The 144,179-nt window shown below is 36.2% G+C and overlaps 1 long non-coding RNA gene and 1 pseudogene across 1 annotated transcript; one reads left to right on the forward strand and one right to left on the reverse strand.

Annotated features, from left to right (window-relative positions):
• Nucleotides 1-2,955: 2,955 nt before the first annotated feature.
• On the reverse strand, nt 2,956-118,537 carry LOC140845233 (uncharacterized). The gene is made up of 7 exons (XR_012124021.1): nt 118,433-118,537; nt 117,932-118,094; nt 117,422-117,511; nt 112,357-112,470; nt 109,905-110,009; nt 106,828-106,881; nt 2,956-3,107 (listed from the first exon to the last, which is right to left on the reverse strand). It is a non-coding gene; the product is annotated as an uncharacterized lncRNA (long non-coding RNA).
• On the forward strand, nt 114,302-114,668 carry LOC108405200 (small ribosomal subunit protein eS25-like; annotated as a pseudogene).
• Nucleotides 118,538-144,179: the final 25,642 nt, after the last annotated feature.

Raw genomic sequence — 144,179 nt, forward strand, 5'->3', positions numbered from 1 at the left:
GGGGACTTGATAATATGGGTAAATGTAGTAACCACATTGTTTTTTCATGTGAAACCTTCATAAGAGGGTATATCAATCCTATCTTAATTAAAAAAAAAGATGTAGTTCAGTAGATATGGTCTACTCAATGGTTACTATTTGCATGCACATTGATGTCCTAGGAGATCAAGAGGAGAACATATTTCTCTGCCCAGGACAAAAACACAAGAAAAAAATCACAATAAAGACAAAATGATAGATTCAGATTTTATATGTAAATAATATATCCAGAGATGAAAAAATGGCTGATAAAGGAGGAAAATGATTAAGTCAATAATAAAATACAACTTTCCTGAGAAAACACAACTTTTCCTGAAGAAGATATACAATTTTGGGTTCAAGGAGTTCAAGTCCTAAAATAGATTAATTAGAACACCAGGGCATACCAAGGATAATTCCTAAATATTCTCAAACTCCTAAATTTCAAAGATAAGAATAAAATTCTGCAATTAAGCTTAGAAAGAACTGTTAAAGAAAAAATTAAACTGATATCAGTGTTCTCACCTGCAATGTTGAAATTATATCAACAGAATATTGAGAATAGAGGAATGAACTTAATAAAATGATATATAGAAGAAAGATCTTCCCTGCTCGAGTTAAAGAGAGATGCATGGATTCAGAGTGTGTATACTATCCTCATAACACATCGGAGACAACCTTTTACTGAATTCTTTCATGTAACTAGAATTTTGCTAGCATTTTGTATACATCATTTTATGTCATCTTTACAATTTTCTGAGATCAGTGGGTTTATTCTGTTTTTATATGAAGATCCATTGGGTCAGAGAGGTTAACAAATTTGGACAAAGCACAGAACTGACATACTATCTTTGGATGTAAATTAACTTGTCTGATCATATTTACTTTTTTAAAACATCACAGTTTTTTTTCCCAGATAGCTATTGTTGTAATGGGAACTGCAAATACTAGTTTTATATTTATCATACTATTTTTTGGCTGAAATGAAAATGTTGACAATTTATTTCTTTTTATTTTTTTTGAAATAAAAGAGAATCTCCCAATAATGCAATAGCCTCTAACAGATTGCAGTTTTCAAAAAGTATTTCTAACTTTTAACTTTAACATAAGGTTTGTACATCTTTGCGTGTGTCTTTAATATACATATTTAAGGTCGATAGCCAAAGTAAATGCCTAAGAAAATTCACAGCTTGGCAAGTTTTCTATGGTTATGTTCAAATCTTTACCCTTGTCAAATTGTTGGGACTCCTAGGATGAAAAAGGAAAAGATAGCAGCTGTTTTACAGATTTCAAAATGCTAAGGCAGACTTCTCAGCAAACCAGAAGCAATTACTGAGATACAAATTGTGTCTGTGATGATCTCATAAACCTAGTTCATTTCATCTTAGTGATGGTGTGTCAGCTTTTTAAGGAGACATATTAACCATGCAATACACCATGGTATTACTTTATACTACTGTAATGTAATACAAAACATTATAAAATGTTAAATAGCTCCCATGAAGCTTGAAAGTGCTAATAGACTTCTGACACCTATTGACTTATACGTCAGACACTGGGAGGACTAGACAGAGTGTTATTTCCCATGAGAACACTCATAATGAAAGAACAGAGCTTTGACCTTTTATTTTCTATAATGAAAGTTCTAGTTCACACTTTGTACAATTCCTGCTTCCTTATGACTATCCACTGTAGTCTGTCCTGTGTACAGTTCAGTTCTGCATTATGAAGGCTTGGTTTATATGACAGATCATAGGATAGCTTCTAACCAGAAATTTGTGTTATTTTTCTTCCAAGTATAGATAAAGAAAATGACTCATCTCAAGAATTCTAAGAAAGTGTCATTGTTTTGATGAGAGTTCCATAGAAAACTACAATATCCCTATATTATTTTGAAAGTGATAAAAGCAGTATATTCTAAAAAAGTATGGTATCAGTATCAGTAGACACTAAGGAGAAAGAAATCTACAAAGATAAAAATGAGAATCACATATCACAGCTTTAAAGCCAATTGAATGTATTCAGAATTAATGTTTAAATTTATGAGGGAGTGAAAGTTATTTCTAATGAGTACACTGAAAGACATATGATAGGTGTAGATATTTTTGCATGTTAATAGTCAAATTAATATGCTAAAAATATTCACAGTATTGCTAGCTTCTTTTTGGCTGCCTTAAGTAATTTTATTAGCTTTGATTATGGGCTGTTGTAAATATGATACTAAAAGACCATTCCAGTCATTTACATGTGGGGGAGTTTTAATATACTCTGCTTAAAGATGCTGGTAATATACCTTTGTTTGAGAGAGATAACTTTTATTTGACTTTAATGCTTGGACCCTATGATCTGGTTAATAAACCAAAGCAGTAGATAAACAGTTTTATTAACACTAAATATTGTTATGATGACTATGACCTTTCACCTGTTTACCAGAGACTAAATGCTCAGTAAATCTTCATCAGAGACACTCTACCATGTTCTTACGCTGGATTATACGACTACCTCTGTAGGAGGTTATGCAATGAAACTACTGAATAATAAGGCATGCAACTGTTGAATAACTGTGCTCTATGCTTGAAACCAATGTAATACTTTACATCAACTCTACTTCAAAAAAAATCAAAAATCAAATCAAATCAAATGATTATAAGATAGTTATCAATCACTGCAATAAATACATTTTATTGCCTGTGTTTCTTGGAAAGCAGCTGAATGTCCCAATGGTGAGTGGCAGACTCAGCACTCAATGACTTCATTTCTGCCATTGTGCAATTAAGATCAAGAGCAACTTGAGGGAGAAAATAAGGAAATGCCTTTATATCAAATGGAATAGCAATAGAATAGATCATTCAGGCATAATATTCATTTTTGTGCCAATCTCCCACCCCCACCCTCCCCCCTCACACACACACAGAGGCAGCCCCTGTACACCTGTGCCAGGTGGGCCTCCCTTAGATGGGGAAGTTCCTGTGCTCCCGGACAAGGCCAGCTGCAAACTTTGGTCTGAAATCTTCAGTGATTAAGGAGTTCTCACATGAGGGAATGTAAAGAGTTCTCACTAGCACGGAGAAAACTGTATAAGGTGCACACTGAAAAAAAAAATGTATGTTTTCATGAAATGATCTATTGTAAGAAAATTTAGTTTTCAAATTATTTTATATATTAAAAAGAATCAGTCATTTTTGTTTCAATCATGAAAAAAATCATTATTTTCTACTTTGAATAACATCACTGCATTTTATTCAACTTGATAATTCTCAAATTCAAGTAGCTTGAATCTTTTATAAGAAGTCTTTGAAGGCAAATATAAACTTTACACACTATCTGGTTAAAGAAATTAAAAAGCATAAAGCAGTTAAATTCAATAATGGCTTTGGGATAAGTGCTGTGGCTTTTTAAATACATTAATGCAGTAATATTTACACTTTTTGATAATACAGTCTGTGTTGAATTTAATTACTAAACTCTTCCAAATATGTTTAATAAAAATGTATTTAGTGTACATATACACTATACAGTCATTGTAAGACACAGGTATTCCAGTCTCCTACACAAAAGAAGGTTGTGTATTTCAGAAGAAAACATAAATGAAATAAAATGTTAATTATTTCATGTCAAAAGTTAGGTAATTTAATAATTACTTATTGAATCAGTATGTGTGAATCCTGCAACATGGGAGAAATAGTGTTAAGGAAATGGATAGCAGTGAGGCACTGATAAGCTTGTGAACTAAGGGAGACTTTATAGGAATAGCAATATTTCAGCTCAGTCTTTCATGGTTAATAGAATTTTGGAAGGTACATAGGGAAAGCAACGAGTATGTTCATTGTAAATTTAAAGAGTCTGTTGTAAATGTATCTGCAAGATAGGATTCTGTGAGCTTCAAACAGAAGGAGAAGAAGTCGGAGAAGGAAAATTAGAACCAAATTTGGGAACTCTTTTATTCCTGGCTACATAACTTGAAATTGCTTTGACATGGAAGAGAGAATCATCAAGAAATATTTGAGAACTGGAATTATATGAATAGATCCATTAATTTATACTGGTAAATATTACAAGAATAGGAAGTGGTGATTGTCAACCCTACCTTCATTTTGAATTATGAGAGGTATTTTAATATGCAGTGGTCATGCAAGTGTTGGACTTTTGTCTATATCACAGAAGAAGCTGAGCAAAATGAAAATCAATGATTTTTTTCCAGACTCGTCTGAGAACTGAGTTGCCAGGCAAAAAGCTACCACAAAATTGAGAGACAGTAAATCCAGCAGTCACAGACAATAGCTGCTTACCTGGAGCAGAAGCTGCTGTAACTGGAGCTGGAACACTGAAATGGCAATTTTGACTAACTGACAGAAACTGAGCGTCGACTAGTGTAATAGTGAGAAACTCCAAGGGACTACAATTCTTAGGTGGTCTCTACACTTTTCAAAGTGGAGAAATACGACAAATGCTACCTTTGCTAGGTGATCAAGGTCAACATCAGTAGTTATAAATCATGTTAGTAGTATTTGCTTTTGATGTACAATGAAAATGGCACTTTACCCCTCTAGTTTTCCTCCCTAAAATTCATAAACCCAGGCTTATTGCCAGAAAACAAGTACATATAAATGAAAGAATATTCTAGAAATCCCTGATTAGTAGTTCTCAAAACTATCAAGGTAATCAAAAACAAGGAAAGTTTGAAAAAAGTGTCAAAAGCCAAAAGGAGCCTGTTTACACATGAATACTAAATGTAATGTGGTATCCTGGATGAAGAAAAGGGCATTAGGTAAAAACTAAGGAAATCTGCATAGAATATGGGTTTTAATATAGCATCAATACTGATCAATACTGGTTCATAAACTGGACATGTAATATATATATCATTATAATGTCTCAATAATAAGGAAAACCAGCTTTATCAGGAGGATTAGAAAGAAGGAAAAAATGCTAAATACATGCCTGAACACCATATACTGTGATTCTTGAGGAAGGGTTTGGATGATATAACGGATTGAAATTGACATGGCCATTAATGGTTTCAAAGCTTGGTTGTAAAGCTGCTGTGGAAAGGAAACATAGATGCAACTCCGGTTTTGTGGGGATTAAAATGAGACTTGTTTAGGGCAGAAATTTGTGGCCCCTCACATTTGAAGGATATTGTATATAAAATATTTAATTGGGATTTTGTCAATACTCATATAGTATTACATTATTGTCCCAAGTAAACTCTATTAAGCTACCTTTAATTACTTGATGTATTTCCTAAAACTATTTGCATTTTTATTATACTAAAATTAGTTTCATCCTGATCAGTCTTTTACTACTGAATACTTTAAATTCTTTCTCAAGGTCAGATTTCATTTTCCATATAAAAATTCACAAGGCATGGCTTCAGTCAATGTTAATGCTTTGTTTGGCCACTATGCATACCAAATCCAATTTTCCTTGAACAAATTTTGGAAACCTTAATTTTGTCAAGATCTAAATTTAATTTCCTTTCAATTTTGATCCAGTGAACTTTACCATGTACAGTTTTAGACATTGTCAGTTTTTAATTGAGGCTGTTCATCTTTACCAGTGTTCCTCATGTTTGAAAGTAATCATGAAAGAAAGATTAAGACAGAGGTATAGATGGAAAGAGAAGGGCAATTATTCTGGGGAATTGATTTGAACTCACAGGTAGTTCCAGTGGAACATACTGTAGGATCAAAATGGAAGTGCAAATGTACACAATCTACATAAATACACACACACGTAAACACACACACCATATTTATTAAAAGCATTAACTAGATCCACACTGAATTTATGTAAATGATTGCCTCTAAGAAGAAAGGAAAAAGGAAAAGAAGAGGATTTCCTGCTTCATTTTACTGTTCTCAGCACTTTTTACAGTATGCATAAGTAGAATCATAGATTACATTAGTACACATTAGGTAGTGTATTTTAAAAATATATTATTCTTTTTGTTACATCCACATGTATTTTGCTTGTCTTAACCGTTGCACATTATTTTATCAAATTACTATTCTGAAATTTAGTCTAACAAAGATGGAATATAGTTTTGTCCAATTGTTTGTATTCTAAAACAACATGGTGTACTACTTATCTTGCACTGTCAACACAAGTAATTTTTAACAAGTATTTAATTATCTGAGACTTAGAAATGTGGGAAATGTTACTCTGCATGCCCCACCAATTGTGAGGTTCAGCTTTGCTCATGTTGACCAAACATTCGGTCTCCTTTTCAATGCAATTCCCCTTCAGGGATATTCCATTTTTTAATTGTGTTGTTGTCTTTAAATTGATTTTAGAAATAGAGTTTTACCTTGGAAAATCAATAGTCTCTCCCTGATATATTGACTGTTCTGTGAATCTCCACTTAACTGAGACATCCTTTAATTAAATACCAAGATATTTATATATATCTGTGTATTTACAGTGTCAATATTGAATCTATTTCTGGATTAAATCTTTGCTTCTCTTGACCTATTTTTCTATCCATATTAAATTCCACAGTATTTTAATAATTAAGTCTTAATTTGTTCCTATTATTAAAATGATCTCAATGTCTTCATACACAGGAAATGGCCTTTTAATTTTCTTCTAATTCTTAATTTTTGAATTTTTGAAAAATTTTTTCACTTGGCTCTTTCGAAGCATATGTTCTTACATGTTAACTTAAAAATTCAGTTAGGTATTTTTGTGAAAAGCTCATTTATGTTTCTTTTTCTGATTTACATTTAACTTGTGAATTAATGTTAGGATCATGGCATCCTTGTCATTCAATTGTTGTGTCAGTAAATGTGGTACCAAAAGATCTTCTTTGGTGTCTTTCAAAAATAGTGTTATTTCTGATTCTTTTTTCTACCCATGTAACTCTGTTACACCTTTTTTAGATGTCTATTCCTAAATTACTTAAATTTTGGTATGTCATTATAATCAATACCATAATTTCAAATATAATTAGAACCAAAAATTACTTATATTTTGGCATGTTATTAGTACCATAATTTCATTTTCTAATTAGTTATTTCTCTTTGACCCTCTCACTCTATTTAAAGATTTGTCAATTATTTAGCATAAAAACTATAATGACAATCAATAGGACCATTTGCACAGTGTTGCTAGAAAAATGATAGCTTGTATCTCTAACCCACTGCTTTATATTCCTAAGATTATATACACTTTAGAGTATCCCTTTCCCTATCATTTTCTGTATTTATAAAGATTATTTATACCCTTAGATTGTGTTAGTGCCCTCTTTAGGGACAAAAAGGTTAAGCAGGGCAGTTGATGTGGACAATAAGCAAATTAAAATAAGCTCATAATATATATATTAAATTTTAACTGAGTTGAGATATATTTATTTATCTATACATATACATTTGAGTATAGAATAATAAACAAAAATACTTAACAATAAGTCCAAGATATCTTTCTAAGTCCTTAGAAATTCATCTTGAAAGCTGTTTAATAATGCATAGCTTTTGAAAGCACTATAACATTGTTGGAATTCCATTTTATTGTATTATATTTCATGTAACAATCATGCTGAAATCCTCTATTTATTCTCAAGGCATTAGCATATCAATGGCCCTAGGAAATCCTTTATTGAACACATATGTTTGATTTTACCTCAGATTTCCCAAGTTTATTTGCCAAGAAACTCTGTTTTTACAGGTTACCTATTATCATTTCTCAAAATAATCATCTCCAGAAATTTTTCAAACAGATTACTGGGTGTCATAAATCATGAAATAAAGATCTAATCACACAATGTTCATTTCATTAAATATATATTTTGTGGTAAAGTGTCTCCACCCATTACTAGATTATAGGAATACATGACTAAATAAGCCACTATTCTGAACTTTATGACATTTATAAACTCATGTAGTAACAATAGAGATAGACCAAAACCAGTTACGTTATCCCCAGTTCTAACGTAGAATATATACAGAGTGCTCTGTGTGCTGACATGCACCCACACCGTTCAGCCTGGTAGGAGGTGGCATCAATATCTTCTGCAGTAGGTCCCCCCATGGGGCCTCAAACACTGAGCAGGGACAGATGGGGAAGACACAGAGCTCAGAGGGAACTGGATGGCCTAGACAGAAGCACTCCAGGCTGTTTGTGTATAACTGGAAACTGCCGCAGGTGGGAAAGGGAGACACAGATGAACTTGGAGAATGTGCTGTGGAAGTACCATGAGTCTGTGCCAGGGAGGTGGGTGGCGGGGTGGGAGGTAAGGGTCCACTTTTTAAAGGTTAAGCAGGGCAGTTGATGTGGACAAATTTCTAATTTGTTTGTTAGGGTAAGTTTTGTAGGATTGGTTTAAAGGGAAATTTTTGAGGCAAAAGGCAGTAAGAAGATTATTGGAGCTCTCAAGGGAAGATGGGATATAGGCATGAAAATTATTTAGGGTTTGTAACAGGAGGACAAGGCAGGTCAAGGTAAATAGAATAAGTAAATTCAGCAGACATGGCACTTAGTTGGAAGTGGGAGATGAAAGATATGATGAGGTCAGGTTTGCGCTCCTGCAGTGAGATTTGAGAACACGGCAAGAGAGAGAAAGGAAGATGCGTCCCTCTGTTGCCCTGCAGGGTTGGAGTCATCCCAGCACACTCAGGCTGATATATCCTGCAGGTAGTTCGATGGTAAAAATTCTTGCACGGGCAGCTGATGATTTAGGTCCCTGGAGTGGGTTAACCCCAGTGGAGGAACTTACACCCACTGGAGAATGTGTAGTGTGAGAAAAAGGGGAACAGAGGATTGGAGGAGAGGGAGACCTCATTGTTAGGAGTGTAGAGATTAGGAGAGACTAGAGCACATTATACACAAAGTGTCAATCAAAGCATGGTTTTACTCTGAGGAAGAGCACAGGAACATCAGGGTTGGGAAAAAGTTCCGGAGTCTGACACACGTACATCCACGTCTCAGCTTAGCCATGAATTATGTGACCCCATATAAGTTACTGAGTTTTGTGAGCATTTTTTAATATAGACTTTATTTTTAAAACAGTGTTAGGTTTACAGCAACTATGAAGGGAAGATATAAAGATTTTTCCTAGGTCCTTGATCCTCACATGCACAGCCTCTCCATAGTCAACTGCCAGATGGTGCATTTGTAACTGCTGAACCTACACGGACACACCAAAAACCAGAGGTTACAGTGCCCTGCACTCTTGGTATTGTGCAATCTATAATAGTATGTATCCACCACCCTTCTGGTGTCGTGCAGAATACAAACTGCCCTAAGAATCCTCTGTGAGCATCATCTTTTCATAAGTAAAATATGTTTAAAAACATATACCTTATAGTGTCCTTGTGAAAATCAAATCACATGACTATAAAGTATTTTAGCATAATGCAGAGTTCAAAATAGATATAGTAATCTGTGATAATAAAAATAACAATGGGACATATTTCTATTGAATTTCATATTCAAAATATCATTGATTTGGCAAAATAAGTTTCAGGAGAGTGGTGGGGCCAGACAGAAAAGGTGAATGGACAGTGCTGTGAAGGAGAGGTGGAGACAAAGAGACAGTGGAAACATCTGTGCTTCTGAAGAAATCCACCTGCACAGGAATGCCTGGGCTATACTCAGAGATAATTCAAGATCAAGGATTGAGCCCATTTCTTTTGCTTGTTTTAGGTGGGGGGACTTGATTATAGGCTTCTGGGAGCATATGGAGGTGGAAGGACAGGATGAGGACACCAGATAGAGGTCACGTTAGGCCAGTTATCCTAAAAACCGTCCCTGGCCCATAGTAGCCTCTTGCTGGGTGTTTTTGCATTAATTGATTATTGGGTTTAATGAATTAGGGCACAAGGAGAGTGTTGGCATCGAGCTGCTAGAAGCAGAACCTAATTTTTCTAAATGTTGTCTTTTAGAGCTACTTTTCATTTGCTTCTTTTTAAATTTAATTTTTATTTTTTTATTGACGTAGTTGATACACAATATTATGCTGGTTTTAGGTGTACAATATAGTGATTCAACAAGTATATACATTATTAAATTGTCACTGCTATAAGTGTAGTTATCATGTCACCATGCAAAGAGATCACAATATTATTGGCTATATTCCCTATGCTGTACTTTCAGCCCTGTGACTTATTTATTTTAAAACTGGAGGGTTAAATTTCCTTTATCCCCTTCACCTATTTTGCCCATCCTCACATTTGCTTCTTTAAAGTACAAACAGAATTGATATTGTGATCAAAGAATGTCCAAAGAGAGTAACCATCTTTATACATCACCAAAATTTTCCCAAGGATTTCTGAAGATCTAAAAGATTTCCAAAATTTAAAATACTAATAGAAGTTGGACTATACAAGGAAATCATTTCTTATGGTCCTCTTTAAAAAAGCCATTTCTGGGGAAAAAGCAGTAGTAAGACTCAGTCAACAAGAAAACCTCCTGTGAAAATATCCACTAACTGGTGTGTTTATGTTTAGAAATCCTGCATTTCCATACAATTCAAGAATAATGTTCTTGATAGCCAGGAAATGTTTATAATAAATCATGGTTACATATAAAAGAAAAACTGCTTGCAAATGATTATAAAATTGATCAGCATGTGACATTTTAACTTAAACCACTTGCATGTTAAATATTAGGTCTAAACATTTATCAATTTGCATTAAAATATTTCTGCTGATTAGTATTACAGTTGCCACATTAGTACCCAGAGTACTGTATTATGATTTACATACTTGCAAAAATATCATACACATTTGGTTCCTCTCTGAGTTCTTTAAATTTGCTATTCTCTTATTCCCTAGGAAAATGGTGGTATCTTTTCCAGTTTGGTTTCTAAGAACTATACCTTGTCTCTTTCTTAAAAGTGGTGAGTAAGATAAATGGAGCCATTTTCTACCGTAATCAAAACTGAAAGAGGCTATAACAAAAGTAAACTTCGCCTTGTTCCCTGCTGCCCTGCACATTACCCAGCTGGTACCATGAAAAATAACCGTTTCTCTAATTGTCAACTGCGGCAGCTTTCACCTGCGATACATCACATTAGGAATTTACTGTATTGCATCCTGCAAAGCTGAGGAATTTCTTTTGTCCCCTCTGCATCTTGTATGGTACTGGTGGCCTTTTTATTTTTTACATTCCTGCAAGATTTCAAATGAGGGGCTGTTTTATTATTTCCCAGGGGTCTGTTAGCTGAGTCGACTTTTCAACATTTTTAGGGCACAGCAGTGTCTTTCCATTAATGGATTTTCTGTGTGGCACTGCAGGTGGCCTCAAAGAGTTAGTTGGCCTGTTGACCCCGACCCCTGCAATACCCGTCTGAAGCACACACACACACACACAAACACACACGCATGTACGTGCACACAGAGTGGAAGGGACGCAAGTGGGATCAGAAAAAATAAACCTCTCTTTCTTTTGTTTCCCATTTATTCTCTCCCCTACATTTATTCCAACACATTGGTTTTGGTTTATCTTTCAGGCATGCTATTTTACTTCAATGAATGGTTTTGGATTTTTTACCAAGAATTGTATATTTTATGTTTCTCTGGTTTTGATTGTTTTCGTCAGAAGTGATTGAGATGTTTGAGGTAAGGGATTCCAGGCTTAGTACAGGAGAAATCTTCTTGTTTTGAATTATTTTTGGAGATAATTAATTAAATAAAGGTGTAAAGCAGCATTTATTTGAATCATCTAAGAGCAAGTGGGAACATCTACCATAGTTAGAACCCCAAGAAGGGGAAAATTAGTCATAGAGGAGGAAAAAGCAAAGCTCTTGCCCATTTAGAGCATCCCTGTGAACCACAAAATGCATAGTCTACTAATTTCATTAAGAATATTTTTTAATATGAAAATGCATTTTTAAGTACTAAAGAAAACTGTTCTTTGTATTCTGCTTTGTTTTTTTTTCTTTTTACCGTATTACCAGAATTTTCTTTTTAAACAGTTCGAGGCATGATGTATATTGCTTTTTCCATAAAATAGAATCAAACATGGTTTTATTATGTTTCACAAGTTCCTAATAAGTAATGACTACTTGAATGAAAAATGTATTTAATGTTTCCCAGGGTTTATACACATAAGAAGATTTATAATTTTTAGTTATTTTATAATTATTTTTATGAATTTTAAAAAAATTAGTTTTTCTCCCTAGCATAAATTCATCATACTGGAGTTATTAGTTTTTAAGTATTATTAGTTTATAAGTATATACTTATTTTTAATACATTTTAAATTTTCAATTTTAGAATAAAGAAAAAGTGAATTTTAAATTTAACAATTCCACATATTTCATATTATCATATAATCCCCAAATACCTGAATATTCATCCTAATAACCACTACACAATTTATAAAATGGGAAAACTTAACATTGAAAAAGTACTATTATCTAACTTATTATCCACTTCACATTTAATGACTTATCACCCTATATATTAGACATAACCCCATATCAGTTCATAGAAGACTGTTGCATTTTTTTTATCACTTTTTACATTGTGGCTGTGACATAGTTTACATAAGCAATTTTATATGGATAGGCATTTTGAAAAATGTTGAAATAACATAATCTCAAATGGAAGTCAACACTTTAAATACATGTAACTTTATTAGAAACTTAGCCTTCTAAAATTTAATTCAATTTAATTTAATTTTTCATTATGCTGTGGACAATAAATATCTTTATAAAGACCTGTGCTAACCTGTGGGGCAGCATTTGTAAATCCATATTGTAGGATCTGAAGAATCAAAAGTTAACATAAGTACAGCCATCTTAAGGCCTAAATACCACCCCCTAACCCAGAAGAAGGAAAATCATTAGAATCTTGAAAAACAAGTTAGTTAGCCTGTGTCAATTGTAGTGACCTTTAGTTAGCCAACCGTATATCAGTTAATCATACATGCCTAGCTTATCTTGCTAGAACCACCCTAGACATTCCGAAGGTGATCTCATCTAACCAGACCCCAGGATGTGGCGCCAGCAAAAGATTTATGAGCCTATAGAAAAAACCCTGTATTGTAATTATGGAAAATTTTACCCCTTTTGAAAATGCTATAAAACCTTCTGGCTTTGTGTGCTCTGGGTCCTCGTTGAGACCCGCTGCGACGGGCTGACGTGGACCCCAGCTAGTTGGCTTCTGAATAAATTCCTCTTGCTTGTTGCATCAAGAAACGTCTTTGGTGAGTGATTTGGGGCGGCGCCTTCCTCAGGGGAATCCAACAATATATATTTGTATACGGTCTGACATCTTTGCTTGAAATGTTTTTGTGGTCAAAAGCAAATGTGCCTATCGCACACACACAAACACACAAAATGAAATTACAGACATGATACATTATTTAAACTAATATATTTAATGAAAACCATTATTCTCTTGTAGGTTTTTTAAAAACTGAATAATAAACAGAGGGTGGAGCCAAGATGGCGGCGTGAGTAGGACAGTGGGAATCTCCTACCAAAAGCATATATATTTTTGAAAATACAACAAATATAACTAATCCTAAAAGAGAGACCAGAAGATACAGGACAACAGCCAGACTACATCCACACCTGCGAGAACCCAGCGCCTGGTGAAAGGGGTAAAATACAAGCACCAGCCCGGCAGGACTCGAGCATCCCTCACCCCAGCTCCCAGCAGGAGGAGAGGAGTCAGAGTGCGGAAGGAGAGGGAGCCCAGGACTGCTAAACACCCAGCCCCAGCCATCCGCATCAGAGCGCAGACACAGTGCATGCATGGGGTGCTGGAAACTAGGGAAACAGGGCAGCAAGATCTTTGAGTGGGTCCCGAAGCTGGCGCCCCTGTGACAAAGAAAAGCGAGTGCTTTTTGAAAGTCTCAAAGGGACAGGGATGCCACAGCTGGAAGGAAGCATCCTGGGTCACAGTCCAGCAGCTGGAAATTCCAGGGAACTCCAGGTGCACTAACCCCCTGGGCAACAACTCTGAGACCCCTCACGGAGGTAAACAGCCAAACAGCCCCCCCATCCATTACCCCTCCGGGGCCCCGCCATAGCAGAGCAGAAGCCTGAGGCTGGCCATGCCCACAGCAAGGGAGCTTCCTCCATACCGGCCAGGCAAGATACAGAGACACAGTCTACACGCATTACCCAACACGAGCCACTAGGGGTCGCCGTTGTCCCAGTAAAGAAAGGCCAGGAGCAAGTGGAAAGCCTTGGCTCTCCCAGCTGACAGAAAGTCAATAGCTCACCATTGCACCTATCAACATGAAAAGGCAAAAAAATTTGATCCAGACAAGACTAACCCAGACAGCTTCGATATCTTCTACATCTTCCCCTGAGAAGGAACCTGGGGAGATAGATTTAACCAGTCTTCATGAAAAAGAATTCAAAACAAAAGTCATAACCATGCTGATGGACTTGCAGAGAAATATGCAAGAACTAAGGAGCGAGAATACAGAAATAAAACAATCTCTGGAAGGACTTCAAAGCAGAATGGACAAGATGAATTCTCCTGTCACTCCAACTTCTGCCTCTCACAAAAAAATGTTTGTCTGGCTTCATGCAAACTTGACCATACAACTTCTTGCCTAAGGTTACATTCTCCACAGTTGATGTGAATGGCATTTACTTTGCAGTTTTTGAAAATGGTCCTCAAGGGCCCCATGAAAGAGAGACATCGGTCATTTGTCCCCTGGTTGAAAAGCTATATTCTTGGCTCTGACCTTGTGCTACCTGTGATCATGTCACTGTGAATTTAGTGACTTCATTTTATGTCTATGAAGAGAGAACAGATGTTCTCCAAGCACAAACAGAAAGGTAGAATTTTAGAGTTAGAAAACAAATTGAAAAGAAAACTCCCAGTGGCTATTGTTTGTCTTCAGATGGCAAAATTCATGGAGAAGCAACTGATACAAAACAGTTTTTGCAATGACTTTCTGAAAAGCAGTCAGAGGTAAGACATAGGTGGAATTGGAAGGGGCAGCCAGAATCTTTATCCATGGCCCTCAGCTGTATTTACTAAATGGAATTTCAGAGACGGTCCTAAATTTGAAGAGACAATACTTGACAAAGGTATCAGAGAGCCCTAGTGAGGAAAATAAAAGCACAGGGAGTGAGAAGTAGCCCCTAAGCCCAGTCCCAGAGCAGACAGCACAGTTCATGAGCCTCAATCAGTATGGGTCTGCCCCATTGCCACATGCTCATGGCCTCCTGGAAGTGTTAAAAAACAACATTCAACTGAGTCAATTTGAAGATCAAATTAGCTTTATTCAATGCCTCATGAATCTGATAACATCTTACCTAGCACTAGAAAGGGGCTCTCAGGAGCTGGACCATATGGAAGTCTTTATAGGCAGAAGGAGGAGGCAGGAACAGGAATTTTCTAGCAAAGAGTGGGTTGTTTCAGGCAAGGGGAAGGCAGAGGTCTTTCAAGCAGATTACCTCACTAGCTGATCAGGTGATTCCAGTTGAACTGGTTAAAGGTCACATTCCAGGGAGACCGCTGAAATGGCAATTAGGTAGGTGTTAAGTATTGGTTTGCTGATGAGAGGCTTAGCATAAATAACTCCATTTGGGCCCTGTTTCTTTTTTTTGCCCAACATTTTATTTTAATTTAACTTAATTTAATTTAATTTAATTTAATTTAATTTAATTTAATTTAATTTTATTTTATTTTATTTTACTTTACTTTATTATTTTATTTATTTTATTTTATTTGTTTTGTTTTGTTTTATTATTTTATTTATTATTTTATTTATTTATTTATTTTCTTTTTATTGAAGTGTAGTTGATATGCAATATTATATTTGTTCCAAGTATACAACATAGTGATTCAAAAGTTACACACATTATTAAATCCTCACCCCAACTACTGTAGTTACTAACTGTCAACATAGAGAGATGTTACAGAACCATTGACAGTATTCTCCATACTGGACTTCCATTCCTGTGACTAACTTATATTATGATTGAGGTTTTGTGCCCCTTTTATCCCCCTCACCATGCAACCAACCCACTCCAACCCCTCCCCCATGGTAAACACAAGTCACTTCTCAGTGTCTATGAGTCTACTGCTGTTTTGCTTGTTTTGTTTTGTTTTATTTTTAGATTCCACAAATAAGTGAAATCAGATGGTATTTTTTTCATTTAGCGTAATACCCTCTATATCCATTCATGTTGTCACAAATGGCAAGATCTCTTTCTTTTTTACAGCTGAATAATATTCCACTGTGTATATGTACCACATCCTCTCTATCCATTCATCCATCTATGCAGATTTAGGTTCTTTCCATATCTTTTCTATTGTAAATAATGATGCAATAAATATGGGGGCACAGGCATCTTTTCAAGTTAGTGTTTTTGTTACCTTTGGATATATTCCCAGAAGTAGAATTGCTGGATCATATAGTAGTTCTATTATACTGTTTTGAGGATCCTCCACACTATTTTCCATAGGAGGTACAGATGCACCAGTTTATAATTCCACCAATAGTGCACAAGGGTTTTATTCTTTCTTTTTTCTACTCTGATTGATAATTTCAATTGTCCTATCTTCTAGACCTGTGATTCTTTTTCTGCATGGTTGAGTCTGCTTTTGAAGCCCTCTATTGAATCCTACAGTTCAGTTATTGTATTTTTCAGCTTTAGCATCTTTTTTTTTTAATGGTTTCTATCTTGGTAAAACTTTTTGTTTTATTCATGGATTTTTTAAAAATTTTCATTTACTTTGCTTGTCTGTGTATTCTTATAGTTCACTAAACTTGTTTATGAGCATTATGCTGAATTCTTTGATCCTAAAAAAGTGGAGACTTGACTTTTGAAATCAGATATTAAAGCTTCATCAGTTCCCTATGGTGACCAATATTTACCTGATTTTTTGTGATCCAGGTTCCAACAATTTTGGTATCTGTGCATCTGAGTAAGTGGTCTCCTCTTCCAAACTTTGCAGGTCTGGCTTTGGTGGACATGGTTCTCTACCAGTCAGCTCAGTTTGGCTTTCTGAATGTGTTTGCCCATAACAACCTTGGGAAGGTGGGATCTGCTATTAGGGTCTATTTTTGGAAGAGTCAAGTATTCTAGCACTGAGGGCAGGGATAGGTGTTGTACCACTCGCTGTCTGAGAACAGCTGGATAGGACTGTTGGCTTGGTTTCTCACCCACTTGAGGCTGTAGGATGGGATTTGCAGTTGCCTGAATCCTTGGTCTGGTTTATTAGGTGGTCAGGATGGGTATAACACACAGCAGTATGTGGGGTTTGAATCAGCCTCCCAGCTGTTTGGTGGCCCAAATCAGGCTTGAGTGTGTAATGATTTTCCTCCTCAGGTGAGGCAACCAGTTTCACTCTACAGAAGGAGAAAACCATGAGCTATGTGCTGTGTTCAAGTGCCACTGTAAGCAGGGCTGTCAGGTGGGCTACGGTCCTTCCCATGTGCTCTAGTAAGTTTCCCAGGTCAAGCAGGCTGAAGAGTTAATTCAGCAATAAGTGGAACTAAGAATTAGTTTCCCTGCCCAAATGCCGCAAAAGAAGTAGCTCTAAGGTATTAATATTGATTGACTGAGGTCTTGAGTCAAACCAACTCATGCCCCAAGTCCTCTGGCTGAACAGGTTTTGATCTAGGGTCAATTAGTTCTATCTGCCTGCCTCCCATTTCCAGAGATGCTGTGTTCGGCAGCTTCTAAGTGTTCTCACAGCCCCCCCTGTTAGATGGGGCTGAGGCTATGCTCTGCAGCAGGAGGGGCTGTTTCTCTGACTCCTGCCTGGGCAGGACTGGGAAGGCTCACTTTAGGCAGTCCCAATTTTCCCAAATGGGCTTTCCGGTCAGGAGGAGCTGGGAGCCATGCTCACAGGGGGTGGGGCTATGACTCTGGTCTTCTGTCTGGTGTGGGTAGCCCAGCTCCAGAGCCATCAGAACTCCTTGTTTCATGACCTGAAGTAGGTGGATCCGCACCTGCCAAATTTGCTGGTCAGAGTGCACCCTTGAGGTGGTTCTACAGCTGAGAAAAGTTGAAAATATCAAGGGAAGAATATATCTGATAACACATGAAAATTACATTAAATCCAAATTTCAATAACCACTCATAAACTTCAATTAGAATATAACCATGCTCAGTCATCTACATATTGTCAATGGCCACCTGGGCACTCAAGCAACAGAACTGAGTAATTGCTGTAACAACTTCACAGTCTGCTAAACCTAAAATGTTTACTATCTGCTTATTACAGGTCCAATTTGCCCACCCTTGCTCTGATCTCTTTGATTTGAGAAAAAGGCTTGGCATTATCACTCATCCTTCCATAATCAAATGATAATTGGACTAGGAAGAGCCTTTATGTGTCAGTAACATGATACCTTATTCTAATGCCAGCAAAGAAAGCTCAAGCACCCATTTTTTAAAACAAGAGCTGGCATGCATGACTACCGTAATATTTGCTAGTGATTAAAACTTCTACACCTAGAAAATAAGATGTTTAGTTGATTTTCCAGATCTTTGAAACCATTCATCTAAAATACCTCTAAAGAATGGAAATAAAATCTACACTCAGAGTGCATCACCCTTGATATATTAAAATTTAAGGGTGTATATGAAAAAATGGCATCCTTCAAGAAATTATCATTTTTGTGTGTGTTCAATATATCCCATAGAATCTGTAAGGCTTAGAACACAACATTTTTTTCTCGTCACTGTTTGTTATTTTTAGAGGGTATTTGTTGTTTGATTTTAATGTAGAATTGAAATCATGTTGGGAAAAGGTAGTTTGAGATCCAGGGCCACATCTGATGTGCTGTATGACAGAGAGGCTGAGCTGTTACTACATATAAACCATTATATATTTTTCTGGAAATGGTGGTTTTCATTCATATGAGATTTTTAAAAATTTCTTAGAGATAATTTTGTGGGAAGTCAAGAGGCCACCCAATTCTTTAAGAAGTCAACACTAACAATGAATTTTCTGGAAAAAAAAATAAAGAAATCAATGCCATTTATAATAGCATCAAAAACAACTGAATTCTTAGAAATAAACTTAACTAAGGAGGTGAGGGATCTCTACTCTGAAAACCACAAGACGCTGAGAAAGTAATTGAAGAAGATGCAAATGCGTGGAAAGGCATCCTGTGTTCATGGATTGGAATAATTAACATTGTTAAAACATCTGTACTATGAAAAGCTATACAGAAACTCAGTGCAATCCTTATCAATATTCCAATGACATTTTTTTAAAGAAGTAGAAAAAGACAATCTTAAAATTTTTATGGGACCACAAAATACCCTGAACAGCCAAAAAATCCTAAGAAAGAAGAATAAAGCAGAAGGCATCCACATTCTGATTTCAAGCTATACTGTGAGGTAAAGTCATCAAAGCAGTATGGTGCTGGTATAAAAAAAAAGGCAAATAGATCAATGGAACAGAATTAAGAGCTAAGCAATAAACCCAAACATATATGGTCAACTAAACTTGACAAGAGAGCCAAAAATACTCAATAGAGAAAGGGACAGTCTTTTCAATAAATGGTGGTGAGATAACTGGATATTCACATGTAAAAAAGTGAAGTTGGATTCCTATCTTACACCACTGACAAAAATTCACTCAAAATGGATTAATAATTTAAACATAAGATCTTAAGCCATGAAAACTCCTAGGAAAAAAACATAGGTAGAGCTCTTTGACATGGATGTTGGCAACGATTTTTTGGATATGAAACCTAAATACAAGAAAAATAAATAAACAAATAAAAAAAGGTACTACATCAAACTCAACTACTCTGCTCAATGAAAGAAATCACCAACAAAGTGAAAACAACCCTACAAAAGGGGAAAAAATTATTTGCAAATCATATATCTGCTTAGGAGTTAGTATCCAAAATATATAAAGAACTCCTAAAACTCAATAGCAAAAATCAAATAACCCAATTAAAAAATGTGCAAAGGGGCTGAATAAACATTACTGTACTGAACAAGCTGGATTTATTTTCATTTCAAAAATGGAAAAAAAGGGAAAAGACTCATAGGGCAAAGTCCAGAGGAAACCAGTTTTCACCTTCCAAGAGCTCTCTCCCAAAGGAATCCCACAGGAGGGCTTCTGCTCCTCCAGGAATGAGTGGTAACAGATGTAAAATGTTTTCCACCAGGGATGATTATTTGAGAACCAGTGCCCAGGGAGTTTAGTGGGGGCTGGTCGCACAGGCAACCTTGCTTAGAACATAACCAAATTTCATACTCAGAAGGAAAGTAGGAATGTGTCATAAAGCACATTGTACAAACAATGCAGGCACAGTGAGCCACTATCAGCTTTGGAAATTCTGAGAGCCCTCTTCAAAGCTAAATTCCCAGATGCAGCCAGGGACCAACCTTGCAAGCAGCATTTTTTTAAGGATAGCAGTCAGTATTGCTGTGTTAACTCTTTTCTGCCCTAGTGTTAGGATAATCAAATAAAGAAATATCTCTAAGGAAATAATTCAGTCTCAAATAATTCAAAATTTAGTACGTATCTTCTCCTTTATCTTACTCATGTTCCTTCAGGTATAATTATCCATTTGATGAATATTGTTGCCAAACTCCCATTATAGTCACTTATTTTATGGGTATTTAGGAAAAATGTTAGATTCTCTGTTTCTATTTATTTCTATCTAAATATAAGAAAATAATTAAGTTTTTATTATTTAATACATAGATTGGCACTGGTACTTTGACTTGTTTTTTATGACCAGTGTATCCACAAGTGTAAAGTGATGTATGGTTCATAAAGACAATGCGGAGGTAGCAGGGTCAAGTTAAAATTCACGTAACAAAATTTCCTAAACTTAAATTTCATAAGCTGTGGAGGTGAGTAAAAAACTACCTGCAAAGAAATTGTGAATTGGCTATATGAATAAAGTAAGTATAAATAAACAAAAAATCTGACACATCTGCTAATCACATTAAAAGTTTTCTGTTTTGACTATTTCATGGGAACAAAAATAATGATCTCATTACATCCAATAAAATGAGAGAGAGAAAAGAGAACTTTCAAAGTGACAACCTGAAAATATTACTGACTTTTCTATGCAGCTAATTTTGAACTAGCTAATGAATAAGTGTACACCATGACTTGAGTTATTCTCTATAGGTGATCCAAAGTCATATGTATAGTGACCACATGTTTAAAATGATTTCATTGATGAAATGTACTGTCAGAAAACTTGGACTTATTGGAGTATCATTTGCAGACAGTCCATTGTTTTTTTTAAATCTTTGCCAGTGTTTGTCTGAGATGAACATTCAGTCCATTTCTCCTATGTATAAATAGTAATTGATTTTGCTTAACCTTGGCATTAATGATTCTAAAACCTTCACAGAACTGCATAATTGTAGGCTGGTCCTTTCCATCATTCTCTTGTAGAAATCAATGAAAAGTTTCCCTCAAGCAAAGTCAGCCTTAGGGCAGGCAATTGCACTGTAACCACTGAATGGATCATGGCTCCCTACATTCAGTGAGCTCTTCTATTTTTACAATGCCAGACAAATTAATTAAATTTACAGGATGGTCTGGTGCATTAGTCTGGGATTATTATATGATTTTGTATTATACCCTATTTTCCTGGGTACTAGATATAAAATAGTGAAAAAGACATGGTCCCTGCCTAGCAGCGGAGGAAGACAGTCATAAAAACAAACAATTTTAATAGAGTGGAGTAGATTCTGTGGCAAAGTTAACTAAGAAGTTCTATAAATGTCCACAAAATGCATGAACTTTAATATGTATATTTCCTCATTTTTAAACTTTACAGAGATACGTATTGAAAAATTGAGAGTATTTTTAAACAGAACTACTTATTTAACTGCCAATGTCAGTGGGATGTTTGTGGAGTAACCATCACTCTGAAGACATCAATGTAACATAAGCCAATTTAAAAATGACTTCAAATCACCTCTACTTTGTCAGCCAAAATATTTCCCAAGAGAAATTTGAATCCTAATGCTCTCTTTTCCACCACACTAAACAATGGTATTTTTAGGAGATTTCAGATTGCCTTTTCTGTTTTGCTAAGCTCATTGTTTTCCTTTGTGGTTCTTTACATCAAGCTGCTACGTTACCAACTTCTAGATTTTGGTGACTACTTCTATTCAGATCAGGGCTGCTCTATTCAGAAGCCTCACACCTTAGAACCACACTAAGTGAGCCAGCCTCAGCAAAGGTTCCACAAAAGGAAGAATAGTGTATATAAATACATTTGAATAACAACAGCAAGATAATATAAAACATATTTGCAACTATTGGACAAGGGGCTTTAGCTATTTGCAACTATTACACATGGAAACTGAGGCAAGCAATTAGGGATGAGGCCATCTGTAATCCATACCACCCTTCCTATTTTAAAAATAAAGCAAAGGGATTTTGGAGATATGAGAGCACAAATGATGACATTGTTTAGATGACAGCAGTAGTGATGGAATAATTTTTTTAAATTTCCCTGAAGCTTTAATTCAGGATTTCAGTTACAAAAAAAACTAGGTGACAAAATATCCTCAAAATACAACTGGGTGGAGAAAATCCACATAAATATACTGAATACCTATGTGCTCTCTGTGTCTGTGCAGGAAGGATTGAAAGGAACAAGTGAGGTGGGTGATAAACCTGACAACAAAACAGCCAACAGGCCATCAAAGCAGGGCAGGGAAAGCAGGTGAAATGGGGCAACTTTGGCTCCATCTTAAAGTTTTTGTGAACAGTGGGCCCAGTATGGGAGGATTGAAAAGACCAACTCTCAAACTTCTGTGACCTCTGAAAACTGACCAGCTGGGGCAAACTTTCAGGGCGCCATCTGAGCACAAAGTACCAAGGTGGAAACAAATTGATTAGGACAGGGACATTGAGACAAAGGAAAGCAAAACCTCAGTTCAAATTAATGAGAGAAACAGGTCCAGAGAAGCAAAAACAAATACAAGAAAAGTGCAGAAGAAAGGGCTCTGAGAAGTTAGGAAAGCTGTACTGAATATTAACTTCAGGAAAACTGATTTTACATAAAAAGTGAGTCATAGAAAAGTGTGAACATCTAATTACATGCAGAGCCATTAAGAATGACTGAGGAGCAGCAGTGTCCCCACTGACAATGAAAGAATGCCAGAAATACTTTCTCATAAAGCAGATTAAAATGTCACCTACTGTTTGGAAATGTGATAAAATGATAGAAAATGATAGAAGAAATAAAGTACAGCAAGATAAGAAAAGCTCAGGAGTAAAATGAAATATTTCAGAATGAATTGGAAATTAAAAACAAACATTTCAGCATGAAGAAAAAATCAAACAAACATACAAATAAAAATAATGGATAATGAGTAAAAAGAAACACAAAGAGAAGGACATAAAAAATTTTAAATAGTTTTAAATTTAAAACAAAAGGGATTTCCAGCTCTGAACAACATGGAATAATGCAGTAAAATACTAAAAACTTAACAAAATATAAGAAATACTGTTTTTCAGGCATTAGACAAGACACCACAGCACTAAATTCACAGAAAAGAGGAAGACCTTGTTGGTCAAACCAACAGTAGTTGCCAATTTATGGTAGAAACAACTTCCAGTCTGCAGTGTCACCCTGACACAGTCTGTTGATCCCACTGAGATGAAAAACACAGACCAGATGTCAGAGAGGACAAGCCAGCAAGGTCACAGGATGGAGTTACAGGGTGACAGAGCCCTGGAGGTCTGCAGAGCATCCCCCAACTCCTCAGCTGAGTGCTGATTGGGGTATGCCAATGAAAAAAAATGCTTGAGGCTAGGGAAAGAACCACCATAAATGAGTACACAATTTCTAGTGCCCCAATAGCCTGGGAATACTTTATGTCTGCATAAAGAAGAGTGAATAAAACCTCTAAGGCTGCAGAACCTGGATGTACATCACCAAATCTCAAAAATAAACCTGAACAGATTCAATTGATTCAGAGGAATTTAACTGTTTGCCTGAAAAAAGTCAGACTTCATTGAAAGAAATACAGCAAAACACAGCAACCAACATAAAATTCTAATGTAGGGCACCCAATCAAATATGTCCTGCTATTCAAGAAGACATGAAAATGAGACTCATAAGCAGGAGAAAAAGCAACCAAAAGAAATATGTACAGGGATGATAAAGAGAACAAACAGACAAGGACACCCAAGATGAACTATAAATATGCTATATATGACTAAGAAGGTTAAAGACACCATTACCATCATAAAGTGATTAATGGAAGACATACATTCAAATTAATTTTCTAAAGACAGAAAATATAGTATCTGAAATTTTAAAAAATTGGATGACATTAACAGCAGATTAGTTGATACAAAACCCGAAACAACATACTTAAATTCATAGGAATAAAATTATCCAAAATTTTGTCCCAAAAGAAAAATAATTTAAAAAGCAAGCACAGTATCAGTGACCTGTGGGACAGTATTAAGCAGTTTAATGTTGACATAATTGGAATTCCAGAAAGAGAGACGGCATTTATCCCAGAAACTGAGTGAACAAAATTAGAGTAAACATAAATGAAACTATATGAAATCATAGTGAGATTGCTGAAAACCAATGAAAGAGAGAAACAATCATAAAGGAAACCAGAGGAAAGAACACTCATGAAATTAGAATAAGAATAGCAGCTGATTTCTCTTAAGGAAAACCATAAGTCAAAACAATGGAAATACACGTTTAAAATACTCAGAAAAAAAAATATGTACATAAACTCAAATTCTTTACTCACCAAAGAAGTCTTTAAAATTTAAAGGCAAAATAAATACTTTTGGAGACATACAGAAGCTGAGAGGTTTCATTATTAGGAGAGCTACACCAAAGTAAATACTAAGGAAGTCTTTCAGGTTTCTCTCATTTAGTAATCTCTTTCAAAATGATTAAGTTTTTAAATTAAAAAAGGTCAGCATAGTATGGAACTTATAAAATACATAAAATAAAACATCTGAAAATAATAGCACCAAAAATGAGAGGGGAGATTGAAGTATATTATTGTCAGTAGTGAAGTGGTATAATATTAATTAAAGACAGATTGTATTAACTTTAAACCTGGAGCAGCCACTAAAAGAGAGAAAGGGAGGAACTGATGAAATTTTAAAAATAGTTGAGATAGAATAGAAACATTAAAATATTTAGTTAATACAGGACTTGATTGAGATAGAGGAAAAATGGAACAAAGTGCATATAAGACAAATAGAAAAAAGAAGAGCTCTCCTGTATCAAAAGGAAAAAAAAGACAGATGGCAAAAAATTTAGATGGTGGATTTAAGCTTAGCCATATCAATACTCACACTAAATGTAAATAATCTAAAGAGGCAAATTAAAAGGCAGAGATAGCTGGATTGGATAGAATAAAGACCTAACTATATGCTAAAATAGATCTAATTTAAATAGCAATTCAAGATGAAAGTGAAAGGCTAATGGATGAAACAGACATACCATATAAACATTAAGCCAAAAATATAAATAAATGGTTGAATAGCTATATTATCACAAGCGGAATTAGACTTTAGAGAAATTAATATTACCATGGTCAAAGGGAGTCATTCCAAAATGATGAAAGGATTTATTGGTCAGGAGGATGTGGCCATACCAAAGCAAACACTTAAAACCTAGCTTTAAATACTTAAAACAAAATCTGGGAATTTAAAGAGAGGGAAATCCTCAAATACGTTTGGCAATTTCAACATTGATATAACAAGTACACAGAAAATTAGTAGAAATACTCAAGATAGGAGCAGCATTGTAAACCAATTTGACTTAAATGGCGATTATAAAACATTTAACTAAAATTAGGTTAACACATTCATCTAAGTGTACATGTAACACTCACCAGAACAGACCATACACTGAACCATAAAACAAATCTCAATGCCTTTGTGAAGGTTTAAATACTACTAAATATCTTCTCTACCAACAATGCTATTAAACTAGAAATCAGTTACAGAAAGATACTTGGAAACTCTAAGTGTAGGAAAATGTTAAAATACACTTCTAAATATCTTCTAGGTGACATAAAAAATTTCATAAGGGAAATTAGAAAATATGCTAAACTAAATGAAAATTAAAACACACACACATTTGTGAGACATACAGCTAGAGATAAAAATTATAGAATTATATACTTATATTAAAAGAAAATAGTAAAATCTAAATAAAGATAATAATAATAACACAAATCATTGACAATAAAACACAAAAGCAACAGAGCAAATCAATGCAACTCAAATCTAATTCATTGAAAAGATCAATCAATTTATAAACCTCTAGTGAAAATGTTCAGGAGAAAAGGGACAAACCATAAATTAGTAATATCAGTACTACCACAACAGATTCTACAGAAATAAAGTATAATGTGAAAATAATGTGAACAGTTTTATGTCTATACATTCAATAACTTAGAAGAAGTGGATGAATTCCTTGAAAAGCAAGTTACCACAGCTATTAAAGAAGAAATAAATGATTTGAATAATCCTAAAACTAGTAAATAAATTCATTTATAGATTAAAACCTTTCCAAAAAGTAAACTCCAGGCCCACATAGTTTCAGTGTTGAATTGTACCAACCTTTAGGGAAAGGATATTAAGAATTCAGATTCTGCCAGAAAAACAGGAGAGAGACATCTTCCCAACTAATTCTATGAGCTCTTTATAAATCCAGCATTATCTTTATATGACAACCAGATAAAGACATTGCAAGATGAAACTGAAGATCAATATCAAAAAAAACCTAAACAACGTTTTAGCAAATTAAATAAAACAATATATACAAAGAATAATACACCATGATCAAGTTGCATTCATTACTCAAATGCAAGGTTTGATTAACATTTATAAATCAATTACAATAATCACCATATTAACTCACTAATCACCTGCTTTTGATAAATGTAATGAAATACGTTTGACAAACTCATGTCCATTCACTAGAAGTGCTTTCAGTAAACTAGGATTAATAGAAAACTTTCTTAACCTCATAAAGAGCATCTATGAAATATCTGTAGCTTACTTTATCCTATACTTTATACTTTAAATTATATATTATACTATTTTGTAATACTGATGCTTCACCTCTAAAATGAGGATTAAACGGCAGTGCTCATTTTTGCAACTTTTATTTATCTTTGTATTGATGGAATAGGCTGCACAATAGAGAAAAAGAAATAAAAGTTATCAGATTGGGAAGGAAAAAATACAGTTGTATATATTGGCAGATGACATGATCATCTGTAGAAAATTCCACAGAATCTACAAAAAAGCTACTAAGCTAGTAAATTAATATAGTAGGATGACAGGATATAAAGTCAATATACAACAATCAGCTGTATTTCTATGTATTTGCAATAAACAATAAGATGCTTACGTTTAGATATCTAGTTTAAAATGCACTTAAAATAACATCAAAATATGAAATATTTAAATAAAAGGAGAAAGGTTATAATGGACTTCATTAAAATGAAAGATTTTTTATGTTCAAAAGGCACAGCTAAGAGAATATCATATTTTGTTTGGCTATGCATTTCAGTTTCCTTTTTAATAATTTTAAGAGGATATCTTTCTTTTTATTAAGACATCATTGACATACACTCTTATGAAGGTTTAACATGAGCAACATTGTGGTTACTACATTCACCTATATTATCAAGTCCCCCCCACCCCCATTGCAGTTACTGTCCATCAGCATAGTAAGATACCACAGTCACTACTTGTCTTCTCTGTGCTACACTGTTTTCCCCATGATCCACACACACACTATGTGTGCCAATCATAATGCACCTCAATCCCTTTCTTCCTCTCTCCCCACCCAGCCTCCCCCACCCCTCCCCTTTGGTAACCACTAGTCCCTTCTTGGAGTCTGTGAGTCTGCTGCTGTTTTGTTCCTTCAGTTTCACTTCGTTGTTATACTCCACAAATGAGTAAAATCATTTGGTACTTGTCTTTCTACACCTGGCTTATTTCACTGAGCATAATACCCTCCAGCTCCATCCATGTTGTTGCAAATGGTAGGATTTGTTTTCATCTTATGGCTGAATAATACTCCATTAAGCATATGTACCACATTTCTTTATCCATTCATCTACTGATGGACACTTAGGTTGCTTCCATATCTTGGCTATTGTAAATAGTGCTGCGATAAACATAGGGGTGCATATTTCTTTTAGAATCTGGGATCTTTTCTTTGGGTAAATTCCTAGTAGTGGGAAGAGTGTGTCATATGGTATTTTTATTTTCAGTTTTTTGAGGAAACTCCATATTGCTTTCCACAATGACTGAACTAATTTACATTCCCACCAACAGTTTAGGAGGGTTCCCCTTTCTACAGAGGGTATCTTTTCCTATTTCTTCATTCCCACAACTCATCCCTCCCTATTAATACACCCCTCTCCCCATTTTCACACTTTCGAATTATCTACTGTTCTTCTAGATCAAGGATCAACAAACTTTTTCTTTAAGGATCCAGATAATGAATCTTTTAAGCTTTGTGGGCTATGTAGCCTTTGTCACTACTATTCAGCTCTACCATTGTACCACAAAAATGTCCTTCAATTATAAGTAAATGAATGGGCATGAATGTGTTCCAATGAAGTCTGAGAGTCTGCTGCTGTTTTGTTCCTTCAGTTTCACTTTATTGTTATAGTCCACAAATGAGTAAAATTATGTATTTTACGTACAATGAAATTTTATGTACAAAATTGGCAGTGAGTCAGATTTGACCCAAAGCTGTAGTTTTCCAATCCCTACTTGAGACTGGTACTGTGAGCTATAAATGCCATCCACATATGTAATTTCAAGTTTCCTACTTGACACAAAAAAGTGTTTTAAAAGTGACATCTATTTTAATGTATTTTATTTGACCTAAATATACAAATTTTATCATCTCAGCATATAACCAACATAAAACATTATTAATGAGATATTTTACATCCTTGGTTTCATCACAAGACTTTTACATTCCAGTGCATAATTTGCACTACAGCACTTCTTAATTCAGATGAGCCATATGTGAAGTGCTCAGTAGCCACATGTAACCAATTGCTACCTTACTGGCTAGCTTAGTGCTCAGTGCTTGAGAGATGAGTGTTGCCAATGACTTGGCACCTCTTAGAAAGGTTGATCTTGGAGGAACCTGCAGATGTTCCAAAGGAGAGTCCAGGAGAACATTATTTTATCTTTGGCTCATGCTTTTCTTGCCTGGGATTATTACATTGCAGTATATGTGAAGATGTGTTGGTATGTGTTTGGCTGATTGGTTTTATAAACATTTTAGATTCAAAGTTAATGTTTTTGCTGCAGATCTCTTATGTCATTGGTTTACAGCCTGTTTTTATGCTAACTGCTATTTCTATCTATACTCTTTCTTCTCTCTACACCTTGAAATGGGAGGTATCATATTACAATACAATATTTTGGGAAACCGCACAGAGATTCCAGTACTCACTAAATTAAAAATGAGAAAATAATGGAATGCTGATATTTAAAATAAAAATGCAATAATTATTTGGATAGAATAGAATTATATACAAGTATATGTAGAATAGCAACACAGAATAAAAATAATTTAAAGTAATGCTTTTTCTAATTAGGATTTGTGACACCTATTACTTGCAGTTTGGGATAATTCATTCTCAGATTCATAAGAGGGACAAAAAGATGTAAGTAGCCTCTATGGAAAAGGGTTAATGAAACAGTTTATATGGGATAGAGTAGTCTGAAGGAAAATTAGACTGTATTTCACAACATTGTATTTTGGGGAAATTGCCCTCTATTTTCACTAAGGATATAACTTAAGAAAATTAGCTTCAACTGTAATAGAAGCAATTTAGCCCAGATATTACAAATAAACAGTTTTCAACATGAGGGTTGCAAGAAAGTGTTGCCATGGGAGTCCTTGACATTTCATTTTCTCAAATATGTACATTTAAAGTAAACATAATCATTTGAGAGTGTTACTGGGATATAACTTGCCCCTAAAGTACAGAGAAGTAATAGAGAAACAACAATGGCTCTTTTCATTCCCTTAATCCACTGTTCAAAATTAGAGACACAAGCATTTGTCCCAAATGAAAAGACAAGACAGAATGTGCTAGCAAAGATGAGGACCCTGTACTGAAGCATGTGGACCAAAAGCTTGTGCAGTCATTATCACTCTCAGGCTGTTATTTTTTGTTTTAATATCAAATAGCAAGAATTGCCAAAAAACTACTTTCTCACACTTTGATCTTTAAAGAATACAAAGACATTTTTCAACTCTAAAGAGAATTATATTTCTTTCTGTAGGCATCATTTTCTAGTGTTAATTCAAAACTTGATGAACACCATTCTTGATTCATTTTTCAACACAATACATCATAATGGCCAATTCTACATTTTAAATAAGCATTGCTCTTATGTGGGAAGTTGTTTGGCAAATAGGTGGTGACATCCACACAGATGCTTTCAGTGGTGACTTATTTGAAGAAGGTTGAATTTCTTAGGGAAGAGGAAACAAAAGCCATTTTAGGGAATAGATTTATGTCCACTTTAATCTTAATGCCCACAGTGGTTTGTATGTTTTTCCAAAGAACATTAAGACTTCCACAAAGAAAATTGCAATCAAAATCTACATAACTTTGTGTGGCATGAAATGACCACCTAACTTGTCTTTCCATGGCCACTACTAACTAATGCATGTGTTATCTCAGGAATGTTTCCCTGGTTGACATGTATTAATAGTTTTTAAATTATTTCTCCCTATTTATCCTGCCTATGATTGGCTTCTCTTACCTGACTGCATTGATTAATATCTTAAATACATGGCTAAATGAAAATAGAAAGAGTGGTCATTTTTCCCCCCATAGCTTTAAAAAAATAATATACTTTACTATTTACAGCACGTTTAATTTTGCAAAAAACTTGTGCAAAGTTGAGTTCCTGACTGGTTGCTTCCAACTTCTGTCAGCTATGAACAAAGCTGCTCTAAACATTCATATGCAGGTAGTTGTGAAAATACGTTTCCAGTTCCTCTGTAAATACCAAAGGAGTGCAAATGCTGGATGTTATGGTAAAACGAGGTTTGACTTTATAAAATACTACCAAACTGTTTTCTAAAGTAACTGTACATTTTGAACTTCCATCAGAAGTGAATAAGAGTTCCAGTTGTTTCAGATTCGCTCCAGGATTTTGTGTTGACAGTGGTTTGGACTGCAGTCATTCTTACATACATAAAGTAATACCTCATTGTTTCGATTTGCAATTCTTTAATAATATGATTTTGAGCATCTTCAAATGCTTATTTGCTATCTCTATATCTTCTTTAATGAAATGTTTGTTCAGATCTTTTGCCCATTTTTAAATAAGATTTTCTTTGTTGTTGAATTTTAAGAGTTCCTTATTTAGTTTAATACTAGACTCTTTTCAGATACATGATTTGCAAATATTTTTGCCCATTTTGCAGGTTTTCTTTTTAACTTCTTGATAATGTCTTTTGATACAAGAATGTTTTTAATTTGATGAAGCCTCACTTATCTTTTTTTCTTTCACTGGTCATGTTCTTGATGTCATTATCAAATGCAAGGTCCTGAGAATTTACCTGTACCATCTCTTCTAAGAGAAACTTACATTTAAGTATCTGATCCTTTGTGATTTAATTTTTGTGTATAGTGTGAGGTAAGAGTTCAATTTCATTCTTTTGCTGTATATGTTATTGTGTACTTGTTGATATCTTGTATATTAACATATATATTGTTTTATAACAGAATTTGTTGAAGAAGCTATTTTTTTTCACATTAAATGATGTTGGCATTTTCGTCTAAAATCAATTGGCCATTCAGTATAGCACAGAGAAGACAAGCAGTGACTCTACAGCATTTTACTATGTGGATGGACAGTGACTGCAGTGGTGTGTGTATGTGGAGGCAGGGGACTTGATAATATGGGAGAATATTATAAACCACAGTGTTTCTCGTGAGAAACCTTCGTAAGACTGTATATCAATGATACATTTAAAAAAATCAATTGGCTATAAATATATTAATTCATTTCTGGACTTTTACTTCTACAACTTTGGTTTATATGTCTTTTCTTATGCCAGTACCACACTGCTTTGATTAGTGTTGCTTTGAAATATGATGTGAAATTGGAAAATGTTGATCCTCCAAATTTGTCCTTTCCTTCTTCAATATTGCTTTAGCTATTCAGTGTTCCTTGTATTTCTGTATGAATATTAGGATTGATGTTTCCATTTTAGAAAAAAAGACCATTAATATATTGATAGAGATAACATTGCATCTGTAGACCATCATAGCAATATCGTCTCATAATCCATAAACATATGTCTTTCCATTAATTTAGAACTCTAAAAATTTCTCTCGATGTTATATAGTTTTCAGTATACAAGTATTATACCTTTGCTAAATTTATTTCTAAGTACTTTATTCTTTGGGATGCTATTGAATATGTAATTGTTTTCTTATTTTCAATTTTTGATTGTTGTTAGTGTATAGAAATACAAGTGATATTTGTGCAATGATATTAGATCCTGTAATTTTGCTGAACTTGCTTATTACAGCTAACAGTTTTGTTTGTGGGTGTGTACAGGTGAGCGGATTCTTCGGCATTTTTTAAATGAAAGATCACATATATGTCTGTTAGCTCTAGTTAGTTTACAGTGCTGCTTAGGTCCTCTACTTCTTTACTGATCTTGTGTCATTTTTTTCTATCTATTATTGAAAGTGTGGTAAAGGAATCTCCACTCTTATTGTAGAACAGTCTATTTCTTCCTTCAATGCTGTCAATTTTTCCTTAATATATTTTTGATATATGATATATATATATAGACAGTTGTTATATTTTCATGATAAATTGACCTTTTATCAATATATAATGTTGTCTCATAACAATTTTTTACTTGTAATCTATTTTGTCTGATAATAGTATTTGCCATATCTACTCTCTTTGTGTTACCAATGCATGGAACATATTTTTCTGTCATTTTACTTCCAACTTATTTCTGTTGGAGCTGAAATAAATCTCTTGTAGACAACATATAGTTGGATTACTTTTTGTTTTTCTAAACACTATTTTGCCAGTCTCCAGGCTTTTGATTGGAACTTTAATGCATTTGCATTTAAAATAAATACTAGGTAAATATGATAAACTTAATATTGATAAGGACTTATTTCTGCCATTTTGCTGTTTTCTGTTTCTGATATCATTATTATTCCTTATCTCTTTCATCACTGCTTTTGCTTTGCATTTGATTTTTTTCTTGTGGACCATTTGATTTCATTTTCATTTCCTTTTCTGCATACTTTTATATTTCATTCTTACTGGTTACCTTTGGCTGACAATTTACATCTTCAACTTATAACAATGCAGTTAAATTATTGTCATTCTGGCTTCAGTCGTATGCCAAAACTCATCTATACAGCTCCATTCCTCCTCCTTCTTGTTGTTATCACAAATTATATCTTCACAGATTTTGTATATATTAACATACATTTATAAGTATGTTTTATACATTTGTCTTTTAAATCATCTTGGCAAAAAAGGAAAGTTACAAGTAGAAATTACAATAATGCTAGTCTTTATGTTTACCTATGCAGTTACCTTTGGCAGAGTCCTTTATTTCTCCATATGACTTTGAATTACAGTCTAGGATCTTTTCATTTCATGCTGGACCCCTATAGCTTTTCTCTTAGGGCAGGTCTACAAGCAGTGCATATTCTCAGTGTTGTGTATCTGGGAATATATTAATTTCTCTTTAATTTTTGAAGGATGTATTGCTGGATATAGGATTCTTGACTGACAGTTTTTCTCTTTCAGCATTTTAAATGTTTCATCTCACAGCTCTCTGTCTTTTGTGTTTCTAATGAGAAATTGGCCATTAATCTTCTTAAGGAGTACCAGTTGCTGTTGTCAAGAATCTGACTTCGTTTTTTACTTTCAATAATTTAATTATGTTTTGCATTTGTAGATTCATATTTGGAGATATTTGGGGCTATTTTTTATTCAAATATTCTACCTATTTTTTAAAATATGCCTTTGCCCCTTTATTTCTCTCATTTTCTGGAACTCCCATGATGTGTATGTTAGCATGCCCCATGGGATCACACAAGTCTCTTAGAATCTTTATATTTTTCTTCATTCTTTTTCTATTTGCTACACAGGCTGTGGGATTTTAATTGGTTTGCTATTAAGTTTGCTCATTTTTTCTTCTTCTTTTGAACATTGCTAGTGAAATTTTCATTTCAGTTATTTTATTTTTAAACTCCAGAATTTGATTTTGGTTCTTTTTTATGAATTCTCCTTATTCATATTCTCAATTTGTTAAGACATCATTCTCTTGGTTTCCTTTGGCTCTTTGTCTATGATTTCCTATAGCTTTTTATATAAAGCAGTTGATTCAAAGTCTTTGTATAAGTCCATGTTTGTGCCTGTTAAGGTTTAATTTTTGTTTATTTAGTTTTTCTGTAGGAACAGCTATAATTTTGCATTAAAAATTTTTTTGTTGAACCTTAGACATGTTGAATATTATACTGTGGTAAATCTGGAAATTAAATTATTCAACCTCCTTAAGTTTCTTGTTCTTTGCTATGCATTGTAGTTGCTTGCTGTGTAATACTTCTCATATAATATTTTCTAAAGATTGAATTCCTTGTCATGTGTGGTTTCTGAAGTCTCTGCTGCTCCTTTAGCTTATGATAAGCTACTAGCTTGACAGAGAATTCCTTAAATGTATAAAGCCGTGAAAAGAAAAGAAAAGAAAAGAAAAGAAAAGAAAAGAAAAGAAAAGAAAAGAAAAGAAAAGAAAAAGAAAAAAGAAAGGGAAGGGAAGGGAAGGAAAGGAAAAGAAAGAAAAGAAAAGAATAGTCTCCCAAGTGTTTACTTATTGGTTGATTGTAGTTGATTGCGACAGATTGCCTCTGATCATGGCGGTCAGTCAGTGATTAGCCTGCCCTGCTTACAGTGAACCTGAAGATCAGCTGCAGGTGAAAGCTTGGGGACTTCTCCATTCTTTCTTGAGCATGAATTTTTCCCCTTCTATGCCCCAAATTAACTCTCTTCCTAGTCTTTCCTTCAAAGCTTTTGGGCATGTCTATTGTTTATCCCAACTGTAATCTTTTGCCCCAGACAGCAGCAGTTGTTACTTTTACTTTCAGTGTTGTCAAGCAATACCATCTACTTATGTTTATACCCTGAGAGAATTCAAATAAAGTAAATAAAGGCAAATGCCTTGCATTAGTCAGCTGGAGAACCCCAGACAGTACAAAACAGACAAGCATAATATCTTGAGAACAAAATCCACTCTGTTCCCTGTATAACCAGATTACCAAAGCAGGGCCACCATCCTCAGTCACCACCAAGCCAGAAAAGGGGAGGTGAAATAAGATGTTAATATGTCCCAAAGCCTTCTCACTATGTTTAAGTTACTTTTCCTGAGTAATTATTCCATTTCTATAAACCTTTGTTTTCTAGAGTTCTGATAAATATATTCTTTTGCTTATTTCCCCAATAGTTCTGTAGAAGAACAGTCTCTTGGAGCTTCCTCTCCATAAAATTATCATATTATCTAAAATGATCATTCTTGCCTAGTTCCTGACTCAAGTGAAACATTAAATAAGTCAATGTGGAGGCCTGGGACTGTAGTTTGTGAGCAATAAACAGGTTTTAAACTTGATTTCTCCCTTGGACTGATTTTCATTTTTAGAGGTATTTTGCCCCAGGATTTCCTTTCCCTGGACTTACAATTGGCGTAGTCAGCAGGATTCCTCTTAACACGAATCTGTTATAATGGGTGCAATCTTTGGGAGGGCCACCCCTAGAAATGATGGAAAGAAGCGGCGCTTGCACCAAAAGACATGTGTCTACACTAGTGTGGTCATGGAGGCGCCACCACCACTGCTGGCCATGCCAACCCCGCCCCATGGCCTGAGCCTAAAGCTTCTGCTTCTGCCACTGCTGCTGCTCTTGCTGCCGGCCTGAGCCTGGCCACAACCATGGAAAGGGGCAGAGGTTTGGGTCACCGTGAAGCAACTGGTTGCTGTGTGCCATGCCTTGCTGGCTACAGAACCCATCGCCAGAACAGCTCTGACCAAGGTAATGACCTCCTATCCCATCGCGGGGTGGGTGCAAGACTGGACCCAAAGGCCACAGAGTGGTGTAGCACAGACACCTCAAGAGACAATGTGGGCCCATAGGTGTGGCTTGTCTTTCACCTTTGAAGAAGTCAGCTGAGCCCGGAAGGAGTGCCCTGCACGTTGTGAACATCAGCAAACCACCAAGAGGGACCTAGAATGTCTCTCTGCAGCCTACGGCTGGTCGTCAGTTACTGAGAGCGATTGAGGTACCCACTTTATCGGACATGTGTTGCAAAGATGGGTGCAGCAATTAGGAGTAAAATGGACGTGGCCCTGGGCATTTCAACACATGGATCGGCGATGGCTGGCTCTTCTGGCACCTTGGGGAAAAGGCCTGGAAACTGGCCTTCTGTGTATTCCTGTAATAACAGCAAATTGGCCCCTGACAATCATGGTTATTTGCTTCTACCATCTTTGGGTCCTGGATGTGCCCCCTGGCTGCAGTTGCCGCGTGTTAGCTGGAATGGATGAGCTTTGGACTTAATCTGCATGGAACTTTGAACCTAGCTGAAACCTCTGGCTTGAGAATTATGATTGTGCTGCTATTGTCAAGAAAATAATATTTAAAGAGAGGCTTGACTTTGTCTAATAGTAAAAGTTTTGTGAACAATCTAGCATGACTGTTAGGAATGAGTAAACAAGTGTAGAAACGTATTTTTGTGCTTAGTGAGAGATTGTACTATAAAGTACATTTACTTAATCTGCATAGGTTAAATCCTCTGGCTTGAAGATTATCAAGATTTTATTGCTGTTGCTATTGCATGTTACTCGATTGGTCGAAAGAGAGAGATAGAGTAAATTGTAAGGCAAGATTTCTAGAGGGGTGGATTGTGGGTAAAATTGAAACATTTCCAGAGTATGCCACCAGGCTTTAGTATATCTGCATATCAATAGGCATTCAGAGGTGGAAAGAAGTATGGCTTAGTGCATTTGCATCTTTCCTCAGGGATGGAGAAGTTCATCTCCATATCAATGGGTGATTACCTGGGCAACAGAGGGCCTATCTGTACCTGAGAGGTGAGGGGGTGGTTTGGTGTGTGGCTGCTGGAGCAGAGAAGAAAGATGGCCTGGGACTGCAGTTCGTGAGCAATAAATGGGTTTTAAACTTTATTTCTTCCTTGGACTGATTTTGGTTTTTAGAGGTATTTTGCCCCAGGATTTTCTTTCTCTGAACTTACAGTAAATAAATATGATACTGGCTTTTAGGCAGAGAATATGTGTTTTGTGTATTAAAAAAGATGCATAAATTTATATTTCATATCATTTTTGGTTGTTTAAGGTTTATTTTGTCAAATGTTTTCTGTGCAAGTATGCAGGTTTCCACATTATTTTTCTCTTAATTTATATGAAGATAAATATTTGAATGCATATCTTAATTATGATAAACCTTTCATTACTGGAATCAATTCCATTTGGCTGTTATGTATTACTTCTTCAATTTTCAATTTAATTCTGTTTGTTTCTGTTTTATTTGGTACTTGTGTGTTGATATTTAAAGTGAAATTGGTTTAGAGTTATCTATTTTGTGCAATTTTTATATGGCTTAGGTATATCCCTGTTTCTTAGAAAAAAGTTAGAATTTTCCCTTTCCTTTCTATGCCTGGGGGCAATTTAAGTAGCTCTGACATTATGTAACATATGCCAGTGTTTTCAAATACTATTGAACTTAATATTATGAGGAAAATAGTAAGTTAGTTTGAGATGTTAAATATTTTCTTCCAAGGTTTAATTTTTTGATGCCACTGGAATAAAACGAAGCAGAATAAATCAAACATACTATTCAGTGCCTTGTTTTAAAGAAGGATTAATCTCTAACAAACTAAAATTAAAAATTATTGCTACTTCTACCTATCTTCATCTTATCCTACAATGCTCCTTGACATTTATAAATGGAGAAGTGGATAAGTTAACCTTCTCCTCCCAGGATGCAAATGAATCAAATGTACCAGGTGCACAATTTCATTACTTGAACAAGTCCCTTCAATTTCAAGGTGTGAACATAAATGTTAATCTTCCAGCTATCTTCAATAAAACTGTTAATTAAAGAGTTCACACTTCTTCAGATGTTTTATAAAAAGCTTCCATAGGATAGAATTCCTGGGGCAGTTTCCTAGGTAGTAAGCAAATTACTAGGCAAAATAAGTATGTTTGCATCTCAAATTTGAGGAAAGAGTGGGATTAAAATACATAGTTTGGGAGTGGGAGACCTGACCATAAGGGACAAATTTTTAATATTGTTCAGTGGAAGAAAAGATATGTGTGATTTAAGAATTATTTATAAAAGTAAGACAAAAGCACTTGCAGAAGAAAATGGTATACACACTTTTTAAAGAAAGAGCATCACATAAGCTAAAATTCAGTCTTTTTAACAAGACTACCAGTTTTCAATTATTTAATTTTCCAGCAAAAGCTTTTTTCAGGTAATTATTGACAAATAGTCTTTGAATGACTGGATTCTATGCACTTTCATAGAACTAAGCTTTCCTTCTTAGAAAAAGTCAGAAGCTAATTATGTATTCATATCCCTGCAAAATGACCTGTTTTTACAGAGAATGTTGTCAGATATTCCACAAAGTATCTAGAAAATTACTGATCCAACATCTGAGATTAACAGAGCAAACCAGCACCAAAAAATATGGAGAGACAAGAGAATGCAAAGAGATAAATATTTGTTTAACTAGAATGAAAGTCACAGATGGTATAATCTAAAAGGAACATGTAAATGGTAATTTTGATGAACTTCTCCAGGCTGAATGTGAACTACTGTGAGAGTGAGAAATTCCTAGAGACCACAATCTTGGTGAGGGGTGTACTTTCCTGGGCTTCAGGTTCTTCGTGTGAGGACATCCTTCTGCTTCTGGCAGAGGAGCAAAAAGTAACCATTGTGAAAAGCATCAATATTGCCCAGACAAAGTCCTACACTCTAGGGAAAATCATGCTACAGCCCAACTCTGACGCTTATCCTAAATTGGTGAAAGGAATGCCTCCATACTCCTGCCCTCCCCAGACTTCCTACATAAGCTGAGGAGAGATAACCCTTAGCCAATAGGAGTAATGATTAAGGAAAAGCACTGGAAATGTTGCAGGCAAGGAAGAGAATAGGACTCAGAAAAATACTCGGATTTTACTGGAGAAGGATTCAAGGTGGGAGACCCAAGATATAGGTCAAAAAAGAACAGATTTAGTTGGGAGATTATAGAAAGCCTTAAGAAAGTCATGACCTTACAACTACAACAGGACTCTAGTATAATAAGAGTAGATTATAGCTGAGAAGAGCTATAAGACACAAACTCTCTGAAGAGCAATACACATGTATGATGGTTAATTTTATGTGTCAACTTGACTGGGCCACAATTCCCAGATATTTGGTCAAATATTACTCTGGATGTTTCTGTATACAAGGTAAATGAGTTAAACCATCCAAGATTCCAAAATTCAGTTTACATTCACAGACAGGAATAGGTTGAAAAGTAAAGGCTGGAAAAATGTGTTCCTACAAATAATACACCAAAAAGAGTTGGGGTGACCATACTAATTAATACACGTCAAATTAGCCTCAAGTTAAAAACTGTTACAAGGGAAAAAAGAGGAATCCTTATATTGATAAAGGGTCAATTCATCAAGAAGTTAGAAACATTTTTAAACATGAATACATCAAACCATAAAGTCTAAAATATATGAAGTTAAAATAGACAGAATTAAAGGGAGAAATAGACAGCTGTACATTAATAAAAGGAAATTTAAAATCCTATTAGATAGCATCCAAAAAGACAGAATACAAAAAAATTAAGTACCTAGGAATAAATTTATCCAAGGAAGTAAAACATTTGTTCAATGAAAAAATTTAACATTAATGAAGGAAATTAAGGAAGTCCCAAATAAATGGAAAATCAACTCTTATTCAAGACCGGATGACTTAATATTAAGATGTCCTTACTACCCAAAACAATATACAGGTTAATGCAATCCCTATTAAAATTCCAATGGCATTTATCTATTACCTATGCATCCATCACCTATCTATATATTTATTGCAGAAATGGAAAAACCAAGGTCTAAGTTCAAATGGAATTGTAAGTGGCCAAGACAATCTTGAAAAAGAAGAACAAGTTTAGAGGTTCCCTATGTCTTAATTTTAAAGCTTACTATAAATTCACAGTAATCAAAAGCATGTGGTACGGTCAAAATTACACATTGGAATTGAATGAGAGACCAGCAATAAGCTCACACATCCATGGCCAACAGATTTTTAACAAAAGCGTCAACACTATCATTGGAAAAATATTCTCTTCAGTAGTGCTGTGATTACTGGATATCTACAGCAAAAGAATGAAGTTGTACTACTACCTCACACCATTTATACAAAAAATTAATTAAAAGTGGATCAATGACCTAAATATAAGCTCTATAATACTATAAATTCAAGAAAAAACATAGGAGTAAATCTTTATAACCTTGGATTTTTCAATGGATTCTTACATATGACTCCAAAAACACCAGCACAAAAGGAAAAATAGATATATCTGACTTTATCAAAGTTAAAAACTGTATATCAGAGGACATTATCAAGAAAGTACAAAGAATCTACAGAATGGGAGAAAATATTTGCAATATACCTGTTAAGGAATAGTATCAAGATTATACAAATAAATTCCTCCAACTAAAAAATAAAAGACAACTCTATTAGGAAAATTTACAAGGGACTGACTAGACATTTCTCTATAGAATATGTGGAAATGGCCAATGCACACAGAAAGATGTTAAAAATGTTTATTCCTTAGAAAAATTCAAATCAAAACCACTGTGAGATGCCATTTCATACCCACTAAGATGACTATAGCATTTTTAAAAACAGGAAATAACAAGTTTTTTACAAGTTAAAGAGAAATTGGAATACTCACAAATAGTTGGGGGACAGTGTTAAATGTCTGAGCCTATGTGGAAATAGTTTCACAATTTCTCAAAAAATCAAACATAGAATTTTTCTATGGGCCCATAATTCGACCCTCAGGTATATAACCAAAGAGTTGAAAACAGGTACACAAACCAGTACATGCATATACATGTTCATGGCAGGACTAATCACAAAAGTCCAAATGTGTAAACAACCCAAATGTTCATCAGTTGATTCATGGACAAAAAAAGAAATGTGCCATATGAACAAAATAGAATGTTATTGTTACTTAGCCATAAAAATATGAAGTACTTGAATGTTCTACAACATGGATATATGCTACCACATTTTTAAGAAGTGTAATATAAAACTTCACATATTGCATTGATTTATGTGAATTAACCAGAATAAATAAACTCATAGAGATAATGTTGGTTGGTTGCAGAGGGAAGAGGTTGGGGAAAGTAGTAAGAATTGTAAAACGTGCTTAATGAGTAGGGGTTTTACTTTGGGTTGATGGTAATATTTTGGAACTAGATAGAAGTGGTGATTGCACATCATTATGAAAGCACTGAGAACCACAGAACTGTTCACATTAAATTTTTAAAATTAGAATTATAAAGTATAAAAAATGAGGTCAAAAAAGCATAACAGATTCTAAGTAGTCTTCTTATTACTAGCATTAGGGATATTGGAAAGACAGTTAAATTAGATTCTTAAGCTAGAGATGCCTTTTGTGTCTAACAAGTTCTTGGATGCATAAAGCATGTTGAGTTGATGGGATGTTACTAGGTTACTGATAATTGCTAATACTCCTGAGTGACAGGATGATTTGAGCCAGAGGTTGAAATCAATGTCAGGACATCAGTGTTGGTGCATCTTATGAAATTTTGTTTCCCTTAAGAGTAATATTTTGCTATAAAGTTTAGACTCACAAAAATATGAAACCAGAGAAAGCCAAGGGGGAAAAGGCTTTAATCTTTAAAGAAGAATAACATCAAAATATTATGGCTACTTAACATAATAAAAATAGTATTGAGTTATATCCCTGTGAGACAGAACTAATTTAATATTCATATATTTTAAAAACTATAATTAAAATAACCTAATGAGATGTGATACTTGAATCTTGTTTAGGAGCACTTAAAATCAGATGTATAATCAAGAACTTAAATATAATCTACAATTTGACTTCTTTTTTAAAAATAAGAAACAAGTTTTACTAATAAGAAAGAATATTCTTAATGTTATATCATTAGTCCTGGTGGTGTGTCCTTAATCCTTTATTACCTTTTCTTCACTATAATAAGAAAAGAAATATTAAAATAGAGACACTCGTGTTTCAGGACATAAAACTGTTTTCCTGTTTTACATTTGGAAATGGAAGTCTATTAAAAACTATAGAAAATTTTTGGAATGCAAATGAAAGGTTATGTCTGAACATGGAGAAGTGAGAAATATGTGCATAGGTATGGTAATCAGGGTTACTAAAAAAAGAACACGAAGAGTAGCAATTCAAAGTCAAATGAACACAATACATCCACAAGTAAACTGAAAGAACACCAGCCAGTGCCTAAGTAGTTAGAAAAAGATGGATGGTACTAAAATAATATGATAACTAAGATGCTCATCTTTCTCCACTGATGAAGGAAATTTCTTTTCTCTTCACCTTTATGCACTTTTGCTGTTGTAATCCCTTCATCACCCACAGAATCCTAAAACAACCCCAACCTTCCTTTTCATTACTTGGTTAATATGTCTAACACATAACTGAATAAGTGAATTTAGTTAATCTTTTTGAAATTCCTGTGTCCATTACGTTTTGTTCTAAAAGCAGTTTGTTTAGAGTAACAGCCCCTGGTCTTCAGCCTTATTAAGATTCCATTTTTTATAAAAATTATTTCTTCATTTAGTTTTTATGATACCTGAGAATAAAATAGAAAACATTAAATCCTAAAGGCAGTAGCACATTGATAATGCAAGGAAGAAGCCTTCCTCAGGGAAGAATATATAAATTTTAGTATTGAAGGAGATTGTGAAAAAGGTGGAAGAGTAGGAAGACAAGGTGGAAACCTCCTCCCACATACACACAAAGGAAGCAACTACAGCAAATACAACTAACCCTGAAAAAGACCTCAAAACTGCAGAATAGAATATCTACACCTGGTGAGAAGGGAGGACCACACAAAGAAGGGTAAAGTGGCAGAGCCATGATCAGTTGGGACCCAAGCCCTTCCCCATTCCAGCCCACAAGCCAGAGGTGGAGGAATAAAGTGAGAAGGGGTTAAGTACTTAAGAATTGTGCACACCTGATCCTGGAGATCTGCTCTGGGAACAGGAGTCCACATTACATTGACCTTTAGTGATAAACTGGGGTGGACACCAGGGACAGTTGGACCAATATGTGAGACTGAGACTCCTGCCACTTATGGACACACACTTTCTGTTGGTCCTGCTGAGATCCAACACAGAGGTAACAGTTTGACAGGTTTACCAGCAGTGGGAAGGGTGCCAGAGTAGGGGTTTGGATGGAGCTTTCTCCAGAGGAGAAAGGGAAAGTGGGAGATGCTTCCCCAGACCATTCTCAGCCCAACTGGTCAGGCGTGAATGGGAGCCAGCTCTAAATACTCCTACCTACTCACTGGCAGCCAAGCCCTTTGACCTGCTTTCCCTACATACATGCCTCACCCACACCATCATCCCAGAAGAAACACCATTGCTGCAGGGCAGGCAGAGGGTGACTCCTCCCACAAAGATCCAGCAGAAGCATTATTGTTTGGCTCAGAAAGGACCCACTGAGGCACACTGATGTCTGAAGTGCACTGAGATAAGCTAATGCCAGCAGACAGACAGAAAGTTGGCCCCTCACATAGCTCAAAAACAGCAACTGTGGCTCCATCAAAAAAAGGAGAACCAGGTACAGGCAAGTAAAGTCTTGAGCTACTATGCATCACAGGATTCCTTCTTCATAAAGCCTTTATTCTCTAGACCAGGAGGCATAGTTGATCTATCTAATACAAAAAAATAAACACAGAAACCCAAACAAAATGAGGAAGCAGAGGAAGACATTCCAATCAAAACAACAGGATAAGACACCAGAAAGAGGGATTAATGAAATGGAGTTCACCAATCTTCTTGATAATGATTTCAAAGTACAGTCATAAATATGATCACTGATCAGCAGAAAAGTATTGACAATCCCAGGGATGACTTCAACAAAGATATAAAAGATTTGAAAAAGTGCTACTCAGAGATGAAGAATACAGTAACTGAAATGAAAAATATAAAGGAGGGAATTAATAATTGCTGCAAGTAGAGGAGACAATCAATGAGATGGAAATGAGAGAACAGGAAAACAACAAAGCTAAGGAACAGAGAGAAAAAAGAATCCCTAGAAATTAAAGGATGCTAAGAGAGCTGTATGACAGCTCCAAAGGAAACAATATTTGCATAATAGGAGTACCAGAAGGAGAAAAGAGAGACAAAGGGGTAGAAAGTCTCTTTGAAAAATAATTGATGAAAACTTCCCCAATTTGGGAAAGGAAATAGTCACCCAGATCCTGGAAGTGCAGACAGCCCCTAACAAAATGAACCTAGGAAAATAAAACCAAGACATAATAATTAAATAGACAAATATGAACAATAAGGAGAGGGTACTGAAAGAAGCCAGAGAGAGAAAAATGATTATTTATAAGGGAAATATCATCAGGCTATCAGGAGATTTCTCAGCAGTAACTTTACAATCCAGAGGGAGAGGCAATAAATACTTAATGTATTGAAACAGAAGGACCATTAACCCAGAATCCTATACCCAGCAAGACTGTCTTTCAAATTTGACTAGATTAAAACTTTCTCAGATAAACAAAGGCTGAAGGAATTTATCACCACTAAACCAGCATTACAAGGTAGGTTAAAGGGACTTTTGTAGATAGAAATATGCTTAAGCCTAAATAGTCTTTACCAGTGAAAAAAAATGAACAGTAAACATATTAGGCCAATTAATTACCAGGCAAGTATGAAATTAAAACAAAACCAAAATAGTAAAACCAACTATGCATAGAATCAGTTAAGTGGTACCAAAAAAATGCATATTATGATATCTTTGCTTCCTGCAAGAGACTCATTTCAGACCTAAAAACATACATAAACTGAAAGTAAAGGGATGAAAAAATATATTTCATGCAAATAATAGAGAGAAATAACAATAGAAGCATTACTTAGACAAAATAGTTTTAAAACAAAGAAATTAACAAAAGACAAAGAACATAATACATAAATATAGAGATCAGTCCAACAAGAAGATATAACAATTATAAACATCTTTTTACCCAAAGCACTTAAATATGCAAAATAAATACTAACAGAACTAAAAGGGGAAATAGACCACAAACATTCATAATAGGGGACTTTAACAAGCCACTTACATCACTGGACAGATTAACCAGACAATAAATAAATAAGGAACCAGAAAATAAATAAGGAAACAGAGTCACTGAATAACTCATTAGATTAGATGGTCTTAACAGCTATATATAAAACATCCCTCCCCCAAAAGAAGCATACAAATTTTTCAAAAATGCACATGGAATGTTCTCCAGAATAGATGACACGAGGCCACAAAAGAGCTTCAATAAATTCAAAAAGATTGAAATTTTATCAAGCATTTTTTTGTATCTCAAAGATACAAAACTTGAAATAAATTACATGAAGGAAACAAAAAATCCCATAAACATATGGCAGCTGAACAACATGCTTCTAAATAATCAATGGATTACTGAACAAATTAAAGAAATCAAGTAATACATGGACACAAGTTAAAATAAAACTATAACAGTCCAAAATCTGTGGAGTGATGAAAAAGCAGTTCTAAGAGGGAAGTATGTAGCAACAGTCTACAATCACAATTAAAGAAACTAAGAAAAGAAAACAAATGAAACCCAAAGTTAGTAGAGGAAGAGACATAATAAAGGTCAAAACAGAAATAAATGAAATAGAGAAGAATAAAATAGAAAATAAATCAATGAAACAAAGAGCTTGTTCTTTGAGAAGATAAAAAAATAAACTTCTACCAAGACTTATCAAGAAAAAAGGGAGAAAACACAAACCAAATCAGAAACATAAAAAGAATGGACACAACAAATACCACAGAAATACAAAAAATGATTAGAGAGTTCTATGAAAAATTATATGCTAATAAATTGTATAGCCTAGAAGAAATGGACAAATTCCTAGAAGAGTACAACCTTCCAAGACTGACCCAGTAAGAAACAGAAAATATGAACAAACAAATTAGCAGTAACAAAATTGAATTGACAATGAAAAAATTCCCCCAAAAAAATTCCACAACCAGATGTCTTCACAGCTGAATTCTACCAAACATTTAAAGAAAAGTTAATACCCATCCTTTTTAAAATACCAAAAAAGTAGAAGAGGGTGGGAAATTTCCAAACTCATTCTATGAGGCCAGCATTACTCTAATACCAAAAACAAAGAAAGAAACTACAGAAATGGGAAATTATAGACCAATATCCCTGATGAACATAGATGAAAAAAATCCTCAACAAAATATTACCAAACTGAATTTAAAAATACATCAAAAGGATAATCCATCATAACCAAGAAATATTTACTCCAGGCATGCAAGGTTGGTACAACATTTGTAAATCAACCAATGTGGTATACCACATTAACAAAAAGAGGGTTAAAACCACACAATCATCTCAATAGATGCTGAAAAAGAATTTGACAAAATTCAACATCTATTCATGATAAAAACTCAACAGTATGGGTATCCAGTGTACATACTCAACATAATAAAACTTTTCCTCTAAGATCAGGAATAAGACAAGATGTCCACTCTCACCATTTTTAGTCAGCATAGTTCTGGATGTCTTGTCCATGGCAATCAAACAATATAAAGAGATAAAAGATATCCAAATTGGTAGGGAAGAAGTAAAACTGTCATAATTTGCAGATGACATGATATTATACATAGAAAACCCTAAAGACCCCACCAAAAAACTATTAAAACTAATAACTGGATTCAGCAGTTGCAGGATACACAATCAATATATTGTTGCATTCCTAATATTATCAATGAACTGGCAGGAAGGGAAATCAGGAAAACAATTCCATTAACAACTGCATCAAAAAGAATGAAATACCTAGAATTAAGCCTAACCAAGGAGGTGAAAGAACTGTACTCTGAAAACTCTAAGACACTGATGAGGAAGATTGAAGAACACACAAATAAATGGAAATTTATCCCATGTTCATGGATAGGAAGAGTTAATATTGTTAAAATGGCCATCCTGCCCAAAGCAATTTACATATTCAGGGAAATCCCTATCAAAATACCAAAGATATTTTTCAGTGAGTTAAAGCAAATAATCCTAAAATTCTGATGTAACAACAAAAGACCTGAATAGCCAAAGCAATCCTGAGAGAGAACAAAGATGAGGTATCACACTCCCTGGCTTCAAGCTATACTACAAAGCTATGGTATATAGTATAAAACAGTATGGTACTGGCACAAGAACAGAACTATAGGTCAATGGGACAGAATAAAGAGCCCAAAAATAAACCCACACATATGTGGTCACTTAATACACGATAAAGGAGCCTTGAATATACAATGGAGAAAAGACAGTATCTTCAATAAGTGGTGTGTTAGGAAAATTGAACAGTTACATGCAAAAGAACAAAACTGGATTACTAACTCCATATATGAAAGTAAATGCAAAATGGATTAAATAACTAAATGTAATACATGAAACCATAAAACCCTTAGAAGCAAACATAGGCAAAAATCTCTTGAATATAACCATGTGCAATTTTTTTTTTCCTGGACACACTTCTCAGGCAAGGGAAACAAAATATGAAATTAAAAAATGAGATGAGTTTAGTTCTTTGAAGAATTATCTCTAAAAATGCCTTATGACATCATACCAGTCAATAGTACATTGCCATTTTATCAGTCATACTTGTTGATCTTGTTTTCTGGAAAATGTATTCAGTTAAATTTTTTTAAAAACCCTTAAAAAAAAAATGGGCCTTCATCAAACTAAAAATCGTCAGTACATCAAAGGACACTAGTAACAGAACAAAGTGGCAACCTACAATATGAGAGAATATATTCATAAATGATTTACCTGAAAGGGATTAACATCCATTTAGGTGTATATTTTTATACATATTTTATATATATTATATTTATATTTATATGAAATATATAAAAATATCATAGGACTTAACACCACAAAACAAACAACCTGATTGAATAATGGGCAGAGTACCTGAACAGAAAAAATACAGACAGCCAACAGGCACATGAAAAGATGTTCCACATTGCTAATCATCAGGGAAATGCAAGTTAAAAACCACAATGAAATATCATCTCACACCAATTAGAATGACCATTATCAAAAAGACATTAAGAAATGCTGATGAGGAAGTGAAGAAAAGGGAACTCTCCTACATAGTTCATGGGAATGTAAATTGGTAAAACCACAGGGAAATCAGTATGGTGTTTCCTCAAAAAACTAAAACTAGAAATAATATTATATGGCCCAGTAATTCCACTTCTAGAAATTTACCCATAGAAAACAAAATCCCTGATTCACAAAGATATAGGTATCCCTATATTTACTGCTGCATTATTTACAACAGCCAAGATATGGAAACAACCAAAAGTGTCCATCAGTAGATGAGTAGATAAAGAAGAGGTGGTACATATACACAATGAAATGCTATTCAGGAATAAAAAAGAAAAAAAACCTGCTTTTTGTGACAACATGGATGGACCAGGAAGGTATTAAGCTAAGTGAAATAGGCCAGGAGGGGAAATATAAACACCATGTGATTTCACTTATTTGTGGAATCTAAAAAGAAAACAAAATGATCAAAATAGCAATATACTGATAGACAATGAGAAGAGACTAGTGGTTACCATAGGAAAGGGGTTGGTGTGGGTGGGTAGGGAGGGTGAGGGGAATAAAGGAGCATAAAATTTTCAATCATAATATAAATTGGTCACAGGGATGATAGAACAGCATGGAGAATATAGCCAATGATTCTGTAACATCTTTCTATGTTTACAGATAGCAACTGCACTAGTGAGAACGAGGATTTAATAATATAGGTAACTGTTGAACCATTGTGTTATATTCTTGAAAATAATATAAGATTGTATATCAGCTACACTTCAACTTTTAAAAAGTTAGATAATAAATTAGTGTTGACTGTGAAAAACTTATGATAAACCTCAGTTTTGCTGAGGTTGTTTTCCTAAAACACAAAAATGAGTGAGGAGGTTTCCTACCAAATATCAGACATTGGATTGTAAGTGGCTCCCAAAAAGAGGTGATGCAAAGGCAGTCAGATTCAACACCTGGAGGATTCAAGGTGTTAATTTGACAAATATAAAAACTCAGTTCAGTGTGGGAAGTATTATGAATTCAAAAATACAATCTGGTATGCAGGGACAGGAGGAAGTAATTACCTTGTGTGGTAAGTGCTCTCTTAGTAGAAGGATGGGTCCTGTCAATCATATGCAGGATTAGATAGAACTATTCTACCTGTTCTAAGATAAGGTTGTTCTGTTGGGTGAGCTATCAAGCTGTCTTGTAAATTAAGGCAGATAAATCCAGTAAGATAGGCCATTCTTCCCACTTCAACATGCTCTAGGTCAACAATAGATTGCTTGCAAGGAGATGAGACCACTAGGTAAATATCCTTACAGGGATATTCAGTCTTCCCTTTGGTTTGTAATTCTCTCAGTCACCTAGGTGTAACTGCCCAAGTACCAACTGAAGTTCATTACAGGCCTGATCATTATGGTCTGGTTCACTGTAGACGATCCCCTAATAATGTCAAGGGATTCCACTGGGCCAATGAAAAAGGGTACAATGGAACAATGGAACAAAGGGTCTACAACCATGCCTGGTGGAAGCTGGACACCAAAAGCCATAAAATGGATGCAGGATGGGCATTTTCATTTTTGTAGTCCTATTACCAAGCCCCTACCATACAAGATTTTTTTTCCCTTCAATAGTTCTGTTTGAATTCCTGAAATATTCTCTACCCAGTAGGGAACCCTAGATTTGAAGGTGTTCAGTGGAGGCTTTTTCTGTCTAAAATATACTTTAGAATTTTGACTGAAGTTGCATTTAATAGATTAGTGATCTACATATACCTTGAACCAAAGCAATAGATAAAACCCAAGCAAAGTATGTACCTGAAAGGAAAACTAAGGTGAAGGTGTATTCTCGTTTTGGTGGTGGTAGTGTTTACTTTTTTTTAAGTTTTTAGGCTAGACTTCACCACTGATTGGCAATTCTAAATAGGTATATAAACCTCTACTACTAGAATGTATATGTATAGTGATTACTTCAAATGTTGCTATGGTGTGTGGGGTGTGATGGTGATTGGAGAATTAGCAGGCGATATCCACATCTGAGGTAAGCAGAGGAAAGTAGGTACGGCAACTCAGTGAGGTGTCATAGTAATTCAGAATAAAATACTTTATTTTCTGCTGGCCAGTCACTAAGTTTCCAAGATACACATGGTCCTAGAGAAGGTTGCTTAATAAAAAGTTGAGTATCTATAAAAAGAAGAATTTTCTAGTAAGAAGGTAAATATTTGTTATAATGTGTGTCTTGAGAAGAAAGGCTTAGGCAAAGAAACAACTGAGGATATAATAATCATGAAATCTTATTCAGTGATGAAAAGGTATAGGCACTCATTCATATAGTCACACCTACTGGGTGAGTTGGATAGTCCACAGTTATCATACTTATTTACATGGGACTTATATTCCTGTGTTAGAAAGAAATACACAGGCTCAATATGGTGTCACTTGTACTAGGCTAAGTAACCCAACAGGGGCTTAACAATTAAATCCAATTACAGTTTCAAACTCCCACAGAAGTGCAGTCAATCAGGAACTTTCTTGTCAGCATCATCGATAAGATAATGTGTCACATGAACCTTCTCCATCTTCCCAAAAAGAAAATAATCTGTATCATAAGGTCCCCTATTCTTCCACCTAAGGGAAAGTGACTCTGTGTGACACAATCCCTTCTTTTTTTTCTAACTTTCTCCATCCTCCTTCATATAAAAACCTTCCATTATGCACAACTCCTTGGAGCATCTCTAATTGCTAGAGGGGGTGCTGCCGGATTCATGAATCACTTAATAAAAACAATTAGATCTTCAAATTTCCTTGGATGAACTTTGTTTTTAACACATGCTTCAGTTCTCAGCTTACCTCCCTATCCCAATATGTTCTCTCCTCCCCAGACAGGTTAACACCAGCAGTACTTGAGGTCTGATGCAAGCCCTCCTTCCCCTGATCTCAGAAGACAGTTGGGAGCACCCGTATGTGAGCACAGAGCCACAGGGCAGGGGAGAAAACTCAGGCCCACCCCAACTGACCTATTTCTCAATGTGAGTGTCTAGACCTTTCCCTGCGAAACCTTGAAGAGCCCCCTACAATCAGAGAACTGCTGTGTTTTTAACACCCACCTTCTACTGAAGAACAAACTCGGGCATTTTAAAAGTCAGGATTATTCTTTGTGTCTTACAGGATTTACCTAGAATTGTACAGAAGTGAGAAAGGTCCTCAAAGCCTTTCATGCAGTGCCCAAAAAGAGGGTTCGCCAATTAGGCCCCTGACAGAGAATGTCTGTGAGGATGAGGATGACATGGGGGCATGCACTGGGAAAGCCACACCAACTTCAACCTGATGGGCAGTCAATCCTGTCCCCAGAATGGGATCTTCTGGAGTGTTAACAACACAATACTGTATTACTATTTTCTCGTCAAATGTATCTCAAACATTGTCCTAAAGACAGTTGGAAAAACAAAATTAAATAATGCAAGAAGAGAACTATTTTGAGAAAGGAGCTTAAAAATGGAAATATAATGATACTCAGAAAATAGAATCAAATTGCACTCTCTTTAACTGTACAGCCAGCCCTCAGGTCCCTCGGGCCCCAGGAAAGTGCTCTTAGTTGTTCTACCTAGGATACATGGGACGCTGTTACTGGCTGAAGTTGTGCTTTGATTTTACCCAAACTATTTAGGTGATTCTACCAAAAATAGCCCATTTCATTATGTCTGGTCTAAATAAATTTATGGTATGTTTGGAGATATAAGTTCTGACAAACTGATGTCTCCATTCAATGTAATTCCATTCAGAATCTCAGAGGGCTTTTATTTGCTGGTGGGGTGGGGTGTTGGAAGTGAACAAGGTAATTCTAAAATATATAGGGGGATGCAAACAGTTTTATAAAGAAATCAAAATTGGACAAATTTTACTATAAGAAGTCATTGATTTAGCAAACAAAAAAATGAGAATGAGAGTAAATTCATTGAAACGTCTAGTGAATAATAATGAAATATTTGTCTTTGGTTTCTTTTTTAACTCAGCTTTATTGAGCTGTAATATACACATATACATGAGAACAATTAACTAATTTCAAGCATATAAATGAACTGTGGTAAATGTATACCTCATAACCAGCATCACAAATATGATACAGAATATTTCCATAACTCCCCCCCCAAATACTTTCACGTCCTTGTCAGCCAGTCCTATCCTCTGCCCACCCCAGCCCCAGGAAACCACTGATCCACTTTCTGTCACTGTAAGCTGTGCATTTCCTAGAACATGATATCCATGGAAGCAGACAGTACACTCCTACTTGTCCAGCTCCTTTCACTCAGCATATGCATTTGAAATGTATTCATGGTGATACAGGCATAAGCGGTTCATTCCCGTCTAGTGCTGAGTGTCATCCCATGGTATGGCTATGCCAAGTTTATCTATGGCAATATCTGATGGATATTTGGGGTGTTTCTAGTCCAGGTCTACTAAATAAAGCTGCTATAATCATTCAGGTAGCTGTCTTTGTGTAGATACATGTTTCATTTCTTTGGAGTAAATATTTAAAAGTAAAATTGTTGTGTCCCACTCCTAATGTCTAACTTTAAAAGAAACTGCCAAACCATGTTTCAAGGTGGCTGTATCTCATGGCCACCAGATACACGAAAAGATGTTCAACATCACCAAGCATCAGGGAATGCAAATCAAAACCACAATGAGACGTCACCTCACACCAGTCAGAACAGTTAGTACCAAAATGACAAGAAATAACGAGTGTTGTGAGATAGGAGATGCAAAGAAAAGGGAACCCTCCTATACTGTTGGTGGGAATGTAAATCGGTGCAGCCACTATGGGAAGCAGTATGGAGGTTTTTCAAAAAACTAAAAGTAGGAACACCGTACAACTCAGTAATTCCACTTCTAAGCATCTACTCAAAGAAAACAAAAACACTAATTTAAAAAGATTGTATGCACCCTGTGTATATTACAGCATTATTTACATTAGCCAAGATATGTAAGATATCATCCATCAATAGATGAATGGATAAAGATGTGGTGCATACACACAATGGAATATTACTTAGTCATGAGGAAGAAATCTGCCATTTGTGACAACATGGGTGGACCTAGAGGGCCTTATACTGTTAGGGTCTAGGACTCCGGGGTTTCCCAGAGAACAAGACACAAGGACACGGAGATGAAAATCCAAGCAAAGTCTTTATTCAGCCAGCAAGCTGGGGTCGACAGCACCTCCCCTGACACGCAGGCCGAGTCCGAGCTGCCGACCCCGAAGCAACTTTGGGTATTGATTATATAGGATCTTCACAGCAGTTACATCAAAGCCCGCACAGTTCTACAACTAATAGGTTTAAAACACACTCTATATTGTAACCAATGGGAAACATTGTAACCTTTTTAGGGAACGCGCCAGTTGCCTGCCCGTTTCAATTGTTATCTCTTGTTTACCCAAGCATGTCTACGTGACTTATCACGGGTTACATCCCCAGGCGTTCCCTGGCTGTTGCCCACTTCTAGTTATCTAACTTAGGGTAGGCGCATTTCTCAGAAGCCTCGGGTAATTTACACAAGAAAAGACTGGGTGGCTCTCGCTCTAGGCAGTCAGGTTAAGTGTCATTAGTTCTTTTTCCTGACTTGATGCTCTCTGCACTCCGTTACAATACTAAGTAAAATAAGCCAGGTGGAGAAAGACAGATACCATACTATTTTACTTATTTATGGAATCTAAAAACAAAACAAAACAAAATGAACACATTAAGCAGTAGACTTAGAGACACTGAGAAGAGACTGGTGGTTATCATGGGGGAGGGGCCAGGGTGGATGGGTATGGAGGGTGGGGAGGGTGAGGGGGATGAAGGGGTACAAAAATTCTCAATCATATAATTGAGAATAATATATATAAATAATGTATATATATGTTGGTTGCAGGGATAGTAGTACAGCATGGAGAATATAGACAATGATTCTATAACGTCTTCCTATGTTGACAGATAGTAACTACACTACATTAGTTGGGATTTGGATTTAATAATGTGAGTAACTGTTGAACCACTGTGTTGTATGCTTGAAACCAATAAAGATTGTATATCAAATACATTTAAATAATAAAATAAAATCTGTTTCTTTAAAGAAATTGTACAGAAAGTAATTAGTGAAATAATCATCACAAAATAATAAGCATCATAAAAAAGATAACAGTTATTTTAGGATCTTCTCTTGCCAAGATGTTTCTCATATACTATCCTTAGATCTCAGTCAGCCTGGCAAATTGCTATCATTATCTTCATTTAAAAACAATAAATAATTATTGCTGATGTAGGAGTGATATCCAGTATAGTTAGTCATTGTTTAACCTACATTTCCTTTTGAATGTACAACTTTATATTTCTTCTTTTCTTTTTCTTTAGATGTTCACTTATTTCTAAATGGTATCTTTCATTTAGCGCATCTGCATTAGATAACAGCAGTGTCAAACTGTTATGTATCTTCAGCTCTTAAATACAAACATCTTACAGCATCATCTACTGCAATTATGCAAAAACAAAAGTGTTGCTAAGAATATAAGGTCTTGGAAATCAGACTGAACTGTTTTATATAACTGAAAACATATTGTACTTACTAGTTATTTGATCTTGAGCATTTCGCTTTGAAATTATAAACTTAGTTCAGCGATCCTATTAGGAACATGATTAGAAGATATTTCCACAAAAAGGATAGTTGATGCCTATTAAGAAGGCAAGGGCAAAAAATTCATGGGCAAAGGAAAATCTAATGAATTAAAAAAATGGCCACTGTATATTTGAAATAAAGACAGAAATTTTGATGAAGAAGAGTAACTGAAAGGATGATTTACTAAAAATACAAGAAATATTAAACTGTACATTTTAAGAACACACCAGTTACTCTTCTGAAAACTGGAAGCAGTGGAGTCCTCTGTGCTATTAGTAGAACAGAAACATGCTTTGGAGATACCATTCTCCTTAACCAGTGGCATTCAGCCAAATATAAAATGAAAAATTATATCTATGAAAATGGTCTTTATGTTTAGTAAAATTCATTGTATCCTCAAGTTTATTCATTTTAATACACACTATTCTAATATGAGATCATTTTGTCTTCCTACATAAAATTCAATAGTTAAAATTGTTATAAAGATTATAATGCTCCTCCCTATTCCATCTACTGCCCTGACAGTCAATATAGGAACAAATTATTTGAAAGAACTATGCTTCATTAATACTTAAAATAACATTTGCACCCTAGTCTATTATCTTGTTGTATTTAATTACAGAACCTCTCTTTATGTAGCCAATAGATAGAAAATAATCCAATGCAACATAAAGAGAGCATTTATCCTGTAAGCAAAATGTGGTTTGTCACTATTTTGTACAGTAGATCTCTAGGTTTTGTTAATCTTCCATAACTAAAACTTTGTACCCTTTGATTAACACCTTTCTGGTTCCTCCTCCCCTAATCCCTGGCAGGCACTGTTATTCTGTGTTTCTATGGGTGTGACTAGTTTTGATTCCTCTTATAAGAGGTATCATGTTGTATTTGTCCTTTTGTGTCTGACTTATTTTACTTTGTGTAATATACTAAAAATCCACCCATGTTATCATAAATGGAAAGATTTATTTTTTAAGCCTGAATAATATTCCATTACATGTATAAATACCATTTTCTTTATCCATTCATCCTTTGATGGATATTTAGATTGTTTCCATTATTAGCTGTTGTAATGTTACAATGACCATGGAGTGCAGTTATCTCTTTGAGATACTGATTTCAATTCCTTCAGATATATAGACAGAAGTGGAAGTGGTGGGTCATATAATATTTCTATCTTAAGTTTTTGAGGAACTTCCATACTGTTGTCCATGGTGGCTGTACCAATTTACATCCCCACCAACAGTGCAGGAGAGTTCTCTTTTCTCCACATATTTACACTTACTTTTTAATTTTTTTCATAATAACTATCCTAATAAGTGTGAGATGACTTCTTATGGTGGTTTTAATTTGCATTGCCTGATGATTAGTGATGTTGAGCACATTTTCATATACCTGTTGGCCATTTGTATGTCTTCTTTTGGGAAATAACTATGCAAGTCCTTTGCCCATTTTTTAATCAGACTGGGTTTTTGCTATTAAATTATAGTTCCCTACACATTTTGGATGTATCAGATATATATTTGCAAATATTTTCTCCCATTCCATAGATTGCTTTTATGTTTTGTTGATACTTTCCTTTGCTGTGCAGAAGCTTCTTCGTTGGATGTAGCACTAATGGTCTATTTTTGCTTTTGTTGCCTCTGCTTTTTGTGTCATATCAAGAAATCACTGAAAAACCTAATGTCAAGATTTCCTCTGTGCTTTTCTTCTAGTAGTTTTACAGTTTCACACCTTAATGCTGTATTTTATGTTAAAAATTTGCTAAGAGGGTAGATCTTATCTTAAGTATTCTTATCTCAAATAATAATCATTCTAACAATAATACAGAGGGTGGGGGAAAACTTCTGGAAGGGATGGATATGTTTATGGCATAAATTGTAGTGATGGTTTTATGGGTGTATAATTATCTTCAAACTCATCAAGTTGTATACATTAAATGTATAGTCTTTGTATGTCAACCATACCTCAGTAAGTATGTAATTTGTCAAAAAAGAATATAATTTGCCAAATTTTCAGATGACCAAAAAAATTAAGAATAAGTCCTAGGCTAACAAATCCTTCAGTATCCCTTCCTCCTTCCCACTCCCACTTTTTTGGATCACAAACTGTCTTGAAGACTATAGGAAAATCAAAAAGTGTATTTTTATATAGATTGTGAATAATCATGTCAGTAGCAGAACTGGTATTACAATGCCCTACTATTTGCAAGGCCATGCAAACATCAATCATTTACTCTTCAAAAAGGAATTTAATCCAAAAAGGACTATGTACAATAAGAATCATTAAAGAAAGTCAATGTAAATAGATCTTTAGGTACAAATATCTTAGGCACCTCAAGCTCTCCTTTACTTTTATAAAGATATACTGAAATAAAATTCACTTTCAAAGCTGTGAATAAAATTATAAACATTCCAAGGGCTAAAGGCTACATTTTTGGATACCAAAAATCCTCTTTGAATAGTGATTCACAAAAGCATGGAATCATGCTTAAAAGTAAAAAGCAGAAATGTCCTGTTTCCGTGGCTTTAAACATTAGTATTACTCAATATTAGCAAGACCAGTAATTGTTATCAAAATATAAAGCATTTACTGATGAGAATTATGTGCATTTTAAACGGGAATTAGAACTTTTCATATGCTACCTTCTATTAAACCCATCTGTAAATACATTTGATGGGAAACATAAAATTAACAAGGATTTTGTTTGTTGTTATTAAAGATTTTATACCTAATTGTTTTTTGTGATGTTCCTCTGATATAACAAAAATTATCTAAAATAATACACAATTTAAAATAATAAAGGTAAAGATAAAGAAACACACTTTGTCACAGGGGTGTCTCGGTCATGGAAAAGAAAGGTGAGAAGTTGACAGAAGCAATGACAATTTTTAAAAATATATTTGACTGATCAGTCAAATTATATATGACCTGATACTTTAGCTTTATAAGAAAAAAGAAGTCCAGATATTTTTGACTGTTATAAAAGCATATTTATTACAGAAATAATTGCAAATAGTCTTTTGAAATTACGAAGCCACACTGAAGATAGAAACAAAGTTGGGAGGGAAAGGCTCCTAGATTTAAGAGTCCTATAAATTAAAAAATAAAAAAGCAGCCAGTAGATCTGAGGTTAAAAAATATTCCATAGCTTGTTATCGATGAGGGAAAAAAACTCTTCAAATATCTAATTAGCACGTGTGTCACAGACACTCATAATTGAGAGAAATCTCTGAATAAAACATCAAATTATAGCTCAGGAGCAGCATAACTACATAATCGGACTTTTTCATGTTGAGGAATTCATATTTCACACTGAAATTCTGACCAGTGAAACTAAGATTTCTATTTCAAACTAAGGTTTATGGGATTTCAAACTGATTTTTGAAACTAGCCATACATTATCAAACAGTGAAAGTGTACTATAGTAGAAGTCAGTAGTCTGGGTTCTAATAATAATACCACAGATTTTTAATCTTAAGCAAGTCATTTAATTAATATTAGATTTTTTTCATTCATAAAATGAGAGGTGAGATCATGATCTCAGAGTTCCTGCGATAGTTAAATGTCTATCAGCTTGTTTCATAAATGAGTAATAATCACATTTATCAATTACCTTCTATAAAATGCTTATTCTCTGTCAAGCAATAAACAAGTCTCTTTGCATCCAGTATCTTAACCCACAGCAGAAATATCTTCATTTCAGTGGTGTGGAAACAAAGGCTCAGGGTGGGCAATCTGCCCAATGGTGACAACTAATGAGTCCAGAGCTAGGCCTCCAGCTGAGCTGTCTTCCTGCCCACCTGCCAACTCAATTATACATTCTTATTTTTATCCTACTGACGACAGAATAGTCATCCAACCTGCATGACAAAGCTGAAAACAATAGTTCACCTATTACATAATGACATTTAAAAGGCTTCTATTTGAACCATAACCATCAGTGATTCACCAAGTTCTCATTACTTACAGCTGTTCCAAGGATATGAGTGCTTTAAATGTTTGCTAATCTAGGGCTTGAATTTCATTCTTGTACAGGTACTTGAAAAACATATAAAATCCTATTAAATAATAAATTAGTATAGCTATTACACATCTTAGATCAGGAGTTTTTAAACAGCAGCGTGAATTGAAGGAGCTTTGGGACGTTCGTAGATTCCCTAAAAAATACACGGAAGCTTTGATTTCACTTAAATATGTTAGGTTGTCTGGGTAAGAGAGTTCCAAGGATCTCATCGGATTTTTAAAGGGACCCTTGATCCTAAATATTAAAAATCACTTCCTTAGACTCTAGAACTTGGAATCATTGTGGAAAATCTCTGACTAATGAAGTTGTAGACTGGGTAGTAACTTCTACTCTAAGGAGGTACTATGTTCTAGAGAGCAGCTTCTACAAGAGAAGAAAAGTTTGCTATTACAATTTAAAAAACCCATTCTACTATACTTAATATGTTGGACTGGAAGTTACATCTGCAAAGCTGGCAGGATCACCACAGCACTCATCAGAAAGGGAACGAAAACATTAAGAGACCTGCAGGATGTGCTTTGGTTCTTTGTGGCTGCTGCTGAAAGTCTACAGGAAAGGATACAAAGACGATGTGTAGCCAATCTGGCCGAAAGATCTGATGGAAACAGCTTATGAACAATCACTTTCTGTGTCCTTTCTTCACCAATAAGATGGCAAAGCTACTTCATCTCTAAATCTCTATGGTTTTGTGAAGGTCATGAAAGTGAAACTCTGGGTCTTTTCTCCTTGTGCTTCTGGGTGTTTGATGTGATCAGAGTTCGTGAAAGTTTCTCTGGACTGAGCCTGAGCCCAAGCCACAGCTTCTAGGGTTTCTGAGTGCAACCGAGCTGCCGGGTGGTTTGTTAGAAACCCCAACTCCCGAGCCCACCCACACACTACTCAGTCCAGTTTTGGAGGTGAGGCCTCAAAAACTGCATCCTTACGTTTCTCAAAGGGATTCTCATGCAGTCCATCTGCAGATGACCTGGAAACTGCAGAAATCATAGAAATCACAACTCTAGCTGAACACGAAGAGGGATTGCTTTTCCAAAACTTGTTTAGTGAAGCTTTGGAAGTTCCAAATTTTCACTCCCCAGATTAGAACTCCTGTTAGTTTCTCAGAGCAGTAGTGACCGATGGGGATTTATGCCTAACCAGAGATTTTTTCCTCAGCATTATTTGATACAATGAAAGATCTTGCTTTGACCTTAGAGCTACATGTCAGGATGGCAAAAAAAAGAATTTTCTAGAATCATATTTCTTCAAGTAACTTATGAGGAGCACTGAGCTGTGGTCTCAAAAGCCACAATTGTTTCTCAACTGCAGAAGTTGTTGGAAATAGTATTTCTTAGACATAATATTTCTTAGACATAATATTTCTTAGACATAGACTTAGAAATAGTATTTCTAAGACATCATTTTGACCTCTACTTCAGGCCTTATGCTGATATGTGGGACCTGTCCTCCAAAAATTCTGATTTAATAATGGATCTGGCATGTGGAATAAGCATTAGGATTCTTCACAGCTCCACAGGAGACATGCAGTGAATTTGAAAACCTCTATTCCAAGGATAAAGTTCTTTTGTAAATGTATCTTATAAATTCCAAAGAATTCATTTATACACAGGTCCCTCAGACTTATTAGGATATCAAGGAGCCACATTACTTTTAGGGTTTCCTATCTGGAAACATAAAGAAATTGACCCAATTTCTATAGAGAGGTGTTTAAACCTTTCATAGATTTTTAAATTGTTATTTAAATAATGATGAATTTTTCATAAATATTAAACTAAGTTTTCAAATATTCATTAAGGAGTCTCAAACTGAAAATGTCCATAATATTGTATCTCATATATACAGATTCATTTTAGACTTTTACAGAAAATGATACAGAAAAAGTAACCAGAGAATAGTCAAAAAAGAAGCAAATAGAACTTCTGTAGTTAGATCTGTACATGCCAATTAGATCAATAAAGAAAAATTCAAGATGTATGGCTACCTATGTTATTATCAGCAAGAGAACCTCTGGTTTACAGTAGGACAATGAATTCAAACCACTCTGCATACCTTTCAAAACCATACAGCTCAACAAAGAGGAAAAAGCAAATCAGCCAGAACACAACCTATGCCAAGACTAAGAGAAAAAGAAGTTACTTAGTAACTTCAGTTGGCATTTAGGTGGGGAAAGCTGAAGCCCCCAGTGAGGTACAGAATCTACTTTGCAGAAGAGTCAGTAGGAGATTTCACAAATCAGGGGTGGAAGAGCAGGTGGCCCAGAAAGCCAAAATTCCAACCCTGAGGAAAACCCATCTGAGCCCTAGTTCCTGGGGAACTGAAAAGAGGGGCTGGAAAAGCTAATAGGGGGAGGCCCCCTACAAGCACGAGGTATCTTGTAGAAGACTGGTATTCAAGGGAAAGAAGAAAGCAAGAAGCCAAAGTTAAGGGTCATGGAGAAATAAGAAAGTATCACAGAATCTAAAGACACACCAGAAAGGCTGTATTTATTAAGGAAATTGTGCTTCAAATAAAATGTTAATATCTAAGCTGGAGAAAAGTTGGATGAAAGCAATAAATTAATCTTACCTATGAGTATCAAGGTAAAATTAACAAAAACACTAGCAATGAATTCACCATTTAATAGTTCTAAGGAGCAATATCACAATTATCTTCTTAAATAGTGAAAAAACCCACACTGACAGTGATCTGTATTTCCAGATGCCATGAGAATATGCTTGGAAATTGCAAAAGAATCAGTGCCAAAATTACTGCAAACAGGAGAATTTAGTAAGATTGCAAAATATAAAATTAACATATAATACCAATGACCTTGGTGTATACAAAATAAAACCAAATAAAGAGTAAATAAAAAAGAATATTTCACATATAACAGTAACAGAAAAAAAAACTAGAAATATGCAAACCTACATGAAAGGAAATAAAAGAAATGGAAAGACATTTTGGATAAGATATCTCAGAACCAAAATACAGTATTTTCCCTAGTTAATACAAATATTTAATGTGAGTCCAACAAAAATAATAACACATTTTTCTATAGGTATATAAATTCATTCTAAAGTTCGTATGGAAAAATAAACATGCAGGAATAGCTCAGTACATCCTAATAATAAAGAGCAATGAGGGAGACAAGCTATAACATGTATTTAAATGACTCAATAAACCCTCCATAATTAAACCAGTATGATGTTGCACATGAAAAATTCAGTGGGGAAAAAGCCAGAAGGTCCATCAGTAGAACTAACTATACATGTAATTTAGTATATAATACCTATCATTTTCAAATAATTGGTGTTAAGAAAACAATGTGAACTCTTTTATTTAATGTAATGGGGAAAACCTTTCTAACTATGACTCATAATCCAGAAGCAACAGAAAGATGATAATTTTTTAAGAAAAAATTAAATGGCAAAAATATCCATCTTCATGTCATACAAAAGAGAAAACATATCAAGAACCACTATCACAAAGATTAAAACTTGAGTAGAAAAACAAAAATTCAATGTAAAATGGGAAAAAGCCATGACCAGATTGTACACATTTAAAAAACATAAAAGTGACTCAAACACATGAGAAGTTATTAAGCTACACTCATAAGAGCAACACGAATTAAAACTATACTGGGATTATCATTTCTACCCTACCAACCTGAGGTAAAAATTCTAAATCCTATCAACATAATCACTGTTGAGATTGTAAGGAAGCAAATGCTATCTTGTGCATTTCTAGTGAGAATGCAAAATGGTACAACTCTTAGGAAATGGAATTTTCCAGTATACAAATAAACTAAGCATTCGTTTATCTTTTGACATAGTAATCCCGTTTCCAGGGCTAAAGATACCTCTCTATAAATGAAAGTAACACATGCACAAGATTATTCAGTAATTTAACAAATTACTGAAAACTCCTCAGATGTTTATCAGTAAGATTGAACTGAATAAACCATGACACTGTCACACAGTTGAGTACAATGAAGCCATAAAAAATGGGAAAGATCTTTATATACAGGGATTTCTAGTATTTATTGAGTGAAAACAAGAAAAGCAAAACTTTTCACATATTGTATACATTTTTGTAGAATAAAAAAGGAAGAAAAAGATTTATTTAACTTTGCAGAAAGAACATGGGCATAAATAAACTAAAAACCAATAACTAAGATTTTGCATTGGTAGGGATAGAGAGGTTGAAATTGGTTAGAGAAAAGAGGATATAAACAAATATTTCACTGGGCATATTTTTTATGTAACTTAACTTTTTAGCCATATTAATAACTAACATGTTCAAATATATGATTAAAAAATAAAAATGCAAAGTTAAAGTGGAATAAAAGTAGGAAAATAGTTTACTTCATGCAAAATTGATAACAGAAAAACACAGAGAAAATATTCATTTCAGGGAAGTTTGACCAAAGGACTTCAACTTTACACTCTGAGTAGAATATTTCCTGTGGGGAAAAAAAGGAGATGAAAAGAAATCTTAAATTTAGGTTTAATTTTCATAGTTATATGGCTATTTTTATTGAAAAAAATTTTTAATTATTGTAAGGTAAAATAAATTAGCACCATTTTGAAATACCAAAATTACTATGTACCAAAATGACCACTCTAAGAAAAATTTCATACAAATGTTTGAAAGAAAACTCAGTCTTTAAGATCCTGATCTCAATTCCTTTGAATATACACCCAGAAATGAGATTGAGATTGCTTGATCACATGGTAGCTCTACTTTTAATTTTTTGAGGTGCCTCCATACTGTTTTCCATAGTGGATGCACCAATTTCTTGATACTAAGTTCAAATTGAAATATAAATACAAAATGGCAATTTAAAAAAAGAAACATTTCTTAATTCTGTCCCCTGAAAAATCCTGGTTAATTACCCCTTACTCTGATAAGGACACTTGATATTCAGATCTTGTTTTCAAAATGCTGTTTCTAGTAGAACAAATCAGGCTCTTTGAAAAAATGGCTGCTTCCAGGTCTGGGCCAGCAAAAGTGTATAACATACCACGCTTGACAGAAAGCAATAAAAGAAGCACACAAAGTTTAATGGGATCATGTCAAAGAAACAAAGGAGTTAGCTCGAAGGGTCTCCCACTGGCTGGTATATAAGAAAACACTTTACGTTTATATATTAACCTTGAATTTTGCAACCTTGCTATAATTGCTTATTAGTTCCAAGAGTCTTTTTGTTGATTCTTTGGGATTTTCTACACAAACAATAATGTCATCTGAGAACAAACACAGTTTTTTTTATTGGAATAAAGTTGATAAATGATAGATTGGTTTCAGATGTACAAAATAATGAATTGATAATTATATACATTAGTAGATGCTTGCCATGGTCAAATGTAGTTACCCCCATTACCATAGCAAGATATTACAATATTATTGGTTATATTCTCTATTCTGTACTTCCATTCCTATAACTGATTTACTTTACAATTTGCAATTTGTACCTCTTTATCCCTCTCCTCTATTTTATCCATCTTCCTATTTCCCCTCCATGGTAACCAACAGTTCACTGTCAATATTTATAGGTCTATTGCTTTTTAGTTTGCTTTTTAGATTTCACATATAAGTGAAATATGGTATTTGTCTTTCTCTGTGTCTTATTTCACTTAGCATGATACCCTCTAGGCCCAATCATCTTGCTGCAAATGTCAATATTTCCTTTTTATAACTCAGTAATATTCCATTGTGTATATATATCACATCTTTGTACATTCATCTGTCAATGGGCACTTGGGTTGCTTCCATATCTTTGCTTTTGTAAACAATGCTGCAACGAACATAGGTGTACATATATCTTTTCCAAATTCAAAATTATTTCTTCCTTATCAATCCTTACCTTTATTTCCTTTTCTTGTCTTAATTATATTAACTGGAACTTCCAGCATGATGATAAGTAGGTGTGGTGAAAAGGTATATACTTGCCTTACTCTCTGTCTTAGGGGGCAAGCATCTACTTGTTCATCATTATGCATGATGTTAACTATAGAGTTTTCTGTAAATATTCTTTATCGAGTTGAGGGTTTCCTCTATTCCTAGTTTACTCAGAGTTTTGTAATGTGTATTAAGTTTTTATCATGGATATTGGATTTTATCAGATTTTTTTCTGCATGTATTGTTAGGCTTATAGAATTTTTCTTCACTAGTATGTTGATATGATGGATTGCATTGAATGATTTTCAAATCCTGAACCATCCTCTTACACCTGTGGCAAATCTCATTCAGGTGGGTATGCGATTGTTGGATTTGATTAGCTAATATTTTGTTCATGATTTTTGCATCTTGGTCTGTAGTTTCCCTTTCTTATAATGTGTTCACCTGGTTTTGTTATTAGGGTTATGCCAGCTTCACAGAATGAGTTAGGAATGATACCTTCTTTTTCTATTTTCTAAAAATAAATACAGAAAATTTGTATCATATTTTTTGTAAGGGTTTGGTTAAAAGATTACCTACTTCTCCTCTGTGGATGTTGATGGATAATATCTTTCAAGGAACTGATCCATTTCATCTAAGTTATGAAATTTGTTTGCATAGAGTTGTTCACAAGATATTATTTTATTATCCTTTTACTGCCCATAAAATCAGTAGCAATGGTCCCATTTTCACTTATGATATTAGTAATTTGTGTTCTCTTTTTCTTGGTTATCTTGACTACATGTTTGTCAACTTTATTGATTTTGTATTTAATCAGCATTTGGTTTCATTGATTTTTCTATGTTGTTTTCCTCTTTTTAATTTTTATTGATTTCTGCTTTAATTTTTATCATATCTTCTGCTTGAAAAACTCTAAGGTAGAAGCTTAGATTGTTAACTTTAGATCTTTCTCAGTGTTATTAATTTCCCTCCAACTTTTACTTTCAGTACATTCCACAAGTTTTGGTAATTTGTATTTTCAGTTGTATCCAGTTCAAAATATTTTTTAATTACCTTGAGATTTCTTTGAACTATGTCTTATTGAGAAGTTTGTGGTCTAACCTTATAATTAATCACTTGCTGGCCTTATCACCCATCATTCTCTAATGGAGCCTACAATCCAGTCATTAAAAGATATTTTCCATTTCCCACACACACTGGACTATGTCTTGACTCTTCTCACTCATCTTCCTTTTAAGATCAGAGGAAGTACTGTCAGTCCTATCAGGTCTGACCTGCCCCAGCCCTGTGCTGCCCTGTGTAGACATGAACTCTTCTCCTTTTGTGACTATGGCACCGCTTGTGCAAGCCTGTCCTAGTGACTGACCCAGGGTGTGCCTGGCTGTGACTGCAGCCTGGGCCTCTCCTGGAATGCCCAGTCCTTAAGTGAACATGACAGACTGCAGAAATGGCCACGCATTTCTCCCACTCCTGGATTCACACTGCTCTGCAAGGTGATCTTGCTACTTTGCCCGTCAGGAGGTGGAATCCAGTTTTCCCATGCTGGAATCAGATCTCAGCCATGTAGCTTGACTTGGAAATGCAACACAAACAAACTCCACCCCTGAAGGCATTAAGGGTGAAATCCCTGTGTGAACAAGCATAGACAGCTAGAAAGAGAGACCACTTGGAGGAGAAAGTCACCCCAGCTGTTATTGAGCAGTTGTGAGATTTGCATGTGTGAGTGAAGCCACCCCAGACCTCCAGCCCTGCTGGGCCAGCCCAGACCAGAACTGCCCTGTGAACCCATAAATCACTCTGCAGTAGTTTGGTACACCACAAGTGCTAAGTGATAGAGCAAACTAGAAACCCCGTAGAAATTCCATTCATTTTGTTGGATGTCATGAACACTCAGAGAGTGCTAACAGAGTGGCCAGAAATGGTGAGAGCTGTGTCTTCAAGTTTATGCTATTAAAAGTCATATTCTTCAATGATGTACACTTCAGTGTTTCTACAAAAATATCTTTTTGTCTATAGGTTGCAATAGGAATGGGGCTGACTCCAGATAAACTCAGAGCCTTGAAATAGGGAAGGGCCAATCCTGAGGGGTCAGGTGCAAATTCCATATTCAGCCAAAAATTTAAGAAAACAGGCTTGTGCAGAGGGCACAGCATTTCAGTAACAGGACTTCATGGGGACAGTGACATCAAGTGCTGGTTAGAAAGGAGAGCAGCGATATTTCAGAGGAGAAATGGGAACCATACCAAGAAACAGAATCATGGAATTGATATGGAATAGATCTCCTTTTTAAATACACTAAATGATACTCACCTCCCAACTGTTGCACAGATATTCAACAATTTTTGCCCAATGGATAATTTTTTTGGTTGATTATTCCTAAGTGAGGAGATCATGTTCACATTGTTGATACCAAGATGTTTCTGAATAAGTCAATTTTATTTTGGAGTTTATCTTAGATTAATTCTAACTTGTTTAACAATAAAGAATATCAGGAATGCTGTTCTTAATAGTTGCTGCTCAGCTAAACCAAAGAAAAGGAACATTTTTCCTCTTAGTTTTCAGTATACCTCAGGTCTAAAATTCAGCTAACCTGAAATGAATCACAGTTTCCAAAGATATCCTCAAATAATTGTACTCTTTCTTGTGAATCTGAAAGCAAAATTTGTCCTCAGACATTTCAATTTGTTTTTGCCCAAGGGAATCAGTGATACATTATGAACCAAAACACATGAGAATTTCAGAAGAGTTCAGAAATTCTTTCATTTTACAGAAAAATATGCACTCTCCTTTGTGTTTGGCAGAACAAAACTGAAACTCTGGGGTGTGTTTAGTCTAAAGAAAATCAGCTGCCTGAATATATATGAACTATAACTACTTTATATAATATAAGCACCTGATGTCCTCGGGAAACGACATGACATAAATTGTTGATTGGTACACATTCCTGAAAGAGCTGAGGCATTTAATGGTGTCAGCACCCCTCTGAAGAAATAACAGACTTCACGTAACTAAGAGTATGAAGCTATTCAATATCAAGCATTTATTGAGCCCTTTGTCTTCTCTTATTTATTCAACAAATATTGAGTTAGCAGTTACTATGTACTAGATGCTGGAATGTGTTGCAAATAAGAGGAATATGGCCACTTGATTTTTTGGAATTAGTGAAAAACCAAAAAATAAACAAGTAAATAAAACTGAGACAAAAACATTCACCTTGATGGTATATGTAATAAATGAAATAAATAGGACATCGTGTTAGAGAAAACAAGAGGGGAGGGTTAGATGACCTCAGGTGATTCCTAGAGCAGACGGTATTAAAGCTGAGACAAAGCAGAAAGAAAAAATCACTAAGGAAAAGCCAATAAGCAGCAAGTGTGAAGGCCCAAACTGTGTTTAGAGAAGGAAAAAAATAATGGACCAAATATAAAAAGCACAAGAAAGAAAGACACAAGATAAATTTGCATGTGTTTGTGGATCAAAACTACTCTGGGACTGGCAGCCCAAAAGACAGAGTGTACCTTCTAAGATGGTGGACAAACTAGAAATGTGTCCAGGGCCAGAATGAAGAAGGCGTGCTGAAGGAGCCATTGGGGAAGGAGAACCCGCATGTAGCACCAGCAGCACAGGGAAGAAGGGCCCTGACACCCCTCTCCATGTCTCCCCAGGCTCTGCAGCCCCACCATGCCACCTGTGTTCAGGTGGCTCAGGAGACCGGTAGGCCCAGCTTCCGGCCATGGAGGCTCTGCCTCAAGGAAAATTACCCATTCTACCAGGCTGACCTCTCCCAAACCAGAGTGGCCACCCCCTTTCCTGATGAACTCCCGTGTCTCTTCACATCAGGGCCAAGGCCGCCTGGCCTGACCTCTGCCTCCAGGCTTCCACACTCCATCCTTCCTCCAGCATGCGCACGCCACCCAGCGTGTGCCAACAACAGTCTCGATGTTGCCCCTGTGAATGCTCTTTGCTTATTATCTTCCTCACCATTTGTGATTGCTTATCTTTCTGGCCGTAGAGGGCTCAAGACAACAAAACTATAGTATGCCTTAGAGCAGATGGCACAACAGAGTTAAGCTTAATATTAACAGATAACTCTTCGCTTTGGTCAGTGATTCAGTAATTCCTAAGCATCTCTTTATTTGAAGCCTAATTTGTCTATCACACTGGGAAGCAGAACTGAAACCCTGTGTCCAGCCACCACTACACCGTGTATGTGCCATGTTACAAAACCTGCCCCAGGTCCTATGAGTATGTGTGTTTACCCCCCAATGAACACATATGTGGGCATTAACCATGTCTCACACGCCAGGACCAGACACTGCCTATCTCAGCCTCACAGCAGACCGCCTTTAAGAGTGCCACCACACTGTAGGGTACTTGTGAATCCCGCCCCAAAAGAGCCCACACTGCTCTGAGCATTTTCACTGGGTTGGCCCACAGAATGTTAGCACATGGCCAGTTTAACCTCAAAGTTTGTGTTATCAACACAAAGTGGCAGAGTTAGGCCATCTTCGATTGCCTTGAACCCTGACATTGGCCTCCGAACTTTAGAATTCCATTTTCCTCTGGTCTAGATGGGTGTTGTCCACATTAAGCAAGTCTTCTGGCACTCAATCTTTTTTTCTCTGCTAAATTCTCCGATTTGAGAAGTCATCCTTATATGGCAATATTTTTGAAAACAGGGAAAGATGTACTGCACTACCTGTATGAATGTGTTCACACCCTACTGTGTAAAAAACACTTATAAAGTATCCTTTCTTTTTCCTAAATCACACATCTTACAGAAGCCCAGATATCTTCAGCTCTCTGAACAAGCAGTGCCTGACCTGGCTAGCTGGGAGAACCAGAAGCTTTGTGGACTGCTTTTCTGGTTCTCCCCACAGCATATGGTGCATACATACTTAACAAGTGATAGATCAGCATATGACTGATCCCAAATCAACTTTTTGCTAATTATGTGATTTCACTAGATAGCGTCATGAGTGTTGTACTAGTAAGAGGTTTCTTCTAAGCTGTTATTTACAAAGTTATACTGGTTCTATTTTGTGTTGTTTATTAATTTGTTTGTTTTACTGTAAGGAAGACATTCTTTACATGCCAACCAGTGAAGAGCCACAGACCCAAAGGACTGAAGAGAAATAAGAGGGCTGTAAAGCTCCTTCGTGGTGAGAAGCAGACTTCCCCCACCAGCCTACAAGCTTGAAGGTCCTCAGAAATCCTTAGCACATGGAAACCAAAACTGGAATACACCTTCTAGGCATGTGAACTTGGTCATGAATGATTAGGACAGTAAACAGGGTAAACCAGTCTTAAGAAGGAACCAAGAACTTAGGACTGACTATTGAGAAGAGTTGTAGGAGGCTGAAGTAATTCAGTTGAACACAAGCAGCTGTAATATGAATTCTAGAGCCACAGGAAGATGCTATGATTATTGTATAAATTGAATGTGAACGAAAGGGATGGGATAGCATCTTTTCTTTAAAAGAATAACTTCAACTATTTAGAGTGTTTGAACAATCCACAAACAGACCTATTTTGTGTAAAAATGTTAGTTACCTCCTTAACATTCTTTAAAAAGAAAATTCAGCATTCCCTCCTTGCTTAAAACAAATGTCTCTGTAGTCTCTTTCTTCAGCCTTGCACATAAGCACATCGGTCATGACCTTCCAACTTTCAATTTACTGGCATGCACTGATTTCTGTGTCAAAACAGGGAGTCATTGAAAATACTTTTATTCCCATTTATTCATAATATACAAAAGAGCCCACAATTGCCAAGGATCATATTTGTGAGCTAATTTTTCCAAAACTTTGGTTTTACTCAAGTTCAGTAAAGTCTCTAATCGTAATGTGTTCATTGGTTCCAGAAGTTCTTGATGGCTGAGTTGTTGATGTAAAGCTTCTCTTGCATCTATAGAATTTTTACAATTATTGATCAATTACATTTGAACATGAAAGGCAAACTGTTTTGTTTTTATTTTTCTCCAATTTAAAATTTTTATGGCAGGGGTTGGGGGATAGAAATGTGCATAAATATTCAAATGTTTTCAGATGAATGATCTGTTGCAAGCAACAATTGACCTTACTGAGAAATATTCAAATGAGTTTTGTGTAAAGGTTGACAGTGCTTTTAAAGATGAAGAATCACATTAGTTAAGGCAAACAAGAAGGCAAAAATAATCTATGAACACCATAACTTATTGTCAATCTTTCTGGCAACTTACAGCTATAGGAAATTTTCAAGGCCTTCAAAAGCATTTCTAGAAATCTTTCTGATTTGGGTGTTTTTCAGGAGACTGAATAAACAAAAACAAACAAACAAACATTCCAGAATGAGAAACAGATTCTGCAAACATTGTAACAGTTCTACTAGACATGGTGCTTTATATCTACTAGATACAGTGCTTCACATGGCAGAAAAACATTTACTGACATGGTTTACTGCATTTGGAAATTTATCGTTATTTACAAATGCCATATTAAAATGTTAGTTTGCCACAAAAGACTTTCCAAAAATAATTTATATGTATTAAATTACCCTAAAATACCCTTATAAGAAGACTACAAACCCATGGATAAAATTTTTGTTTTCCTGAAGCCTATCACTTAAAAGGAAAATTATCAACATCATTACAATGACAAAGGAATATATTCCTAAATAAACAGATGGAGTGTTATACATACACAGGCTTAAGCATTTCCTTGGGTAAATAAACTAAGCTCTTGGCACACAGTGGACTCTCATTGAGTATTTATTGAACTGTCAAACCAAGAGTCAGTTACACCACAGGAAGTGATACTCTTATTATAGTGTTATCAAATGGCCCAAAAATGACTTCTAAAAAAATCCAGGGAGAAAAATAACAAGTGGCAGAAATAAATTGGATTTGAATAATAAAACAAGTCACAGAAAATCACCTTACAGGAACTTTGAAAGCTTTGGAAAAAGTACTCTGGCAAATGAAAATTGCAGATCTTTTTCTGGTAAATACACTTTAAATTTCTTTCCAATTTAAACTATTATGGCCTGTCTAAATGTACAGGGAATGTCTACTAATTGGATTGGAACACATGCTTCTGAATATCCTATAACATTTAAAAATCAAAAAGTTTCTAAAAATCTACTGCCAGAGTAAAACGCTAGTGGGTTCATTTTTAGTGTATTATAAAATATTTATTTTGTTTTTTGGTATGATTGATTAGCAAAAAAGACATTTTGACCAAGGGAGCAGGTGATATTTTAGTCATTATACACAACCACACAGACAGTTGAGAGACCCCAAACTCGATTGCTCCTACCTACCAACCACATCCCTTACTGCAACAGGTTCAGCAATACAACTCCCCGGACAGCATCTGAAGCCACTAGCTGACACCCCACCTGTGGCACCAAAGCGTGCCCGGCCACGTATGATTGCCTAGTGTCCCAGCCATCAGGAGGGCAGAGCAATCAATCTATAGTATGCATTAGAGCTGAAGCCATACAGCGATAACGATGCCCATTTTTATGGGTAATTCTGAGCTTCAGTCAATGATCCAATAAACTTTATATTCCACCATATGTCCAATGAATTTTTAAGCTAGCTAAAAGCAACATGGCTAGTTAATATCAGGTTCATACCAGCCACAAACTTGTTCTGTGAGAATTTGTTATTTAGTTACTTTTTACATATACTCCTTTAACCTAATGTTTAAAATTCATGCCTATGTTTCCTATAGGTCCCAAAACTACCATTATACAACTATTTTTACTTGAAGAATGACTAGTCTGTTTCCATATTCATTAAATATATGCACTGACACGTACAAAAATGTATGTGTCTGCACACACTTAAGCATCTATACATACATTTACATTCACATCATGTGTATATATTGTATTATACATGTATGTATAGACATATATGTGTAATTTGCACAGCTTCTCTGTGACAGGTGTAGATGTGTAGTGCATGTATGTGTACATAGTCTCAATCTCATCTGAACCACAGAACATAGGAGATAATTTGACTGTTTTCTCAATTCTCCCAATCATGGTACCAAGAAAGAAGTTGATCCATTTCATACAAAGGATGCCCACAGGCATTAGTGCTTAATCCTCTTTCAATAACACAATTGAAAAGGGAAAAAATATTGCATATAAACATCCAACTTTCTTCATTATATAAAATGTGCTTGAAATGTATGTCTCTGCATATCCTTACTTAGTTATCCATATTTTGGTAAAAAGAAAGCATTCAGTTTCAAAAATTGCACTGAAGTTGTTTTCATTTCTTTAATATTGTAATTCAGGATGAATGTTAATAATCTAAAATATGAGATCAAGCAATTTAACTCACAGGTGTTTGTGGAGATGTTTTTACTGCTGAGAAGAAACAAGTCCATTAAAGTAGTTCACAGCTGAATGTATTTTCCAGTCACAAGTACTTATATCTCATCAAGGTTCAAAGTGTTATGTTTTCCATCAAAATACCTTTGTTATAATTTTAACAGGTGGAATACCTTTCTGATAATATTTTGATTAAGTGATTATATAGAGTATAGATTATATATATATAATGCCATTTACATTATTTTTGTTTTTATTTTTTATAAAGGAAACGCATTCAAAATTTATGAGTGGGTCTACTGATATTCAGGGCATAAAACAATACCTAACACCCTTTCACCAAAAATCAGTGTGAGCTTGAGGAAATGTGTGATTGTATTCTCTCTCCCAGAATTGCCCTTAATACCAAGGCGAAAAAAAGAGGCAAATAGAACTCCTAAGGGAAAAAAAAATGTTATTTGTTTATTGAGGAGATAAAATATTTCCTAAAGACAGGAAAGCAGCATATCCTGGGAATCAAAACACAGAGAAAAAACAAGCCAGCAACAGACCAGTGGGCCCATTTTATTAGCTGCATCTTCTGTTGCTGAAATAGTGTCTTACACACAGCATGCACACCTGTACTTGTGTACAATGTGTACTGTGTGGCTGGAAATTATACAAATGTGTACCGTGTGGCTAGAAATATTTTGTTAAAAAATAATAAGTAGCTATTAGGAAAGATAAAAGCTCTTTGCATAGTTAGGCATTCATCAAAATGGAAAGAAGCAAAATAGAGCTTTCTTATATGCCAAATAAAAGTTCCATTAGAGGTAATGCCAAAATTTACTCTGAAATTGAATCATTATACCTAACATTGAAATACAAATTAAGAGTTACTTTTTTTTTTCTAAGTTGCAATAATGTTAATCTATTTCTGCTTTACGATTATGTTTACTTTTCATTTGAACATTCTCCAGAAATACAGTTTCGCTGCCCTTAACATGGCAGGCTTGTGTATTTCATTTCCATGCTTACTGAAGTAAAGGGACTGAAACTTTTCAATAAGCATAAACCATGAGTTATTTGCAGTTACCACGTAAGAGATTCATGGCCAAAGTCAGTAATGACTATATTTTGAAAATCTGCCACACCAATGCCACTAAAAACATTTATATTGTTACAAGTATCACAAAGATCATTTGTAGTTCAAAATAGTTAAAAAAAAAAAAAAAGAAGGGGGGAGGTTGGGGGAGGAAGAAAGAAAAATTTCAAGCTGATATACAAAACACAAATTTAGTATCAATTGAATATGAGAATTCCTTTCCTCACAAGTATTTCTCAAAGAAAGAGCAGATTTACATGTAAAATATGAGTGCTAAATTCTTTCCCACATCCAATAGACTAACTGTCCTATGTTTTGAAATGCTAAGGCTTCAAAATTTAAATGTTCTGAAGTAAAAGAAAGGTACAACAATTTTAGAAATTTATGTTAATGGCCATTCATTTTTTTTCTGAACATTCTCTGTAAATTAGTTTATTTTCTATAAACTAAATAAATCCTTTCTCTATTTTCTACATGGTTGATTGTCTTTTGTTGATTTCTCAAGAACTCTTTGCATGTAAAAAAATAAACTTGCTTGTAATGTATTTATAATAGCTTTTCAAAGTTTGAAGCCTCTATTTTTGGTTTTATTATTGGTATCACGCAGATGTTTTAAAATTTTATGTAATGAAATTTATTGGCCAGTATCTAAAATTACATTAAAACCTTATTTTTTTCCTTAAGCTACTGTGGTTTTATATTAATGAATCTTTGGAGTTCATTTTACATTTCCAAATTATTATGTATTGTCACAACTATTGATGACATATTCATGTTTCCCTGTGATGACATAATCTGGGTCTATTTCTAGAACAATTACAATGGAAATATTTCAAATGTTGCTATTTCTAATGTTTTATTCTATGTGTAGTAGATTCTGCCCTATCAACATTTTTTACTATTGTTATGGTTATTTTCAGAAATTTTTTTTCTGGATATACCCTAGGAAACTTATTCAAATTCCAAAATGAAAATCCTTTGGATGTTTTTATTAACATCCAAGAACTCAATTTTACCATATTGACTTGACCCAAGAAAACGATTTGTCTTTCCACCTATCCATATCAACTTTTTTTAGCTCAATACATTTCAGAAGCACCCTTTCAGTTGAATGTCAGTGTTTCCATTAGACAATCATATCATAGACTGACCGTGATGTTTTGCCTCCTCTTTCTCTAATTTTAACTCAGAGCATTAAAAAATAACACCTATTTAGAATGTGTTTTTAAATAATGGTGGCAGTGAGTATTAGAGTAGCCTACTCTTAAGAATTATGACAGTTTTAGATTAGAGACTTTGGAAGGGCAGAAAAAGTAAGCAAAAGAATTCAGCAGACAGGCATAAACAAGGAAACAACAGTGACAAAATACTGCCATGGTGCTCAAGCTTTCTCTTAACGACAGATGAGTACTCTCACAAGCAGTAACTAAAAATATGACACTTTTAGATCTGTACCAAAACCAAAAAATGTGTATTTTTAATACTATAGTGAGCATATTAGGACCACTTTAAGAAGACTTCCCCAAAATCATAGTGAATGAGTATATTAATTTTCCAATCCCTAAAATTCATTATTAATATTTTTTAAAATTGCCTATACATTTAAGCTTCTAAACAGTTTTAGGTCATTATGTTTTTTTAAGACTATTAATTTCAAGCATTTCTACCATTTTAAGTATAAACAAACTACGCATGCATACATATACCCCTGCATGCAAACACACATGGATTCATATATCAGTTCATACATATCAAAATAGCTATTGTGATATCATCCTACACACAGCAAATGACTCCTCTCTGAGCTCACACAGTACCATTCTTGAATGAATTCTATTTTAGCAGAACTTTATGTAATGTTACATAAATAATCCATGTTAATTATAGGATAATTTGAAAATACAGATATTCACAAGGAAAGTTTAAAACACACTATTCAGAAGTAACTACTTAACATTGGTAAATATCGCCCGAAGTTTAGATAGAAGGACTCAGTGTTTGTAAATTGCCCAAGGTTAGTCAGTACTTAGTAATTTTCTTGTGATCTTGTATTATACCACATGAAATCCAAATATTCTTTCTAGGATACAATTATGATAGACATGATGACATATACTAAGTCAAAGGCAATGATTTTCTCTCATCATATGCACTCACAGGCAAAAAAATTAAACCTATTTTGTAGGAGTCAGGCAGTGAAATTTGGAATTATCAAATTGATGGGATAGTTGTATAGATTTTGCTAAAATATAAAGTCATACTGAATACTATTTTCCAGCTTTCCTGACCTTTCATAAAGCTTGGTCATGTGACAATATCTTGCCAATGGATATGCTCATGGCTTTATGTAATACAAAAAAAGAAAATGATAAAGGATCTAAGTTCAGTAATGTGAAATGCATACGTATCGTCATTATTGAATTTCTTAATATAAATATTCATTTATTAACTAGAGAATCACAAGGCCATGTATATAGGATAATATCGGTTAGCTAAATACATCTTAAAAACCAATGACAAAGATGAGGCTCTTAAATTATGACTTTGATAATAAATAACATTATTTTGTTAAATGTTGAAAAAAATAGAAATTAAAGTTAGATGTTCTTCCAAAAAAAATGCCTAATGCTGTCTGATTGTGAACTGTAAAATGATTGACATTCAGAAAACAAAAAATCTCAAGAAATTACTTACGTCTGTGGTGAGGAGCTAATGGGATTTTGCAGTTCAGATCATCATAGGATTTTAAACTTAAAGAGACCTTAAAAGTTATTTCACGTTGAAGGTCTTTATTTGTTTTGGCCTTAACAAAAGTGAACTAAATGAAGTGGGGGTCTATTTCTTATCACAGTGCATTTTCAAGGAAATGAACATGTGCGTGTCAGAGACGGCCTGCTAGTGACGTGGTCCCTCACATGCCATCAGGGAATGCTAGTGGATGAAGCCTCATCCTCATGGTTCTTGCACAGCTCAGTGACAAGAACAAAACATCAACAACTTTGGGAACATGCACTTGCTGCAGTTAGAAATAATACCCTCTTGTAAAGTAACTACACCAAAGGGCAAAGTTTTTAGGAAGACAAAACTAGCTTTCAACATCTAGAGCAGAACTTCCCAACAGAAATACAATATGAGCCAAGAATGTAAGTCACATAAATATATATAGTTTCTAATTTTCTAGTAGCTGCATTTAAAAAAAGTAAAAAGAGCCAGTTGAAATTAAATAAATATCTAACTCAATGCATCCGTATTATCATTCCAATGCCTAGTTAACACAAAATGTGTTAACAAGAAATTCTGTATTTTTCTTTCCAGATGTCTTTGTAATCTGAGCATATTTCACACTTACAGTACATCTCATTTCGGACTAGCCACTTTATCAAGGGGTCCATAGGCATATGAGGCTGGCATGAATGACTACCATGTTGGACAGCACAGTATGTTGCTTACATTACCCACAGCTCCCAAAATATTTTTCTTTCCTAAAAAACACTTTGTACCCCAGAAAACACTACCATCCCCTGGGTACAATTTACTAAAATTTATGTATTTAGGGTATTTTATTTCTGATAAACAAGCATGCTTAAAAATTTGTGGAATACAGTTTGCTTGATCATGTATCTAACTAGGCATATTTTATTCAATGTCCAGCCCTAATACCGTGTAGTCTGTTCTTCATGGTGGTGGGCCTGGCGATGAGAAGGGGCACATGTAGAACTTTCCTAAGTCATATTCAGCCCAAGGCATTCCACCTGCCAAAACAAACACTGCAGGCCATCTTCATGAGCAGACTGGCACTAATAGCAATAATTGGCATGATCTCATTTTCTTTGTTATCCTCAGGAGACTGACATCCCTAATTACCATTAAAAAGGTAACAAGAAGCCCAGTTATTCTTGACTCTTGGGCTGGTTGTTACCACCAAGACTCAGTTTTGTAGCCCCCACTGCCAGTAACTAATGGCAGATACTCAAAATTGTTGGAAAACTACTGCCCTATTAGGGGGAGTGCTTCCTCAACCCACCAATACCGCTCAGTACAGTAAGGAAGCAGGAGGACGCCTTTAGAGGTCAAAGTTTCTGTGTCACCTGGCTCATCTTCTCAGGGCACCACTTTCATTGCCTTCCAGGTTTTCTTTTTAATCATAATGCCACAAACATTAATAGGGCAAATTGAAAGAAAAAATGTTTGATTTAATGAGGCAAAAGGAAAGGATTTTTTCCTTCTCTGCTTTAAACCTCATTTTCTATGATTTTTGAATGAAGAAATACTCAAATTGATGAGATGCTTTCTCATGTCAGTTAACCCAGATTCCAGCCCTCTCCCAGTACTGCCAGTATTAACCTGAAAACTCTCAAGACTCCATTCTGTTAGCTATGCCTTCTTATAAATCCCCTTTTAAGGCTTTTATGGTTCTTGAAGGATTAATGACAACCTTGAAGGAGAGATGAGTGCACTACAAGAAGCACTAATAACATACCTTCTTTTTTACTAATATTTTGGAGTTTGAGTTTACCATCTGCAAAACTAAAAAAAAAGGTAGTGAATTAATAGCAATTGATCACAGTTGATTTGGGATTAAAATAAAATGATATATATGAAAAGAGAAGGCAAGAGGGAAGTTGAGTTGGTTATTTACAGACTATAAGAATTACAACAGGGGCAGGTGGTAAAGGACTATGCGGAATATGGGTTTCTCCAGGGGAAGGCAGCTCAAGAAGTCTAATGGGTGATGGTGTCCCCGAGACCAGGGGTCTTAGCCTCTGCTCTAGTGACATCAAGGCTGGATGACTCCATGTGGGAGTGTGCTGTTCTTCTAACTGCAGCACCCCTGGGCTCACTCCACTCGATGCCAGAGCACCCCTCCCCTAGGTGTGACAAACAGTCCGTGATGGGAGAAACCATCGGTGCTGACAACTTCTGTCCTGGAGTCTGGGGCCTGGAGAATGATCCCAGCTGTGGTCTTCAGTTTCCCAGCCTCAGTTTTCAGATTACAATGGCAGAGACTGTACTCACAGAGGAGAATGGTACACAGCAGTCACAGAGTTTGATTTGGTGTGCTAGGAGCCTACCATCTCACAAAATATGTGAAAGCAGAGGAGAAAAGCAGGGAGAATTGAGAGGCAGGAAGCAGGGAGCCCGGCTGATCAAGCCAGAGCAGATCCACGTGGTGAGAGCAGGAACAGAGTTGGTAAGAAATGGGAAACACATGCAACACAAACTACAACAGACCAGTGCAGGTGGAGGGATGAATCCGAGAGCAAGAATAGCAAGACAGAGATAGAACAAACCAGGAAGGGCTGAAGAGGAAAGATGAGTAAGAGAGAGAGGTAGAGAGAGAGAGAGAAAGAGAGAGAGAGAGAGAGAGAGAGTGTGTGTGTGTGTGTGTGAGAGAGAGAGAGAGAGTGTGTGTGTGTGTGTGTGTGTGTGTGTGTGAGAGAGAGAGAGAGAGAGTGTGTGTGTGTGTGTGTGTGTGAGAGAGAGAGAGAGAGAGAGAGAGAGAGTGTGTGTGTGTGTGTGTGTCTCCCAGAAGATGCTCTCTCTCTGATTTAAAGATCTCTTATTTCAACTTGTTCCTTATGAGGTTCAGGGAAGCTCCCAAAAACTTAGATGTACCAGGACTCTTATGGTATCACCAGATAGCCAACACCACCCCTGCACAAAAGGGGCGCTGCCACTCTGATGGCCATGGGGGGGCCCTGTCTTATGGGCTAGGGTGCCCCATGTTCTCAAAGCCCCATTTTTCACTCCTTTTTTACTCTTTGCCTAATGAAACTGAGTACAAGGTCACAGGGTATTGGCCTTCTTCAATAACCTCTTAATTTTTTCAATGCTGGGTTCTAGCCTCCAGCAATGGGTATAATGTTTTTAATTTAATTGAAGTAAAAGAAAAGGGAGCAGCAGGGTTTGTCCATTAACAGTTTGGCCAAAGGCCATCCCAATCTTTCTCAATCTCTTTAAACTAAATGCAAGCACATGGAATTTGAAAGCAGTATAATTGTAATTTACCCATTTCTTAAAATCAGCAATACTAAAAGATAGCATTTGGTCCTGCATATTCAGGTATTTTAATTTGCAAAAGAGTAATAGGAGGTACCCAAAAGTTATTGCAAATAAAACACATAAACACTCTATCAGTCTCTTTCAATTAACTTCAAAGTTAGAATTGCATTCTTCAAGTATGATGCTTTTCTATTGAGTGCCACAAGTTTCTTGGTTCTCTTGATACCACTAGAAACAGCAATACAAAAAGACTGCTGGATTTCCATCTTGTTTAAACATGTGCCACATAGTGGCTGGGAAGCCTAAGAAAATGTACCGTTAAAAAGATCATGACTCTGAATCAGTAAATACTGAAAAGAAATCTACAAAATGTTAGCAAGACACTATTCTCAAGTGTCGGGGCTTTGTTTTAAGTTTGATTGTTAATGTTTGAATTTTCTGTATTTCACAAGATTTTTGCAACAAATGCATTCATTTCATAATGAAACAAGCACACTTACTTAAAAATATAGAAGACACATGTGTTTAAGATATGCCTGCTAGATCTACTTCTTCTACCGACAATGGAAAGAGAAAAGAAAGCCAAGAGGGCTTGAAAATTGCCCTCTGTCCTTCTAACTCTAGTGGAAAACAAACATGCACACACAAACACACACACACACGAGTGAGGCGTCTTCTATTCCAGCCCTATTCAAACACAAAGGTTTCCAAGAGATTATGAAAGGTCTTTTGGAGAAAATTCCACTATTTTTAAATTCACTGCTTCTTCAGCTGCCAGGTTCCAGCCCCCCACTAAGTCACTGTGCAATGAAAATGGTCCTCTGAGCCCCCACGTGCTGCCTTTCTCTACGAAAGCTGCCAGTCACTGGGCCTCCAGATGGCAGCAGCAGGATAAAGGGCAAAGACCCCAGCAATTATCAAGGCAGAGAATGGGCCAAAGATAAGGAATACAAACAAGGAGAAGTGAGAAAGGTTAGGCCTTACAGTCTGAAAGCCAGCAGGTGTCGGCATTCAGGAAAAAGTCCATTTCCACAGACTTCCACAAATCAAACAGTCAGTGAGAAATTGAATAAAAACCTGCCTGACAGATTGACTGGGAAGAATCAGGATGGACCTGCAATGTAAGAACCAGATTCTCTACTGTCATTTCTATATTCCTTTGGAACACCTTATCTGCTTGTAAAGAAAAAGCCATAGTAGTAGGCCCAAACTGCCAGTCAGCCAGTCATATTTTAGCTCCACTTTCTCAGTTCACTGTGAAGTGAGTTCTCAGCTTAAAAGTTCCTGAGAATGCACATCCTGGTGGGAGGGCACCCCCTGAAAAGTCAGTGCCTGTGCCCCTGGGGAAGAGCAGGGCTCTGTAGAAGGGTGAATTTGAAGTCATGAACACACTGCTCTGGATAGGAACCCATCATTCCTAAAGAATGACAGTAAGTGCAGTGGTTAAAATGCAGTCTCTGGGCTCACACAGACTCGTTTGAAGCCCAGATCCAAATCTACCATCTCAGCTCACACAGTGGAGAAAATAATATGAAATAAAATGAAACGCTATGGCTCCCTATGTGGTCCCATAGGCAAGTGGACTAGGAAGGTGGTAGAGGCCCTGAGTCAGCCAGGTCAGCTCATGCTGTGCAATGAAGACTCCCCATAGCCATTCTTGCCTATCTGCAAGATTGCTGCAGCCCCTCACCAATGGCCAGGAAGAGAAACTGCCTGGTATGCTCAGTGGAGATATGCTGCATGGGAATCTGATCTCCATGCCCTTGCTAGAATTCCTTAGAAGAGTGGTTAACAATCCCAGTCCTTGCCTCCTCTCACACACAGACAGCATCAAAATGTGCACAGTCTGTTCTTTTAAGACACTAACCAGATGTATCCTTGATACACTGCTCTGATGTATTGATTAACAGACTCTCCTTCCTGCACATATCCCCTGTTGTTAAAAGCTTTATAAGCTGCTTTCAGACAAAGGGCTGTGGAGCTTGTATCTTTCCCCCTTCGCTAGGCGCTGGGTTCTCACAGTTGTAGATGTAGTCTGGCTGTTGTCCTGTGTCTTCTGGTCTCTCTTTTAGGGATTGTTGTATTTGTTGTATTTTCAAAATACCCAACTCTCCCTGGTCATGGTCCTCAGTAAGACTCTGAATACAAACAACAACAGCTGTGTTGATTTCAGTCCACAATAATAATGCCTTCCCCTCAACAACTGTTAGGAGGATAAAATTAGAATGGTCAGGTCCTTAATGAGTGCTCAAAAAATCTTGATGGATCTTATCAAAAGAATGGTAAGTTCTGGGTTCCAGCATCCTTTTACACAGGTGAAAGTTCCAGAAGCTCTCACATATTTAGGGAAATACTTTTAGAATTAGAAGCACAATCTGGAGTATATGATCTGTAATACAAAACAAACTTCAAACTTTTTGCTTTTAAAACCTATTTGTACTTTTAAGGGAACACCTGAAAATGTTGTTTTGGAACACAATGAAGATGTTACAAAGAAAAATTTTAATGGAAATGGCCATTGTACTGAAAGAAACAGCTGAAGACATATGGCTTATGGCCATATTTTTAAGATACATCTTGAAGGAGTTTTCTATATTTTGAAGGTTTCACAAACACCTGTAATCCTAAAGTACGGGAAGGAAAGAAGGGAAGGTTAAATACTCTCAATATGTGAGATGGAGAATAAAGAATTTTCCCAATTTGCTATATACACTATAGTTAATTCCCAGAGTGGTTATAGGCAACATATTATAAACATTTTCCTACAATATCTTTCTTGTAACTGACTGCTTTCTGGAATTCCAGATATTACAAAGCCTAATTCATGGGGTAACCATGACATCTATAAGTTTCCAGCTGAGACTTTCTTACAACTCAATCATTTAGAGAAACAAAAAAGGTTTTTCTGACAACTAAATAAATTACTTTTGTATTCTGCCTTAGGACAACATGTTTTTATTATTGAAAACTTCTAAAAAATGAAAATTAAATTGTTAAACAGCAATATAGGTTAACATTTAGGAGTTTAGCAATAGATTGGTTCATGAGTCATACTTTCCAGGATATTAATAATACACTGTAAAATGAACAAAAAAAATAATTTTCAGTCTTGCTAATTTCTCCTCTTAAAAAATCAGTAGAGAGCCAAGATGGCGATGTGAGTAGAGCAGTGGAAATCTCCTCCCAAAACCACATATATTTTGAAAATACAACAAATACAACAATCCCTAAAAGAGAGACCAGAAGACACAGGACAACAGCCAGACTACATCTACAACTGTGAGAACCCAGCGCCTAGCGAAGGGGGTAAGATACAAGCCCCAGCCCAGTGGGACCAGAGCACCCCACACCCCAGCTCCTGGCAGGAGGAGAGGAGTCGGAGCGGGGAGGGAGAGGGAGCCCAGGACTGCTAAACACCCAGCCCTAGCCATTTGCACCGGGAACGCAGACACACAGTGCGTGGGGTGCCAGATACTAGGGAAATGGGACAGTAAAACCTGTGAGCAAGTCCCTGCAGCCAGCGCCCCTGGGACAAAGAATAAGCGAGTGGTTTTTGAAAGGCTTAAAGGGACAAGGACCCCACAGCTGGATGGAAGCATCCCAGGACACACAGCCCAGCAGCTGGGAATCCAGGGGAACTCTGGACTCCCTAACCCCCTGGGCAGCAGCACAGCTCTGAGGCCCCTCATGGCAATAAATAGCCTCCTGCCCATTCCCCCTCCAATGCGGCTCTGCCATAGCAGAGCAGAAGCCTGAGATCGGTTACGCCCACAGCAACCACGGGGCTTACTCCCCAGCAGCGGGGCAAGAATCAGAGACCCCATCTGTGGGCAGCTGCCCAGAAAAAGCTGCTAGGGGTCGCCATTCTCCCAGGAGAGTAAGGCCACAAACTAGCAAGAAGGGATATTCTCCCAGCTAACAAACGTGCCAGCTCCCCACAACTACCTCTATCGCCATGAAAAGGCAGAAGAATTTGATTCAGACCAAATGACACAGGCAAACCCTGAGAAGGAGTTTGGAGAGAAAGAACAAACAAATCTCCCTGAAAAAGAATTCAAAATAAAGGTCATAACCATGCTGATGGAGCTGCAGAGAAAAATACAAGAGCTAACGGACACAGTAGGGATGGAGACTACAGAAATAAAACAATCTATGGAAGGACTTAAAAGCAGAATGGATGAGATGCAAGAGGCCATTGATGGAATAGAAACCAGAGAACAGAAATGCACAGAACCTAATGCAGAGAGAGAAATGATCTCCAGGCATGAAAGAATATTAAGAGAACTGTGTGACCAATCCAAAAGGAACAATATCTGCATTATAGGGGGACCAGAAGAAGAAGAGAGAGAAAAATGGACAGAAAGTGTATTTGAAGAAATAATTGCTGAAAACATCCCCAAACTGGGGGAGGAAATAGTTGCTCAGACCACAGAAGTACAAAGAACTCCCAACACAAGGGACCCAAGGAGAATAACACCAAGACACATAATAATTAAAATGGCAAAGATCAAGGACAAGGACAGAGTTTTAAAGGCAGCTAGAGAGAGGAAAAAGGTCACCTACAAAGGAAATATCAACAGGCTATCATTAGACTTCTCAACAGAAACCTTACAGGCCAGAAGAGAATGGCATGATATATTTAATGCAATGAAACAGAAGGGCCTTGAACCAAGAATAATATATCCAGCATAATTATCATTTAAATATGAAGGAGGGATTAAACAATTCCCAGACAAGCAAAAGCTGAGGAATTTGCCTCCCAAAACCACCTCTACAGGGTATTTTAGAGGGACTGCTCTAGATTGGAGCACTCCTAAGGCTAAACAAATGTCACCAGAGAAAATAAAATCACAGCAAAGAAAGCAGACCAAACAAATACTAACTAAAGGCAAAAAAATAAAATCAACTACCCCAAAAGCAGTCAAAGGAAACACAATATAGCACAGAATAAAACAACCAACATATAAAGAATGGAGGAGGAGGAATAAGAAGGGAGAGAAATAAAGAAACATCAGACAGTGTCTATAATAGCTAAATAAGTAAATGAAGTTAGACAGTAAGATACTAAAGAAGCTAACCTTGAAACTTTGGTAACCACGAATCTAAAGCCTGCAATGGCAATAAGTACATATCTTTCAATAATCACCCTAAATGTCAATGGACTGAATGCACCAATCAAAAGACACACAGTCATAGAATGGATAAAAGAGCAAGACCCATCTATATGCTGCTTACAAAAGACCCACCTCAAACCCAAAGACATGCAAAGACTAAAAGTCAATGGAAGGAAAAAGATATTTCATGCAAACAACAGGGAGAAAAAAGCAGGTGTTGCAGTACTAGTACCTAACAAAATAGACTTCAAAACAAAGAAAGTAACAAGAGATAAAGAAGGATATTACATAATGATAAAGGTCTCAGTACAACAAGAGGATATAACCATTCTAAATATATATACACCCAACACAGGAGCACCAGCATATGTGAAACAAATACTAACAGAATTAAAGGAGGAAATAGAATGCAATGCACTCATTTTTGGAGACTTCAACACACCACTCACTACAAAGGATAGATCCACCAGACAGAAAATAAGTAAGGACACAGAGGCACTGAACAGCACACTAGAACAGATGGACCTAATAGACATCTATAGAACTCTACATCCAAGAGCAACAGGATACACATTCCTATCAAGTGCACATGGAATATTCTCCAGAATAGACCACATACTAGGCCACAAAAAGAGCCTCAGTAAATTCCAAAAGATTGAAATTCTACCAACCAACTTTTCAGACCACAAAGGTATAAAAGTAGAAATAAATTCTACAAAGAAAACAAAAAGGCTCACAAACACATGGAGGCTTAAGAACATGCTTCTAAATAACCAATGGATCAATGACTAAATAAAAACAGAGATCAAGCAATGTATGGAAACAAATGACAATGACAACACAAACCCCCACTTCTGTGGGACACAGCAAAAGCAGTCTTAACAGGAAAGTATATAGCAATCCAGGCATATTTAAAGAAGGAAGAACAATCCCAAATAAATAGTCTAACATCACAATTAGTGAAATTGGAAAAAGAAGAACAAATGAGGCCTAAAGTCAGCAGAAGGAGGGACATAATAAAGATCAGAGAAGAAAGAAATAAAATTGAGAAGAATAAAACAATAGAAAAAATAAATGAAACCAAGATCTGGTTCTTTGAGAAAATAAACAAAATAGATAAGCCTCTAGTCAGACTTATTAAGAGAAAAAGAGAATCAACACACATTAATAGAATCAGAAACAAGAAAGGAAAAATCACGACTGACCCCACAGAAATACAAAGAATTATTATAGAATACTATGAAAACCTATATGCTAACAAGCTGGAAAACCTAGAAGAAATGGACAACTTCCTAGAAAAATACAAACTTCCAAGACTGACCAAGGAAGAAACACAAAATCTAAACAAACCAATTACAAGCAAAGAAATTGAATCGGTAATCAACAAACTACTCAAGAACAAAACCCTGGGGCCAGATGGATTTACCTTGGAATCTTATCAGACATACAGAGAAGATATAATACCCATTCTCCTTAAAGTTATCCAAAAAATAGGAGGGAATACTCCCAAATTCATTCTATGAAGTCAACATCACCCTAATACCAAAACCAGGCAAAGACCCCACCAAAAAAGAAAATTACAGACCAATATCCCTGGTGAACATTGATGCAAAAATACTCAACAAAATATTACCAAACCGAATTCAAAAATACATCAAAAGGATAATACACCATGACCAAGTGGGATTCATCCCAGGGATGCAAGGATGGTACAACATTCGAAAATCAATCAACATTATCCACCACATAAACAAAAAGAAAGACAAAAACCACATGATCATCTCCATAGATGCTGAAAAAGCATTCGACAAAATTCAACATCCATTCATGATAAAAACTCTCAGCAAAATGGGTATACAGGGCAAGTACCTCAACATAATACAGGCCATATATGATAAACCCACAGCCAGCATCATACTGAACAGCAAGAAGCTGAAAGCTTTTCCTCTGAGATCGGGTACAAGACAGGGATGCACACTCTCCCCAATGCTATTCAACATAGTACTGGAGGTCCTAGCCATGGCAATTCAACAAAACAAAGAAATACAAGGAATCCAGCTTGGTAAAGAAGAAGTTAACTGTCACTATTTGCAAATGACATGATATTGTACATAAAAAATCCTAAAGAATCCACTCCAAACTACTAGAACTAATATCGGAATTCAGCAAAGTTGCAGGATACAAAATGAACACACAGAAATCTGTGGCTTTCCTATACATTAACAGTGAACTAATAGAAAAACCAGGAAAATAATTCCATTCACAATTGCATCAAAAAAATAAAATACCTAGGAATAAACCTAACCAAGGAAGTGAAAGACCTATACCCTGAAAACTACAAGACATTCTTAAGAGAAATTAAAGAAGATACTATCAAATGGAAACTCATCCCATGCTCTTGCCTAGGAAGAATTAATATTGTCAAAATGGCCATCCAGCCTAAAGCAATCTACAGATTTAATGTAATCCCTATCAAATTACCAACAGCATTCTTCAACAAACTGGAAAAAATAGTTCTAAAATTCATATGGAACCACCAAAGACCCCGAATAGCCAAAGGAATCCTGAGAAGGAAAAATAAAGTGTGGGGGATCTCGCTCCCAAACTTCAAGCTCTACTAAAAAGCCACAGTAATCAATACAATTTGGTACTGGCACAAGAACAGAGTCACAGACCAGTGGAACAGAATAGAGTCTCCAGACATTAACCCAAACATATATGGTCAATTATATACGATAAAGGAGCCATGGACATACAATAGGGAAATGACAGCCTATTCAACAGCTGGTGTTGGCAAAATTGGACAGTTACATGTAAGAGAATGAAACTGGATAATTGTCTAACTCCATACACAAAATAAATTCAAAATGGATCAAAGACCTGAATGTAAGCCATGAAACCACAAAACTCTTAGAAAAAAACATAGGCAAAAGTCTCTTGGACATAAACATGAGTGACTTCTTCATGAACATATCTCTCCAGGCAAGGGAAACAAAAGCAAAAATGAACAAGTGGGACTATATCAAGCTGAAAAGCTTCTGTACAGCAAAGGACACCATCAATAGAACAAAGAGGTATACTACAGTATGGGAGGATATATTCATAAATGACAGATCTGATAAAGGATTGACATCCAAAATATATAAAGAGCTCATGCACCTCAACAAACAAAAAGCAAATGATCCAATTAAAAAATGGGCAGAGGAGCTGAACAGACAGTTCCTCAAAGAAGAAATTCAGATGGCCAACAGACACATGAAAAGATGCTCCACATCACTAGTCATCAGATAAATGAAAATTAAAACCACAATGAGGTATCACCTCACACCAGTAAGGATGGCCATCATCCAAAAGACAAACAGCAACAAATGTTGGTGAGGTTGTGAAGAAAGGGGAACCCTCCTACACTGCTGGTGGGAATGTAAATTGGTACAACCATTGTGGAAAGCAGTATGGAGGTTCCTCAAAAAGCTCAAAATAGAAATACCACTTGACCTAGGAATTCCACTCCTAGGAATTTACCCTAAGAACGCAGCAATCAAGTTTGAGAAAGACAGATGCACCCCTATGTTTATCGCAGCACTATTTACAATAGCCAAGAAATGGAATCAACCAAAGTGTCCATCAGTAGATGAATGGATAAAGAAGTTGTGGTACATATACACAATGGAATATTACTCAGCCATAAGAAGAAAACATATCCTACCATTTTCAACAACATGGATGGAGCTAGAGGGTATTATGCTCAGAAAAATAAACCAGGCGGAGAAAGACAAGTACCAAATGATTTCACTCATACGTGGAATATAAGAACAAAGGAAAAACTGAAGGAACAAAACAGCAGCAGACTCACAGAACCCAATAAAGGACTAACAGTTACCAAAGGGAAAGTGACTGGGGAGGATGGGTGGGAAGGGAGGTAGAAGGTGGGGGAAGAAGAAAGGGGGCCTTAAGATTAGCATGTATAATGTGGGGGTGGGGGTACGGGGAGGGCTGTACAGCACAGAGAAGACAAGTAATGATTTTACAGCATCTTACTACTCTGATGGAAAGTGACTACTGGGGTATGTGGGGGGGGACTTGGTGAAGGGGGGAGTCAAGTAAACATAATGTTCCTCATGTAATTGTAGATTAATGATACCAAAAATATATATATATCAAAAATAAATGAATAGAAAAATTAAAATGAGACTCTGAAAAAGAATTCAATTAACCATAGAGAAGGCAAGAATTGATGACAGAAGAACAGAAACAAATAGTAAATGGTCAACCTAAATCCAAATATATCAGTAATTATTTTAAATGTTAGGGAACTAAACACTCCAGTTAAGAGGCAGAGATTATTAGAATAGAAAACAATTCAAGACTCAACTTTTTGATATCTGAAAGAAACAAATTTTAAATATGACACAGATAGGATTAAACTAAATGATGGAAAACCATAGCTTAAGAAAGCTGGTGTGTCTATATATTAATTACAAATAAAGTAGATAATAAGACAAAGAGCACTACCAATAATAAAGGACACTTCACAGTGATTCAGGGCTAGTTCATCAGGGAAATGTAACATACATAATGAACATCAGCTTCAAAATACATTAAGCAAAAATTGGCAGACCTAAAGGGAGAAATGGACAAATCCACAGTAAGAGCTACAGATTCTATCAACTCTCTGGGCAATGACAGAACCACTAAACAAAGAAATCAGTACACAGAGGATCTGAATAATACTTTTCAACAACACTGAGGTAATTGATAGTTTATATAAAACTATACATCTGCAAAATACATATTCTTTTAAAGTGTATATGGAACATTTGCCATAACTTTAAGATGAGCCATAAAACAAGTCTCAAATTTCAAAAGTTGTAACTCTATAATATGTTCTCTGACAATAATGGAATTCAATTAAAGACCTTAAACTGTGGGGAAGCCATATATTCGGATAACCTCTCCTTGTCTATGAAACTCTTTTCTCCCTTTGCTTTTGTGAGATTTCACTTACTATTCTACTAAATTTTCTGTTACCTTTTCCAGGCATTTTTCTTACTACTACCTCTTCTAACTTGAGAAACATAACAAATTTCTTTTGTACATATGGACCTTTGCTATTTTCACTACATATTTGTTGACTGGTGGATTAAACTTCATGTTTAACATATCTTCATAATTAATGATTTCAACAATAACCTCAACACAGTCAGTGTAACTGATACAGAACAGCCATATAGTTTCTCCTAAAATCACCTCTCCTCTCAATTCTCCAGAATAACAGCACTCAAAACTTAGTCACATTTGATTTTCCCCTTTCCTTTAATGCTGTATCAAATCACTCAGTGCAGTATGAAAACTACTTGAGAAACTGAATTTGCCAAGAACAAATTTAGGTAATCTGTCAGCAGAATATTCTTTAAAGACCCTAAAACTCAATGGCATCCTCCATTCAAAAAATTAAAAATGTAAATATTATCATTTGGCCTCTGTGCAAGTAATGGTGCAGAGAGACCTTGACTTCACTAACAGCAATGTGGAATCAAGTGACAAATCAGATCTTTCCTTCACCAAAAACCGCTAGCCTTGTTAAATGTATGTTAAAGTAGTGCCTCTCAAATGAACTCTAGTGAAGACCAGTTCTGTTTGGTTTTTAATTTCCAATCAGTCATGAACAAACAAATGTATTTCATAAAATACAATAAAAATGAATTTCAAGAAAAATGAATTTTAAAAGACATATAAAATACAAGTTCAAATTTTATATTATTAAATTTGACATACAATAATTCTGTCAAATTCCTGTAAGTTTCTAAACTACTTGCTCTCACTTCTGGCACTCAGGCATGGCAGGCTGCTAACCAACAGTACTCAGCGTGGCACTGACTTGCAGACTACACTTGAAGCAGCCCTGCATTAAAGGGCTCACCACAAGATAAAAAATGTCTCAGTCCTAAACCTCAGCCAAACCTGGTATCTAATGAACATGAGAGATGAATTCCTGATATAAGGAATGAGATACAGAGTTGGGAATAAAATTTTTTGGAAGTAATACTTCCACACCAAAGCAGTGGGCAAAAGAGTCCCCATACACTCAAACTAAAACAAGTCTCTGAACTGCTTGCACAGGAAGATGTATGTGCATGTGTGTCCATGTCTGTATGTATATATGTGTGTAGGTGTGAATTAAACATCACAATTAATACAGCTAATGAAAATCCAAATTCATTTGGTGATATTTCTTTCTAAGGCTTTCTCCTGGAAATCTGTGGAAATACAGTTTTTATCTTATTATCTGACATGTTATGTAGGCCCTTGACTAAGCAAAGCCAGAAAGACAAAACTCACAAAATATGTAAAACTCTACATACAAGAAATATGATCTTCAATGTATTTCTCAGTCACAGCCTCAAAACATTCCAATTTATTTCGGTAACTGAAGATTGACAAGTCAGTTTAACCAATAGAATAACATTTGCAGAAAACTGGAGTTCAGCACCTGCTGTGAATAAGTGAGAATCACATTTTCAAAAATAAAATTCATCTAGACAAATGAGAAAAAAATAATTAGCAGCTGCTAAATTTGTTCAACTTACAGCAGCTCAGCAAGCTTCCTAAAGTCTTTCCCACAAAAATATCCTTCCTGAGTATCAGGATGTAGGCAAAAAATATATGACTAACCCGCCCTGAAACACCTTTATCAGTGAAATCTTGGTTTGGATATCTAAAGATGTTCTGATTTTCACTCCTCAGTATATTCATTCACACAATGTATTGTCCCAAATTTAGCCCAAGAGATTCCAAAAACTAGTATTTCTGCCAGTAGATTGGGTCTATTTAAATAATCTGAAATCCAAATTAGACAAAAGGAACCCAAAAATCAGCATAGTTTAGTTCCATACATAGTGCGCAAAAAAAAAATGCAGCTATAAATGAAGTTTAAACAAGATTTTTACATTTTGCTAAATATTAATAAAATATCATGCTGCCTTTTCTAAATCAGAAGTGCATTAGATCTTTGCCTAGTTTCCACATTAACTTAGCAATAATGTGATTTAAAGAGGTAGGAGATTTAAAGAGACAAACTGCTATTATTCTATGCTTTCAAGGAGAGAAAAGGCAGGGAAATAAATGGAGGTTGTAGATTTACTAGTGCCAGGCACTATGCCTTTAACTCACTGAATCCTTATCCAACCTTGAAGTAAGTACTACTAACCACCATTCACAGATGAAGAAATTAGCTACTCATGCCCCATGAGACTAGGCACAGTGCATTATAAAGTAGCCAAAGTCGATTTGATTAAGTCTTATTCGAAGGCACAGGGCTGTGGCGGGTGGTGACCCTTAGCATGAAGAGGAATTGGGGTGATTCAGTAACAGGACAGCTGAAGACTTGGGGTGTGTCCGCGAGCTCAGTGCCCACAACAGTAATAGAAGATTAACAAAGCAAGGGCTCCATTCTAGAGATCAAGCCTGCGCCTTCCAAAAGCAAATGGCCACAAATACCAGAACTATATCTTCAAGAGCCAGACTTCAGTGCCTCATTTATTCCCATAGCATTCACTTCAGGGTGGGAACAGAGGGGCAATAATCAATCCTTCTACAAGAACAAATTACTGACAATTCCAGAGGTTCTTTCTTCACTTGTTAAGATTTACCAACTCCTCTCCACCTCTGTACTTCTAAAATATTCTTATGCATCCTTAAAAGTCTCTTCAACCCTTCTCCTCTCTGAAGCTCTTCCTAAAATCCCTTATTCTTACCCTCTACCTCCTTTATATTAATCTTACCCTTGCACATCACTTATCATTGCACTGCAATGACATTTATTTATATAGTGTGTCTTCACTGAACTACAAGCTTTTCAATGTTAAGCAATATCGCAAGCATTTGGGTTCCCTAATGATTAGCATAATGCCTGGAATATTAAAGGCACTCAAACTTGTTTGTGAATTAAATTTAGCTCTAGCAATTATAGACTTTCAGAAGATCCTATTTCTATCAGTTTTCATCTTTATAAATAAATAAGAATGTGGAAAATGATCCAATGAAGAGAAAGAAAAAATACATTCAACTTAGCTACTAAAATACTTCAGAGTAGAATTTTATTAATACAACCTACTGATGTAAGAATTGATTATTTATCTGAACTAGACTGAAATTTACCTTGACAACTCATGTATACAGTTTGCTAGAAAAACAAACAGCAGAGCCAATACGGTGAGGCAGGGGAGGTTCCACATTTACCTATTTCTTAAGAGTAAACATCTCAAGGGTCACAGAGAAATTTTTACATGAAAAAGAACATTATTTTTTATAAGTAAGGATAATCAAAAGCAATTCTAATACACAGAGCATCACTTGGTCAACAGTTGACTGGCATTTATCATATCTAGCGATTCACACTTTTAGTTCACTTTCCACACTTTCCAACAGAAATTTCACTGAACTTCACTTCTCACTGCCTTTAACCACTCACTCAACCCTTTTAGGCAGCTAGGAAAAACAGGATTTAATGACTGCAGCTAGTATTTTCAGCAAAGGAAACTAAATTAATTCCTCTCTCACATGACCTATGGTTCCTCTTTGCATTGTTTTCCCTCCTTCTAATGCCACTGCTAACGTTCCTAAGAAAATGTACCCCGGAAAGAAAAAGAGATGACAGAGGGTTAAGAAGATGGCTTTACAGCCAGACAGATCTCACTGACATTCCAATCTTATTGCTCACTAACTGAGGAATATCTCCAGTCTTGGTTTCCTCATCTACAAAATAAAAATAATAATAGAATCCACTAGATGATCATGAAGATTAAATAAGACAAAGCATGAAAATCACTCATTAAATTGTAACAGTTATTATTCTCAGTCTCAAAGACAGGTTAGCTTGATGGTTACGAGCATGAGCCATCCCACCTGAATTTGAACTCTGCCACTTCCTAGCTATTTTGCAAATTAATTAACCTCTTGTGGCCTAATGCCCATTGCATGGTGTTCCTGGGTGATTAAATGCATAATTTAAAGCAATCAGAACAGTGCCAGACACAGAATAACCTCTTAGTAATCATCAGTTGCTATCATTACAATTAACTACAAACATCCAGAAAAGAGTCCTTACACATCAAATTTTGAGATTTAAAAGGTGACAAATGGTATGAATGAGCAATTGATAAAAATATTAAACAATGCTCAGCTTCAGTCATTATGAACAGAATACAAATTTAAAACATGACTTCATTTTTCACCTTTTTGTAACAATAGAAAGATAACATCAAATGCAAATGAAAGAATGGAAAAACACACTGATAATATACAGTTGATGGGAATATAAATTTGCACATTTTTGAAAGACGACTTACTTCATATATCAAAAGTGTAAAAAGTTTATTCTTTGACTCTGCCATTCCATCTTCAGAACTATATCCAACAGAAATATTCATCAAAGTGGGCAAACATATGTGAAAGACACTGGAAACACCCATATGCACATCAATAACATACTAGTTAAATAAACCACTTTACATCAACACAGATGTAAAGAATACTGAAGACCTACACATAAAAAAATGAAAACATACTCATTATATATAAGAAAGTTATAGGAAAGTATTTATAATATGATGCCTCTTCTATTCCTAAATATGAAGCAAAATCACACATCTACTTACATACTTATCTCTATGTACATAGAAAAAACTGCAAGAAAAGTGACTAACTTGGCAAATATGGTGTCTACACTATTTACATTTCTGCAATATGTCTGTACTTTTCATTTTTGATTTGTTGTTGTTTACTTAAAGACAGCAAAAGAACAAAGAATGGTGAAAAGCAGATTCTGAAGCCAATAACTTGGATTTGCACATTTACCACCTGCCAGCAACATGCCCTCTCTGCCTCAGTATCCCCATTTGTAAACTGAGAAAACCAATACTAATACTGACACTAATTTATTAACAATAACAACAATAACTGCCACATTGCACAGCTGTGGTGAGCATTAAGTAGTTAACAAATGGAAAACCTGAGGACAACACGTGGCCCAGAGTGAGCGATATATGAGAACTTCCCACTATTATTGAAAGACACTAGGTCAGCCAAGCTATCCCTCAGAAGCCCATTTAAATGCTAAGATGAACAACAAAATGATCTATAGACAATTATTATAATAAATACAGTTCACCCTTGAAGAACAAAGGTTTGAACTGCTCATGTCTACTTATACACCGATTTTTTTCAATAAATATATTGGAAAATTAGTTGAATATTTGTGACAATTTGAAAAAGTATTTTTTTCCTCTAGCTTACTTTGTTGTGAGAATACAGCATATAATACATGTAACATACAAAATATGTATAAACCTACTGTTTACATTATCAGAAAGTCTTCAGGTCAACAGAAGGGTACTACAACTTAAGTTTTTAAGTTTAAGACAGTCACAAGTTACCTGCTGATTTTGCACCTGGGTGGGGAACTGGGACCCCTACCCCCACACTGTTCCCGGATCAACTGCACACTGGTTGTGGGTAACCAATTAACAGTATTTTATTTCTGTGCTACAAATTCCTGATAGCCAAAAGACCAAGGATTTAGAGTTTAGCTCGGCTTCCGTCTTACCCTTAACTCCCTCACCTGTTTAACAGAAGAAGTTGACTTAGACAATCACTAAAATTCTCATATCCTAATTGGTAACTTAACTGTTTGAAGTAATTATAGATCATTACAGTTGCCTCAGAATTATACAGCTAGCCAGTCTCTTGGAACACACTGTAACAAAAAGGGACTTCCTCTATCTGAACATCATAAAACTGCATTTCCTTACAAGCATTCTGGACCTCATACATTTCCACCCCCACAATCCCACTCCCCATGCCATAAATAGAAATTAGTGATATTTTACTCTATGTTCACCAAGACTTCATAGCTTTACAACTACATGGAGAACAGGAAACTTTTCCCACCTGCTAAAAAGCTCTCAAATATACTCCACAGTGAAAATTCCTTGCACACACTGTAAAAAGCAAACAAAGAAAAAGTGCACAAAACACTTACACGGAATGCTGCAAGAATGATCTTGTCACTTTCTCTTTGACAGATTCTTGAAGGAGATCAGACAGAACTGCAATGATATTATAGCGCCGCAGGTGTTCACACATCTGAGGACTGAATGCCAAAAGCCATATTGAAAAAATTACAGTCATTGCCTGTCCTGCTTTCTTCTCTCACTCAGCAGGCAGAGATAAATCAGAGACCACTAGCTAGAGATACGCTCAGCTATTAGCCTCTCAACCCTACACTGAATCACATTTCCCATTTCCCCACCATTCTCCCCTCTCTTACTCAGGAGAGAGACTTCTTCCTACCCAAGACCCACAGCCCCAGCAAGGCCTGTATCCCATTCGTTCTGCACAACGTCCATAGAGCCAAGCCCTTCCTACATCTTCAGCCTCTTTTTGGTTGGTTTCCTCTCCTCAGCCTCTAAATATGCTTAAGTCCTTTCCCACCATAAGACTATACCTAAGCCTTTTACCAATCTCTGCATCTTTCTTCTTCCCAACACATGAAGGTTTCTTCAAAGAATCATCGCCATTAATATGGCAAATATGGGATCAACAGTGACCTGAAATTGCCAGTTTCAACAGTTTCTTTCACCTGAGAATCAGACCTCCATCTCCAACTACTTACTGGAAAGCCCTTTTCCCATTCTGCTCTCCATCTGAACTCCCCCCCCACCCCCCCCGCATGAAAGAAAGGCAGCAGGATAGCGTGATGGTTAAGGCTCTGGAATCATCTTGCCATGCTTAGCCATATACCAGCTATGTGACCTTGAATGAGCTTCCTACCTATAAAATGGGGATAACAGGACAAATCCCATGGGGTAGGGGTATAATTACATTAGTCAATATAGGAACATTCTCAGTGAAATAGTTTTTGTGCTGAGAAGAAACTGATTTCAAGGTACATGTCACATAATACTCAACAAATGTTTGCTGCTGCATCTACTATTGTGTTCTGATTTCTCCAGATGAAATTAATCACTGCCATGGTGCCACATATAAATCAGCCATTCTTGTTCTGTGTATGTATCTATCAGTCACTCCCACTAGACCAGAGAGCAAAAGAGAAGTTTGTTTTTTTATCTCAGCTCTTAAGCACAGTCCCTGGTTAATAACAGCACTTTAAAAATGTTTGTTTGCCAAATGAACAATTAAATATTCATTCCACTTGGTTTTTGGTTTCAGAAGAAAAAAAGGAGAACCTAAAGCTTTAAGAAGTGTTTTGTCCAAGTGAAGTCATTTTTGTTTCCTGCCTAGGAAAATAACATTTTTAAAAAATGACAAATACAGAAGCCCCCAAATTCCATGTTATCATTTCCTCTAAGCCGCTTTCCTTGATTTATAAAGAAAATGTACTATTATCCTCCATACTGTTCAATGCAAACACCAAGCTTGGGCTTCTCTTGCGATATGTATTTTTCATTTTGCTAGAATGTTCTATACTCTTAGCAGACACTATGACATTTGAAAAGTATTCTTGAAATGGCTGTAATTACTAATATAAAAATCCTGAAATCTCACAAAATATCAAAGACAAACTGAACAAGAAAAGAAAGGCAGATAAGTATCTGTTCTATCTTAGAGGGCATTATCAAGAACTACCAAACCTGATGAGGTAATACTTGAGGTGATCAAAAAATTGCTCCTTCCAAACAGAAATGTCACAAGAAAGAAATCAAAGAACATCTCTGTGCCTTCCCTTAGGACTGTAACAGAGCCTCGCCTTTCCCAGGTGACCTCTCCCTGGGCCTCCCTTACCTCTATGCTCAGAACTTCCAAGGAGGGTGCCTGTGTGATTAGGTATATGTACAAACTAGAAGTATGATTTGAGAAGTACTATGGAAGCTTGTCAATATTTGTGCCCATGATTTTTATGACCTGAGTTTTACATAAGATGCTTTGTACATATTTATGATAAACTATCCACTTCACATAGAACAGCATAAAAGAAAAAGTCATCCTTATCGCCTTCTTAGTACCACTGCTAAGATATAATCAGTATTAGTGGATTTCCATGTTACACTGCAGAAATTTTCTATGTGTATAATATGTACTTTTTTTAATATAATAAGGTTATACTATAACTTGCATTTGTAATTTTTTTTCATTTAATAAATCTTATAGAGATTCACTGCATTTTTAACAACTTAACTTATATAAATATTTAGATCCATGGTGCTTTCAACTTTAAAGAAGTATTCCTTAATTCAACAACATTTGTTGAGTTGGTTATATTATCTGATATGTGAAAGGAACTCCACTTTATTTTTAAATATACTGTACTTAGAATCCAACCAAAGGTGAGGGAGCCCATTTGTCTTTGCAGGTCTAGCAAACTGCTTGGCAGCTACAACCTCAGATGGCCTGCCCTGTGAGAAACTCATCAGGGATGTTAGGCCTGCATTGTTCTTGGTTCTTAACTATTCCCCAAAAAGGCCCTACAAATCTTTACTCAATATTCATGCAACAAATATTTATCAAGTGTCTACTATGTGCCAGACTTCTTACCCTGGGCACACAACCATGAACCAAACAGACCTCAGTCCCTTGCCTCAGGGAGCTTATAGTCTAATGGAGGAAGAGGAAAAGCATACACACAGAAGGCAGGGAAACTATAGAGCATATTGGAATCTGACAAGTTCAATGCATCAAAAATAATGTAAGAAAGGGAAACAGGAAATGCACAGAAGGAGACATGGGTGCTTCTTCAAACAGGATCTTTAAGGAGGGCCTTACTGCTGAAGACACAACTGACAGAACCCCAAAGGAAGATAAAAAAGCAAGCAATGCAGCAATTTAGGGGCGAAGTGTTTGTGCTGCAGTATGGCAGATCCAATTGGATGGATGAGGTCATCTCAAAATACATATTAAGGTGTCATGCACTACAGATACTACCCTCCTTTCCACAGCTGCTCTTTGCCATGTGACTCTCCCTCTTAATATTATCCAGTGACTTCCCATTGCCAAGAAAATCTTCTAAATCCTAAATGACCTCAAAAGCCCTGCACACTCCGGACCGGCCTGCTTCACAGCCCTCTCTCTGCAACTGCAACTCCTCCACCACTACAGGTTTTCCCACCTCTGGCCCTGTTTCTCCACACACACCTCTCAGAACCCAAGACGCAGGCCTCATCCCTCCACTTCCTCAAGAAAGCCTAGCAAACCTGGCCCCAGATGACATCCCCTCAGTATACACTCTCAAGGGACCTATGCTTCTCTTACAAGCATTGCCACAAGTGTATTAAAAAAATCCAAGTGTGTAGTCCCTTGTCTCATGCTGACCACCTGAGATACAATGCAGCCCTAGGAAGACAGGAGTCGTGCCCATGTTGTTCAGTGTTGTGCTTACAGCGCCATGCACTATACCTAGGAGGCCCTCAATAAATATTTCTGGAGTGAATGAGCAAACAAAAGAAATATAAACAAACTTCAAATCTTACACCAATTCCAAATAAATGGGTCTCTAATATAGTTCAATAATTAAGGTGGACCAAAATTTTATCCTGATAATCATCAATACTACAGAAATATATAAAACTTGGTACTATTTATTATCCTGTTTCTTTTTGGTATCTATTCTATGTAATTGCCTAATTTTTTTTAAGTCATCTCAGTTTGAGAACTAATATAAATTGCTAATCAATTTTGGCTGCACCTTATGTCATCCTATTTTACTAGAAAATATTTATGATAATAGAGCTCTCTTAGTCACAAAATATTGTTAAACTGTTAAAGTAATTTATCAAGAAACAAAAAACTACCTGTATTTAGACTGACAACAAAATACATACACACAAAAAAAGATGTTTTAGATACCCATTATACTATCTCCTGAATACTATTTGTTTAATGTCATTCAACTACAGTTTTTCTTTGATGTAGTTTTTCGCTTTTTTCAGTAATCAAAATGGATCTTTTAACCCCCACAACCAAAAAACTGTTCGAAAAGAAAAAAAGAACTTCTTTTAACACAATTTATTAATGCATATGATGTTTTTCAAAGCACTTTCAAACCAAAAATTGGAATTAAAAGGAAAATATTATGATACCCATCTTTTCAGATGAGGTACCCAAGATTTTAAAATGTGATATAACTTGTTGAGATTACAATAATGAGTTAATCTTGAATCTGCATCAGGAGCCTACTGCCTTCATGCCTGAGGGAGAGTTCTTTGTGCCACGTCAGACATCCTGGGCTGAGAATTGGCCACAACATGCACTCTCATTGCAGCAAACCTCAGTAATAGAGAAAAACTGTTTTATATCTACTTCTCAACATGTTTAAGAGAATATCATTTGGACAGACTATCCAATGTTGCTAAAAATGCAAATTCTTCTGTATAATGATGGAATAATCACATCATAAGGAAAAGAGTAACTAATAGAATTTACCTTTCTGCTGAATATGGTCTCAGAGACCCACATTCTTCAGAATTACAAAGTAATTCAAGAATTGAGGAATTATAAAGTAAGCAGGCAATACAAATAAACAAAACCTTCAGTGATATTGTACTAAAGTAAAAGTAATGATATAAAAATGCTCATAGACAAATTTTCAATGTTTCTCTCCCTAGTGCTGAGACTTAAGTACAAACTGAATGAGAAACAGTGAAAAACAATATTCACCTAAGTTTTGGAATTGCGGACACTTGAAAAAAAGCACTGTAGTAAAAAGTACCTGAGCCTAGACAGTGAAAATGCACAGCCCGTGGTGTCAGTGAAGCACCAAGTTAGAACTTTTCGATCACATAATTGACTAAAATAAATTCCAGAAGCCAGTTTTACATGAAATAAGAAGATTGCTGATTAACAGTCCCAAAAGTATTTAATGTTTCATGACTATTAAATGAATCTTTTCTCATAGAAAAAGTGAGCATGCACACATGTAAGTATGGTTTCTGCTTCTATCACAGACATTCACTTTTAAAAGTAACACAGGACAATCAGTATCAGTATCAGTAGGGCATTGAAACAACTGGAATTTTGTACTTTGTTGATGGATACATGAATTGGTTTAGAAAACCAATTGGCAATATCAATTAAAACTAAATTTGCATATGCCTTATAACCTAGCAATTCCATTTTAGAATTAACTGTCAAAGACATGTTATTATCATAACAACCAAAAACTAGAAGTAACCCAAATATCCGTTATCAAGGGAATAGATAAGATTCATTCAACAGATCACTACACAGCAATAAAAAGAAGGAAATACTGCTAAATGCAACATGAATGAATCTCATTGACACAATATTGTGCCAAAGAATTCAGACATCTAAGAGTTCATACTACATATAATTCCATTGTAATAGAGCTCAAGATCCGGAAAAGCTAATCTATGGTAATAGATGTCACGATAACGATAACTTTGTGGGATCCGAAATGAAGGAAGTTTTGAGTAGGAAGTTACATGACATAAATTCAATCAGCTGAACATTTAAAGTCTGTGCATTTTATGTAAGTTATGACATAAAGGTAAAAATGATTGAAGGAAGGGAAGGGACAAGGGGAAAGGTCTGCCTATCAGAAGTTTTACCAAATTATCTTTAGCAAATCGCTAAAACTCTTCCAAGTTGCTTTGTCAGCAATAAAGGAATATGATACCAGCCCTACCAAATATTTTTTTAAGTCTACTACTCAAATCTGACTCAAATCAGTTCTACAAAGCACAAAACAACTATAACATATATTATTATTATTTCATATTCAGGAACTAAAATACAATTCTTCTGAATTCTTCTGAAGTTATCTTATTAAAAGAAATCCTCTAGTCAATACTCATAAAATACCTAGATTAAATTAACTTAAAATAGTCTTAGACTTAGGTCTTACAAAAACAAGTATTTTTACTAATAATTTAGAAATTTAGAAATCTCCCTAAAGATTGCTTTCAGTATAATTAGCTTAGTCATATAATTCAATTACATGACCACTAGGACTCCTTATTACAGGGAAAAATTATTGTGAACTTGAGGAAATATTATTCGCTTTATAAATTACTGCTTTATATACAACTTCTAGGAACCTATCTAATGCATATTTTATATGACCTATTGTTACAAGAGCTATACTTTGAAAATGGTATGTAAAAAAAGTTGCATACTGAAATACTTTACCATGTAATTTTCTTTTGCATTGCCAGAACACAACTCCAGGCGATCCTTCCAAAACTCTGATTAGAAGAACAAAACTCACAGGTTCTTCTCTTTACTTCTTTTCTTAAGGTTCATTCTGTGTGCATATTTCAATGACCTCCAATGTTTAAAATGTGTTAATATTGCAATAAGAAGATAAAAGGTAATTGAACAATAAATACCATCCAAGAATTGCTTTAGATAAAGAACAATGCACTTGAAAACTGCACAGACATGTAATTGATTGTGAATTACTTTGGGTCCTCAGACTTTACAACTCACCAGCTAGAGCAGACTACATACAATTAAAGAACAGGCCTGAACTATCTGACTTACTGACACAGCCCATTCATTTCTGTTACCTGGCTGCACTTTTGATGAATTTATCAACAAAATAGTAAAGAAAAAAATCATTAAAGTACTCTACCTATTCTGGAAGATTGAAAAGTATCATATTAGCATAGCATTAAATTAAAAACAAAGCCAAACCAATAGAACAAACCCCATATTAACAAGGATATTAAAACTGCCACAGACCATTTAAGAAATTCAGCTAAAAGCCAAAAAAGCTGAATATTTTCTCTAGTTCTAAAGTGCTGTTAATTTTTTTCAGTCTTTTTATCTATTTTTTTATTTAACTTTATGTGGTACATATACACAATGGAATACTATTCAGCCGTAAGAAAGAAACAAATCCTACCATTTGCAACAACATGGATGGAGCTAGAGGGTATTATGCTCAGTGAAATAAGGCAGGCAGAGAAAGACAAGTACCAAATGATTTCCCTCATTTGTGGAGTATAACGACGAAGCAAAACTGAAGGAACAAAACAGCAGCAGACTCACAGACTCCAAGAGGAGACTAGTGGTTACCAAAAGGGAGGGGTGTGGGAGGGTGGGTGGGGAGTGAGAGAGAAGGGGATTGAGAGGTATTATGATTAGTACACATGGTGTCGGCGGGGTCATGGGGAAGACAGTGCAGCACAGAGAAGACAAGTAGTGACTCTGTGGCATCTTACTGCACTGATGGACAGTGACCTCAATGGGGCATGGGGGGGACTTGGTAATATGGGTGAATGTAGTAACCACATTTTCATGTGCAACCTTCATAAGAGTGGATGTATCTTGACAACATTAAGCTAAGTGAAAGAAGCCAGTCACAGATGACCACTTATTATATATTTTTTAAAATTCATTTGCATGAAATGGGTGGAAGAAACAGAAGGTAGATTAGCAGTTGCCAGAGGTTGGGAGCAGAGAGCAGGAATGAGGAATGACTGTTAATGTGTACAGGGTTTCTTTTTGAAGTGCTGAAAATGTTATAAAGTTAGATCATGGCAATGGCTGTACAACTCTGTAAAAACAGTAACACCCACTAAGCTGCAAATGGATGGATTTTATGGTATGTGAAATATATTTCAATAAAACCAGAAAGAAAAAACTAAATAAAATTGAAAGTTTTCTTCCTCACTCGAACATTCCATCATCATGGAAGTTCTAATGGGCAGAACTGCTCCAAAACAATAAAAGGCAGAATAAAATAAGCAATCAGGAGAAACTGGCAATCAAGTTTGTAACTACCAGTGAAACAATGTCCATCAGCAGTACCTAATGCAACCTGAATCTACAACAGAAATGGCAGAGAACAGGACACATTCAAATGGGGGAGCTAGGAGATACCCTGCTCCCCTACACACATGTGTAAGTGAAGCTGGACAGAGTAAAAAGAAACCAAAGAGAAACAAACCAATCCAAAATTCCTAGATTCTTTCCAAATCCTCCAAAGCTTGTGAGAGATCACAGTATCCTTCTTTGCTGCAGGGCACCAGCATGATGATTATCATCTGAGGCTGTGTGGCTTCCTCAAAAGAACGGAAGATTGGTCATTCACATTCAAGAGCCAGTAAAGGACCGGACAGTTTACGGTAAAGATATATGATTTGATACCATTTATTTTTACATTCAGGCAGAGACAGTACAATGCATTTTAAGGAAGCTCCATTTATGTAATATCATCTAAAAATAAATGTTTGTATGATCCACTCACAACTTACGATGTTTCTGTGGCATTTTAAAAGTTAAGACTCTTAGATCCTGCTAATTTCACATTTTGCATTGTAAAATTTTATCTATCTGTTTTATACTGACATCAGGTGGCAATATCACTTTGCAGACTGCTTTTCTATGCTCTCTTAAGCCTAGAGGTATTTTAAGATACAGTATTAATATGTTTAAGTCTGAGCAGGCTGTGGCACGTGATGAATGCCTGAAGAGCCAATTCCAGTTCAGCTGCCTCCAAAGGCAAACTGCCTCTGTGGAGTTTTTGCTACTCAGGAGCCAACGTTGGGCAAGCTGGTGTGACTTTCTGTACCACCTCACTGACCGTACCCAGGAAATGGTGCTTACAGTAAGACCTGTGTCACAGAGGCAGTGTGAACATGTCAAGATATTAAATGTAAAATGAGTAAAACAGTATAGAGCATGTAGTAAGGGCCCAGTAAATATTAATTACCAATTTAGATTCTCTTAGCACAATACAACTATCAAAAGAAGAGCTAATGACACCCTGCTCTCAACCTGTTTGAATCTGCTTTCCAAGTTGACAGCCATCTGGAAAAGTAAGAACCTTCAGGAAGAGGCGGTATGTTCGGGTTTGAAGGGCACTGAGAGAGGAAAGTGGGATTCAAGGTACTCTTTTCCTTACAATTACCCTCATCCTAATTCTATTTGGGATGTATGTGTATGAGTCAACCAGATAAACCACTTTGACTAAGGCACTGCCTGTTCAATTCATCAGTTTTGTTTTTCCAATATGCTTGGCAGGAAAGAGTAAAAATAAGGATGTCATGTCACCAGAAGTTACAACTCATTATATATATGCTTTAATAACTTAAAAACCCTTTACAAGCACTCAGATATGTTTATAAGACAACATAAGATTTTGAAAACACCTTTTAAAAAATATACCAGTAAGTCTAATACACAAATAAAACAATTTTTCAAAATTCGAACTGGTAGAAACTCAAATTATATGAAATAATGATTCCCAATTTAAACATCTGTTATGGCTGAATATCTAGACTTCTAATCCTCCACCTTCTTCCCCCACCTTGACCCCCAAATTACTTACCTAGTTCTATACTTTGTTCTGATTTCATTTCACAAGGCTAGTAGCCATTATCTGCAAACTATTTGCCAAATTATTCAACCTACTTTGAAAAGCCCTGCTCTTGGCTTTGAAAATGGGTTTTGCTGCCATCTACAGTCTCAGAGCATACATACAGGCATATTCCATGCAGATTATGGAAGTATCGGGAATTAATACGGACATTAAATAGCTTCTACAGAGCTTCTTTTGGTCTATTACAGACAGGTTGCAGACATTACCTTCTAAAAATGCTTTCCAGTTTCCCAGAGGTATTTCCAACAAATGAAGCTAGATGTATGTCACCTACATTTCTAGCTTTTTCTCCTCATATCTTTTTTCTCAACTGGCTCCAGTCACACCCTGTCCAATCCTTACTTGTCCAAACTTATTGCCTGCTCTTGAGATATGCTGAGTACAACAAAGATAAAACATTCCCAAATGGGAAGATAACTCTAACTAAGAAAGGAACTTGGGAAAATATGATTAGTTTTAACCTTCAAACCTTTAAACCTTTTGGCTCTAAAAAAATTGTGGGAGATACTGGCCCAACAGAGGTGATTAGGGGGTTCTGGCCACCTTGTAGCTCTACATAAAGCCTTGAGCAACATAGTACAAGTAACAAGTTTTAGTGTCATCAGATAACTGAACCGTTTTCTGGAACTGCAACACTGCTTGCTGCAGTGTTCACTATCTGTTAGATACTAGACAGTTTATCATACAACTGAAATGTGAAAAGAGTAACTTCATGATTATTCGCTCCAGTTGTGCATCTGAATTCAGACTCTTGCTTTGATTCTCAGGTCTGAGATAAAGTGACCTGAACAGAAGAGCAACAGGGAAGAGCAAGTCTTGTGTCTACCATAGAAAAAGTGACCAGTACAGACCATAAATATTTATATATAGCTTTTACAATACCATTAACCTAACTAGAAGTGATATTAAAATCCATAGATTTACACTGGGGGAACTAGTAAACATCTTTAGATTTTTAAATGACTCAAAAGAACTCATATTCATGGTGTTAGGAGGCCAGTGAATTAAGAAGGAATATACTTACATCACTTGAAGAGACTATTCCTGTTTCAACAGCGACACCGCTACCATGCAGTTTCTATTAAGAAATAAATAACTACTTATTAATTAGTTTTGTTTTTAATTTTATCCTTATTTATCAGCTTATGAAAGGGAGATAAGGAGTTTATAATTTTTTTCTAATCCTACTTAATGGAATATCATCAACTAATAAAAAGCATGGGGATGATATGAAATATTCTAAAAGGCATTACACTCTTACAGATTATAACTTAATAAATTACTTAAAATTGAACAATAAATTGAATACTGAGCTCCAGCTAAACTTCATTAGTGAAGTTATTGCAAATTTCCAAGTTTCAGGATCTACTTACTTGTTTTTCTAGTAAGATGACTGGCTTAGCTTGTCTACATTACATTCTGTGGCAAAGTTTTCAAAACAGGTGTGTAATAACGGGGAAATACTACATGGAACTTAAATTAGGTTATCCACAGCAATGCTAACAAGTTAGAATGAAAATCAAAATCTCACATGCTATGTAGGAATCACCAAAGAAATTCAAGGTAAAAAGTCAAAGGTTGAATTACAAGAGAAAAGTGGTAATGAATTTCTGCAAGGAAATTTTTATTTTGTTTTATTCAATAATCATTATCTACTGAGTGCCAGGCATGAGCCCCCATAACAACACACAATGCTACTTCCTCAAAAGTTACTATACAGTCAAAGAATAAAATACCCAAACTTTCTACTAATTTGGACTTTTGAAAGTTTATTTCTGTTAGAATCATGAATGTGATCCTTTTTATGAAGAAAACACTTGAGAGAGATCTTTCAGATTAAAGAAATATCACATGACATTTAAGCAAAGTAGCAAATAAAATCCCAAATTATCCTGTTCGATTCTTTAAACAAGTCTGTAATTTAATCCTGATAAAAGGCTATGGAAGATGCATCTGCCAACAGCAAGAGAGATGGTGCAACCCCGAGCCCAGCAGAAGCAGTGACCAGACATGCGCCTGGGCACCATGAAGACACCCTGCTGCAGAACTTGCAAAGGAGGAATGCCACACCAAAACTGAACAAAGCCAAAGACTTGGTGAGAAAAGAATGCACTAGACAGTTACAGAGGGGTCTGTAAGAATGGTTATCTAATACCAGTAAGCTCAACTCTAATGAAAACTGTTTTGGACATTGAAACATTTGCTTCCACTAGCGACTAAAGAGATTTCCCCAAGTACCGGACATGGTTTCAACCAGAGCTCATCATTCCAAAAGCAAGAAATCATCTGTGATGAGCAGTCTAAGATGAAACAACCCAAAATATTAGTAGCAAACTATGATATACATTCTTTCCTACCAATTTTCATTTTATGGATTCAGTTACAACAGAGCCTCATTACCACTAAACCATAAAGCTAACACTTAAAGCAGAAGGAAAAACTAATTTCAAAAAAGAAAAAAAGGGTGGTGGAGGGGCCTGGAGTTACCGATTTAACTAAGCATTTTGATCCCAAATAATACACACTTACAAATTTAAAATCTCATCTTCACACACCTATTTTTCTTGTTTGAAATACCTTGTTTTTGAAATACCTTGTTTTTGAAATAACCTCACAAACTCAGTAAAATCTGCACATTTGTGGGTCTTGCAAAAATACTGTTAAAAACTAAGCCAAAAGGTGTTAAAATTTATGCTGTCGACTAAAGAATACTTGATTTTGTTCAAATACTCCAAAACATCCCCATCAAACGTTAAAGGCAATTAGGCTTCCCCCAAAAAGGCAGGAAATAAGACAAAAAAATAAATTCAAGCAAAATGTCATGTCTCTCTTAGACCTCAAATTAAAATCAATTAAAATAACATCACCCAAAATCTAAATTACAACTTTTGAAAAATATTTCAAATAGACATTTATGTGTAATATAACACTAACAACATAGTAACTACCAGTATTACTTCTCCTGCTCCCAATTCCTCCATGTCTCCCCATCCCCACACCAAAATCTCATTCTCTTCTACCTTTTCTTCCCCAGAATACTCCTCCCCAACTCACGTTCATTTCAGTCCTTTTTATGAGGATCATTACACCAAGTGTCCCCTTACCACCTAATAGTCAGTCACTGGAAGCCTAAAAGAAATGTTCCACCTAGCCATCATAAGTGTCCCGTCTTTCCCTGTTCTAGGAAACCATGAAGACAAAAACTGAGAACCTGTCAATTTCCCCACCATTAAATTAGCAAGCTGTTTCCCTCTATGGAGTAGACCTAGAGAGAGACCTGAAAGCACCCAGACCACCAACAAGCAGGCTTCACACTTAGCCTTAGGCCTAAATGCTCCATCCCACAGTGATGCAGTGAAATCCTGAGGAGCTGCCACTGTATGAGACAACTAACTACCTTGCAGCTGGACCCAGGAGCTCTGGGCTTACCCTGGGGCACCTACAAGCCTGCTATGGACACTTGGCCAAGACTAGGCTAAGTGGATATATTAATGATCTATAGTGTTTCTGTCAGACAGTTTGAAACCCCCTGGTGACACCTAGAACTAGTCTGTCTCCTGGTGTAACTGGTTAGACAGCTTGGCCTGGTTATATGACCAGAGGACATAAAAGATCCCACCAGAAACATTTGGAGAGCTCTCCCAAAACCAAGACTTCTCACACAGACCTTGGTGGTTCAGGGTCCTGAGGCAGACGTGGGAGCCATGCCTGTGAGTCTCTCAGTCCGAAGCCTGCCTGCACTCTCTCTCCTGCAGCACTGTTTCTTCTCCTTTCTTATAAGCCTTACATGGTAAGCCTTATGTTATGTTTTTTGGAACTGTATGAGTGCGTTCAGTTCTCCAGCTGTGCGCTCTCGGCAGCCAGCTAGAAGACAGACAGTCCCAGCCCACTGGAAAGCATGAATGGAAAGTCCCAAATGACGGAAAGAACAGAAGTTAGAGTCAAGCCAAGGAAAGAAAAAGCAGTAGTCTGGCTTACTTATGAAGTTCAAAATGTCATTATTTTATCGTAATTTTTTTGTACAATGAATTTCACATAATCACTATAAATAGCTTCAGAATGTTATATTTTTTCAAAGATACTAAAGGAAATGTTTCTCACCTGTGAACTCAGATGAGTTTCCATCCAGTTGAAATAGTAATTTAAGTCACTACCTTCCATCAATTCTTTTCCCCAAGCTGCTAACTAGGCAATAATTCTTGCTGCCTGAAAAATAAGAAATACTTTTGATTGCTATATTGATTCTAAAAATCAGTTCATATACCTTAAAAACAAGGGCTCATATCTATTTTGCTGTATGATTTTAATAGTCAACTCCTCCAAAAATAGCATCTTAGTTTTCATTTTAAAAAATAAACTTTGAAACATAGTCAAAATGTATTTTTAAATATATCCATTAAACCAAACCAAAATAAATTGTAGTTTAGGAATTTCATAACATCCACTGTATTATTCTGAGTTTCAAAAGTAAAATTCATTGTAAAACAGCCAAAATCAAAAGAATAGAAAAATTTGTTTGGGTTTTTTTTGGGGGGCGGAAGGCCCTTTTAATGAATTTGTGAATGTTAACATTGAAAAATCTTCCTTAGAGGCAGATGTTCACCAAATCACTTGGCAGAGTTCTGAACAATCCCTATGGCAAACTGCCTGTCACTGTCTCATTCATTCTAAGCCCCTTGTGAGTTCTCACACTTAAAAATCTTTATTTGGTATAAAATATATCCTGCGTATTAAATAATCATCTCTCTTGATGTAAACAAATACCCTTTTCTAATTCAATTTCTCAAGTTTGTTAAACTACAAAACTCATCATAATGTTTAATTAAACAGGCAGTATAAACAGATGTATATCAAATCATGTGCCTTAAATATCTTATAACTTTATCTCAATTATACCTCAAATCTAGAAAAAATGCATATATACACACACAAAAAAAAATAGGCAGTATAAAATACTACGTCTCCACACACAAACCCAATCTAATATTAGTACTTTTTGAAAGTCACTCTATCCAAACTACAATTATTCAGCAATACTCAATCCTAGTAGAGAACAGATGGTTGAAGTTAGCTAACCCACAATAATTTCTGTGCTGGTAGACTGACGTTTGTTCATATGCTTAGATACAGCTGAGCCTGGCGACAGAGAAATGCTTTTAAGGTCAGTCCAACAGGCATTCGAATGTCCTGGCATATTGGGAATTCTACACCATGGAAGGCTAACATCAGCGCCTTGTCTCATTCACTGAGTTGCAACAAATGGAAGTTTTCTTGTGCTTAGCTAAGGGAATTTATAGATATTTTATCTAGTTTAAACTGATCTAACTTTCACAAAGTAGATCAGGATTCCTGTAAGGAAACTGGGATTGAAAATTATAGCCACAGAAACACAGCAAAATGGAAAAGACAAAGGAACAAGAGACTTCATGTGTCTACTCCTAGCAGAGGCTCTTCATCAGCACATGGCAAACCAATGACAGACTGACCCACAAAATGTAAAAGATTAGCCAAAAATAATCGAAGTCATAAAGAAAACATGGATTTGGCTGCATAATTAGTAATGGCGAACCTTACCCTAACTGTATATTTGGTCTTTAATAATTTGGCCTTTAATAGATTTTACTATAAGACTATCAAAATAGAAAAAAAACATGTATCCAGACAGTAAAAACAAGCCTCTACAATTTGAAAGAAAAAAAAACATTACTGGTTTTTTAAAAAGTATTCCTCAGAAGATTTAATTATATGGATAACTACTGAATCACTGTGCTTTTCAAACCAACATAAGGTTGTGTATCAACAATACTTCTATAAAAAGAAATTCCTTATAGTTTATTTCATGAGTCCCCCTTTTCATAAATGTTTTGTAAGATACACAGTACATGAATACACTAGTACATAAATGGATAGAGACATATATGGAGAGAGGAAGAACACACATGATCAGAGATGTTTCACTAACAGTAGTTCTTGATTTGAAAAATGTAAAGACCTCTACTGAAATGAGCAGCTTCAGGAGCACCCCAATGCAGCCCACTCCACACTGGGAATATAAAAGGCTGCACAAATATTTATTCCCTCAACCCTCCTTTCATACATTCTCCATAAGAGATTTTACAGTGTTAATTAAGGCTTCCAAAGATAGCCTTTCAGGTCAAGTTTAAAATAGCAGTTTAAGATATTAAAAAGCAATAATAATTACTTAACTAAAGTAAAAATTAAACATAGTGGTTGCTTCAAAGTAAAATTTAATTCTATAGTAAAATGCAGTTAATCCTGTCCCAGACCATCTAAAGCTGTTTGCTTATTTTACCAAAGGCTTTTAAGTTAGAGAACTAATTGGACATACCACACAACTTTAACTATCTCAGAGCAATCCTATCTCCTCTGCCTTTCCCATATCCCCACATTAATAACCACCAATAGGGAAACACCTCTTCGAAAAGTCAACAGCACAGCAATTACTCCTCTGGGAACCTGGAGGTTGCCAAATCCTAAAGGGCCCAGATGTGTTTCTTCCCTAAATCAGAAATTTGATCAATTCAAAATTTACCATATGTACAGTAAAGAAATCCTGGTGATTTAACATTGGCAGAAAGTAGGATTAGGCACTGTTCTTGCTACGTTTAGCATAGTCAAAGAAAATGCTCACACGCTGGTGATTTTCCTAAAAAAGAAAAGAAATCATATCACTAATCAGAATGCATTTTCCCAAAGAATGTATAATTGTGTGCTGCTTCTCAACCTTTCACTTTCAGTTCATTCATCAGTGTGTTTCCTTTTACCTGTGTGTATAAGATCTGTCTCTCAATTATGATTATGGGGCAGGGAGTGGCAAAGGGGGCGGAATAGATACTTTTTTAAATAAAATCACCTTTAATCACTATTATTTTAAATCAGGTGAGCCAGGATAACACAATCCAGCCCTACAAGGTATAGATAGTTACACTGCACCTCTGAATTGCCTGCCCTTCCTGACACTGCCTAACCTCCTCTAACCTGCTTCCACACAAACAAAATTGGAAGGGGGCTGTAAGACCACAGATTAGCTCAAGATGGAAGCATAAGCAGGAAGCACCTCAAACTACTTCCAAGAAGGCAAGGGAAAACAGGGAATAAGAAAAATATCAAATGTTCAAGGTTATTCCTAACATATGATTATAGAAAAATCAAGGCAAAGACAGAAAAAAGAAAGAAAGCATATCACACCAGCAAGTGGATACAGTATTTGAAAAATAATTCTTAGTTCAAATCATATAAACTCTACCTCTCACCTAAAATTTCTCTGCATATCACTCCCTGGAATCCACTCTCTGGTTCACTAAGTGTAAACAGCACTATTTGGCAAAAGCACAACATAAAGAATAGTTTTTCAGATCAACATTTACTACTTTTTAAATACACTGGTTTTAATTTTGGCCTGTGCTAAAAGATACTGTTTGAGGAATAAATTAACATCTCCTTAAGTAATGAATCATGACAGTTTAGAATAACAATTTAAATTACGATAGTGACTTTATCAAAAGATTCAAAATCATTAATTCCACTGGTGGATTATTTCCAAAGCTAAAATTGTAATCCTCGTACATGTAACCCTACGGACAGAAAGAGCAGAAACTATTTTATGTATTTTAAGACCCATCTTTCTTAACTAGTCCTTTGTGATTTCAATTCCTGCTTTAAAATTATACCTCCAAGCCATCATTATTGCTTCAGGCATGCAAATTACAACTTTAAGAGAACATGGATAAAGCCCTTTCTCTCAGAGGCAGCTAGCAATTGCTCTTGATATCCAAGTACAGAAAATATTTTAATCTTCAAAATTATGTATTAAAAACTAACACATGAGGGAAAATAAGCAATTCAGTCCAAAAGTACTCTACTCAGAAGTGTTAAAAATGAAATGACTGGATTAAAAACAGGAAAAAATGTAATTGTAATATTTTTTAAATAGTACATAGAATCAAACGATAGAGGTGTGTATAAATTTCTCAGTGTACCTAAAATTTTACCAATAAAACAGATTGTTAAAATACATTCAGTCAGTAGCTGAGGACAATGTCTACTACCAGAGTCTAAATCCCTCCACACATCCTTCATAAATACAGGTCAAGAAGCACAATTAAAACTATGTATCTGAAGATGTTCAACTTCAGATACCATTTTGATTAGCAAAAAATGAAATGCTTGACAATGCCCTCTGCTGGCAACGCTGTAGGGAAACAGGTATCTTCCCTACAGGTATCCCCCCTGTAGGGAAACAGGGGGACTGCAAAATTGAATGTTTGGCAATATCTTAACAACAGTACGTCGCTTTCTCTTACTCAGCAATTCTGTTTCTAATAATTTACCATGAAGTATGGTCCCAACAATATGAAAATACATTTGCACAAAGCTATTCTTTACTTCATTATTTCTAATTACAAGATATTTATAGCACTTTTCTCTCCCACATCTTATGAGCCTGCAATGGTAGCAGCTGTTCTCTGAGCTTCACAATGCCACCCAAGGGCAACAAGAAGAAAGATGACAGAAAGTTGGCCAAGAAAGACAAAGATCCAGTGAACAAATCTGAGGGCAAAGCCAAGGAGAAGTGGTCCAAAGGCAAAGTTTGAGACAAGTTCAATAATGTAACCTTGTTTGACAGAGCCACATATGATAATCTATATAAGGAACTTTGCAACTATAAAGCTTATAATCCTAGTGGTTGTCTCTGAGAGTGAAGATTCCTGGTTCCCTGGCCAGGGTAGTCTTTGGGAGCTCCTTAGTAGAGGATTTATGAATTAATACCAAAACAGAGCTCAAGTAATTTACACCAAAATCACCAAAGCTGAAGATGCCCCCACTGCTGATAAATATTCATGAACAGGTCTCACTAACTACACACTTTGAAAAACAAAGCTTTATTAAATCAAATATATGTGTGTGAACCAACCTCCATGTCCATTACATTGCAGGCTGATTAAGTAAACTATGGTACATCTAATAAAGGAGTACTTGTGTCTGTCAAAAAAGAATCTAGAAGCTCTCTCTGAACTGACAGGTAATTATTTCTGGCATATTTCATTAAGCAAAACAAGCAAAATGCAAGACACTATATGTAGAATGTATTTTTATATAAGAAAGAGGGAGAAATAATAAAATACATGTGTACCTGCCAGTCTCCTTTTGCAGAGAAAAAACAGGATAAACCAGAAATCTATGAAATTGGTTTCTTACAAAAGTAGGTAGGAATGTTGTGCAAGGGATGGGGTGAGTATTTGGTGACATTTTTCTGAGTATGCCTTTCTGTATAGTTTTGACCTCTGGAAGCATGTTACATAATCAAAAATAATAAAATACAATCAACAAGAAGGAGAAAAAAACTAAAGTAGAATATAAACAAAAACAAGTGAATCTAGCTGTATTTCAAGAAAAATAATATAAATAAACACTCTAAGAAATCTGAACAGAATACTCTGATTACAAACCCTCAGTTTAATGACAAAGTACTACAAACAAAAAAAATACCCCACTCTAGATAAAGTGCTTGTTTTTCACAGTTATATGGATCAGCAATTCTGAAACAATTGTCTTTGTATTATAGGGAAGAACAAAGGAGTCCATATACAGAGGGTAAGAGGAGCTCACAATCTCATTGTCACAGAAGAGAGTTATAGACATGGAAAGCGAGATGAGAAGAAGCTCTGTGGCACTGAGCTGAAATGAAACTGGAGATGGTGTGAACTCATGGTTTCTAATTTATACACATGTATAAAATTGAAGATATTCCTGAACATGCGCATGTGGTGTGTATGTACACATATATGTAAAAATAAAACCAAGGTCAAGAAATGTGTTGCACTCCTAAATACTAACAAAGAACCAGCAGAAAGAGAAATCAGGAAAACAACTCCATTTACAATCGCATCAAGAAGAATAAAGTACCTAGGAATAAACCTAATGAAGGATGTGAAAGACCTTTACTCTGAAAACTTAAGACACTTATGAGAGAAAGTAAAGAAGACACCAATAAATGTAAATCTATCCTGTGCTCATGGATAGGAAGAATTATATTGTCAAAATGGCCATCCTGCCCAAAGCAATTTATAGATTCAATGCAATCCCTACCAAAATAACAACAGCATTTTTCAGTGAATTACAACAAATAGTTCTAAAATTTATATGGAACCACAAAAGACCCCAAATAGCCAAATAAATCCTGAAAAAGAAGAACAAAGCTGTGGGGATTATGCTCCCTAGCTTCAAGCTTTACTACAAAGCTATAGTAATCAAAACAAGTTGGTACGGGCACAAGAACAGACCCATAGATCGATGGAATAGAATGGAGAGCCCAGATATAAACCCACACATATATGGTCAATTAATAAATGATAAAGGAGCCATGGATATACAATGGGAAAAAGATAGCCTCTTCAACAACTGGTGTTGAAAAGACTGGACAACTATATGTAAGAGAATGAAACTGGATTATTATCTAACTCCAAACACAAAAGTAAACTCAAAATGGATCAAAGACCTGAATGTAAGTCATGAAACCATAAAATTCTTAGAAGAAAACAGGCAAAAATCTCTTGAACGTAAACATGAGCATCTTTTTACTGAACACACCTCCTGAGGCAAGGGGAACAAAATAAAAAATGAACAAGTGGGACTACATCAAACTAAAAAGTTTCTGTACAGCAAAGGACACTATCAGCAGAACAAAAGGCATCCTACAGTATGGGAAAATATGTTCATAAATAACTCATCTGATGAGGGGAAAACATCCAAAATATATAAAGAATTCATATGGCTCAACACTCAAAAAACAAATAACCAGATTAAAAAATGGGCAGAGTACCTGAACAGACACTTCTCCAAAGAAGAAATACAGACGGCCAACTGGCACATGAAAAGATGATCCACATCATAATCATCAGGGAAATGCAAATTGAAACCACAATGAGATATCACCTCACACCAGTTAGGATGGCCACTATCCAAGACAAGAAATAACAAATGCTGGTGAGAATGCGGAGAAGTGAGAACCCTCCTACACTGTTGGTAGGAATGTAAGTTGGTGCAACCATTGTGGAAAGCAGTATGGTGGTTCCTCAAAAAACTAAAAAGAGAAATACCATTTGACCCAGGAATTTCACGCCTAGGAATACGAAATTACTCAAAGAAAACAAAATCCCTAATTCAAAAAGACATATGCACCCCTATGTTTATTGCTGCACTATTTGCAATAGCCAAGAAGATATGGATGCACTGAAATCTGCTGAATGACTAAGAGAGGAGGAGTCTTATCATTTGTAAATACATCTAGATAATCTGTAAGAGCATCTGGAAAGCCTCAAGTGACTCGCCCAGCTGGTGCTCAACAAAGAATTTGGAGGTATTGTGGAAAAAATACAGATTGATTACCTAACATCCTGGAAAATGACAAAAATATCCTGTTTGTGGACGTTCCCATTCTTACCACCATTAGCAAATTACAACCTATATAATGAAGAAGAATATATTACACACTAGAAGAGAACAAGTGCTGTAAGTGAAACCTTCCATACCTGCTGTTAGTGTGCAGTGCACAAAATAATGAAGTCACCAAATGCATTAAATAAAGGTCCACATACCTGCAGTGTATCATCCAACATGGTTAGTATGTACTGAACTGTCTGTTCTTTGGAGATATGAGTCATCAGATTTATAAATGTTTTAGCACACTAGAGAAAAAATTAAATTAATGTTAATTATTGTTTTCAATTGCAAATACTACATTTTAATGGAATTTCACTAAAATCTTATTTCTCTTGCAGGATTCAGAGTCCTATTAACTAGTAGATTTCAATTATAGAAAATGTACACCTTTTATACAAATATTGTGAAGTACAGGAGGATCATACTATAATTTGCATCAGATATTTGATTTTCAGTGATAAATTTCAAAATGTTTAGTTAATACATAGACAGAACTGGCCACTGTCAACTCTTGATTGCCCATGATAGCATAAAGTTACGTAGTTAGTAAAAAATCATCATTGGTTCTGAAATTTTTTTCCTTACTGGGAAGCACAACATGAGTGCAACAAGACCGCTGAGCTTGGAATCAGAAGGCTAGAGCCCGTCTCCACAATATGACTTACCAACTATGCTCTCTGGAATTCAACAAAAACTGGTGCCAACAATATGTTCCCTCCCAAATTTCCTGGGATTGTTGTGAGAATCAGACTGAGATGTACAAGAGCTCCTTTGGCCAATCAGGACCCGTATCAGAAAATCTGATGGTCAGTGGAATTACACCTTATTCTACAAAGAATTAAATGTGGAAATTAAAAAAAAATTTTTTTAAAGCTAAGCGACTTTAAAAACATCAAACATCTTGAAACATTGATTTCCCTTCTAGTGATCTATTCTAAAATGATTTTCAGAAATGAAGGATAGGTTGAATAAATTATTATATTCAATATAGCATTTTTTCCAAAATTAACAAAGAAAACCAGAAATCACTCAAATGTCTTCCAATGAAAAAGAATTTTTAAATTATGAGGCATACCCACAATGAAACATCACAGTCATTAAAAATGTTTTCTAAAATTTTTAATGACACAGGGAGGTATTCATCATATAATACTTATACTGATCACCTGACTGCCTTCAGTTTGAAGCATTTCTTACTTCTCATCAGGATTTCTTTTCATTTCAAACCTTTGAATGAACACACAATCTTCAGCAGAAATCATCTGCCCCCTAGAAAGTAAGAATAAATTGTTTTTTTTCAGTAAGAGTTGAATGGCCACTGTGAGCAAGTAATATAAGATTTTCCAGGTCATGTCCTCAGTAGTTAACCATCAGAGTCGACATACAGGCTCTAGCATCAGATAAATAAGTTCAAAGCCTAGCTCCACCACTTATTCATCACGCAACCTCTCAGGACCTACGTTAACTTATCTCCAAAATGGAAACAATAAGCATATTGCCTTTAAGGAGTTGAAATGAGGATGATATTAAATAATTAATATAAGATGGTTAGTGCAGAGCTTGGCCCACAGCAAGTACTCAATAAAATGTCATCTCTTAGCACTATCTAAAGAGGTAGTTCCCCCTGTGAAGCCAAACAATGTATTTGGCTTTCTAATCCAGTAAGACCAAAGCCACAATATAGGCACTCTACAATCATTTCCTCCAGTATATGTATTCGTTCCCTCCAGTTCAGGAAAATGTGATCCTTCTCATCTCTGAAAAAATTACCTCTCTGTCCTGATCCCCCATCCTCCCAACAATCAGCCAACACTGTCCTGTTTTCCTCCTACTTCTACCATTGGTTCTTCTTCAATGGCTCTTTGCTCTTCACACATTTTCTCCACACTTCAATCCTTGGAATCTTGCTTTTCTTTCTCAAAGTCTTTCTTTCTTTGAAATTCGGATCCAGACAGTCCTGCCTTCCCTTCTCTCCAAAAACATCTTCAACTATCTTCCATCTCACCATTTTCAAAACACAGCATCATAACTCTATAGCATTTTACTACGCTGATGGACACTGACAATAATGGGGAATGTGGTGGGGACTTGATAATGAGGGAGTCTAGTAACCACAGTGTTGCTCATGTGATTATATATTAATGATACCAAAAAAATTCTCATTAAAAAATACATTAAGAAAATTATGGTACTTGGAATTCTATCATCATCTCACTCACTGGAATTCTGTAACTGAGTTGCCTAACAGAATTTGGTTGATTGCTTAAACATCAGACAATTAAAAGGAAAATAAAAGCAGTCAAAACAGTTTGATTTCTCCTATGTGGGTTCTCCAAATGTCATGCCACTAGTCAAACCACTTTTCAAAAGCAGCAGAAGGAACTGTCATTAAAAAATGATCTAAGACTAGAGGAATTGTTACTGGAAATTCCCATGTAAAGGAAAAGGAGTGGGTGGGCTTAAATAAATAAATGTACATGGGCAGAGCCAGAGCATAGATGAATAAAGAAAGAAATGTTCTCCCAAGCCCACACATTAGCAGAGAGACAGGTTATGCCCAGGCTCATAAAGAGCTTGAGAATCTGGAGACACTTCTGTGAAGTCTGTGGGTCTGCAGCCCCTGCTCTGGCATCATTGAGGCTCATAGACGGGGTCTGGATATTGAAATTATGTGCACATTTTCCTGCACCTAGACTCAAGGGCAAGAGAGGATGCCTTCTACCCTGTAATCCAGAATTGTATAAAAAGAAGAACTGAGATGGTAACATGAAGATTTTCTTTAATAAAATTAATAAAATAGTATGTCCACAAAAAAAAGATAGCATCATAACAACTGAATCACCACCTTCCCCTCTAACTCACTGTGACCCTCCAGCTGTTCCAGTCATCAAGGATTCAAATGTGACACAGCAAACCCCTGACCCATCCTTCCTTATGAGAAGACCTGTCAGCAGAACAGCTTTGCTAGTCTCTGAGACTAGTCACTTCAGGAGAAAGATGGGCAATTTTAGACCATCACCATGCTGCGGTTGGGGTGGTCAGGGGTGGGTGGGGTACAGAATTTGAGTCAATCTAAGGAAGACTTCCAACTCCAGGTGTGAACTGGTCCTCCTCTGACCAGTTTCTACAGCAGTAAAATGGCCATTACAATAGTACCTGCCCTATTCCACTGAGTCCTTATAAGAAAACACAAGAAAAAGCACTTGGTGTATATAAACATAGAGTAAATGTAAGTTTTAAAAAAAAAACAAAAACATTCTTGTAATAGCCATCATTCAAATAGTATCAATTTATTTTTTTAACTCAGTAGCTCAAAAATCTACCCTTCCCCAGCCCCTAATCCTGAGGATGTTGAGGGACAAGTGTTTCACAAAACCTAACAAGAGAAATACTGAATTTGAAGCAAGTTTCCCAACATGCATATAGAAGTATGGTCCTTTTTTCAGAAGCTTTCTTGGATGAGTTCCCAGTGACAGGCCTCAAGATGAGAAGTGGTGTGCGGGTGATTTGTGAAGGAAGTGCTACCAGAGAGACCAGGGATGGAGTGGGCAACACAAGACGTGAAAGGGAAAGAGCCCAGCCAGGGTGTGGGCCAAGCCCCTGAAAGGACAGATCTCCTTAGGCACAGGGTGTGGTGCTCAGAGCTGCCCCTCCCCAAGGAAGCTGAACTTAAACACTTCCTGCCACCCCTGCCCACAAACCCACCCTCCTCCAAAGAAAACTTTTTTGTATTTAAATTCTTAGGGCTTTACTTTATGCCTTCTGGGTTTTGCATATAATATTACTATGTACTAAGTTATTTTATATACTGTTAATCTGCTTCTGGATTTTTCAATTCACTTTTCTGTCTTTCTTGTATCAGTTCTACAGTTTAAACACTATAACTTTGTTTTCATACATGCTCCATTTTTTTTTTAACTATTCTCATGCATTGATTTTTCCAACCATCGTTCCCTTACCAACCTAAAGGAGAATGTTCAGTCCTTCTCTTTCTAGCTCTCTGAGGCAGGTGACAACACGGCCTGTTCTTGACACTCTCTTCCTGAGAAGATTCTGGATTCTCCTGTCCTCCTCAGGCCATTCCTCTTTAGTTCTCTGTACCAACTCCTCCCCCACCCTATGCCTCAGGCTCTGGGGGAGGCCCTCTCTGTTCCACACCTCTTGGGCTCTCACTGAGGCCCCTCTAGCCTCTGTGCTAGTGCTTCAGCCTGAACTCCAGGCAGGCCTCCAACAGCCCCACTCACACGTGTGCATGGGCCTCTCCTCTCACAGATCACAGAGGCACTCAGACCCCACAGAGATGAGATCACTAACATATATCCACACTCACACTCCATGCCCAGCCTGCCTAGTGGGATGATGCAAGCAAAAAGAGGCATTTTGCCCCATTTCCATGGTGGCTAAGCACTGCACATACCAGTCCGGAAAGAATGTGCTCTGTACCCTGGGACAGACCAAGATTCCAAGGTCATTTTGTCTGGTTCTGGCCCCAAACAAATTAAATAATTTTTCACAAACCTGAACTCCCTACTTAAAACAAATTCATCCCCAGGATTGTTATGCTGTTCTGTAAAAGCACATCATAACCTTTGTAAATAGGATAATCATGTGAAAATCTGCCATTTTTCTACCATGAGAGAAGTGTACAATGAAGTTACACTTAATAACCTTATAATTGTGCAGCGTTCTTTTCCATTTAAACAATTGTGGTTTTTCAGAAAGAGAAATCAGGAAACAATTCCACCCACAACTGCATCAGAAAGAATAAAATACCCAGGAATAAACCTAACCAAGGAAGTGAAATACTTATACCCTGAAAACTACAAGACACTCATGAAAGAAATTAAAGAAGAAACCAATAAATGAAAAAAAATCACATGCTCGTGGAAAGGAAGAATATTGTCAAAATGGCCATCCCGCCTAAAGCAATCTACAGATTCAATGCAATCCCTATCAAAATACTGACAGCTTTCTTCAACAAACTAGAACAAATAGTTCTAAAATACATATGGAACCACGAAAGACCCCAAATAGCCAAAGCAAACCTGAGAAGGAAGAAGAAAGATGGGGGGATCTCGCTTCCCAACTTCAAGCTCTACTACAAAGCCACAGTAATCAAGAAAGTTTGGTACTGGCACAAGAACAGACCCACAGATGAGTGTAACAGAATAGAGAGTCCAGATATTGACCCAAATATAAATGGTTAATTAATATACAAAAAAGGAGCCATGGATATACACTGGGGACATGACAGCCTCTTCAACAGCTGGTGTTGGCAAAACTGGACAGCTACATGTAAGAGAATGAAACTGGATTATTGTCTAACCCCATACACAAAAGTTAACTCCAAATGGATCAAAGACCTGAATGTAAGTCATGAAACCATAAAACTCTTATAAAGAAACATAGGCAAAAATCTCTTGGACACAGACTTGAGCAGCTTCTGCATGAACATAACCCCCAGGCAAGGGAAACAAATGCAAAAATGAACAAGTGGGACTATATCAAGGTGAGAAGCTTCTATACAGCAAAGCACATCATCACTAGAACAAAAAGGCATCCTACAGTATGGGAGAATATATTCATAAATGACATATCCAATAAGGGGTTGACATTGAAATTATATAAAGAGCTCAGGCACCTCAACAAGAAAAAGCAACTAAGCCAATTAAAAAATGGGCAGAGGATCTGAACAGACACTTCCCCAAAGAAAAAATTCAGATGGCCAACAGGCACATGAAAAGATGCTCCACATTGCTAATCATCAGAGAAATGAAAATTAAAACCACAATGAGATATGATCTTACACCAGTTAGGATGGCCAACATCCAAAAGACAAACAACAGCAAATGTTGGTGAGGATGTGGAGAAAGGGGAACCCTCCTACACTGCTGGTGGGAATGTAAATTAGTTCAACCATTGTGGAAAGCAGTACGGAGATGCCTCAAAAAACTCGAAATAGAAATGCCATTTGACCTAGGAATTCCACTTCTAGAAATTTATGCTAAGAATGAAGTAGCCCAGTTTGAAAAAGACATATGTACCCCTATGTTTATCACAGCACTATTTATGATAGTCAAGAAATGGAAACTACCTAAGTGTCCATCAGTAGATGAATGGATAAAGAAGACATGGTACATACACACAATGGAATACTATTCAGCCATAAGAAGAAAACAAATCTTACTATTTGCAACAACATGGATGGAACTAGAGTGTTATGCTCAGTGAAATAAGCCAGGTGGAGAAAGACAAGTATTAAATGATTTCACTCATCTGTGGAGTGTAAAAACAAAGAAAAAACTGAAGGAACAAAACAGAAGCAGAGTCACAGAACCCAAGAATGGACTAACAGTTACCAAGGGAAAAGGGACTGGAGAGGATGGGTGGGAAGGGAGGGATAAGGGGGAAAAGGGAGCATTATGATTAGCACTCATAATGTAGTCAGGGGGACACGGGAAAGGCAGTGTAACACAGAGAAGACAAGCAATGATTCTATAGCTTCTTACTATGCTGATGGACAGTGACTTTAATGGGGTATGTGGTGGGGACTTAATAATAGGGGAAGTCTAGTACAAATAATTTTGTTCAAGTAATTGTACATTAACAATACCAATATAGATTTAAAAAATAATAATAATAATAATAATTGTGGTTTTTATTTGGCAAGCCATTCCTTCTGAAGTTTGACTTTCTTGCATTTGTTACAGTAACCTTTTTCTCTTCTTGTTTAAAGTTCTGTCTCTTAGTCTTCCTCTAACAGTTCCATAATCCAGCAGGTTAGGGGCTCTGGTCTCTTCTCTGCCAACTCACAACTAAGCAAGCACCAGTCCTAACAGTTGTTCTACCTGACGTCTTCTTCCTCTTGGCTTCCCTGCTTCTGGAGTAGCCCAGCCCTAAAGTAACAATCCACCAGCATGTTTCCTCACTTCCATTCCAACCCTCTTCCACATCCCTCTCACCTACTTACTACCAGTCAGCTTTCTCAGCACATATTCGATCATGCTACTCCTGTCAAATCAGTCAGACTGTGAAGTTCAATAGCAGTTCTGCCTAGCACCTAAGCAGAGGCAGTCAGTAAAAATCTTTTTAACCAACTAATTAAAATCTATGTGAACATGCACATGTTCATGAATATCTGAACAGCTATCTACTCATTTTTAAAATTAAGATAGGAAAACCTATATCACATCATAGTACTGTTATGAAAATAATACAAAATAGTTATGTTACTTACCAAGTATGTTACTTCCTTACTTTCTTTTCCACTTATATCCACCAGTTTCCCAACAAATACTTTACTTGGGATTTAATCAGCCAGTATTAACTGGCAGCCTACTCTAAGCCAGGCACCTTTAAGAACAGGTGATTCAGCCATGAATTACACCTTCCTCTTTGAGCTTGCATTCCAGTAGAGAAAACAGGAAATGCACAAACAAAAATAAATATTTTTTAATATACATACACATATATTATAATTTCAGAACTATACATTCCATGAAAAAAAACTGAAGCCAAGTAAGAAGCTAGAAAGTTGAAGAAAGGAAAGGATGCATTTTAGCTGGCTTACAGAGAAACCCTTTCTGAGGTAACCCGAATGAAGTGAGCCAAGTGATCTAAGGGAAGAATTCCAGAAACAGAATCCTAAGTCCAAAGACTCTGGAGCAGCAATAAGCTTGCTACGTGAGAAAGCGGAGACACAGCAGAGTGGTTAAAAGGTTGTGGGCAGGGTGGCATGATCTGATCGGTATTTTTGCAATGACTGTCACACATGTGTAGAGTTGCTGCTGTGGGGGAACAGGGTAAGCAGAGACTCCAGACAAGGGGCTGTAAGAGGAGAGCAGCACCCTTCTTACAAGGGTGTGATGTCAGCTGTCCCTAGGGGAGAGGCGGTGGAACCAGAGAAAAGCAGGCTAATCCAGGATGTGTTTTGGATGTAAAGCTAAAAGAATTTGTCAATGGACTGGAAATGGATTCTAAGGGAGGAGAAGATCGAGATGACTACTGGGTTTTTGGCCTCCAAAACTGGTAAAATATGAAGGTGCCACAAGGTGGCCTGCAGCAGCCTGGAGGAAGCCCCCCCAAACCACCTGGCACTCCCCAAGCACCGCATGTTCTCCCGAGGCTCAGCTCCCCTCCTGCAGTTTCCTTCCCCCCAGCGCCAGCTCCTCTGCTTGGACAACTACGAGTAGCTTTGGGTTCTGTGAAGATGTTCCTAGGGAATTATTTGCTTCCTCCTTTTGTTATCTGAGAAACTGTACATGTATCTCCATTTTAACACTTACCAAATTTATTATTTTTTTATTTAAAGATCAGATTCCTCATTTAGACTTCAAACTCAAGAGGAAGGATGCAATTTTATGTTTCTTGCATCCTCAGAGTAGTTTTACTAGATTCTAGTTTGACTGGAATAGAGTCACACCCATTAACTTAGGTCTAGCTTAATTATGAAGTTTAATTTAATATAAAAATATGGTTACACACTGTTATTTTCTTAATAACATGCTAATTTGTGAGGGACAAAACATACTGGCCTTCTGACTTTGGGGGACTCTTCCACAGGTTTTATTTAGCAGAATACGATGTGATATAAGATTCACTAATACTTCATGTGTCATGTCTAGTCCCCAACAATTTGTAGGCTCTTTTAGGGGACTCATGTTTCAAACCCACTAGTGTCCTCATAATAACTAACTCAACAGCAGGCACACAGTTAACAGTTGGTGAACATTTGTATATAAACATACAGCATAGAGGGATTTTATAAAAGAAAGTCACGAGATGGACAACAAAATAAAGGAGAGAAATAGGCAAAAGGGAGAATATGATTCCTGTAATATGCAACAGGAAGAAGAGATGAGAAAGCAACTAAAAATTTCCATGTAACTAAAAATGTTTCAATGTCATGCTAAGGATCTTGTGCCAGTCATCCAGTGCTTTACAATCAGTAACAACATTATTCTATTTAGGTTATAAACACTCAGGCTTCATAAACACAAAACTACTTGTCCTCTAGTCTAAATGCATTCTGGACTAAAATTAGGAAACTAACCCCAAAACCCTAATTTCACAGGGGATTTAAATAATTACACAGATACAGGTGAACAGAGGAAACATCAAAAAGTCCCTTACCCCTTGCCCGTGAGTCCACAGCCCCACAATAACCCAGTCCCATAAAGCAGGAATCCCTAAGTTATCTGAGATTCTTTTTCACCCTTATACATTAAATCTATCACTAAGACCTTCTCAAATCTATCCAATATTATCTATTCCAACAACAGAAATACTGCTACAACCTCTCCCTAGATCTAGACTTATCCACAAATTCACCCTCTACATTGCAAGCAGAAAAATCCAACCAAAAGGCAAATCTGATCCTCTAACTCCCACTTGAAACGTCAGTCATTTCTAATACCTCCAACAATGACTTTGATACTGTGCTTCTTGGGCCCAGATATAAACCGTGCACATATATGGTCAACTGATCTTCGACAAGGGTGCCAAGAACACAGAGTGGGGATAGGATAATCTCTTCAAAAAATGGTTTTGGAAAAACTCGACAGCCACATGCCAAAGAATGAAATTGGACTCTTTGCCATACACAAAAATCAACTCAAAATGGATTAAAGTCTTAAACATAGGACCTGAAACTATAAAACTCGTAGAAGTAAACATAGGAAAAAAGTTTATTGACATCGGCCTTGGCAATGACTTCTTGGATATGACACCAAAAACACAGGCAACAAAAGCAAAAATAGGCTAATGGGATTACATCAAACAAAAAAACTCTGCACAGCAAAGGAAACAACCAATATAGTGAAAAGGCAACCTACAGAATTAGAGAAAATAATTAGAAAGCATGTATCTGATAAAGGATTAATTTCCAAAATATGTAAAGAACTCCTACAAGTCAATAGCAAGAAAAATATCCCAATGAAAAATGGGCAAAGGACCTGAACAGACATTTCTACATAGAATAAAAATGGTAATATTGTCTCCAAGGTGGCAAAACGGTCCTTGAGGTGGGGAAGATAGTACAGTGGTCTGTGACTCAAAATAACTCAACCCTACCTGACAAAACTTTATCCCTTAGCATTTAACTTCTCTTGTTAGGGTGAAATTTAATTTTGTTTAATTTCAGTTGAATTTTTCTCTTTTGCCTGAGGAAATAACAAAGAAAAGGCTGAGAAACACTGCTTCAGATGAAGAAAAGGATTTCGGACTGTATTAATTTCCTAGGATTGCTGTAACAAGTTACCACAAACTTCAAGGCTAAAATACCCAGGGATTTCAGAAACTTACTTTTTCTCAGTTTGGGAGGCCAGAAGTCTAAAACCAAGGTGTCAGTCTCCCGAGACTCTGGGGAGAGAATCCAGTCCTTGCCACCTCCAGCTTCTGGTGGCTGACAGCCTTCATGAGCTCTCTACTGTCATAAGACATTGCTTCCTTCTCTTCTGTGCCTTATGAGGAAACCTGTCATTGGATTTAGCACCCACCTGAATAATTCAGATGATCTTCTCATATCGGGATCTTTCATTACATCTGCAAAGGCCCTTTTCCCTAATAAGGAAACATTCACAGGTTCCTAGCATTTGCTGTGGACATAGCTTTTAGGGGCACCATTCATTCACCACCCCGACAAATACAAATGCTAAGGGAGGCAAAGGTGGGAAACAGGGCATGGCCAAGTGCTGCCTAGACTGCTGCAGCCTGACTCCCTGATTTCCTGTGAGCTCATTTGTCAGCCAATTGGTCCTCGACAGTCTGCAATGTCATACGCAATCATGAAAGTAATAAACAAGGAGGCCACTGGACTGAGGTGGCTCTAATGCCCTGGTAGCCTACATTATGCAGAATCGATTGCCTGTAAATGCACGTGCCCTAGAAAGTGAAATTAAAACAGTCACAAACAGCCAACTAGGCTTTCCCAAATTAGGCAACTGCTTAAGCTATAGCCAATCAAATAGTTGCCTTGCTTTGCTTCTACATCTGCTCTATAAAAGCCTTTCCCTGAGCTCCTACCAATGGAGCAATTCGTGTTTGGTACCAGTTTGAATTGAAATATTGTTATCTTATGAGGGAAGGTTTTCAGGTAGAAGGATCTTGAGCACATTTAAAGGCTATTAGGAACCATTCAAATTATGCTCTAGACTATTTTATTGATTTGAAAAGATGTTAATATATTGACTGACATAGCTCATATTGGAAAAAAATTTATATATGTGTATATATACACATAGATAATATTCTGAAAGGACGTATACCAAAGTATGCTTATCAAAGTAGATAGAATAAAAGGTTTTTAATTTTAAAAAAGAAATAGGCAAAGGCCATTCCAGGCAAAAGAAAGAATGGTTCTTAGATTCTGAATGAGTCCCTACTGAATGAGTCTTGACTCTACTGAAAATCTTGTCATTTTTAAGATGAAAGTTTACCTCACAGAAAGTACAATGCAGAGCATGTGTCTCCATATGAACTGAGCAAAGCTGGTGATCAGACCTGCTGTGCATGTCATGTTCCCTGTCCCATGCCAGCAACTGACCTGTTGTGGGGCCAGTTTCATCAGGTTCCATAAAGCCCTCTTCTTTTCAGAGAGGCCCAAAGGCATGAAACAGAATCAGGAACGATGTGATGAAAAGAGAGGGAGCCGCTACACAGGCCACCTGGGACGGCTTTCCCCATGCACCATGGTGTTACTAGGCATCTCTCTGGTGGTGTAGGAGGCATTTGCTCTCTGGCAATATCTCCATTACATTATCTCTTCAACACACCTGTGGGTGATCTCATAATGATGGCATAATTATATGTGATAGCAAATGCAAGATACCCTTTGAGCCGCTTCATAATTTCTTTATAACTGAGCTCCAGATTTGCCACTTAGAAATGACAGAGGGGAAGTAAGATAAAACTGTATTGATGAAATAAAAATAATGTTAATAATTAATGCATTCATCAAATTAAGTCAGTATCCCGTATCTCTAACAATTTTTTCACTAGAATAGGATCATATTATGTATGGAGAAAATACACCACTTAGAAGTGATCAAAAGTAAAAAAAACTATGAAATTTCAAAAGATTTCTTCAGTTTAAAATATATGGAATGTTATAAGCATCATCACTTTCAATCTTTCCTATCCAAGTATGGATTGAACCTACATTTCCCATAGAAACAGATGAGTTTTAGTCAAAGGAAATCCTATTCCATAGATGAATATTTATAATGAAATACAACTGCCCCTATAGAAGATTATGCTACCAGCCTACCTTCAGCTGGACAAGGACTTTGAGAAATATTTGCAGCTCACTGAACAAATTATTAGTTTAAGGAAAGAATGGTTTTTCCATTCTCTTCCCTGCAATAGGAGTTTTCAGGAAGCTGACCTGTTTTGGACAAACAGTACCTCTGAGTATTGGCACCATGATGCCTTTTCAAAGTACTCTAACAGCCTCCAATTGCATCAGTATTGCCGAAGCAGGTCTAACATCCATTACACAGAACTACACTCAGGCTCTGTATGAGGACTCTAAATTTTTATGGCAACCAAGCTTTAGGACTTTCCAGGTAGGTTAATTTTATTCTACAGCACCATCAGTCCCATAAGGACAATCTCCCACAATTTCCAATTTGAAAAATATCGCCAGTGTGGTAGGTGGCTTCTACAAGTGGCTGTTAATAAGCTCATCTGCAGTGATTCATGACCTGTATCACCCTCTTCCTTGAATGTGGCCTAGACCTAGTGATTCCTCCTAAGGAGCAGAATACAGCAAAAGGAACGCATGTCACTTCAGTGATCAGGTTAGGAAAGCCTGTGGCTTCTGTCTTGCTGGCACTCTCTCAGCTCCTTCTCACTTGTTCACTCTGATGAAGCAAGCTGCCAAGTGGCAGGCTGCCCCACGGATAAGCCCATGTGATGGAGCTGAGGGCAGCCCTAGGCAGCAGCCAGCAAGGAATTGGTGCCCTTAGTCCACTAGCCTTCAAAGGAATAAATCTTAGCAACAACTGTAAGAGTGAGGCTGGGGGAGGATCCCTCCCCTTCAGAGCCTGGAGAGGGCTGCAGCCCCAGCTGACACTCCAGTCACAGCCTCGTGAGCACCCTGCACCAAGGACACGCTCACACTGCAGCAGCTCCTGTTCCTTTCAGATGACAGATGGTGTTGTCTTCACCCATTATGTTCTGGAGTATTTGTTATGGAACAATGGACAACTAACACAGTCACCAAAGCCACAAAACAATAATAAATAGTTAGCATTTAGCAAGAGTTTATTACATGCTGAGCACTTCAAAAGCCCTTTCCATGCTGCAAGTGCAAAGAAGCAGATCAAGCAAGTTATCACCAAATAGTAATAATATTCTCAAAATAAAATTTTTTTTATTTTAGGAAGTTATTAGACCATGTAATGAAGTATCTAGGGGTAGCTCTTCAGGGACAGTGGATTGCTCAAATGATGTCAGGAATCTGTTTTCTCCCTGCCTGCCTCTCAATTCTGCTTCTCAATGAGCTGGTTTCATTCTAGGCAGGTTTTATCCAAGTATTGGGAAATACAGGCACCAATGGCACCAGAACTACATTCTACCAGTTAGTAACTGTGGTGGAAAACAAGCACTGCTTTTCTAAATAGTTTTAGCAAAACTCCTGGAGCCAACTCACATTGGACAGTTGACATGCTTGAACTGGAGCAGACACAGTGGGCAGAGGGATAGAACTGGCCAGGCCTGGGCTGTGTTCACAGACCTGGGACTGGATACAGATCCAGCCCTATCCAAATCGCAGAGACTGAGAATGAGAGAGATGTATTTTCCCAAAGAAAAGAGGACATGAATGGTGGACAAGAGAAATAAATTCTGCTACATTCCCTTCTTGATAGCCCAGCATTCACACTTCACACACACACACACACACACACACACACACACACACACACACACACACACACACACCCCTTCCTTTTTTCCATATATACACTTTCAGAAATGCTCCCACTTAACATACATGAAATTCAAAAAGTACCCACTCATTCTAAGGGAAGACAACCAGGACCTTTCTGGTTACAGCATGGGGCTGCCAGCCTGGGCCTCAGGTGGTTTGCTGTCCTTGCGGTCTGGTGAATGTGTGGCTCCTCCAGGCTGCCTGTCCGTGGTTAAATGGTGCTCCTACCACAAACATGTTCTACACTCAGTGATGAGGAAAAACAAGGTGACTATCTGGATCCCTGACCTCCAGCAAAGACTGCCACTCCTGTCAGTGAAGTAAATGCTTTGCTCCAGGATCCGACCATGACTAAGTGTGCAGTCTGGAAACTGCCCTCCTCTGGATCTTCACAACTGCCTGAGGGGGGCCTCAGTGAGGATTTCCTCTCCAGACCTGCATATCTTCGGCCTCCTTTGCCTGAGGGAAGAGTGCTGGCTGAGCTTTGTCAGGCTTAGGGGTTGTCTGGCAATTCAGCTCCATTTACACTTGACTCACTCGGCTGCCAATCCATTTGTTTTCTACCACATTCTCATGAGTTAGAAATCAAGTCAGATTTTTGTAGATTAACAGTCCATTAACCTACTTCCTGCCACCACACACTGAAATGTTTGTGCTTCTTACACACACATCTCTCAGTTCTGTCGGTTACATTGACCCTTTAGGATATGTCCTTTTACTTGGGATAATGCAAAATAATTTAAATTTGTCAGTAAGTACTTTACTCAACTTTTGAAAAATTGTAAAATTCTTTGTCAAACAAACCCCTTACTGTGATCTCCAAGAAAGTTGTTTTACAGAGAATGCCAGAAAGGCCAATCAATGCTACTATACCATGATAGCACATAAATACACACACACACACACTTCATATATGAAAAAATTGTTTACTAGGATCTCACCAGCACTGGGTGTGCAACATTTTATGAGCAGACTTACTTCAAGTAATTAACAAATTTAACAAGATAAAAGAATTTTCAAATAAATGGTTTTAAGGAGAAAGAAGTTTCCAAAGACACAGAATTAAAGTATGGGGAAAATGCTAGGGAGAACTTAACAAATGTTCAAATGAAATGTTTCCTCCAAGGTTTGACACCAGAATAGAAGATGCAAAAATGAAAGTGGAGAACAAAAGAAAAGGGTTGGTGGGCTTAAATGACATCTTTAAAGAAAATGAGAAACAAAATGATTTGGTCTGCAATGTGCTCTGGCTTAGAGTAGGGAGACGTGGAGGCCAATCCCAAGTGTACTCCTTCATGTAGCCCTTGGACACATCACCTGATATCTCATGCACTTTTCCCCATTTACAAAATGAAGAAGACAAAATGGGCAGAAGGACAAGATAATCTTGATAGTTCCTTCCAGCTCCCAAAACTGCACAGGTCAATTTGAAACTACCTGTACCACCTATTCTATTTTCATTCTAAGAGTCCAGAACAAACACCAGGTCCCTAGACCCTCAGACCAGTGATAGTTCAACTATATCTTCACATTGCCCCCAGGGAACAGTTTTATAACTGTCAAGAGATTTATTGCCCTGCCCTGACACACTTGGTCACTTGAGGAAATTATTTCTCTTTTCATAAAAAATTTAACAGCTTTATTGAGAAAGAATTCACATACCATACAATTTACCCACTTAACATGTACAATTTAATGATTTTTAGTACATTCCAGGGTTGTGCAACCATCACTACAATCAGTCTCACTTGGCATGTTCTCAAGGGTCATCCTCATCATTTCTCAGTATTTCATCCCTCATGGCTGAAGCACATTCCATTGTACAGATAGGCCTCACTTTGTCTACTGAGTCACCAGTGGATGGGCCTGCAGGTTGATTCCGACTATTGGACATTTGTATGCAGGCCTTGTGAGAACACGTTTCACTTCTCATGCTTTGGTAGGAATCCAGGAGGGAATTCCTGGATCATAAGGTAACTCTATGTTGAACATTTTTAGGAACTACCAGGCTGTTTTCTGAAGTGGTTGCAACATTTCCCATTCTCACCACCAATGTATGAAAGTTCATTTCCCCACTTTTTATCTTTTTTTTTTTAATTAAAGCCAACCTATTGGGTGTGAAGGGGAATCTCATTGTGATTTTGACATACCTTCTCCTAATGGCTGATGTTGAGCATCCTGTCATATGCTTATTGGCCATTTGTGTATCTTCTTTGGAGAAATGTCTATTAAGACACATCACTCATTTTTAACTGTTTTTTTTTATTTGGGAGAATTATTGCTATGTTCTGGATACAAGTCCCTTATTATGTACATAAAATCTGCAGTATTTTCTCCTATTTTGTAGGTTGTCTTTTCACTTTCTTGATGATGTCCTTTGAAGAAAAACTTTTCATTTTGATGAAGTCCAGTTTACCTAGTGTTTTTTTTGTCACCTGTACTTTTGGTATTGTTATCTAAGAAGGTTTTGCCTAATCCCAGGTCAAAAAATTTTATTCCTGTGTGTCCTTCTAAGTTTTCATAGTTTCAGCTCCTAAATTTAGGTCTATGATTCATTTTGAGTTAATTTTTTTATGTAGCATGATATATATAGAGGTCCAACTTCCTTTTTATGCCTGTCGCTATCCAGGAGTTCCAGTACCACTTGTTGAAAAGACAATTACTTCCCCATTGAGTTGTTTTGGCTCCTTGTAAAAAAAATCAAAGGACCATTACTGTATGGATTTATTTCTGGGCTCTCAATTCTATTTTGTTTATCTATATATCTATCCTTAGACCAGCACCACAGTCTTCATTTTATACCTTTATAGTAATTTCTAAGTTAGGAAGTGTGAATCCTCCAACTTTGTTCTTTTTTTTTTCTTTTTGAGATTGTTGTACATATTCTGGGTCCCTCAGAATCTCATATGAATTTAAGAATAAACCTGTCAATTCCTGCAAAATAATAATTGCTGGAATGTTGATAAGGATTGTGCTCATTTTGCATATCAGTTTTAAGAGCCTGGGATCATTTTATGAAAGGAAAATTCTCCAGTTCATAGTCCCCAGTAATATATACCTGAGGGCCTTACATCTGTGCCCCCAGACCCAGCAGAGGCTACCTCAGCATTAGATACCTCTTGAGAAAAAATTTTTATGTTCTACCTTTTTATACTCTGTTAATAATTGTACTTTCTTATGCATTTTACAAATATGAAGTGTGATGTTAGAAGATCGATAATTCTTGTCTTAATTACTTGATGACTAAGTTACCTCATAAGAAAGTTGCCTTAACTGATTCTACATGCCATAAGTAAAAAAGTGTAATAATCCTTGGGCTTAAGTTTGGATATCAATTTAGCACACATTTCAAGCCACAAAGCTGACTGCTAAAAAAAAATGACCATTTAAGAAACTGAGATAGATAAGGCAGATCATCCACCTCTCGATTGCATAGCTCAAGATTGCCAAGATTCCCTATTATGCACCACTAATACAGAATTTTGCCAAGCAGCCTATTTCTTTTATCATTATATACTAAGCAATAGATCACTTGAATCATCTTTTGGTTTGGATTTAGAATTAAATTTGAATTAGAATACATTACTACCTGTAGAGGGCAGTCATAACATACCTAGACATTCAAAATCAGAGGTTCAACCTGGAATAGAACATTAGAGATCTGTGGATAAGCAGCTGATCCACAAACCATATAATCCTTTTGCTTTGATTAATGTAACTTTCCAGGGAGGCCTCTAGCAAATGGAGAGATGGCCCAGCACCAACCCAACAAGGAGAAATAGACTGCCACTGGGCTAGTGTTAAATCATGGTACAGGACTCATTTGGAGCCTTTATTGTAAGAACATACCCAGGCTTTCCCAAGACAACCAAGAGTGCCTCCAGAAACAATTCTCCAGTCAATTTATATGGAAGCAATTTCTGCCCCTGCCCAGGGCTATAATGCAAACATTCACCAAACCATGGAAAATGAAGAAGGCATCAAGGCTGTTCATGATGTCAAGGTAAGATGATCTCCCCAATCCATGATCCTTTCTCGACAAGGAAAGGATTTATCCAAAAAGAATATAAAACCATAAACAAGGTTTAGTGCCACTGCTCACTTTATCTTATTGACGGTTTGTCAAAATGTTTTCAGACCAATCCCAAGAGAAAAATTAGAACCTTGATGATAATTACGTGATATGCCCAGTTTCCTCCAACCTAAACAGTTTCCCTCTACCAAGACAATTATTTATCTATTGTTTGTTGGTTTCAGGAGGTAATGTTTTAAGAAGCAGAAAACCTAGATATATATTTTTGTTGCTGTTGACATTAACCCTTGGAGGCTTTTTCTGATATAAAAAGTAAATCCCACATCATAAGGAAAGAAAAATTATAGACTGCCTTCTACAAAAACAGCTTCAGAAAAAAGTTGACAAGCTAATATGCGAACATAAGAACATTAAGGAGCTAAGGGGTGTTTTTCCTAAGTTCTTATCTTCCTAAGGTGAATTTCTAAGCATGAATTCCTACCATTAGATAACATTATTTCCCCAAAGGTTGACAATTTTCCTGCTCAGTGTTTTGTTTATCTTTGCAGGAAGTACAGTTTAAGTCTGTAAATCCTCGTAACTATTAATAGAACCATCTCTTAAAAGGCTATTTGGAGTACAGGGATATGAACATGTGTAACACCAAATGAATACTGATCAGATCTCATAATTAAATGCTGCAAAATTATACAACAGCAAACCTGTCCAAGTACTTTAACATTAGAAGAGTTATCTGTCCCTCTGCCACGGCTCAGATTCTCATAATAATCAGCATGCTTTTGCAGACTCTGTAGAATTCTCTGGATCTGCCCTTTCTCCTGATGCTATTTTAACCAACTGGCACAAAGATAAGAAAGTTACTATTATTTTTTTAAAGTCATTACGAAGCTTTTCAGTAGAAATGTACTGACCTTTACTTTTGAGCTTCAGACATGTATGAACAAATAATACATAAATTTCCACACCAGCTGTTATCACCTGGTACTGGGTCTTTAGAAAACTAGAATGACATACGATGTAGTGGCCAGAAGTCCTTAATTAATGGACATCAAAATGTAGGCATCACATGCAAAAGAGGACTCCAAAGAGTAGAATGCATCTAGATATCTAGAAGCCAGTGATAAAACCCTCCAAAATCCTCGACCCAAGCCTATAACCTTATAAAAAATTTAACCCAAAATGGGTCACAGACTTCTTAAATGTACAACTGTAAGTAAAACTATAAAAGTTTTAGAAAAAAAAAGATAGGAAACCTATGTGATCTAAGGTTGGGCAGAGTCCTTAGACATCAAAAACACAGCCCATAAAGGAAAAATTTATAAATTGGACCTCAACAAAAACAAAAACTTTTGCTCTGCCAAGATGCTACTAAGATGATGAAAAGACAAGCTATAGACTTCAAGAAAATATTTGCAAACCTCATATCTGACAAAAGCCTTGTATCTAGATATATAAACCTCTCCAAATTCAGGAGTGAAAAAACAAACAATCCAGTAAGAATACAGGCAAAAGACATGAACAGACACTTCATCAGGGAGCATATACAAACAGCAAATAAACACATGGAAAGGTAGCCAACATCATTAGCCATCAGGGAAATGCAAAGTAAAAGTACCATGAAATATCACTACACACCTATCAAGATAGCTAAAATAAACAATAATGAGAAAACCAGTGCTGGCAAGGATGCATAAAAACTAGAAAAACTAGATCACTCATACATCACTGGTAGAAATGCAAAATGGTACAGCCAAGTCTGAAAAACAATTTGGCAGTTTCTTATAAAACTAAACATGTAATTATCATATGGCCCAGCAATTTCACTCTTAGACATTTATCCCAGGGAAGTGAAAACCTATGTTCACACAAACTGCATATGCTAATGTTCATAGCAGCTTTATTCATAATAGTCAAAAACTGGAAACAACCCTGAAGTCATTAAAGGGATGAATAACTAAACAAACTGTGGTGAACCCATGCTATGGAATACCATGAGGAAACTGAAAGGAATCAACTATTGATACACAAAAGGAATGAATGACTGACATCTGCCCCTTGGATAAATCTCAAGGGAATGACATTGAAAGAAAAGCACCAACCCCAAAAGGCCACATAGTATCTGATTCCATTTACATAGCACTCTTGAAATAAAATGATAGAAATGGAGAGCAGATTAGTGGCTGCCAAAGATGAGGATGGGGACAGGGTGGTGAATGTAGCTAAAAAAGGGTAATACAAGGGACCCTTGTACTGATGGAACAGTTTTCATTATCATTTTGGTAGCATTTACTCAAGCTGACACATATGATAAAATTGCATAGAAACACACACACACACAATCACACACACATGCACAATAGTGCATGTAAAACTTTTGAGATCTGAATTACCTCTATGAACTGTACCAGTGTTTCTTAGTTTTGATATTGTACAATCATTATGCAGTTCTATTGGAGACACTGAAGGAAGCATCCTTTATACTTCAGAAAATAATGTATATGTTTAAAAATATCAAAATAAATTAGTAAACAAGAAAACAGAAATAGATTCATAAACATAGAACAGACTGGTGGTCGCCAGAAGGGAGGAGAATGGGGGATGGGTAAAATAGGTGAAGGGAATAAAGAGGTGCAAACTTTCAGTTATAACAGAAATAAGATACGGAGATGAAAGTACAGCCTAGGGAATATGGTCAAAAATATTGTAATAAGTTGGTATGGTGACAGATGGTAACTATACATATTTTGGTGTTTAGTAATATATATAATTGTTGAATCACTATATTATACACCTGAAACCAATAGCATATTGTATATCAACTATACTTCATAAAAAAGGGCATGTATATATACATACATACATAAAGGATGGTGTAATATACACCTGTACTTTTCAATTGACTTGAAAGATGTCAATCCTCTGAAGTTAAAAAGTTCAGTCATTAATTATATTTCATTAATTACCATAAAAGGGGCTTCTGGGAAAATTCAGTTCTTCATTTCATTGGGAATATCATGTAAAATTCAAGTGTTTGCTAACTAAAACACAATGTGTGAGCATCTTCATTTTCAACCCTAGAAGTAAAGATTTTTCTACTCTAAAAATAACAATGTACAAAAAAGATTCACACTCTCCTGTTCTTCAAAGTTTTATAAAAAACTTTGAAATATAAGTTTTGGCTGTTTGCCAATATTTTAAACTTTTAAATAATTGTCTTTCAGGGTTTTACATTAATGATTGGGTTTTCTCACTGGATTATATTTTCAGAGCCAACATCTCCACTGACTCCACAAAGTGATGTGTTTAAGCAAAAATAAATAGTGTTTTACTGAGTTTCTTAGCTCTTCTGTAGTTATAGCATTATGTAGTTTTCTAATGTAACCTGAGTTTTCTTTTGCTCCTGAGAATGGAAACCTAGAGTTTCTGAATACACAGATAAATGGCAGTGATTCTAAAATTGGCAGCTCTCTCACCTTCTTACATGTGACCAGTCTCATGAGGCTAAGACACAGGGCACAGGGATGTGCCAGAGGTGGTAGTATTAAAGAAAGAACAGGGAGGGGTGACATGTGGGCAGTGTGTTGAGAGCTGAGAGAATGTGGTCACCAGCACATGGAGACATCTGGAGACTTCTAGAAATTAGTGAGCAAACTCCAGATGAGGAGGATGGGGTTCTGCTCTGGTCAGTGGGGTCAGCTCAGACCCCCTACTCAGGGGTCAACCTACTACTGATAATGTGGCCCCATTTTATTAAACTGTAGGCAGGTAAGGCCTGAGAACCACATGTAATGCTTCCTTGACTATCTAATGAAGCTCAATGAGACCAGCTCAAATGAGACCTTGGTTAAGCTTTTTTGGAAAAAAGTTCCAAAGAGGCACATCAGTAGTGTTTCAAAGAAAATTACATGTTGCCATCAACTTGTTTAAGGTAATCAGGGGAAGAAGGAGGTGGTGGTTGAGGATGAAGCAGAATAGGCAGTAAGTGGATAATTGTCGAAACTGGGTAATGGGGGTGAGAATTTCTGAGTGTATTTGCTCTGTTTTTTAAATTTGAAGATAAACATAATAAAAAGACTTTTTTTTTTACCTCAAAGACTGTAGCTTATAATTTATCCTTTGAAGTTAAACAATAAATAAGTAAATGCCCAAATACAGTTTTCCATATTCTATTTATATACCACAGCAGGAGATGCTAGGATGCTTCAGACATTCATGGGATAGCACAATTGATAGTGACCTTTCAGAAAAATCTATAAAAATGACAAATATCCTGTCTGGGAGACTAAAAAAACATATTGTAAAAATCCTAGTTGGCCTTGGTATAATATACTGTGTGGTATTTTTTTGTTTTTGTTTTTTTCATAAATCTTACAACACTCAGATTTTAAAGTAATGGGTAGGAAAAAATATATCTAAGCCTTATTTCCACTATTCACAAAGTCTTGTAAGTGTTGGGAGAGGGAAAAAAGATGGCAGAATAGGAAGCCAAGGTGGAAACCTCCATCCACACACACACACCAAGGAAGCAACTACAGCAAATACAACTGACCCTGTAAATGACCTGAAGACTGCAGAACAGATGATCTACACCTGGTGAAGAAGAGAAGACCACACAGAGAAGTGAAAAGTGGCAGAGACACAATCAAGTGGGACCCAGCCCACAGGCAGGAGGAAGAGGAATGGAGCAGGGAGGGGATAGTGCTCAGCAACTCCGCACATCTGGCTCCGGAGATCTCCTCTGGGAACATGAGTCCACATTGCACTGGCTTCTGGTGATTAGCGGGGCTGGACACCAGGGACAGTTGGAACACACTGGGAGGCTGAGTCTCCAGCCACTTGTGGAGGACAGGCACACTCCACCAGTCCCACTGAGACCCAAAACAGAGGCAGCAGTTTGAAAGATTTGCCAGCACTGGGAGGAGTGCACAGGGGCAAGGATTGGATGGAGCTCCCTCTGCAGAAGAAAGGACAGGTGAAGGATAACTTCCCAGTCTTCCCTTGGATCACAGGTTAGGCATTCTCAGGAGCCCCATATGCTTCATCCTCTTTGCTGGCAGCTCAGGCACAAGGTGCTTCTCTTTGCACCACTGGTGCAACAGCCCAGTCAGCCCAGCAGCATCAGACTTTGCTGCCTGACAGGCAGAAGGAGGCTTTCCCAGCTTTCTCAGCCCAATTAGAGAGGGACCTGCCAGAGAAAGCTCCAAGCAATCCTTCCTCCCTGAGGTGGCCAAGCCTGGTGCCATGTGACTCACCACAGCCAGAGGCTGCCCTGTGTCAATGCTGATGCTACCGCCACTCAACTCAGTATGCTGTTTTTCTGCCTCCGTGTGACATGACTGCCTCATCCACTCTATTAACCCAGCAGCCCCACCATCACTGCAGGGCAGCCAGAGGGTGGTCCCACCGACAACAATCCCAGCAGAAGCACCCTGCTCTGATCACACAGGGCCAGCAGAGGCAAACTGCCAACCTCCGTGGACTGAGAGAGACCACTGCCAGCAGACAGACAGTAAGGTGGCCCCTCCCATTGCCCAACAATGGCAACTGGGTTCCACCAAAAAGGAGAATCAAGCACTGGAGAGGAAAGAGTTTTGAGCTTCCTAACATCTTCTTCATAAAGCCTCTACTCTCTAGACCAGGATGCACCAAAGATGATCAATCTAATACAAAGGAAGAAACACAGAAACCCTGAGAACATGAGGAGGCAGAGGAATATGTTCCAAACAAAAGTACAGGATAAGACACCAGAAGGAAGGCTAAAAGAAATGGAGACCACCAGTCTTCTTAATAAAGATTTCAAAGTAACAGTCATAAATATGTTCACTGATTTGAGGAAAAGTACTGATAATCTCAAGGAGGACCTCAACAAAGAGGTAAAAGAATTGAAAAGGAGCCACTCAGAGCTGAGGATTACAGTAACTGAAGTGAAATACACAAATACAATGGCAGGAATGAGTAATAGATTGTTGCAAGTAGAGAAGACAATCAATGAGATGGAAATAGAAAACAGGAAAACAACAAAGCTCAGGAACATAGAGAAAACAGAATCTATAGAAAGAAAAGAATGCTAAAAAGCTAAGTGACGACTCCAAATGAAACAATATTCACATAATAGGGGTACCAGAAGTAGAAGAGGGAAACAAAGGGATAGAAAGTCTCTTTGAAGAAATCATTGCTGAAAACTTTGCCAATTAGGGAAGGAAATAGGTAGAACGTGAAAGAACAGAGAACCCCAAACAAAAGGAACCCAAGGAAGGTAATACCAAGATATATAATAATTAGAATCACAAAGATTAAGGATAAAGAGAGAGTACTGAAGGCAGCCAAAGAGAAAAAAAGGATTACTTAAAACGAAACCCCATCAGACTACCAGGAGACTTCTCAGCAGAAACTTTACATGCCAGAAGGGAGTGTCATGAAATATTTAATGTACTGAAACAGAAGGACCTTCAACCAAGAATCTTCTACCCAGCCTGTTTATCATCGAAAATTGGAAGATAGATTAAACATTTCCCATACAAAGGAAGGATGAAGGAATTTACCCCCACTAAACCAGCGTTACAGGATATGTTAAAGAAACTGTTATAGATGGAAATGTTCTTAAGCCTAAATAGCTTTCACTAGTGAAAATAAACCCACAGTAAATGTAATACACCAGTTGCTATCCAAGCAAGTATGAAATTAAAATAAAAGTAGTAAAATCAACTATAAAAAAATCAGTCAAGGAATACACAAAAAATGCAGATTATGACATAATAATACATATAGTGTGGAGGAGGAAGAACAAAAAAGACATACCTTTAGATAATGTTTTAAACAGAGCAATCATCAACTTCACATAAAGTGTGGTATACTTAGGAAAGTATCCATGAGCCGTATGGTAACCACAACCAAAAGCCTATAATAGATAGACAAAATGAAAATGAGAAATCCAATCACAACACTAAAGAGAAGCATCAAATAACAAGAGAAGACTATAAGAGAGGAAGAAAGCAACAGAGAGGAACAGTAAAAACAACCAGAAAACAAAAAATAAAATGACAAGTAAGTACATACCTTTCAATAATTACCTTAAATTTAAATAGACTGAATGCACCAATCAAAAGATATAGAGTGGCAGAAAGGGTTAAAAAACAAGACCCATCTATATGCTTCCCAGAAGAGACTCACTTCAAACCTAAAGACATACACAGACTATCAGTGGAGGGATGGAAAAAGATATTTCATGCAAATAATAGGGAGGTAAAAAGCAGGAGACGCAGTACTTATATCAGACAAAATACACATCAAAGCAATGAAAGTAGCAAGAGACAAAGAAGGACATTACATAATGATAAAAAGGTCTGTCTGTCCAACAAAAGGATATGACCAGAATAAATATCTACATACCCAACACAGGAGTACTTATACATGTAAAACAAATACTAACAGAATTAAAGGGGGAAATACATTGCAACACATTCATTATAGGTGACTTTAACACAACACTCACATCAATAGACAAATCAACCAGATAGAAAATAAAAAAGGAAACAGAGACACTGAACAATGTATTAGATTAGATGGACTTAACAGATGTCTACAGAACATTTCACACAAAAGCAGCAGGATACACATTTTTCTCAAGTGACATGGAATGTTCTCCAGAACAGATCACATTCTAGGCCACAAAAAGAGTCTTATTAAACTCACAAAGATTAAAACTGTATCAGGCAACTTCTCAGAACACAATGGCATGAAACTAGAAATAAATTATACAAGGAAAACAAAAACCCACAAACACAGGAGGCTAAACAACATGCTTCTAAATAATTAACAGATCAATGACACAAATTAAAGCAAATCAACCAATACATGGAGACAAATGAAAACAAAAATTGAAGCCCAAAATTTGTGGGATGACACATAAACAGTTATAAGAGAGATATATAAAGCAATACAGGCCTCCCTCAAGAAAGAAGAACAGTCCAAAATAAACAGTTTAATCTCACAATTAAAGAAATTTAAAAAGAAGAACAAATGAAACCCAAGATTAGTAGAAAGAGGGACATAATAAAGAGCAGAACAGAACTAAAATAGAGAAAATTAAACAAAAGAAAATGGCAAAACCAAGAAAAAAAGAGTACACAAATAAAATCAGAAATGAAAAATGAAGTGTCACAACACATACTACATAAATACAAAGATTAGTAAATTCTATGAAAAATTATATGCTAATAAACTGGAAAACCTAGAATAAATGGAAAACTTCCTAGAAAATACAACCATCCAAGAGTGACCCAGGAATAAACCCTGATCAGACCAGTTATCAGCAATGAAATTGAATTGGTAATCAAAAAACTCCCAACAAACCAAAGCATGGGAACAGATGGCTCTACACCTGAATTCTACCAAACATTTAAAGAGCTAATATCCATACTTCTTAAAGTATATCAAAAACTAGAAAAAGAGGTAGTACTTCCAAATTCATTCTATGTGGCCAGCATCACTCCAATACCAAAACCAGAAAACCACACCATAAAAAAAGAAAGTTATAAACCAATATTCCTGATGAACATAGATGCAAAAATCCTCAACAAAATATTAGCAAACAGAATTCAAGAATACATCAAAAGGATCATCCACCACAACCAAGTAGGATTTATTCCTGGAATGCAATGATGGTACAATATTTATAAATCAATGAATGTGATATACCACATTAACAAAAGAAAGGATAAAAACCACATGATCATCTCAATAGATGCTGAAAAAGCAAATGACAAAATTCAGCACCCATTCATGATAAAAACTCTCAACAAATGTGTACAGAGGGTACATACCTCAACATAATAAAGTATATAGATGACAAACCCACAGCTAACATCATACTCAATGGTGAAAAGCTGAAAGCTTTTCCTTTCTGATCAAGAACAAGACAAGGATACCCACACTCACCACTTTTATTCAA

The sequence above is a fragment of the Manis javanica genome, chromosome 2 (genome assembly GCF_040802235.1).
Source record: "Manis javanica isolate MJ-LG chromosome 2, MJ_LKY, whole genome shotgun sequence".
Taxonomy (NCBI): Eukaryota; Metazoa; Chordata; class Mammalia; order Pholidota; family Manidae; genus Manis; species Manis javanica.